General features: G+C 42.6%; 1 protein-coding gene across 1 annotated transcript; it reads left to right on the top strand.

Moving 5' to 3' along the window:
• The first annotated feature begins 47,704 nt into the window (after window positions 1-47,704).
• On the top strand, window positions 47,705-139,024 carry LOC106594977 (steroidogenic acute regulatory protein, mitochondrial-like). Its single transcript, XM_045687519.1, has 7 exons — window positions 47,705-47,768; window positions 48,720-48,827; window positions 49,076-49,215; window positions 51,305-51,457; window positions 131,336-131,520; window positions 131,750-131,843; window positions 138,577-139,024. Exons 1-7 carry the CDS (start codon window positions 47,705-47,707, stop codon window positions 138,676-138,678), a joined length of 846 nt encoding a protein of 281 aa, XP_045543475.1. The 3' UTR covers window positions 138,679-139,024.
• Window positions 139,025-144,179: the final 5,155 nt, after the last annotated feature.

Raw genomic sequence — 144,179 nt, 5'->3', positions numbered from 1 at the left:
AAATGTTGTAGTTAGGGATGAAGATTTCAGAGTTTTTGGTGGACTTCCTAAGCCAGGATTCAGACACGGCTAGAACATCCGGGTTGGCAGAGTGTGCTAAAGCAGTGAATAAAACAAACTTAGGGAGAAGGCTTCTAATGTTAACATGCATGAAACCAAGGCTATTACGGTTACAGAAGTCATCAAAAGAGAGCGCCTGGGGAATAGGAGTGGAGCTAGGCACTGCAGGGCCTGGATTCACCTCTACATCACCAGAGGAACAGAGGAGGAGCAGGATAAGGGTACGGCTAAAAGCTATGAGAATTGGTCGTCTATGACGTCCAGAATAGAGAGTAAAAGGAACAGGTTTCTGGGGGCGATAAAATAGCTTCAAGGTATAATGTACATACACAGGTATGGTAGGATGTGAATACAGTGGAGGTAAACCTAGGCATTGAGTGATGATGAGAGAGATATTGTCTCTAGAAACATAATTGAAACCAGAAGATGTCATAGCATGTGTGGGTGGTGGAACTGAAAGGTTGGATAAGGTATAATGAGCAGGGCTAGAGGCTCTACAGTGAAATGAGCCAATAAACACTAACCAGAACAGCAATGGACAAGGCATATTGACATTAAGGAGAGGCATGCTTAGCCGAGTGATCATAAGGGTCCTGTGAGATTCAGCCAGCTGAAGATTGTTGGGAGGCTGTAGATTGTGGGGAAGCTGAAGACTGTAGGATGCTGAAGAATCTTGAGAGGCTGTAGACCAGTGATCATCAAGTGGATTCAGCCGCTGGCTGATTTTGTTCTTGAGCGGATGGTCAGGGGGCCGAAACATGCTGTAGACTGTGGGGACGATTGTAGACTAGGGAGGATGTAGACCATGGTTCCCCAACATGCGGCCAATGACATCAACCAATTAGTAGACAATTAGTATACAATTAGTAGGCATTGCCTACTAATTGCCTATTAATTGTGTACAAGCGGGATCGGATTGAATCCTGGCCTAAATGTGAGTGTCTGGCCTTTTAAACTGTTAGTTCTCTAGCTGTCAAAATCATGATGTGTTTATTCAATGTTACTGTCAATGGTGTAGGTCATTGTGTTTTCATTTCCACAAAAAGGTACCTTGCCATTGGTTAACTGTTAATCTGTTGCCACCGTCAACGCTCTGTATACTATAACAACACATGACTCCTAATTTACATGTCATGTGTTCCTTAGCATCTGAAGAAATTGCTTTGAAATTGGAATAGCTTCATACCAAGCTGAGGTATCAAGGCTAAGGCCCTTCTCATCAGGGACTCCCCCTGCCTAAACAGAGGTTAAATAAAATGATAACTATACAGTTACCACACACACTGAGGAAGGCCAAGTTGAAACATTCAGTGTGTGGCGAGACATGTTGCTAGGAGATAAAGAAAAAGCTTAAAATACAACTTGTATCAGATGAGGGTTGTTTTCTTTTTTCATTTTGTATGTGATTACACAGTTATACTTGAAAAGGCTATGGTTATGGGTTATGCAATAATGGACTTACATCTGTTGACTTCGATATCAATAATATAACTTTTGATGGACACGCAGCGTGTCAAAACCTGCTTTTCATTACCACTAACTGGGTTATAAAACGTCGTTGAGAAGTACTTGACTTGTTCCGGGCCAGTACTGTTTGGTCTATCATCTGTAGCAGTAACACCATACATCAAAAGGCTGTTCAATCTGGTGTGGTGGGTACTAGTGAGTAGGAGTATGTCTCTTCCCTGTGGCTTCCTCTAATGTATGTGTTCTTTGTGGTCCTGTACGGCTCAGTTGGTAGAGCGTGGCGCTTGCAACGCCCGGATTGTGGGAACTATTCCTGGGGGGCGGCCATACGAAATCAGTATGCACGCATGACTGTGAGCGGCTTTGGATAAAAGCATATAATAAAGGGCATATATTATATTATAGTACCTTTGGTCCCAGCAAGGGGGCACACATAGTTATTCCCTCATACACGAAGAAGAACCTCTAAGAGCTCACATAGACAGTAATGAAGAAGAACCTCTAAGACCTCATAGACAGTAATGAAGAAGAACCTCTAAGAGCTCACATAGACAGTAATGAAGAAGAACCTCTAAGACCTCATAGACAGTAATGAAGAAGAACCTCTAAGAGCTCACATAGACAGTAATGAAGAAGAACCTCTAAGAGCTCACATAGACAGTAATGAAGAAGAACCTCTAAGAGCTCACATAGACAGTAATGAAGAAGAACCTCTAAGAGCTCACATAGACAGTAATGAAGAAGAACCTCTAAGAGCTCACATAGACAGTAATGAAGAAGAACCTCTAAGAGCTCACATAGACAGTAATGAAGAAGAACCTCTAAGAGCTCACATAGACAGTAATGAAGTAGAGCCTCTATTGTCGGACGGGTCCACAGTGTCTCCCGACCCCTCCTGTCTCAGCCTCCAGTATTTATGCTGCAATAGTTTATGTGTCGGGGGGCTAGGGTCAGTCTGTTATATCTGGAGTATTTCTCCTGTCTTATTTTAAGTAGGCTCCCTCTAATTCTCTCTCGCTTTCTCTCTTTCTCTGTCTCTTCACTCAGAGGACCTGAGCTCCAGGACCATGCTTCAGAACTACCTGGCCTGATGACTCCTTGATGTCCCCAGTCCACCTGGCCGTGCTGCTGCTCCAGTTTCAACTGTTCTGCCTGCGGCTATGGAACCCTGACCTGTTCACCAGACGTGCTACCTGTCCCAGACCTGCTGTTTTCCACTCTCTAGAGACAGCAGGAGTGGTAGAGATACTCTGAATGATCGGCTATGAAAAGCCAACTGACATTTACTCTTGAGGTGCTGACCTGTTGCACCCTCGACAACCACTGTGATTATTATTATTATTTGACCATGCTGGTCATCTATGAACATTTGAAAATCTTGGCCATGTTCTGTTATAATCTCTACCTGGCACACCCTGCCTGGTTCCTCTCTAGGTTTCTTCCTAGGTTCTGGCATTTCTAGCGAGTTTTTCCTAGCCACCGTGCTTCTACACCTGCATTGCTTGCTGTTTGGGGTTTTAGGCTGTGTTTCTGTACTGCACTTTGCGACATCAGCTGATGTAAGAAGGCCTTTATAAATTAATTTGATTGAATTTGATTGAATGAATACTGGGTTCCAATATAATTGTAATCTTCACAGTCTCTTTTGTATACAGTTATACAATTTTTTTAACGTTTTAGTCATTTACCAGACGCTCTTATTCAGAGTGACTTACAGTAGTGAATGCAAACATTTTCGTACTGGTGAATGCATATTGCCTTGTCAACGCATGCGGTTGACAAACACTTATCTAAGGACAAGGCTCATTTGAATTCCAAAGCGTCCATTTTCAGATAAACAGAAATTCACAGATGATATCTGTTTAAATTAAACATATAAACAGGATTAAGAGGGATTTAATTACTGATGCACTTTTACTCTTTGCTTTAAAGCTCTTTTATCAGAAGCCTGATCTGGTTGAAAAAGTCAGCATTTCTACATGGATAATAAAACAAAATCATCAATAATTGTTTTATATATTGGGATTTTTCTCTGCGTTATTTGGACAGGAGCTCTTGCTGAAATATCATGTTTGATGATCTTGTCTGGGTTTTGTCTGCTTGAGATTGAGTAAGTGTTAAAAATAAAAGGTTATATTATCACGACTCAGGATATATGAACCCAGATGCAGACACAGGTGGCGGATGATTCAGTTCTCAGATCATTTATTATAACACAGGGACCAGGCAAAGGGCCAAGGACAGGCAGAGGTTCATAACCAGATCAGAGTCCGACAGGTACCCGGATGGCAGGCAGGCTCAGGGTCTGCCTGCCGTCCAGGGAAACAAAAAAACTAGATAGCAGAGAAAAACAGGAAACAAGCTGGAACGACCTGACAATACAAGACGAACCGGCAACACACAAACAGAAGATGCAGGTATAAATAAACAGGGGATAATGGGGAAAATGGGAGGCACCTGGTGAGGGGTGGAGACAAGCACAAGACAGGTGAAACAGATCAGGGTGTGACATCTATATAGTGCCAAATAAGGGTTCTTTGTCTTGTAACCATAGCGTTATTTCTTTTCATTTTCAGTTTGTGAATATAATGATGTGTTCCAAATTACTTGTAACCTTAACTGGCACCCTATTCCCTATATAGAGCACTACTTTTGACCAGAGACATATGGGCCATGGCCAAAAGTATATAGGAAATAGGATGGCCTGGTGGTGCTGAGGTTGATTCAACAGGCCATGGAAGACAGCATCTCACCCAGCCGGCAGCAGCAGAGGTTGGGTGAGGGCGACATACAGGGAGGATACTGACTACCTTCAGCCAGGCATGGAGAAAACAAACACTTAAAGATGTCCTTCCGTTATTTCTGAACATTTTCTTGTTGAAAAGCGATGTCCCCAGTATAAAAACAGTCATGTTCACACACTAAAGGGTAAAAATATATGCCTTTTTTTTTTAGACACAACTGCAAATTTCAAGGAGTAGGTCTGATGGTGACTTTGTGATGTCATCGTTCTCCCCCCTTGCTGAGGAACAATAGAGGAGAGAGAGAAACAAAGAGGAAAGGCCCCTCCCCTACTGGTGATGTCATGAGGATACCTGGACCACCTAATGAGATGTACCTTTTGTTAAGTAAATCAGGTGATAAAGGAGACTGGTGTGCCATGTCATAAGGATACCTGGACCACCTAATAAGATGTACCTTTTGTTAAGTAAATCAGGTGATAAAGGAGACTGGTGTGCCATGTCATGAGGATACCTGGAACACCTAATGAGATGTACCTTTTGTTAAGTAAATCAGGTGTTTAAATGAGACTGGGGTGCCATGTCATGAGGATAGCTGGACCACCTAATGAGATGTACCTTTTGTTAAGTAAATCAGGTGTTTAAAGGAGACTGGTGTGCCATGTCATGAGGATAGCTGGACCACCTAATGAGATGTACCTTTTGTTAAGTAAATCAGGTGTTTAAAGGAGACTGGTGTGCCATGTCATGAGGATAGCTGGACCACCTAATGAGATGTACCTTTTGTTAAGTAAATCAGGTGATAAAGGAGACTGGTGTGCCACGTCAACACCAGGTTGGTTTGGATGACAACAGGGATCTCAGAGCTAATTTAGTTCAATCAAGTGAAAATGTAATTGTATTATAATTCTTTACCTTTACTGATTACTTTCTAGCGCTTGGTTTACCATTGGTTTACACACTGAGTATACAATACATTAAGAACAGCTGCTCTTTCCATGACATAGGGTGTTTCTCAAAATGCATACTACCATGCTCTGAGCACGCAAATTGGAGCTTGGGAGGGTGGGAGTATGAGTCCAAATTGAAGTATGCGAAAAGGAGCACGGAGGGAACTTCTCGAATGCGTACTCCGTTTGTACATATTTTGAAGCATGCATCGATGCAAGCTACAACGGAAAGTATGCAAAGAAATATGACTCAACCACGTAAAAAACGATGCAAAATGTATTGAAATCAATGGCGGCCATTATTTGAGCTGAAGCGAGAGAAAATACACTCCGACTTCAGAATGAAACGTTGCCTATTCACATCTCATATGTTGCCTGACTACAATATTTTATCTTGATACTTTAATAAATACATGCTGTGTACATTTCGACATGTTTACCTGCTTACGTACCGTATATCACAAGCCCATAATAAGTCAAAAGGGCTAACTGGCTAGCTACTACTGTTATCGCAGCTAGCTGCTATCCGAGTGGCTACTCCTGGCTAACATCTCTGTCCCGAAGCAAGCACCAGTTAGCCTGGAGCTAGCCCTGAGCTAGGCCAACCTCCCGGCTAGCTGAAGAGGTCCATCAGCCAAGTTCTTGGGCTACAATACCTATTTTGCCAATTGGCTTGGACCCTTTTACTGCCTTTACGGAGCCTTGCCGATCCATCACAACTGGTCTGCCGATGAACCGTCCGAGGGGGCTTCAACAGACTCTTCCGTAGTGATGTCCCCTAAGGCCCTTCTGCTAGCCTGCTAGCCCCGGCCCGCTAGCTGTCTGAATCGCCATGTCTCCAGCTCGCCTAGCTACTCACTAGACCCTATGATCACTTGGCTACGCATGCCTCTCCCTAATGTCAATATGCCTTGTCCATTGCTGTTTTGGTTAGTGGTTATTGTCTTATTTCACTGTAGAGTCTCCAGCCCTGCTCAATAGCCCTTTTGTTCCACCTTCCACACATGTGGTGACCTCACCTGGTTTAAATGGTGTCTCTAGAGACAAAACCTATCTCATCGTCACTCAATGCCTAGGTTTACCTCCACTGTATTCATATCCTACCATACCCTTGTTTGTATATTATGCCTTGAATCTATTCTTCCGCGCCCAGAAACCTGTTCCTTTTACTCTCTGTTCCGAACGCACTAGACAACCAGTTCTTATAGCCTTTAGCCGTACACTTAACCTACTCCTCCTTTGATCCTCTGGTGATGTAGAGGTTAATCCAGGCCTTGCACCGCCTAGCTCCACTCCCATTCCCCAGGCGCTCTCATTTGTTGACTTCTGTAACCGTAAACTGTAACCTGTGCAGCTGTATTTATCGGCCTGGCCAAGGCTTTCGACTCTGTCAAACACCACATTCTTATTGGCAGACACAACAGCCTCGGTTCCTCAAATGATTGCCTCGCCTGGTTCACCAACTACTTCTCTGATAGAGTTCAGTGTGTCAAATCGGAGGGCCTGTTGTCCGGACCTCTGGCAGTCTCTATGGGGGTGCCACAGGGTTCAATTCTTGGGCCGACTCTCTTCTCTGTATACATCAATGATGTCGCTCTTGCTGCTGGTGATTCTCTGATCCACCTCTACGCAGACGAGACCATTCTGTATATTTCTGGCACTTCTTTGGACACTGTGTTAACTAACCTCCAGACGAGCTTCAATGCCATACAACTCTCCTTCCGTGGCCTCCAACTGCTCGTAAACGCAAATAAAACTATGTTAAATAATACCTGGTTAAATAAAGGTGAAATAAAAAATCTACGTTGCATAACATTAGTTTTAGGTCATTTATGCCTGTTTAACAAGCTGGCTAGCTAGATTACAACGATTCAAATATATCTAGCTGATATATTTGCTTTGCTTTGTGTATATCTTGTTTGGTCTGTATTGCTGCCATTGTCCTGGCTGGAAGAAGGTTCAGTGAATGGGGAGGTGCAGCGTGAGGTAATACAGTAGGGGGAGTGCTGCTCAGTGTGAGGTAATACAGTAGGGGGAGTGCTGCTCAGCGTGACGTAATACAGTAGAGGGAGTGCTGCTCAGAATGAGTTAATACAGTAGAGGGAGTGCTGCTCAGCGTGAGGTAATACAGTAGGGGGAGTGCTGCTCAGTGTGAGGTAATACGGTAGGGGAAGTGCTGGTCAGCGTGAGGTAATACAGTAGGGAGAGTGCTGTTCAGCGTGAGGTAATACAATAGGTTGAGTGCTGCTCAGCGTGAGTTAATACTGCAGGGGGAGTGCTGCTCAGTGTTAGGTAATACAGTAGGGGGAGACCTGCTCAGCGTGAGGTAATACAGTAGGGGGAGAGCTGCTCAGCATGAGGTAATACAGTAGGGGAGTGCTGCTCAGCGTGAGGTAATACAGTAGGGGGTGCTGCTCAGCGTGAGGTAATACAATAGGGGGAGCGCTGCTCAGTGTGAGGCAGTACAGTAGGGGGAGTGCTGCTCAGGGTGAGGTAATACAGTAGGGGGAGTGCTGCTCAGAGTGAGGGACTACAGTAGGGGGAGTGCTGCTCAGCGTGAGGTAATACAGTAGGGGGAGTGCTGCTCAGAGTGAGGTAATACAGTAGGGGAGGTGCTGCTCAGCGTGAGGTAATACAGTAGGGGGAGTGCAGCTCAGTGTGAGGTAATACAGTATGGGGAGTGCAGCTCAGCGTGAGGTAATACAGTAGGGGGAGTGCAGCTCAGCGTGAGGTAATACAGTAGGGGGAGTGCAGCTCAGCGTGAGGTAATACAGTAGGGGGAGTGCAGCTCAGTGTGAGGTAGTACAGTAGGGGGAGTGCTGTTCAGCGTGAGGTAATACAGTAGGGGGAGTGCTGCTCAGCGTGAGGTAATACAGTTGGGGGGTGCTGCTCAGTGTGAGGTAATACGGTAGGGGAAGTGCTGCTCAGCTTGAGGTAATACAGTAGGGAGAGTGCTGTTCAGCGTGAGGTAATACAATAGATTGAGTGCTGCTCAGCGTGAGTTAATACTGCAGGGGGAGTGCTGCTCAGTGTTAGGTAATACAGTAGAGGGAGTGCTGCTCAGCGTGAGGTAATACAGTAGGGGGTGCTGCTCAGCGTGAGGTAATACAATAGGGGGAGCGCTGCTCAGTGTGAGGCAGTACAGTAAGGGGAGTGCTGCTCAGGGTGAGGTAATACAGTAGATTGAGTGCTGTTCAGCGTGAGGTAATACAGTAGGGGGAGTGCTGCTCAGCATGAGGTAATACAGTAGAGGGAGTGCTGCTCAGTGTGAGGTAATACAGTAGGGGATGCTGCTCAGCGTGAGGTAATACAGTAGGGGGAGCGCTGCTCAGTGTGAGGCAATACAGTAGGGGGAGTGCTGCTCAGCGTGATGTAATACAGTAGGGGGAGTGCTGCTCAGAGTGAGGGAGTACAGTAGGGGGAGTGCTGCTCAGCGTGAGGTAATACAGTAGGGGGAGTGCTGCTCAGAGTGAGGTAGTACAGTAGGGGGAGTGCTGCTCAGACTGAGGTAGTACAGTAGGGGGAGCGCTGCTCAGCGTGAGGTAATACAGTAGGGGGAGTGCTGCTCAGCGTGAGGTAATACAGTAGGGGAGTGCAGCTCAGCGTGAGGTAATACAGTAGGGGGAGTGCAGCTCAGCGTGAGGTAATACAGTAGGGGGAGTGCAGCTCAGTGTGAGGTAGTACAGTAGGGGGAGTGCTGTTCAGCATGAGGTAATACAGTAGGGGGAGTGCTGCTCAGCGTGAGGTAATACAGTTGGGGGGTGCTGCTCAGTGTCAGGTAATACGGTAGGGGAAGTGCTGCTCAGCTTGAGGTAATAAAGTAGGGGGAGTGCTGCTCAGTGTGAGGTAGTACAGTAGGGGGAGTGCAGCTCAGAGTGAGGTAATACAGCAGGGGGAGTGCTGCTCAGCGTGAGGTAATACAGTAGGGGGAGCACAGCTCAGCGTAAGGTAATACAGTTTGGGGAGTGCTGCTCAGCGTGAGGTAATACAGTAGGGGGAGCACAGCGTGAGGTAATACGGTAGATGGAGTGCTGCTCAGCGTGAGGTAATACAGTAGGGGGAGTGCTGCTCAGCGTGAGGTAATACGGTAGGGGAAGTGCTGGTCAGCGTGAGGTAATACAGTAGGGAGAGTGCTGCTCAGCGTGAGGTAATACAGTAGGGGGAGAGCTGCTCCGCATGAGGTAATACAGTAGAGGGAGTGCTGCTCAGCGTGAGGTAATACAGTAGAGGGAGTGCTGCTCAGCATGAGTTAATACAGTAGAGGGAGTGCTGCTCAGTGTGAGGTAATACAGTAGGGGAGTGCTGCTCAGCGTGAGGTAATACGGTAGCGGAAGTGCTGCTCAGCGTGAAGTAATACCGTAGGGAGAGTGCTGCTCAGTGTGAGGTAATACAATAGGTTGAGTGCTGCTCAGTGTGAGGTAATACAGTAGGGGGAGTGCAGCTCAGAGTTAGATAATACAGTAGGGGGAGTCCTGCTCAGCGTGAGGTAATACAGTAGGGGGAGTGCTGCTCTGCGTGAGGTAATACTGTAGGGGGAGTGCCGCTCAGCGTGAGGTAATACAGTAGGGGGAGTGCTGCTCAGCATGAGGTAATACACTAGAGGGAGTGCTGCTCAGTGTGAGGTAATACAGTAGGGGGTGCTGCTCAGCGTGAGGTAATACAGTAGGGGGATCGCTGCTCAGTGTGAGGCAATACAGTAGGGGGAGTGCTGCTCAGAGTGAGGTAGTACAGTAGAGGGAGTGCTGCTCAGCGTGAGGTAATACAGTAGGGGAGGTGCTGCTCAGCGTGAGGTAATACAGTAGGGGGAGTGCAGCTCAGTGTGAGGTAATACAGTAGGGGGAGTGCAGCTCAGCGTGAGGTAATACAGTAGGGGGAGTGCAGCTCAGCGTCAGGTAATACAGTAAGGGGAGTGCAGCTCAGCGTGAGGTAGTACAGTAGGGGGAGTGCTGTTCAGCGTGAGGTAATACAGTAGGGGGAGTGCTGCTCAGCGTGAGGTAATACAGTTGGGGGGGTGCTGCTCAGTGTGAGGTAATACGGTAGGGGAAGTGCTGCTCAGCTTGAGGTAATACAGTACGGGGAGTGCTGCTCAGTGTGAGGTAATACAGTAAGGGGAGTGCTGCTCAGAGTGAGGTAATACAGCAGGGGGAGTGCTGCTCAGCGTGAGGTAATACAGTAGGGGGAGCGCAGCTCAGCGTGAGGTAATACAGTAGAGGGAGTGCTGCACAGCGTGAGTTAATACAGTAGAGGGAGTGCTGCTAAGCGTGAGGTAATACAGTAGGGGGGGTGCTGCTCAGCGTGAGGTAATACGGTAGGGGAAGTGCTGCTAAGCGTGAGGTAATACAGTAGGGAGAGTGCTGCTCAGCGTGGGGTAATACAATAGGTTGAGTGCTGCTCAGCGTGAGGTAATGCAGTAGGGGGAGGGCTCCTCAGTGTTAGGTAATACAGTAGGTGAAGTCCTGCTCAGCGTGAGGTAATACAGTAGGGTGAGTGCTGCTCCGCTGGAGGTAATACAGTAGGGGGAGTGCTGCTCAGCTTGAGGTAATACAATAGGGGGAGTGCTTCTCAGCATGAGGTAATACAGTAGAGGGAGTGCTGCTCAGTTTGAGGTAATACAGTAGGGGGTGCTGCTCAGCGTGAGGTAATACAGTAGGGGGAGTGCTGCTCAGTGTGAGGCAATACAGTAGGGGGAGTGCTTTTCAGCGTGAGGTAGTACAGTAGGGGGAGTGCTGCTCAGCGTGAGGTAATACAGTAGGGGGAGTGCTGCTCAGCATGAGGTAATACAGTAGAGGGTGTGCTGCTCAGTTTGTGGTAATACAGTAGGGGGTGCTACTCAGCGTGAGGTAATACAGTAGAGGGAGTGCTGCTCAGTGTGAGGTAATACAGTAGGGGGAGCTGCTCAGTGTGAGGTAATACAGTAGAGGGAGCGCTGCTCAGTGTGAGGCAATACAGTAGGGGGAGTGCAGCTCAGCGTGAGGTAATACAGTAGGGGGAGTGCTGCTCAGCATGGGGTAACACAGTAGGGGGAGTGCTGCTCAGAGTGAGGTAGTACAGTAGTGGGAGTGCTGCTCAGCGTGAGGTAATACAGTAGGGGGAGTGCTGCTCAGAGTGAGGTAGTACAGTAGGGGGAGTGCTGCTCAGACTGAGGTAGTACAGTAGGGGGAGCGCTGCTCAGCGTGAGGTAATACAGTAGGGGGAGTGCTGCTCAGTGTGAGGTAATACAGTAGGGGGTGCTGCTCAGCGTGAGGTAATACAGTAGGGGGAGCCCTGCTCAGTGTGAGGCAATACAGTAGGGGGAGTGCTGCTCAGCGTGAGGTAATACAGTAGGGGGAGTGCTGCTCAGAGTGTGGTAGTACAGTAGGGGGAGTGCTGCTCAGCGTGAGGTAATACAGTAGGGGGAGTGCTGCTCAGCGTGAGGTAATACAGTAGGGGGAGTGTAGCTCAGCGTGAGGTAATACAGTAGGGGGAGTGCTGCTCAGCATGGGGTAACACAGTAGGGGGAGTGCTGCTCAGAGTGAGGTAGTACAGTAGTGGGAGTGCTGCTCAGCGTGAGGTAATACAGTAGGGGGAGTGCTGCTCAGAGTGAGGTAGTACAGTAGGGGGAGTGCTGCTCAGACTGAGGTAGTACAGTAGGGGGAGCGCTGCTCAGCGTGAGGTAATACAGTAGGGGGAGTGCTGCTCAGTGTGAGGTAATACAGTAGGGGGTGCTGCTCAGCGTGAGGTAATACAGTAGGGGGAGCCCTGCTCAGTGTGAGGCAATACAGTAGGGGGAGTGCTGCTCAGCGTGAGGTAATACAGTAGGGGGAGTGCTGCTCAGAGTGTGGTAGTACAGTAGGGGGAGTGCTGCTCAGCGTGAGGTAATACAGTAGGGGGAGTGCTGCTCAGCGTGAGGTAATACAGTAGGGGGAGTGCTGCTCAGAGTGAGATAGTACAGTAGGGGGAGCCCTGCTCAGTGTGAGGTAATAAAGTAAGGGGGTTGCAGTACAGTGTGAGGCAATACAGTAGGGGGAGTGCAGCTCAGCGTGAGGTAATACAGTAGGGGGAGTGCAGCTCAGCGTGAGGTAATACAGTAGGGGGAGTGTAGCTCAGCGTGAGGTAATACAGTAGGGGGAGTGCAAGTCAGCGTGAGGTAGTACAGTAGGGGGAGTGCTCTTCAGCGTGAGGTAATACAGTAGGGGGAGTGCTGCTCAGCGTGAGGTAGTACAGTAGGGGGAGTGCTGCTCAGACTGAGGTAGTACAGTAGGGGGAGCGCTGCTCAGCGTGAGGTAATACAGTAGGGGGAATGCTGCTCAGCGTGAGGTAATACAGTAGAGGGAGTTCTGCTCAGCGTGAGGTAATACAGTAGGGGGAGTGCTGCTCCACGTGAGGTAATACAGTAGGGGGAGTGCTGCTCAGCATGAGGTAATACAGTAGGGGGAGTGCTGCTAAGCATGAGGTAATACAGTAGGGGGTGCTGCTCAGCGTGAGGTAATACAGTAGGGGGAGCGCTGCTCAGTGTGAGGCAATACAGTAGGGGGAGTGGTGCTCAGCATGAGGTAGTACAGTAGGGGGAGTGCTGCTCAGCGTGAGGTAATACAGTAGGGGAGTGCTGCTGAGAGTGAGGTAGTACAGTAAGGGGAGTGCTGCTCAGACTGAAGTAGTACATTAGGGGGAGTGCTGCTCAGCGTGAGGTAATACAGTAGGGGGAGTGCTGCTCAGCATGAGGTAATACAGTAGGGGGAGTGCTGCTCAGCGTGAGGTAATACAGTAGGGGGAGTGCTGCTCAGTGTGAGGTAATACAGTAGGGGGAGTGCTGCCCAGCGTGAGGTAATATATTAGGGGGAGTGCTGCTCAGAGTGAGGTAGTACAGTAGGGGGAGCTCTGCTCAGTGTGAGGTAATACAGTAGGGGGAGTGCAGCTCAGTGTGAGGTAATACAGTAGGAGGAGTGCAGCTCAGTGTGAGGTTATACAGTAGCGGGAGTGCAGCTCAGCGTGAGGTAATACAGAAGGGGGATTGCAGCTCAGCGTGAGGTAATACAGTAGGGGGAGTGCAGTAGGGGGAGTGCTGTTCAGCGTGAGGTAATACAGTAGTGGGAGTGCTGCTCAGCGTGAGGTAATACAGTTTGGGGGCTGCTACTCAGTGTAAGGTAATACGGTAGGGGAAGTGCTGCTCAGAGTGAGGTAATACAGTAAGGGGAGTGCTGCTCAGATTGAGGTAATACAGCAGGGGGAGTGCTGCTCAGCGTGAGGTAGTACAGTAGGGGGAGTGCTGCTCAGAGTCAGGTAATACAGTAGGGGAGTTCTGCTCAGCGTGAGGTAATACAGTAGGGGGAGTGCTGCTCAGCGTGAGGTAATACAGTAGGGGATGTGCTGCTCAGCGTGAGGTAATACAGTAGTGGAGTGATGCTCAGCGTGAGGTAATACAGTAGGGGGAGCGCAGCTCAGCATGAGGTAATACAGTAAGGGGGGTGCTGCTCAGGGTGAGGTAATACAGTAGATGGAGTGCTGTTCAGCGTGAGGTTATACAGTAGGGGGAGTGCTGCTCAGCGTGAGGTAATACAGTAGAGGGAGTGCTGCTCAGCATGAGTTAATACAGTAGAGGGAGTACTGCTCAGCGTGAGGTAATACAGTAGGGGGAGCGCTGCTCAGCGTGAGGTAATACTGTAGGGGAAGTGCTGCTCAGCTTGAGGTAATACAGTAGGGAGAGTGCTGCTCAGCGTGAGGTAATACAATAGGTTGAGTGCTGCTCAGTGTGAGGTAATACAGTAGGGGGAGTGCTGCTCAGTGTTAGGTAATACAGTAGGGGGAGTCCTTCTCAGCATGAGGTAATACAGTAGGGGGAGTGCTGCTCCGCGTGAGGTAATACAGTAGGGGCAGTGCTTCTCAGCGTGAGGTAATACAGTAGGGGGAGTGCTGCTCAGCATGAGGTAATACAGTAGAGGGAGTGCTGCTCAGCATGAGGTAATACAGTAGGGGGTGCTGCTCAGAGTGAGGTAGTACAGTAGGGGTTTCGCTGCTCAGTGTGAGGTAATACAGTAGGGGGAGTGCAGCTCAGTGTGAGGTAATACAGTAGGGGGAGTGCTTCTCAGCGTGAGGTAATACAGTAGGGGGAGTGCTGCTCAGCATGAGGTAATACAGTAGAGGGAGTGCTGCTCAGCATGAGGTAATACAGTAGGGGGTGCTGCTCAGAGTGAGGTAGTACAGTAGGGGTTGCGCTGCTCAGTGTGAGGTAATACAGTAGGGGGAGTGCTGCTCAGTGTGAGGTAATACAGTAGGGGGAGTGCAGCTCAGCGTGAGGTAATACAGTAGGTTGAGTGCTGCTCAGCGTGAGGTAATACAGTAGGGGGAGTGCAGCTCAGCGTGAGGTAATACAGTAGGGGGAGTGCAGCTCAGCGTGAGGTAATACAGTAGGGGGAGTGCTGCTCAGCGTGAGGTAGTACAGTAGGGGTAGTGCTGTTCAGCGTGAGGTAGTACAGTAGGGGGAGTGCCGCTCAGCATGAGGTAATACAGTAGGGGGAGTGCTGCTCAGTGTGAGGTAATACAGTTGGGGTGGTGCTGCTCAGTGTGAGGTAGTACAGTAGGGGTAGTGCTGCTCAGTGTGAGGTAGTACAGTAGGGGGAGTGCTGCTCAGTGTGAGGTAATACAGTTGGGGGGGTGGTACTCAAATGGAATGTTTTATCTGTTTTCCACACTCTAGTCCTCACAAGAACATACTCAAGAGAACGTATTCAAGAGAACGCACTTGGAGCATGAGAGTGTGCGGCACGGTAGTAAGCATATTGAGAAACACCCACAGACTGACAGGTGAAAGCCATGATCCCTTATTGATGACACTTGTTAAATCCACTTCAATCAGTGTAGATGAAGGAGAGGAGACAGGTTAAAGAAGGATTTTTAAGCCTTGAGAAAATTGAGTCATGTTTACTTTGCCAAGTCAGGCATTAGAATTCTGGTTTCATATTGTTTGTGGATCCATGTTTACTTTGCCAAGTCAGGCATTAGAATTCTGCTTTCATGTTGTTCATGAAGGTTATAAATAGAACTGAGTACATTGAGATTTCATTAATTGCACTGAATCACAACTGAAACACACACACACAGGCGCGCACACACACACACACACACACACACACACACACACACACACACACACACACACACACACACACACACACACACACACACACACACACACACACACACACACACACACACAGACCAAAACACAGTACTGTAGCAACACCAGAGGGATGACAGGGGGTGTCAGTAGGACTGTGAGTGATGTGATACAGTACTGTAGCAACACCAGAGGGATGACAGGGGGTGTCAGTAGGACTGTGAGTGATGTGATACAGTACTGTAGCAACACCAGAGGGATGACAGGGGGTGTCAGTAGGACTGTGAGTGATGTGATACAGTACTGTAGCAACACCAGAGGGATGACAGGGGGTGTCAGTAGGACTGTGAGTGAGAGGGTGGATGAGGTGGCAGGGGGTGTGAGTGAGCATAATCTCGTCCAACAGCCAGCTCTCTTTCTGTCAAACAATGCGGTAGCAATTGAGGACTCCTGGGGACGAGGTTGAAGGGGAAGTTGTCCATGGCTGGTTGCTAGGTCAGGCGGTTGTCCAAGGTAGCCACACCAGAGAGTGTAAAGGGACTTGCCAAAGTGCCCAGGGCACAGGGTTTGAGTGACAGGTGGATGAGATGGCAGGGGGTGGATGGGTTGATCCATGGCTGGTTTCTACGGTAACGCCATATAATTACATACAGCACCACCTTCTAGGACAGGGGGTTGTCCATGTTAAACCCATATAATTACATACAGCACCACCTTCTAGGACAGGGGGTTGTCCATGTTAGAGCCATATAATTACATACAGCACCACCTTCTAGGACAGTGGGTTGTCCATGTTACAGCCATATAATTACATACAGCACCACCTAGGACAGGGGGTTGCCCATGTTAGAGCCATATAATTACATACAGCACCACCTTCTAGGACAGGGGGTTGTCCATGTTAGAGCCATATAATTACATACAGCACCACCTTCTAGGACAGGGAGTTGTCCATGTTAGAGCCATATAATTACATACAGCACCACCTTCTAGGACAGGGTGTTGTCCATGTTAAACCCATATAATTACATATAGCACCACCTTCTAGGACAGGGGGTTGTCCATGTTAGAGCCATATAATTACATATAGCACCACCTTCTATTACAGGGTGTTGTCCATGTTAAATCCATATAATTACATATAGCACCACCTTCTAGGACAGGGTGTTGTCCATGTTAGAGCCATATAATTACATATAGCACCACCTTCTAGGACAGGGGTGGAGTATTAAAGGATCTCTAAGGGTAGCAGCATCAGAGGCACCAGGTAACAGGGGGTGTTAGTGGTAGTTTCCATGACACCAGGAGATGTGGTCCGCTGAATGAGGTAACAGGGGGTGTTAGTGGTAGTTATACATGACACCAGGAGATGTGGTCCGCTGAATGAGGTAACAGGGGGTGTTAGTGGTAGTTTCCATGACACCAGGAGATGTGGTCCGCTGTATGAGGTAACAGGGGGTGTTAGTGGTAGTTATACATGACACCAGGAGATGTGGTCCACTGTATGAGGTAACAGGGGGTGTTAGTGGTAGTTTCCATGACACCAGGAGATGTGGTCTGCTGTATGAGGTAACGGGGGTGTTAGTGGTAGTTTCCATGACACCAGGAGATGTGGTCCGCTGTATGAGGTAACAGGGGGTGTTAGTGGTAGTTTCCATGACACCAGGAGATGTGGTCCGCTGAATGAGGTAACAGGGGGTGTTAGTGGTAGTTTCCATGACACCAGGAGATGTGGTCTGCTGTATGAGGTAACAGGGGGTGTTAGTGGTAGTTTCCATGACACCAGGAAATGTGGTCCACTGTATGAGGTAACAGGGGGTGTTAGTGGTAGTTATACATGACACCAGGCGATGTGGTCCACTGTATGAGGTAACAGGGGGTGTTAGTGGTAGTTTCCATGACACCAGGAGATGTGGTCCGCTGTATGAGGTAACGGGGGTGTTAGTGGTAGTTTCCATGACACCAGGAGATGTGGTCCGCTGTATGAGGTAACAGGGGGTGTTAGTGGTAGTTTCCATGACACCAGGAGATGTGGTCCGCTGAATGAGGTAACAGGGGGTGTTAGTGGTAGTTTCCATGACACCAGGAGATGTGGTCTGCTGTATGAGGTAACAGGGGGTGTTAGTGGTAGTTTCCATGACACCAGGAAATGTGGTCCACTGTATGAGGTAACAGGGGGTGTTAGTGGTAGTTATACATGACACCAGGAGATGTGGTCTGCTGTATGAGGTAACAGGGGGTGTTAGTGGTAGTTTCCATGACACCAGGGGATGTGGTCCGCTGTATGAAGTAACAGGGGGTGTTAGTGGTAGTTGTCCAACATGGGTTTCTAGGACAGAGGGTTGTCCAATGTAACAGTACCAGAGCTGGATGGCAGGGGGTGTGAATGGAATTTTTCCATGGGTGTGAATGGGTTGTTACGGTTTCGAGGGGATGGAGTGTGTGACTGGTGAGTGGTGCTTTTCCAGAGCTGCTCTCCGGGGCTCTGATGAGCATCACCCAGCAGCTGCCCTTTATAAAATATGTGTCCCCCTAATGGCACTATATTCACCATAGGGCTCTGGTCCAAACTAGTGCGCTGTGTAGGGGATAGGGTGCCATTTGGGACGCAAGCCTGGAGCAGCTCGTTAGGCACATCTCCCCAGATGGAGGTCTGCTAGCCACAGCCAATGCAGTTCAAGAAATAGAGTTAATAAAATATTTACTAAATAAACTAAATTATCTAAAATTGAATCAATCAAAAAAAGTAGCATAATACATTTACATAACAATAGCGTGGCTATATACAGTTGGTCCCGGTACTGAGTCAATGTGCAGGTGTAAAGGTTCATCGAGGTAATTTGTGAAGTGACTATGCATAGATAATAAACAGTGAGTAGCAGCAGTGTAAAAACAAATTAATTTGATTAGTTTAGTTGTTCAGCAGTCTTATGGCTTGGGGGTAGAAGCTGTTAAGGAGCCTTTCGGTCCTAGACTTGGCGCTCCGGTACCGCTTGCCGTGCGGTAGCAGAGAGTCTTTGACAATGGAGGTTTGGTAGATGGTTTGATTCCAGGCAGTATCATATCTGGCAGTGATTGGGAGTCCCATAGGGCGGCGCACATTTGGCCCAGCGTTGGTTGGGGTAGGCCGTCATTGTAAATAAGAATTTGTTCTTAACTGACTTGCCTAGTTAAATAAAGGTTACATAAATAAAGTTCTAAAACCATGTTTTCACTTTGTCATTATGGGTTGTTGTGTGTAGATGGGTGAGATTTTCTTTTTTAAATACATTTTGAATTCAGGCTGTATCAACAATGTGGACTAAGTCAAGGGGTATAAATAGTTTCTGAAGCCACTGTGTGTACTACTATTATACTACTATGTAAATATTGAAAATGACAAAGTAAATGTCACTTAAAACTTTAGTGGTGATGCTATGTCTTTGTGCTAGCAGCACCTATTGGAAATGGCACTCAAATCTTTAGTCACCTATTGGAAATGACAAGGTCTCTCAAATCTTTAGTCACCTATTGGAAATGACAAGGTCTCAAATCTTTAGTCACCTATTGGAAATGACAAGGTCTCAAATCTTTAGTCACCTATTGGAAATGACAAGGTCTCAAATCTTTAGTCACCTATTGGAAATGACAAGGTCTCAAATCTTTAGTCACCTATTGGAAATGACAAGGTCACTCAAATCTTTAGTCACCTATTGGAAATGACAAGGTCTCTCAAATCTTTAGTCACATATTGGAAATGACAAGGTCTCAAATCTTTAGTCACATATTGGAAATGACAAGGTCTCTCAAATCTTTAGTCACCTATTGGAAATGACAAGGTCTCAAATCTTTAGTCACCTATTGGAAATGACAAGGTCTCAAATCTTTAGTCACCTATTGGAAATGACAAGGTCTCAAATCTTTAGTCACCTATTGGAAATGACAAGGTCTCAAATATTTAGTCACCTATTGGAAATGACAAGGTCACTCAAATCTTTAGTCACCTATTGGAAATGACAAGGTCTCAAATCTTTAGTCACCTATTGGAAATGACAAGGTCTCAAATCTTTAGTCACCTATTGGAAATGACAAGGTCTCTCAAATCTTTAGTCACCTATTGGAAATGACAAGGTCTCTCAAATCTTTAGTCACCTATTGGAAATGACAAGGTCTCAAATCTTTAGTCACCTATTGGAAATGACAAGGTCCAAATCTTTAGTCACCTATTGGAAATGACAAGGTCTCAAATCTTTAGTCACCTATTGGAAATGACAAGGTCTCAAATCTTTAGTCACCTATTGGAAATGACAAGGTCTCAAATCTTTAGTCACCTATTGGAAATGACAAGATCTCTCAAATCTTTAGTCACATATTGGAAATGACAAGGTCACTAAAATATTTTGTCACATATTATTAATGGCATAGAAATGTCACTCAAATGAATGATTGGAAATGTGTCATGCCACGCACATGAGAACATTTGAAATATTCAAAATTCAAGACATGACTAAAGCTAGAAACCCAAGTGAAGAACATGATGCAATTGAATGAAGCCTATACTGTGGAGCATAGAGTATAACATTATATAATGGTACATAACATTTAGTGGATTAACATACTGAATAATAAAATTACTTTCTAACGTTTAATGACACACATCAAAAAGGAGTCAAATAGAAGTCATTATGAACAAAAGAAATCCAAGGTACGCTTCAAATTTGTACAAATTAAAATGGTTTTATATAAATGGGCATATCCACAAGGATGAGTGATACTCTGATGACGTCAAAATGAGCCCCAGTTCAAATATAAAGACATTTCATTTGGACTAATTCACAGGGTGTCTTTGGAATTGGATTGTGCTAAATGTATTATATTTACTTCATTTTGATGCGTATAAAAATCAGAAACTGTTTTTGAGGAAAGGTTAAAGTTACAACATTTCTTATTATATGGCGGAGGCAGGAGCGTTAGATGGGTGAGAACAAGTCGTGAAGATAATTATTTAAATTCTTCTCACCCAAGAACGACCTCACACCTCTGCAATTCAAAAAATAGCTATTGTAATTATATAGTTTAATTTTTTCCTCCAATGTATATTGATGCTACGAAGAGGATACGTATACACACAGCAATTTGAAATGGGTTCCCTGACTCAGCCTTTGATGGTGTCTCATATTCCAGCCTGGCATTTTAGAAATGAAACAAAATGTCAATGTTTTTCCAGACTTGTCTATTTGAAGCCCTGCACAGGATGCTTTAAGTGCCGCTGTGACTCTCTGGTCTACACTTTAAAGCACTTTCAAACTTTCAAAAACATTTTTTGCGTCCCAAATGGCACCCTATTCAGCTGAGCAGGAAGTAGGAAGCAGAATGTTTGGAGTGGTGATACAGTTGGCTCTTGTAGCCAGTACCACTGTTTCTGACCTTTGCATAAGCACTTCAGACTCCTCTGTTTTTGGAGACAGATCCGGAGATGGCCAGTAAAGCCATGAAATGTGAGAGCTATGTGATATGTTTACAATAGTGAAAGAGGAAGAATTGACTGACTTATACATAGGGTGAACAGTGTAAGTAACTCGTTACTTCAACAGACCGGATCATTGAACTACTTGAGGAGAACAGGGTCTGAAAAGACCATCTCTCTCTGGCTAAGGAGACTTCAAGACTGCATGCTGTTGTTGATGTAACAATTCTAACTGACAAAGAGGATAATCCAGGGTGTTCTCTGAGACTGGGCTCCTCTGCAGTAGCTACTGAGGATACTATCTTGGACCACTTTAACGTATTAACACACTGACAAAGAGGATAATCCAGGGTGTTCTCTGAGACTGGGCTCCTCTGCAGTAGCTACTGAGGATACTATCTTGGACCACTTTAACGTACATTAACACATCCCACCGATGAGAACAAGAGAACTACTGCGTCTTTGCTCTACCACCATCGGAGGCAAAGTGGAATGGAGTTAGAGGTAAGAGAGGAGGAACATTCCGGTCTCCCACCATATTCATTACAAATATGTTTTTTTCCACCCATCTACACACAATACCCCATAATAACAAAGTGAAAACATGTTTTTAGAAAGTTTAGCAAATGTATTGAAAATTAAATACAGAAATATCTCATTTACATAAGTATTCACACCCCTTTGCTATGACACTCCAAATTGAGCTCAGGTGCATCCAATTTCCTTTGACCATCCTTGAGATGTCACAACAACTTGATTGGAGTCCACCTGTGGCCAATTAAATTGTTTGGACATGATTTAGAAAGAAACACACCTGTCCCACAGTTGACAGTGCATGTCAGAGCAGAAACTATACCATGAAGTCGAAGGAACTGTCCATAGATCTCTGAGTTAGAATTGTGATGAGGCATAAAGTGCTGTGAAAAAGAATGTCCCCTTTCTAATTTTCTCTACACTGAATGTTACCAGATCTTTAACCAAAACCTAATATTACATAAAAGGAACCTGAGTGAACAAATAGCACAACAATTATATACTTGTTTCATTTATTTCATAAACAAAGTTATGCAGCACCCAATGCCCCTGAGTGAAAAAGTAATTTGCCCCCTTACACTCTATCTCGCTGTGCCACCTTTAGCTGCAATGACTCCAACCAAACACTTCCTGTAGTTATTGATCAGTATCTCACGTTGCTGTGGAGGAATTTTGTCCCACTCTTCCATGCAGAACTGCTTTAACTCAGTGACATTCATGGGTTTACAAGCATGAACTTCTCATTTCAAGTCCTGTCACAACATCTCAATTGGGATTAGGTCTAGACTTTGACTAGGCCATTCCAAAACTTCAAATGTGTTGCTTTTTAGCCATTTCTATGTAGACTTGATGTTTTGGCTCATTGTCTTGCTGCATGACCCAACTGTGCTTCAGCTTCAGCTCACAGACGGATGGCCTGACATTCTCCTGTAGAATTCTCTGATACAGAGCAGAATTCATGGTTACTTCTATTAAGGCAAGTCGTCCAGGTCCTGAGGAAGTAAAGCATCCCCAAACCATCACACCACCACCACCACTCTGACCGTTGGTATGAGGTTCTTACTGTTGAATGCACTGTTTGGTTTTCTCCAGGCATAATGGGACCCATCTCGTCCAAAAAGTTATACTTTTGACTCATCTGTCCATAGAACATTCTTCCAAGAGTCTTGGTGATCATCCAGGTGCTTCCTGGCAAACTTGAGTCAACTTTTTGGACGAGATGGGTCCCATTATGTCTGGAGAAAACCAAACAGTTCATTCCACTGTAAGAACATCATACCAACGGTCAAGAGTGGTGGTGGTATACTTCATTACATTTTTTTGTAAACCCAGCTTCGCTTTATCTAATATTAGGCTTTGTTTAAAGATTTGATAACATTCAGTATAAAACATGCAAAAATAGAGAAAATCAGAAAGGGGGCAAATACTTTTTCACAGCACTGCATATCTGGGGAAGGCTATAAAACAATTGATTGAGTGATGAACGTTTCCAAGAACACAGTCTCCATTATTGAACATTTGCAAAAATATGGAACTACCCAGACTGCATAGAGATGGCCATCCAACCAAACTGAGCAACTGGGCAAGAAGGGCCTTGGTCAGGGAGGTGACCAAGAACCAAATGACCACTCTGACAGAACTAAAGAGTTATTTGGCTGAGATAGGAGAAGCTGCCAGAAGGACAACAGTCTCTACAGCACTTCAACCATTTGAGCTTTATGGGAGAGTGGCCAGATGGAAGCCACTCCTGAGAAAAAGGCACATGACAGCACGCCTGGAGTTTGCAAAAAAAATATTCTGTGGCCTGATGAGACTAAATGTAACTCTTTGGCCTGAATGCAAAGCGTTATGTCTGAAGAAAACCTGGCACAGCTCATCATCCATCTAACACCATCCCTACTGTGAAGTATGGTGGTGGCAGCATCATGCTATGGGGATGCTTTCCAGCGGAAGGGACTGGGATACTGGTAAGGCAAGAGGGAACCATGAATGGAGCCAAATGCAGGCAAATCCTTGATGAGAACCTGCTTCAGCGTGCAAACAACCTTAGACTGGGGCAAAGATTTATATTCCAACAGGACAATGACCTCAAACATACAGCCAAAGCAACATTGGAATGACTTCAGAACAATAATGTGAAAGTCCTTGAGTGGCTGAATCCCATTGAAAATCTGTGGGAAGACTTGAAGATTGCTGTTTACCGCCGCTCCCAATCTGACTTAACAGAGCTTGAGAAAATATGCAAGGAAGAATTGGAGAAAATTCCCAAATCCAGATGTGCAAAACTGATACAGATACCCAAGACGACTCAAAGCTGTAATCATCAACAAAAGTGCTGCTATAAGTATTGACTCAAGGATGTGAATGTACTTATGTAAAGTTGCAACAAAAAAAATCATTATGGGGTATTGTGTGTAGGTGGGTGAGGCGCTGCGTGCTGATGGTTAGTTTGGCTGTCTGTCAATAAATGGGCGTGTTGTAGGTTGATTCTGGTGAGCGATTGGATAGTGTACAATACAGAACACCGGGCAGCTGATGATTTGATTACTGCTAGCTTTGATTAGACTGTGGACAGGAATGAAATCAAAACTCCACCCTCATGTAACTTGTAACATCCTCACTTAAACAAATCTCACAAAACTCAATTTTGGAACTTTATGACAAAAATCATTCAACTTTTTTTGTCAATTCTGCAACATAGGGCGTTTTTAACCAGAGAATTATTTGTTTGTGTTCAATTGCACTTTAAGGCAGCAACATGTGAAGACTGTGCAATTGGTGTGTAGACTTTCACCAGGCACTGTGTGTGCATAGTACATCAATATATTTGACATGCTCTTGTCCTCTCCTTTCTAAGCTTATTCTTCTTTCTTCCAAAGATGATTGGCGAGGCTGAGATGTTTGAGGTCCAACCCAAAACCCCACTGAAAACTAAGCAACACCTTCCCCAGGATGACACGAATAACCAGTGTGATCAGAACGGTTAGGCTTCCTTACGTTGTTATGCTTTTGTTTTCATGATAGATCCATCATCTGTACCTGATTGTAGTAAATATGAAACATAGTCATTTAATAGGATCTCTAAATATTATCTGATCCTAGTTCATCTGTATTGTCATGTGCCATTATGATGCAACACAGTTGTTATGGTTGAATGGTTGCCAGGACAACAATCCCTCACTCAATGTGATCAATACAAAGGAGCTGATCGTGGACTACAGGAAAATGAGGACTGAGCACGCCCCCATTCTCATCGACGGGGCTGTAGTGGAACCGGTTGAGAGCTTAAAGTTCCTTGGTGTCCACGTCACCAATAAACTATCATGTTCCAAACTCACCAAGACAGTCGTGAAGAGGGCACAACAACGCCTATTCCCCCTCAGGAGACTGAGAAGATTTGGCATGGGTCCTCAGATCCTCAAAGTTCTACAGCTGCACCATCGAGAGCATCCGGACTGGTTGCATCAACACTTGGTATGCCAACTGCTCGGCATCCGACAGCAAGGTGCTACAGAGGGTAGTGCGTACGGCCCAGTACATCATTGGGGCCAAGCTTTCTGCCATCCAGGACCTCTATACCAGGTGGTGTCAGAGGAAGGCCCTAAAAAAAGACTTCAGCCACCCAAGTCATAGACTGTTTTCTCTGCTACTGCACAGCAAGTGGTATCGGAGTGCCAAGCCTATGTCCAAACAGCTTTTACCCCCAAGCCATAAGACTGCTAAAAAGTTAATCAAATGGCTACCCGGACTATTTACATTGACCCACTTTTTTTTTACCCTGCTGCTACTCGCTGTGTTACTTTTTAGTTTGAATTTATTTTTAGCAAATATTTTCTTTAAAAAAAAAACTGCATTGTTGGCTAAGGGCTTGTAAGTAAGCATTTCATGGTAAGGTCTGTTGTATTTGGTGCATGTGACAAGTAAATTGTATTTGAACATCCTAAAAACATCCTGAACCTGGTTATTGCTGATGTCCCAGGAACATAGAGAGAACTAGACAAAAGTCTCCTGGAGAACATTCCCTTGATGACAGGAAAGAATAATGTTTGTGGAACATCTGAAAACGTATTTAGGGACATACCCGTAACAAGCTAGGAACTTAGATAAAAACTTAGATAAATACCTCCAAGGGACACAAAATCCTGAGAACATCCAAAAAACTTCCTTGGGGATGTCCCTGGAACAAATCGGGAACTAGAATAAAACGTTGTTTTAGGACCATGACACAACGTCCTGACAACTTTAGGCAACCATTTCATGACGTTCTGGGGACTTCCTAACAACTCTTATTTTGTTTGCAGCATTATAAGTATAGGCATATTGTAAAGATCAAAACAAGGGTTCATGCTGTGCTCAAAGGAAGTTTTAGATGTGTGAAAGAGATTCCAACATCCAGATATATGGGCTTTGAAGCTAGCATAATGCCCTGTCTTATATAATCAGGATGAATAAATTGAGCTTAATGGATTTAATAGAAACATTCTGGTCAGTGGTAGGGGACTGGATAATTCAAAGGCTTCGTATATTGCACATTTATTTTAAGTGATATATAATCAAAAGATAATTGTGAAATAAACAACCTATTTATCCAGATAGCTCATTATAGGTCATTATCTAGCTTGGCTTTGCGTGCCAAGCATCTAGAGACACATGGCTGTAAGAGAAAGTATGCCAAGCAAATTATCATACAGAAATCACACAAGAGTGGCTCAATAATCTGAGTAAATTGTCTGAGTTATTTGATACTGTAACAACCAATCAAATCAAATGTTATTTGTCACATGCGCCGAATACAACAGGTGTAGACCTTACAGTGAAATGCTTACTTACAAGCCCTTAACCAACAATGCAGTTTTAAGAAAAATAAGTGTTGAGTAAAAAATAGATAAGTAAAATGTTTTAATTAAAATAACAAATGATTAAAGAGCAGCAGTAAAACAACAGTAGCGAGGCTATATACAGGGGGTACCGGTACAGAGTCAATGTGGAGGCTATATACAGGGGGTACAGGTACAGAGTCAATGTGGAGGCTATATACAGGGGGTACAGGTACAGAGTCAATGTGGAGGCTATATACAGGGGGTACAGGTACAGAGTCAATGTGGGGGGGCACCGGTTAGTCAAGGAAATTGAGGTAATATGTACATGTAGGTAGAGTTAAAGTGACTATATATAGGAAATTAACAGAGACTAGCAACAGCGTAAAAGAGGAGGGGGGGGGGACAATGCAAATAGTTTGGGTAGTCATTTGATTAGCTGTTCAGGAGTCTTATGGCTTGGGGGTAGAAGCTGTTTAGAAGCCTCTTGGACCTAGACTTGGTGCTCCGGTACTGCTTGCTGTGCGGTAGCAGAGAGAACAGTATTTGTCTAGGGTGGCTGGAGTCTTCGACAATTTGTAGGGCCTTCCTCTGACAACGCCTGGTATAGAGGTCCTGGATGGCAGGAAGCTTGGCCCTAGTGATGTACTGGGCCATACTCACTACCCTCTGTAGTGCCTTGCGGTTGGAGGCCGAGTAATTGCCCTACCAAGCAGTGATGCAGCCAGTCAGGATGCTCTCGATGGTGCAGCTGTAGAACCTTTTGAGGATCTGAGGATCCATGCAAAATCTTTTCAGTCTCCTGAGGGAAACTAGGCATTGTCGTGCCCTCTTCACAACTGTCTTGGTGTGTTTGGACCGTGATAGTTTGTTAGTGATGTGGACACCAAGGAACTTGAAGCTCTTGACCCGCTCCACTACAGCACCATCGATGTGAATGGGGTCAGGCTCTGCCTTCCTTTTTCTGTAGTCCATGATCAGCTCCTTTGTCTTGATCACGTTGAGGGAGACGTTGTTGTCCTGGTGCCATGCTGCCAGGTCTCTGACCTCCTCCCTATAGACTGTCTCATCGTTGTCGGTGATCAGGCCTACCACTGTTGTGTCGTCGGCAAACTTAATGATGGTGTTGGAGTAGTGGTTGGCCACGCAGTCGTGGGTGAACAGGGAGTACAGCAGGGGGCTGAGCGCGCACCACTGGGGAGCCCCTGTGTTTGGGATCAGCGTGGTAGATGTGTTGCTACCTACCTTTACCACCTGGGGGCGGCCCGTCAGGAAGTCCAGGATCCAGCTGCAGAAGGAGGTGTTTAGTCCCAGGGTCCTTAGCTTAGTGATGAGCTTTGAGGACACGATGGTGTTGAACGCTGAGCTGTAGTGAACGAACAGCATTTTCACGTAGGTGTTCTTTTTGTCCTGGTGGGAAATGGCAGTGTGGAGTGCAATAAAGATTGCGTCATCTGTGGATCTGTTTGGACGGTATGCAAATTGGAGTGGGTCTAGGGTTTCTGGGATAATGGTGTTGATGTGAGTCATGACCAACCTTTTGTCTGTTGGATGCCCAAACAGCTGTTTTTGTCTGTTGTCTTTGTCTGTTGGATGCCCAAACAGATGTTTCTGTCTGTTGTCTTTGTCTGTTGGATGCCCAAACAGATGTTTCTGTCTGTTGTCTTTGTCTGTTGGACGCCCAAACAGATGTTTCTGTCTGTTGTCTTTGTCTGTTGAACGCCCAAAAAGATGTTTCTGTCTGTTGTCTTTGTTGGATGCCCAAACAGATGTTTCTGTCTGTTGTCTTTGTTGGATGCCCAAACAGATGTTTCTGTCTCTTGTCTTTGTCTGTTGGATGCCCAAACAGATGTTTCTGTCTGTTGTCTTTGTCTGTTGGACGCCCAAATAGATGTCTTTGTCTGTTGTCTTTGTCTGTTGGACGCCCACACAGCTGTTTGGAGCTCTCCCCCCCAGCAGCAGATCTATGTCCAAAACAAGATCTCACTGTAAGAGTTTTCCACCATTAGTTTTCCATTCATACAATGTGTTGGGTAAATTTCCACAGTAATCAAAAAAGTAGAACGAAGTAGTTCTGATGATAACACCCACCAGAGGGCGAACACATCTTAAAGACTTTGGTGTTACTAAGGTAACGCCGACGTCAGCTTTTAGGGAGCGGTAAAGAATTGAGATCAGCAGTGCTGGTGAATTTATGGAGCGTATTGATGGTTTAACGACAGATCAGCTGGTGATAATCTCAGTGGTAAACTAAACTTCATATGTAACTGAATAGTACAGTACTAGCATCTTCTTGAACAAAGGCTTAGTTTACAGTACAGAGCTGTGGACACACATGATTCCTTCTTTTCAACTTTTAACACAACTCTTTATCTCTGATCGTGTGTACTTTTACCCAAATACTTTAACAATACATATATTGATGGTTTACTTAACTATTGGATTAAGATTGTGTAGCAGACTGAGTTGATAGTTGATACAGAATTCATATTCCAGAGTAACACGCACCTCTGCTCTGGAGAAGATGACAGACTATTATAATAATGTCACGGTGTGTGTCCTAAATAGCACCCTACTCCCTATATAGTGCACTACTTTTGACCAGAGCTCTATGGCACCCTATTCCCTATATAGTGCACTACTTTTGACCAGAACCCTAGCATGCCATTCGGGATACAGACTTCATCATCATAGTCTCCTGTCTGTCACAGGCTCTCTAGAGATAGAGGATACCCAAGGGGTGCATTGTCCCAGGCAACAGAATGGTTGTATAATCAGGGTGTCTGTACAGGTTCTCCTGGGATCAACAGAGCTTTCCATGTATCTGTGTGGAGCGTTGGAGAGACCTGGATCAGCAGGTGGAGTTCACTACTCACGTCATCAGCAGCCATCACACAAGGACACCTGTTTGAGCCTCTGATAAGAAGCAGAAATTCCCTGGCTCTCTCTCTCTCTCTCTCTCTCTCTCTCTCTCTCTCTCTCTCTCTCTCTCTCTCTCTCTCTCTCTCTCTCTCTCTCTCTCTCTCTCTCTCTCTCTCTCTCTCTCTCTCTCTCTCTCTCTCTCTCTCTCTCTCTCTCTCTCTCTCTCTCTCTCTCTCTCTCAATTCAATTCAAGGGCTTTATTGGCATGGGAAACATATGTTAACATTGCCAAGGCAAGTGAAGTAGATAATAAACAAAAGTGAAATTAACAATACATTGTATTGTTAACAATTAACAATTAACAATTAATGTAAACATTACATTCACAGAAGTTCCAAAAGAATAAAGACATTTCATATTATGTATATATACAGTGTTGTAAGGATGTGCAAATAGTTAAAGTACAAACGGGAAAATAAATAAACATAAATATGGGTTGTATTTACAATGGTGTTTGATCTTCACTGGTTACCCATTTCTTGTGGCAACAGGTCACAAATATTGTTGCTGAATTTGTATTTATTATGGATCCCCATTAGCTGGTGCCAAAGCAGCAGCTACTCTTCCCAGGGTCCAGCAATATGAAGGCAGTTTATACAATTAAAAAAACATTACAATACATTCACAGATTTCACAACACACTGTGTGCCCTCAGGCCCCTACTCCACCACCACCACATATCTACAGTACTAAATCCATGTGTATGTACAGTGCGTATGTTATCGTGTGTGTGTGTGTATGTGAATGTGCCAATGTTTGTGTTGCGTCACAGTCCACGCTGTTCCATAGGGTCTTTTTTAAAATCTGATTCTACTGCTGCATCAGTTACCTGATGTGGAATAGAGTTCCATGTAGTCATGGCTCTATGTTGTACTGTGTACCTCCCATAGTCTGTTCTGGACTTGGGGACAGTGAAGAGACCTCTGGTGGCATGTCTTGTGGGGTATACATGGGTGTCCGAGCTGTGTGCCAGTAGTTTAGACAGACACCTCGGTGCATTTAACATGTCAATACCTCTCATAAATAAAAGTAGTGATGAAGTCAATCTCTCCTCCACTTTTAGCCAGGAGAGATTGATATGCATATTATTAATATTAGCTCTCTGTGTACATCCAAGGGCCAGCTGTGCTGCCCTGTTCTTTTTTTTCTTGTTTTATACTTTGTTTTATTGTAGGAACACAAAGAAAGTATAAATAAAGTCAAATAAAAGAACAACAAAAAAGATCTGGGAGTTACAGTGCACATCATACCTTCATCATATTAGTTATATTGACATCTTTGAATTAGACCTTTTCCAAATACGAAACCCATTCTTCCCAGTATTCCTGACCTCTCTCCGCTTGTGTTCTTAAAGCAAAGGTCATACGCTACATGTGGTGTATTTCTTTTACAATGTCTATCCATTGTGTCACTGTGGGAGGGTCTTTTTGTAGCCATTTCTTAGTGATAGCCTTTTTACTGGCTGCCAGTAGGACCTTCAAGAGGTACTTTTCTCTATTGTGTAAGTTATCAGGTATTTCACCCAAGTACAAAGAAATGAATGTTTGTTCTATGTCAAATCCAATAATTTTACCAATGTTAGATCTTATTTCTCCCCAGTAAGTTTCATTTGCGGGGCAGGTCCAAAAGATATGAGAGTGATCCACCCTCAATAGACAGCATTCTCTCCAACAAGGTTGTAGGGAGCCAGTCTGTTTTGATTCCAGTTTAGGTGTTATGAAGAAACGTACAACATTCTTCCAACAGAATTCTCTCCATGACCTTGAGTTGGTGGAGCTTTGTTGAGTCTCTAATATGTTCAACCATGTTTCATCAGTTATTTCCATGTTAAATTCCTCCTCCCATTTCTTTTTAATATAGTTTGTAGAATGTTTCTTTAAGGGTGGAATACCCAAGTAGTGATTTGAAATATTTATTTTGTTACTCCCCAAGTTGTATGCGTTAGTGAATACTTGGATTAATTTTTGAGGTGCTCGAGGGTCAATCACTTTTATCTCCCCTAAGAAATAATGTCGAACTTGTAGGTATCTGTAAAAATCTTGTTTAACCAAGCCATATTTTTTACTTAGGACCTGGAAGTTATCTAGGTTCCCATTCCTTATAATTGTACTGAACGATGTGATGCCTTTCTGCGTCCATTGTTTAAATCTGCTGTCCTGAGTTGCAGGGATGAAGCTGGGGTCGTATGCTGGCCAACTCAGCAGTTTGATCTCTCTGTCTAAATGATGTTGCTTAACTACCCTAAACCATGTCTTCAGAGAGAAATTAATCCACAGATTTTGTCTATTGTATATTTCTATTACCATGTCTTTATTTCCCAAAACTGACTGTATGGGTGTCTCTGTCAAAGTAGTCTCAATGTCTTTCCATGTGGATTCGTATTCTGAATTGCACCAACACACCAGAGGTCTCAATTGGGCTGACACATAATAATCTTTTAGGTTTGGTAAGGCCATACCCCCACAGTTGTTTGGTAATTGTAATGTTGTATATCTAATTCTTGGTCTCTTACTGTTCCAGATAAACCTTGATATCCATTTATCCCATTCTCTAAACTGTTTAGGTGGGATTTCTATGGGCAGTGATTGGAACAAATACAGTAATCTCGGCAGGATGTTCATTTTGATTGTTTCAAGATCTAAGGGAAGTGAATTCCACCTGTCTAGGTCATCATTTATTTTCTTGTTGATGTGATCGTAATTCATGTCATAAAGTTTGGGTGTATCTTTTGGTAAATTTACTCCAAGATATTTAATGGATGAAGAAGTCCAGTGGAAGTTATACCTACTCTTCAGCTCTTTCTGTGGGGTATAATTATATACCAGGGCTTGGGTCTTGTGTACGTTAAGCACATACCCTGAATATGTTCCAAATGTTTGTAAAACATCCATCAATCTAGGTGCACTTGAGCCTGGGTCTTTAAGGAATAACAGAACGTCATCAGCATACATGCATATCTTATGTTCTCTGCCTCTTATTGTTATTCCCTCTAAGGTTGGGTCCTGTCTTATTGTTATTCCCTCTAAAGTTGGGTCCTGTCTTATTGTTATTCCCTCTAAAGTTGGGTCCTGTCTTATTGCCTGTGCTAATGGTTCGAGGTACAAGGAGAAGAGCGTGGGTGAAAGATTACAGCCTTGTCTTGCCCCTCGCTCTAATTTTATTGTTCGTGACAAATGTCCATTTATCTTTATTCTAGCAGTCGGACATGAATACAGTGTTTTGATGCACTGTATCACTTCTTTGTTGAAACCATATCTTTCCATAACTTGGAATAGGTAATCCCATCCCACTGAATCAAATGTTTTTTCTGCATCTAGACTGATTAATATTGCACTTGTCTTATTCTGAGTAATGTGGTCCATTACATGTAGTGTTCTCCTTATATTATCCTGTGTCTGCCTATTTTGTATGAAACCAGTTTGATCTCCGTCAATCAATTCTGGGATTATGTTCTCCATTCTTTTGGCTATTATTGATGCATATAGTTTATAATCCGTGTTAAGAATTGCGATAGGTCTATATGAACTGCATTCCTTCTTATCTTTACCCTCTTTTGGGATTACAGATATGATGGCCTGTCTCCATGATGGTGGGAGACCCCCCCTCCCGCAGAGTCCAGTTAAAACAGGCCTTAAGTAGAGGTGTTAGTTGTTCTCTGAAGGTCTTGACCCATACTGAAGGGAAGCCATCAGGCCCTTAAGTAGAGGTGTTAGTTGTTCTCTGAAGGTCTTGAACCATTCTGAAGGGAAGCCATCAGGCCCTTAAGTAGAGGTGTTAGTTGTTCTCTGAAGGTCTTGAACCATTCTGAAGGGAAGCCATCAGGCCCTTAAGTAGAGGTGTTAGTTGTTCTCTGAAGGTCTTGACCCATTCTGAAGGGAAGCCATCAGGCCCTTAAGTGGAGGTGTTAGTTGTTCTCTGACTGCGGAGTTCCATGTGTCCGTTTTCCCAATGCGCTGTTCTGCGTCCCCCATTCTTGTAGACATGCTGTGAAGTTCTTCTTTGTTTTCTTTGAGTTTCTGGTTAATGTCCTTCTTGAACTCATTTAGTTATTTTCTTACATCTTCTCGAAGTTCCTCTCGTAAGCCTGTGAGCGCCTGGCGCAATTCCTCCTTTATCACCTCACGAAATGAGGGTTCTTTTGCTGCTGCTATCTTATTTGCGCTAGCATTAGCCATCTCGGGTTCATCGACGATTATATCTTCTGCTGTCTTGTTACGGGCTGTTATTGTAGCTCTGCAACCTTTTCCTATTTTCCAACTTTTCCATTTTGCGTAAGTTATAATAATGCTCAGAGTAAATACTTGAATTTAGGGGGGAAATACCCAACCGATGTGCAGTATGAAAAACTAGGCAGCCATTTCCTAAGTTGCGTCACCGGAACCCCCCGTGCTGCCCAATTGCAATTTTCCTACGTCCTTGTTTGTGGCACCTGACCACATGACTGAACAGTACTCAAGGTACGACAAAACTAGGGCTTGTAGGACCTGCCTTGTTGATAGTGTTGTTAAGAAGGCAGAGCATTGCTTTATTATAGACAGACTTCTCCCCATCTTAGCTACTACTGCAGCAATATGTTTTGACCATGACAGTTTACAATCTAGGGTTACTCCAAGCAGTTTAGTCATCTCAACTTGCTCAATTTCCACATTATTTATTACAAGATTTAGTTGAGGTTTAGGGTTGAGTGAGTGATTTTAGTTTTAGAAATATTTAGGGCTAACTTATTCCTTGCCACCCACTCTGAAACTAACTGCAGCTCTTTGTTGAGTGTTGCAGTCATTTCAGTCGCTGTAGTAGCTGACGTGTATAGTGTTGAGTCATCCGCATACATAGACACTCTGGGTTTACTCAAAGTCAGTGACATGTCATTAGTAAAAATTGAAAAAAGCAAGGGGCCTAAACAACTACCCTGGGGAATTCCTGATTCTAACTGGATGATATTTGAGAGGCTTCCATTAAAGTACACCCTCTGTGTTCTGTTGGACAAGTAACTCTTTAGCCACAATATAGCAGGGGGTGTAAAGCCATCATTATAGCAGGGGGTGTAAAGCCATAACACATACGTTTTTCCAGCAGCAAACTATGATCGATAATGTCAAAAGCTGCACTGAAGTCTAACAAGACAGCCCCCACAATCATTTTATCATCAATTTCTCTCAGCCAATCATCAGTCATTTGTATAAGTGCTGTGCTTGTTGAGTGTCCTTTCCTTTAAGCATGCTGAAATTCTGTTGTCAATTTGTTTACTGTGAAATAGCATTGTATCTGGTCAAACACAATTTTTTCCAGAAATTTACTAAGGGTTGGTAACAGGCTGATTGGTCGGATATTTGAGCCAGTAAAGAGGGCTTTACTATTCTTGGGTAGCGGAATGACTTTAGCTTCCCTCCAGGCCTGAGGGCACACAATTGAAGATGTAGCAAATAGGAGTGGCAATATCGTCTGCTATTATCCTCAGTAATTCTCAATCCAGATTGTCAGACCCCGGTGGCTTGTCATTGTTGATAGACAACAATATTTTTTGTCATCTCTTCCACACTGACTTTACGGAATTCAAAAGTACAATTATTGTCTTTCATAATTTGGTCCGATATACTTGGATGTGTAGTGTCAGCATTTGTTGCTGGCATGTCATCCCTAAGTTTGCTTATCTTGGCAATGAAAAAGTAAATAAAGTATTTTGCAATATCGGTGGGCTTTGTGATGAATGAGCCATCTGATTCAGTGAACGAGCCATCTGGTTCAGTGAATATGGTCATACATTTGGCAGGAGGTTAGTTTAGCTCAGTTTCCACCTCATTTTGTGGGCAGTGTGCACATAGCCTGTCTTCTCTTGAGAGCCAGGTCTGCCGAAGACAGGCTATGTGCACACTGCCCACAAAATGATGTGGAAACTGAACTGTACTTCTTAACCTCCTTCCCAATGTATGACCATATTAGAGACACATATTTCCCTCAGATTACACAGATCCACAAAGAATTACCACAGTGTGCCATCACAGCAGCAATATTTGTGACCTGTTGCCACAAGAAAAGGCCAAACAGTGAAGAACAAACACCATTGTAAATACAACCCATATTTATTTTCCCTTTTGTACTTTAACTATTTCGACATTGTTACCACACTGTATATAGACATATATGGAACTTCTGTGAATGTAATGTTTACTGTTAATTGTTATTGTTAATTTCATATAAATATATAAATAAAGCCCTTGAATTGAATTGAATTGAATTGAGAGGAGAGGGAGAGAGAGGAGGGAGAGAGAGGAGGTAGAGAGAGGAAGTAGAGCGGGAGGAGGAAGTAGAGAGGGAGGAGGAAGTAGAGAGGGAGGAGGAAGTAGAGAGAGAGGAGGAAGTAGAGAGAGAGGAGAGGGAGAGGAGGAAGCTGAGAGAGAGGAGAGGGAGAGGAGGAAGCAGAGAGAGAGAGGAGAGAGGAGGGAGAGAGGAGAGAGAGGAGAGACAGGAGGAAGTAGAGAGAGAGGAAAGAGGTGAGAGAGAGAGAGGAGGAAGTAGAGAGAGGAGAGAGGAGAGAGGAGGAAGTAGAGAGAGGAGAGAGAGAGGAGGAAGTAGAGAGATAGGGGAGGAAGAAGAGAGAGAGGGCCGAGAGAGGAGGGAGAGAGGATAGAGAGGAGGGAGAGAGGAGGAAGTAGAGAGAGGAGAGAGAGGAGGAAGTATAGCGTGAGGAGTGAGAGGAGGAAGTAGAGAGAGATGAGAGAGAGGAGGAAGTATAGAGAGGAGAGAGAGGAGGAAGTAGAGAGAGAGAGGAGGAAGTATAGAGCGATGAGAGAGAGAGGAGGAAGTATAGAGAGAGGAGAGAGAGGAGGAAGTAGAGAGGAGGAAATAGAGAGAAAGGAGAGAGAGGAAGAAGTATAGAGAGAGGAGGAAGTAGAGAGAGGACAGAGAGAGGAGGAAGTAGAGAGGAGAAAGTATTCAAAGACAAAAGAGGACAGATTTACTTTTAGCTCCAGATGCAAAGTTTTTCTTTGTTCTTCCAACAGAATAGATAAGAAACGCCAATACAAAGCTGAAACATGACTCTCACGTCCTCATCTACACATTTAACCCTGTTATTTTACTCCTTCAGTTTATTTAACATTTCTTTCCTTTTGGTTCTTCCTTCTGTGTTTACTTTTCTTTGTGGTTCCTCCTACCTAATTACTTGAAATTCAATCCATAGCGCTGAAGATCCGCAGTGTAGCGCAATTGTTAAAGGTCATTTCCAATTGAGCAGACATATGCAGTGTTTACCTTAAATGCAGTTTCTGCGAACATGGGAACATTGCCTTTAAATTTAAAATGTGCAGTAGATCTCCATCTACTGTTTGAATCTAGCCCCTTGTCTTTCTGTTATTTTTATTTAACCTTTAACCTTTATTTAACTAGGCAAGTCAGTTAAGAACACATTCTTGTTAACAATGACAGCCTACACCGGCCAAACCCAGACGACGCTGGGCCAATTGTGCGCCGCCATATGGGACTCCCAATCCCGGCGGGATGTAATAGAGCCTGGATTTTAACCAGGGACTGTAGTGATGCCTCTTGCACTGAGATGTAGTGCCTTAGACCGCTGTGCCACTCGGGAGCCTTTATCTAACCTTTGCATTTAAAACGCTGCGTGGTAAGGTTTCCATGCTTGAAGAGATAGTGGGTTCTTTCCTTCGCATGCTGAAAAAAAATATTTGGCAAATCAGAGGTCCCACAGCTTCTTTTTGGAGATACCTCTTCATAGTGGATCCAGAACATGACCCTAAGGCTGCGTCAACACAGACAGTTCAGTTCTGATCTTTCGACCAATCAGGTCAGCTCTGAAAACAGCTGATGTGAAAAAAATTTGATGTGATTGGTCAAAAGAAAAAAATATCAGAACTGGGCTGTCAGTGTAGACGCAGCCTTAGAGACTTGAAGTGCATTAATTACCCAGTAGACCTCCAAGCTAAACATTCATTACCCAGTAAACCTCCAGGCTAAACATTCATTACCCAGTAGACCTCATAGCTAAACATTCATTACCCAGTAAACCTCCAGGCTAAACATTCATTACCCAGTAGACCTCCAAGCTAAACATTCATTACCCAGTAAACCTCCAGGCTAAACATTCATTACCCAGTATACCTCCAGGCTAAACATTCATTACCCAGTAGACCTCCAGGCTAAACATTCATTACCCAGTAGAGCTCCAGGCTAAACATTCATTACCCAGTCGAGCTCCAGGCTAAACATTCATTACCCAGTAGACCTTCAAGCTAAACATTCATTACCCAGTAGACCTCCAGGCTAAACATTCATTACCCAGTAGACCTCCAGGCTAAATAATCATTACCCAGTAGACCTCCAAGCTAAACATTCATTACCCAGTAGACCTCCAGGGTAAACATTCATTACCCAGTAGACCTCCAAGCTAAACATTCATTACCCAGTAGACCTCCAGTCATTGTTGAACACAGTGCTCATTCCTCTAGCAGTAACTGGAGGTAGAGCAGTAACCAGTCATTGTTGAACACAGTGCTCATTCCTCTAACAGTAACTGGAGGTAGAGATGTAACCAGCTAAACATTCATTACCCAGTAGACCTCCAGGCTAAACATTCATTACCCAGTAGACCTCCAAGCTAAACATTCATTACCCAGTAGACCTCCAAGCTAAACATTCATTACACAGTAGACCTCCAGGCTAAACATTCATTACCCAGTAGACCTCCAGGTTAAACATACATTACCACGTAGACCTCCAGGTTAAACATTCATTACCCAGTAGACCTCCAGGCTAAACATTCATTACCCAGTAGACCTCCAGGCTAAACATTCATTACCCAGTAGACATCCAGGCTAAACATTCATTACCCAGTAGACCTCCAGGCTAAACATTCATTACCCAGTCGAGCTCCTTCATTACCCAGTAGACCTCCAGGCTAAACATTCATTACCCAGTAGACCTCCAGGTTAAACATTCATTACGCAGTAGACCTCCAAGCTAAACATTCATTAACCAGTAGACCTCCAGGCTAAACATTCATTACCCAGTAGACCTCCAAGCTAAACATTAATTACCCAGTAGACCTCCAGGCTAAACATTCATTACCCAGTAGACCTCCAGGCTAAACATTCATTACCCAGTAGACCTCCAGGGTAAACATTCATTACCCAGTAGACCTCCAAGCTAAACATTCATTACCCAGTAGACCTCCAGTCATTGTTGAACACAGTGCTCATTCCTCTAGCAGTAACTGGAGGTAGAGCTGTAACCAGTCATTGTTGAACACAGTGCTCATTCCTCTAACAGTAACTGGAGGTAGAGATGTAACCAGCTAAACATTCATTACCCAGTAGACCTCCAGGCTAAACATTCATTACCCAGTAGACCTCCAAGCTAAACATTCATTACCCAGTAGACCTCCAAGCTAAACATTCATTACACAGTAGACCTCCAGGCTAAACATTCATTACCCAGTAGACCTCCAGGTTAAACATACATTACCACGTAGACCTCCAGGTTAAACATTCATTACCCAGTAGACCTCCAGGCTAAACATTCATTACCCAGTAGACCTCCAGGCTAAACATTCATTACCCAGTAGACATCCAGGCTAAACATTCATTACCCAGTAGACCTCCAGGCTAAACATTCATTACCCAGTCGAGCTCCTTCATTACCCAGTAGACCTCCAGGCTAACCATTCATTACCCAGTAGACCTCCAGGTTAAACAGTCATTACGCAGTAGACCTCCAAGCTAAACATTCATTAACCAGTAGACCTCCAGGCTAAACATTCATTACCCAGTAGACCTCCAAGCTAAACATTAATTACCCAGGAGACCTCCAGGCTAAACATTCATTACCCAGTAGACCTCCAGGCTAAACATTCATTACCCAGTAGACCTCCAGGCTAAACATTCATTACCCAGTAGACCTCCAAGCTAAACAGTCATTACCCAGTAGACCTCCAAGCTAAACATTCATTACCCAGTAGACCTCCAGGCTAAACATTCATTACCCAGTAGACATCCAGGCTAAACATTCATTACCGAGTAGACCTCCAGGCTAAACATTCATTACCCAGTAGACCACCAAGCTAAACATTAATTACCCAGTAGACCTCCAGGCTAAACATTCATTACCCAGTAGACCTCCAGGCTAAACATTCATTACCCAGTAGACCTCCAGGCTAAACATTCATTACCCAGTAGACCTCCAGGCTAAACATTCATTACCCAGTAGACCTCCAAGCTAAACATTCATTACCCAGTAGACCTCCAGGCTAAACATTCATTACCCAGTAGACCTCCAGGCTAAACATTTAAGACATATTGACAGCCCATGACAAGTTCCATCTGACTGAGTATCCATGTATAACTGGTGAACTGGTACCCTCCGATCCAGCAAGCCACTGAGTCAGAAATAAAACAATAGTAAGGTGTAATCTTTGATGGTTGATAAGGTGTGAAGGTTTTTCATCTTTGATTGTTGAAACTTTTAGTAGAGGTTTGAAGGAAGGCCTGCGGGGCAATGGTGTACGATGTAGTCAATATCAACCAAATAAATATTGAATCTATGTGAAGCAGTATCTGATAATAATAACAAACACACAGGCTCTCTCTCTCTCTCTCTCTCTCTCTCTCTCTCTCTCTCTCTAAATAATCACTGGATTATCAGTAATCCTGTTTCTATGAGGAACCAGATGCTCCAACATGAGAGACTGGCTGTTTAAGTTATATTTCCAACCAAAAATATCACACGTCTCCGTTTCTCATTACGATCAACTAAAGGATTCTAAAAATCCTCAAAAGCTGTGTGAATTGGAATTTCTTTTCTTGTTCATTTGTTATGTTTGTTGGGTTTGTTTGTTTGTTTTGATGTGTGGGTGTGTATACAGTACATGCACCATGTGTGTCAGAAAATAACAGCAATAAAATGAGTTTTTTTCTGCGGCATGGAAAAATACAATGTAAAGCTCAGCAGGGACACAAACCTTGATATAATCAACCATTAGTCCAATCAATCTGTGGACATTCATCTCAGCTGTCTGGAATTGGACCATTTCATCTGAAAACTCCAGGAAAAAATGGAATGTAGGACTACAGTACATTGAGGTAAGAGGAACTCACCTGCGTGCAGGTACAGTACATTACTATATAAATGGGCCAGGCTGGTACAGTATATTACTATATAAATGGGCCAGGCAGGTACAGTACATTACTATATAAATGGGCCAGGCTGGTACAGTACATTACTGTATAAATGGGCCAGGCAGGTACAGTATATTACTATATAAATGGGCCAGGCAGGTACAGTATATTACTATATAAATGGGCCAGGCAGGTACAGTATATTACTATATAAATGGGCCAGGCAGGTACAGTACATTACTATATAAATGGGCCAGGCAGGTACAGTACATTACTATATAAATGGGCCAGGCAGGAACGGTACATTACTATATAAATGGGCCAGGCAGGTACAGTATATTACTATATAAATGGGCCAGGCAGGTACAGTACATTACTATATAAATGGGCCAGGCAGGTACAGTATATTACTATATAAATGGGCCAGGCAGGAAAAGTACTTTACTATATAAATGGGCCAGGCAGGTACAGTATATTACTATATAAATGGGCCAGGCAGGTACAGTACATTACTATATAAATGGGCCAGGCAGGTACAGTATATTACTATATAAATGGGCCAGGCAGGTACAGTATATTACTATATAAATGGGCCAGGCAGGTACAGTACATTACTATATAAATGGGCCAGGCAGGTACAGTATATTACTATATAAATGGGCCAGGCAGGTACAGTATATTACTATATAAATGGGCCAGGCAGGTACAGTACATTACTATATAAATGGGCCAGGCAGGTACAGTATATTACTGTATAAATGGGCCAGGCAGGTACAGTACATTACTGTATAAATGGGCCAGGTAGGTACAGTACATTACTATATAAATGGGCCAGGCAGGAACGGTACATTACTATATAAATGGGCCAGGCAGGTACAGTACATTACTATATAAATGGGCCATTAAACACAAACACTAGAGATGCACCCTGTTCCCTGTTTAATGCACTACAACCCACCTTGGCAGTCATTGTTGAACACTGTGCTCATCCCTCTATCAGTAACTGGAGGTAGAGCTGTAACCAGTCATTGTTGAACACAGTGCTCCTACCCCGGTCAAACCCAGTGTAAATGTAACGGCTGTCGAAAGGAGGGGACCAAAGTGCAGCGTGGTGATTGTTCATATTAATATTTAATAATACGAAAACACTAACAAAGAAACAGACCGAAAACAGCCAAACAGTTCCATCAGGTTAACAAACTAAACAGAAAAGAACTACCCACACAAACCAAGGGAAAAAGGCTGCCTAAGTATGGCTTCCAATCAGAGACAACGATAGACAGCTGCCTCTGATTGGAAACCATACCCGGCCAAAACATAGAAAACAACACACATAGAATGCCCACCCCCTATCACACCCCGACCTAACTAAACAGAGAATAACCAGCTCTCTTAGGTCAGAGCGTGACAGTAAAGTGTTTTTATTCAATGTATTGTGTCGATTGTCAATGAAGGGAATCCCACCTATATCCCCGCCCCTTGACGATTATTGAACTTATTTAATGCATTTGAATGAAATTAAGTCAGTAAAAGCAAAATCCCATTTCAATAACTGAATATAGAGTATATATACAGTTGAAGTCAGAAGTTTACATACACTTAGGTTGGAGTCATTAAAACTTGTTTTTCAACCACTCCACAAATTTCTTGTTTTAACAAACTATGGTTTTGGCAAGTCGGTTAGGACATCTACATTGTGCATGACACGAAGTCAAAGTCATTTTTCCAACAACTGTTTACAGACAGATTATTTCACTTATAATTCACTGTATCACAATTCCAGTGGCTTAGAAGTTTACATACACTAAGTTGACTGTGCCTTTAAACAGCTTGGAAAATTCCAGAAAATCAAGTCATGGCTTTAGAAGCTTCTGAATGGCTAATTGACATAATTTGAGTCAATTGGAGGTGTACCTGTGGATGTATTTCAAGACCTACCTTCAAACTCAGTGCCTCTTTGCTTGATATCATGGGAAAATCAAAAGAAATCAGCCAAGACCTCAGAAAAGAAATTGTAGACCTCCACAAGTCTGGTTCATCCTTGGGAGCAATTTCCAAATGCCTGAAGGTATCACGTTCATCTGTACAAACAATAGTATGCAAGTATAAACACCATGGGACCACACAGCCGTCATACCGCTCAGGAAGGAGACGCGTTCTGTTTCCTAGAGATGAACGTACTTTGGTGCGAAAAGTGCAAATCAATCCCAGAACAACAGCAAAGGACCTTGTGAAGATGCTGGAGGAAATGGGTACAAAAGAATCTATATCCACAGTAAAACGAGTCCTATATCGACATAACCTGAAAGGCCGCTCAGCAAGGAAGAAGTCACCAAAACCGCCATAAAAAAAGCCAGACTACGGTTTGTAACTGCACATGGGGACAAAGATCGTACCTTTTGGAGAAATGTCCTCTGGTCTGATGAAACTAAAATAGAACTGTTTGGCCATAATGTCCAACGTTACGTTTGGAGGAAAAAGGGGGAGGCTTGCAAGCCAAAGAACACCATCCCAACCGTGAAGCACGGGGGTGGCAGCATCATGTTGTGGGGGTGATGTGCTGCAGGAGGGACTGGTGCACTTCACAAAATAGATGGCGTTGTGAGGAAGGAAAAGTATGTGGATATATTGAAGCAGCATCTCAAGACATCAGTCAGAAAGTTAAAGCTTGTTCACAAATGGGTCTTCCAAATGGACAATGACCCCAAGCATACTTCCAAAGTTGTGGCAAAATGGCTTAAGGACAACAAAGTCAAGGTATTGGAGTGGCCATCACAAAGCCCTGACCTCAGTAATATAGAACATTTGTGGGCAGAACTGAAAAAGCGTGTGTGAGCAAGGAGGCCTACAAAACCTGACTCAGTTACACCAGCTCTGTCAGGAGGAATGGGCTAAAATTCACCCAACTTATTGTGAGAAGCTTGTGGAAGGCTACCCGAAATGTTTGACCCAAGTTAAACAATTTAAAGGCAATGCTAGCAAATACTAATTGAGTGTATGTAAACTTCTGACCCACTGAGAATGTGATGAAAGAAATGAAAGCTGAAATAAATCATTCTCTCCACTATTATTCTGACATTTCACATTCTTAAAATAAAGTGGTGATCCTAACTGACCTAAGACAGGACATTTTTACTAGGATTAAATGTCAGGAATTGTGAAAAACTGAGTTTAAATGTATTTGGCTAAGGTGTATGTAAACTTCCAACTTCGACTGTATATACACTACCATTCAAAAGTTGGGGGTTACTTAGAACATGTCTTGTTTTTGAAAGAAAAGCATGATTTTTGTCCATTAAAATAACATCAAATTGACCAGAAATACAGTGTAGACATTGTTAATGTTGTAAATGACTATTGTTGCTGGAAACGGCTGATTTTTAATGGAATATCTACATAGGCATACAGAGGCCCATTATCAGCCACCATCACTCCTGTGTTCCAATGGCACGTTGTATTAGCTAATCCAAGTTTATCATTTTAAAAGGCTAATTGATCATTAGAAAACCCTTTTGCAATTATGTTAGCGCAGTTGGTGACACTGTCAGGTGTTTCCATAACAACCCTACATCGCCTCCGTTACATCTCCTCAGGGGAGAAACTTTCTGAAATTATTTCCATTTCAACCCACATACGCTTTCCAAAACTATAGCTGCTGCATGGTTATTACTTCCTATATCAGGGGCCGAGTATCAAATGGGACACTACTCCTTCCCTATATTGTTCAGTACTTTTGGCCAAAGCCCTATGTCCCTGGTCAAAAGTAGTGCACTATAAAGAGAATAGGATTCCATCTGGGACACAGCCAGGTTCACTGTTTTTTTGTTGTTGTAATAATAGCCGATAATTGTGTGGAAATGAAACCCTTGGAGGTTGATTTGATGTGTCAGGTGGAATATAATACATTGGAGAGTGGCAAGCCGAGGCACTTCGCCACCTTTAGATTACAGCCGGCAATTGACGAGAGGTTTTAAATGGCTCTATCCCCCTCTATGCCTCATTCATTGTAACTCCAGACAGCTGTAGTTGATAAGGTAGCTGTAGTTAATAAGGTAGCTGTAGTTGATAAGGTAGCTGTAGTTGATAAGGTAGCTGTAGTTGATAAGGCAGCTGTAGTTGATAAGGTAGCTGTAGTTGATAAGGCAGCTGAAGTTGATAAGGTAGCTGTAGTTGATAAGGTAGCTGTAGTTGATAAGGCAGCCGTAGTTGATAAGGCAGCCGTAGTTGATAAGGCAGCCGTAGTTGATAAGGTAGCCGTAGTTGATAAGGCAGCCGTAGTTGATAAGGCAGCCGTAGTTGATAAGGCAGCTGTAGCAATTGTGCGCCGCCCTACGGGAGTCCCAATCACGGCCGGTTGTGATACAACCTGGATTCGAACCAGGGTGTCTGTAGTGACCCCTCTAGCACTGATATGCAGTGCCTTAGACCGCTGCACCACTCGGGAGCCCAATGAGGAGGTAGTTCAGGGGTACTCCTGTCAGAGCAGAATTCAGTTGGTGGTACAGTAAACGATCAAGGTTGGGAACACAATACAAGGCTACTTACTGGCTCGCACACAATACAAGGTTACTTATTGGATCACACAATACAAGGCTACTTACTGGTTCACACAATACAAGGCTACTTACTGGTTCACACAATACAAGGCCACTTACTGGTTCACACAATACAAGACCACTTACTGGTTCACACAATACAAGGCTACTTATTGGATCACACAGTACAAGGCTACTTACTGGTTCACACAATACAAGGCTACTTACTGGTTCACACAATACAAGGCTACTTACTGGTTCACACAATACAAGGCTACTTACTGGTTCACACAATACAAGGCTACTTACTGGTTCACACAATACAAGACCACTTACTGGTTCACACAATACAAGGCTACTTACTGGTTCACACAATACAAGGCTACTTACTGGTTCACACAATACAAGGCTACTTACTGGTTCACACAATACAAGGCTACTTACTGGTTCACACAATACAAGGCTACTTACTGGTTCACACAATACAAGGCTACTTACTGGTTCACACAATACAAGGCTACTTACTGGTTCACACAATACAAGGCCACTTACTGGTTCACACAATCCAAGGCTACTTACTGACCAATCACCACTACACACAACTGTTCTGCAGCCTGGGCTGACCAATCACCACTACACACAACTGTTCTGCAACTAGGTCCTCAGTCTCCTGCTCAACTAGGTTCTCAGTCTCCTGCTCAGCTAGGTTCTCAGTCTCCTGCTCAGCTAGGTTCTCAGTCTCCTGCTCAGCTAGATTCTCAGTCTCCTGCTCAACTAGGTTCTCAGTCTCCTGCTCAGCTAGGTTCTCAGTCTCCTGCTCAGCTAGGTTCTCAGTCTCCTGCTCAACTAGGTTCTCAGTCTCCTGCTCAGCTAGTTTCTCAGTCTCCTGCTCAACTAGGTTCTCAGTCTCCTGCTCAACTAGGTTCTCAGTCTCCTGCTCAGTTAGGTTCTCAGTCTCCTGCTCAGCTAGGTTCTCAGTCTCCTGCTCAGCTAGGTTCTCAGTCTCCTGCTCAGCTAGGTTCTCAGTCTCCTGCTCAGCTAGGTTCTCAGTACCAGTCAAACATCTGGGAAACTCTGAGAGAGAGAGAGAGAGAGAGAGAGAGCTTCTACATTGTAGAATAATAGTGAAGACATCAACACTATGAAATAACACATATGGGATCATGTAGCAACATATATAATTATTACATAGAGTGCATTCGGAAAGAGTTCGGTCCCCTTCACATTACTTCCTTATTCTAAAATTGATCAAATATTTTTTCCCCTCATCAATCTACACACAATACACCATAATGACAAAGAAAGTCTCTGAATGCCCTTCAGTGGCCCAGCCAGAGCTGGACTTGAACCCGATTTAACATCTCTGAAGAGTCCTGAAAATAGCTTTGCAGCGACGCTCCCCATCCAACCTGACAAAGCTTGAGAGGATCTGCAGAGAAGAATGGGAGAAACTCCCCAAATACAGGTGTGCTAAGCTTGTAGCGTCATACCCAGGAAGACTCGAATCTGTAATCGCTGCCAAAGGTGCTTCAACAAAGTACTGAGTAAAGGGTCTGAATACTTATGTAAATGTGATATTTCAGTGTTTTTTTTTTTAAATGAATTTGCAAAAATGTTGGTTTGTCACATGAGCTGAATGCAACAGGTGTAGACCTTACTGTGAAATGTTTACTTATAAGCCCAGTTCAAGAAATAGAGTTAAGAAAATATTTACTAAATAAACTAAAGTAAAAAAAAAGAAAAATCTAAGAGTAACACAAAAAAATGACATAACAATAACGAGGCTATATACAGTGGGTACCGGTACCGAGTCAATGTCCGAGGGTACAGGTTAGATGAGGTCATTTGTAAAGTGATAAAGTGATAGATAATAAACAGCGAGTAGCAGCAGTGTAAAAACAAAGGGGGGGTGGAGGGGGTCCAATGTAAATAGTCTGGGTGGCCATTTGATTAATTGTTCAGCAGTCTTATGGCTTGGGGGTAGAAGCTGTTAAGGAGCCTTTTGGTCCTAGACTTGCCGTGCGCTAGCAGAGAGAACAGTCTCTGTCCAAAAGGCTCCCAAACAGCTATGGTGTATTATGGTGTATTATGTATATGTAGATTGTGTGTGTATGTGTACGGACTCCAGAGTGGCGCAGTGGTCTAAGGCACTGCATCTCAGTGCAAGAGGCATCACTGCCGTTCCTGGTTTGAATCCAGGCTGCATCACATCCGGCCATGATTGGGAGTCCCATAGGGCGGTGCACAATTGGCCCAGCGCCGTCTGGGTTTGGCCGTCATTGTAAATAAGAATTTGTTCTTATTAACTGGCTTGCCTAGTTAAATAACAATATGTCTGTGTATGGCCAGTATATGAATAGAATTTACTTGTTATATAGGATGAACCTTCACTAGAATACAGGCCATCCTATATGTAGACTCGTCATTCTGCAGTAGTTATATAGGATGAACCTTCACTAGAGTACAGGCCATCCTATATGTAGACTTGTCATTCTGCAGTAGTTATATAGGATGAACCTTCACTAGAATACAGGCCGTCCTATAAGTAGACTTGTCATTCTGCAGTAGTTATATAGGATGAACCTTCACTAGAGTACAGGCCATCCTATATGTAGACTTGTCATTCTGCAGTAGTTATATAGGATGAACCTTCACTAGAGTACAGGCCGTCCTATAAGTAGACTTGTCATTCTGCAGTAGTTATATAGGATGAACCTTCACTAGAATACAGGCCATCCTATATGTAGACGTGTCATTCTGATAATGGTTGTGGATTATTATTGTATACATGGATCCTCATGATTTATTCTCTCCTTTTTAGAAGCACACATAAAATACCTCTATTGGAAGCAGCTGTGTGTGTGTCTCTCTAACAGCAACCTTGGGGCCAGAATTCAGTTTACAATCCTATCCTCTAACCCATCCCCTTATCTCCTTTCTTGTCCTTCAGAGGTCCTATAAAGCCTGGAGCCTGGCACACTCAAGCTGCCGTCGCTGTCACCAACATTACAGTATGCTGCCTGCCATGGTGAAGCTCTGCTGTGGAATCTCCTACCCTCACCTCAGGACCATGGCAGGTAAAAACATACAACTATATAATCTTGGTTATGTTCTAAGTGGCTCCCTATTCCCTATATAGTGCATTATTTTTGACCAGGGCACTACAGGGGGCCATTTTGGATGCAGGCCTGAAGAGATGCATACATTTTCTCTCATTCCATAGATTGTAGGATTACGGTGTCTTGCACACTGCACATAGCCTGGTCCCAGATCAGTTAGTGCTGCCTTGCCAATTCCCTCCTATGGTCATTGCAAGAAAGCACAAACAGATCTGGGACCAGCCAGTGCACGTTCATCTGGATGGAGTTATCTATTGTTGCTGTTAATGGCGTCTTGGCTGTGACTAGTAGTAGTCTTAGTTTGTGGAGAGAAATCCTGAGAAGTCCTCATCAAAGTGTACAACACTTTGACTTGCAGAATGTATCAAATGCAGCCTGAGCGGCAGTCTGTGTCATGCTAAACATGTTTGGCTTGATAATGAGCAATGGAGTTGACAAGAGAGCAAACCGATCTGGGACCAGGTTATAGTAGGAGACAACAGATCTGGGACCAGGTTATAGTACGAGACAACAGATCTGGGACCAGGCTATAGTACGATTCAACAGATCTGGGACCAGGCTATAGAAGGAGACAACAGATCTGGGACCAGGCTATAGAAGGAGACAACAGATCTGGGACCAGGCTATAGAAGGAGACAACAGATCTGGGACCAGGTTATAGTAGGAGACAACAGATCTGGGACCAGGCTATAGAAGGAGACAACAGATCTGAGACCAGGCTATAGAAGGAGACAACAGATCTGGGACCAGGTTATAGTAGGAGACAACAGATCTGGGACCATTCTATAGAAGGAGACAACAGATCTGGGACCAGGTTATAGTAGGAGACAACAGATCTGGGACCAGGCTATATGAAATGTGCTCTACAAATGAAAGCTGACTGTTGTTATTATTGTCATCCTACGACAGGACTGCAACGGCGAGCTATCGCAGCGATCGGCCAGGAGCTAGCTCACATGCAGAGGAATGGGCAGACCCAACTACCAACATGGACCAGCCATATGGGTTGGCAGACTGGCACCGCTCAGCATCAACACAGTGGTAAGCCTGACGATGATACACAAATTGCACACATTTTCAATTACATTATTATTTTACACAGAGCACAAACTTCCCTTATTTTAGTTATAATTACATATTTTACTATTTTACTTTTCACTATAACTTGTACTGACCATTGAATATTAAACAGCTTCAAATAGAACTGAATAAAGTGAGTGCTGCTGTGAGGGCCCTTTTCATGTGTGTATGTAAACTTGTGACAGAGAGCTCCAGAAGAGAGGTAGTCAACCCAGTCCCGTTGAAAGAGGAGGAGCTGCTGTACATAAGACGTGGGCACGAGGCGCTGACCAAGGCTCTGGACATTGTTGAGGATAAGAACGGATGGAAAACAGAACTCACAGAGGTAGTGCATCATCCATACATCCATACATCATCGTTGATTAAAGAGGCAATCCGGGATTTGTATATAGATTTTTGTCAAACCATCATGTATTTCCCCTTTAAAATATGTTGCTCCATGTGTTCATGCATATCTTTTCAATCTCCAAAAAAAAGCTATTGCTATGGAAACCTTGTACTGATGCCAAACCACCAAACTGTCAAGGATATCCTGTCTTCAAAACCCTTCAAATATAATTGACATGGGCACTTTGTGCTGCATACTGTTGCCACAATTTCTAACTTTCTAACATTTTACATTTTAGTCAATTAGCAGACGTTCTTAATCCAAAGCAATTTACAGCCTGTGCATTCAATTTAGTTAAGTAGGGAACTTTTTGCCTTGTAGGAGAAAAATGCACTTTCCATAATCTCAGAACCCAGAACCAAATGTGTTATTAGTTATTTAATAAGGAACCCAGTAGCTGTTCCAAATGCAGCAGTTACTCTTCTACTTTCTGAAACGGTGTGTTGTAAAGCTGCATACTAATGCCACATATCCAAACTTTCACTTTCCGTTACTTTGACATTTAGGAAAACTTCATCTAAATAGCTATAACCATGGAAACCTTGTACCGGTAATATGCATATCAAATCAAATCGAAATTGTATTGGTCACATATACACATATTTAGCAGATGTTATTGCGGGTGTAGCGAAATGCTTGTGTTTCTAGCTCCAACAGTGCAGTAATATCTAACAATTCACAACAATACACACAAATCTAAAGGTAAAAGAATGGAATTAAGAAACATATAAATATTAGGATGAACAACGTCGGAGTGGCATAGACTAAAATACAGTAGAATAGCATACAGTATATACATATGAGATTTAACATTTTATTTGATAAAGCAAAAATATGTAAACATTATTAAAAGTCACTATTGTTCCATTATTAAAGTGGCCAGGCTTACATAATGGGGTGGAAGCAGCCTAGTGATGGCTGTTTAACAGTCTGATGGCCTTGAGATAGAAGCTGTTTTTCAGTCTCTTGGTCCCAGCTTTGATGCACCTGTACTGACCTTGCCTTCTGGATGATAATGGGGTGAACAGGCAGTGGCTTGGCTGGTTATTGTCCTTGATGATCTTTTTGGCCTTCCTGTGATGTCAGATGCTGTAGGTGCCCTGGAGGGCAGGTAGTTTGCCCCCGGTGATGCATTGGGCAGACTGCACCATCCTCTGGAGAGCCCTGCGGCTGAGAGCCATGCAGTTGCCGTATCAGGCTGTGATACAGCCCGACAGGATGCTCTCAATTGTGCATCTATAGAAGTTTGTGAGGGTTTTAGGTGCCAAGCCAAATTTCAGATCATCAGTGATGTGTATGTCGAGGAACTTGAAGCTTTACACCTGCTCCACTGCGATACCGTCGATGTGGATAGGGGCGTGCTCCCTCTGCTGTTTCCTGAAGTCCACGATCAGCTCCTTTGTTTTGTCGACATTGAGAGAGAGGTTATTTTCCTGGCACCACACTCGCAGGGCCCTCACCTCCCCCCAGTAGGCTGTCTTGTCATTATTGGTAATCAGGCCTACTACTGTTGTGTCATCTGCAAACTCGATGACTGAGTTGCAGCCATTTGTGGCCACGCAGTCATGGGTGAACAGGGAGTAGAGGAGGGGGCTGAGCACGCACCCTTGTGTTGAGGATCAGCGAAGTGAAAGTGTTGTTCCTACCTTCACTACCTGGAAGTCCAGGACCCAGTTGCACAGGGCGGGGCTAAAGTCAATGAAAAGCAGTCTTTGGTAGTGGGCCGCGTGGGTGGCACTGTGTTAACCTCAAAGCGGGCAAAGAAGGTGTTTAGCTTGACCGGAAGCAAGCGACGTGGCTGGTTGTCCCTTTGTAGATGCCACACTACCAAAACGTTGTAACTCGAGTAGAGAAATGTTCTGTAATCTCAAGACCAAATGAAGTAGAAAGACTATCACAAGAGAACGTACAGTAACTGTGTTCTATAGAAAATCAGGACATCATTAGAAACCTTCTTGAAACTGTGTTGTTAAAGGAAATCATAAGGATGCCACATTACAACATTTCCTGTAAATGTCTGTCGTAGGAGAATGGGGATGTGATCTACAGTAAAGTGTCTGGGGACAGGAAAGTCTTCAGACTGGAGACTGTGTTAGACGCCACCCCAGAAGAGATACATCACATCCTGTGGAAGGTGGAGGAGATGCACCAGTGGAACCCAAGCATCAAAAACATCAAGGTAAATGGTCCATCATAGTAGGGTAGTTGTTGGTCAATGTGTAATCTTAACACCTCCCCCTTAGGAAATCATTGATCTTCTGTTCTCCTTGGTCTCCATCTATTATGGCATCCTTTAGATTGTTATTCTACATATACACATGTGTTATTATCCAACTGGAATACTATTTATCTGCTAAGTATGTGTATTATGGTCTGTAAACTGGGACATATTTGTAATAAGGTGTTTCTAAAACTATTATTAATGCCATTATTATAATAACTATTATTATTATTTTATTTGTATTACTTTGTTTATTTATTTATTTTTCCTTTTTTATCTGTGATTTTAGGGGTGGGGGGACCGGGAGGCATTAGGAAGGGTGGGAAACAGGAAGGGGGTCGGGGATCAATAGGGAATGTTCTGAAGGATTAGGGGTAAACAAATAAATAAAAAAGCAACGTGACTGTGCAAATTATTTAAAAAAATATATTATGAATAAAAGAAAACAACATCAAGATAAGCACTCATCTAAGCTGACATATGGAATTGTTTTACGATGGGCACACTATGGATCATTCAGCTTTTTTATTTTGAATTTTAGGACCCCTTTAGGTGTAAAAAAATATATAAGAAAATGATTTGAGAAAATACTGAATTTGGCCTTTGCTACTATAAGCACATCGATGGTACTGACTTCAGACGAGTCCCCTGACATTTGTGGGGGTCATAGAGCGTTCCGACGCTACAGCCATTTTCTTGAGAAGACCGATTTTGTGGGGTTGTCTCATGGTTTGACAAACACCGCTCTAGCTCTGCCACCTTCCACCGCAGACGCGGAAGTGCGATATTGGCGGATGCGGTGGATTGAGACGCATTCCATACAAAAAAACAGATACCATATCTCTATCTTAAACTGGAGATTATGATGGGGAATTGTTTATTGTGTTACTTAGATTGACATACCGGTGTGTCAATCGACTATAGGGGTTTAAATAATTCAGTAATCACTTGATAAAAATTAGGTAAGCATAAAACAGTCAACAACTTCAGGACTACAGACCCCCCGGAAATTGTCAGTCTGCCTTCTAGTTGCGAAAGTAAGAACTGCAGAAAATGCACGGTCAAATAGGAGAATAATATATATTTTTATAGATGCATACTGAAACAAGAAACGTGACACAGTGTGTAAATGATAACACATCAGTGCAGGAAATGAATACATTGATTAAAATACTGGAAGTGAATGCTGGAATTAAACAATTAACAATGCAAATGAGCAAAAGCTGTATGCATTAAGGAAATAAACACCTGGCTCAAATAGAAGCCTGTCTCTAATAAGGGCCTGATGTGTTCAGTGAATTAAGCAAATAACCACCCGGGCTATGAATTGAAGTTTTATGGTAGACATGGACCACAGTGTCAACAGTCGATAGTTTTATGGTAGACGTGGACCACACAGTGTCAATAGTCGATAGTGTCGATAGTTTTATGGTAGACGTGGACCATACAGTGTCAATAGTCGATAGTTTTATGGTGGACGTGGACCACACAGTGTCAATAGTCGATAGTTTTATGGTAGACGTGGACCACACAGTGTCAATAGTCGATAGTTGTATGGTAGACGTGGACCACACAGTGTCAATAGTCGATAGTTTTATGGTAGACGTGGACCACACACTGTCAATAGTCGATAGTTTTATGGTAGACGTGGACCACAGTGTCAATAATCAATAGTGTCGATAGTTTTACGGTAGACGTGGACCATACAGTGTCAATAGTCGATAGTTGTATGGTAGATGTGGACCACACAGTGTCAATAGTCGATAGTTTTATGGTAGACGTGGACCATACAGTGTCAATAGTCGATAGTTTTATGGTAGACGTGGACCATACAGTGTCAATAGTCGATAGTATCGATAGTTTTACGGTAGACGTGGACAACACAGTGTCAATAGTCAATAGTTTTATGGTAGACGTGGACCACACACTGTCAATAGTCGACAGTTTTATGGTAGACGTGGACCATACAGTGTCAATAGTCGATAGTTTTATGGTAGACGTGGACCAAACAGTGTCAATAGTCGATAGTTTAATGGTAGACGTGGACCATACAGTGTCAATAGTCGATAGTTTTATGGTAGACGTGGACCACACAGTGTCAATAGTCGATAGTGTCGATAGTTTTTCGGTAGACATGGACCATACAGTGTCAATAGTCGATAGTTTTATGGTAGACGTGGACCATACAGTGTCAATAGTCAATAGTTTTATGGTAGACGTGGACCATACAGTGTCAATAGTCGATAGTTTTATGGTAGACGTGGACCACACAGTGTCGATAGTCGATAGTGTCAATAGTTTTATGGTAGACGTGGACCATACAGTGTCAATAGTCGATAGTTTTATGGTAGACGTGGACCATACAGTGTCAATAGTCGATAGTTTTATGGTAGACGTGGACAATACAGTGTCAAAAGTCGATAGTTTTATGGTAGACGTGGACCATACAGTGTCAATAGTCGATAGTTTTTTGGTAGACGTGGACCATACAGTGTCAATAGTCGATAGTGTCGATAGTTTTATGGTAGACGTGGACCACACAGTGTCAATAGTCGATAGTTTTATGGTAGACGTGGACCACACAGTGTCAATAGTCGATAGTTTTATGGTAGACGTGGACCATACAGTGTCAATAGTCGATAGTGTCGATAGTTTTATGGTAGACGTGGACCATACAGTGTCAATAGTCGATAGTTTTATGGTAGACGTGGACCACACAGTGTCAATAGACGATAGTGTCGATAGTTTTATGGTAGACGTGGACCACACAGTGTCAATAGTCGATAGTTTTATGGTAGACGTGGACCACACAGTGTCAATAGTCAATAGTGTTATGGTAGGCGTGGACCACACAGTGTCGATAGTCGATAGTTTTATGGTAGACGTGGACCATACAGTGTCGATAGTCGATAGTTTTATGGTAGACGTGGACCAAACAGTGTCAATAGTCGATAGTTTTATGGTAGACGTGGATCACAGAGTGTCAATAGTCAATAGTGTTATGGTAGGCGTGGACCACACAGTGTCAATAGTCGATAGTGTCGATAGTCAATAGTGTCGATAGTTTTATGGTAGACGTGGACCACACAGTGTCAATAGTCGATAGTTTTACGGTAGACGTGGACCATACAGTGTCAATAGTCAATAGCTTTATGGTAGGCTTGGACCACACAGTGTCGATAGTCGATAGTGTCGATAGTTTTATGGTAGACGTGGACCACACAGTGTCAATAGTCGATAGTTTTATGGTAGACGTGGACCACACAGTGTCAATAGTCGATAGTTTTATGGTAGACATGGACCATACAGTGTCAATAGTCGATAGTTTTATGGTAGACGTGGACCACACAGTGTCAATAGTCGATAGTTTTATGGTAGACGTGGACCATACAGTGTCAATAGTCGATAGTTTTATGGTAGACGTGGACCACACAGTGTCAATAGTCGATAGTGTCGATAGTTTTATGGTAGACGTGTACCACACAGTGTCAATAGTCGATAGTGTCTAAAGTTTTACGGTAGACGTGGACCACACAGTGTCAATAGTCGATAGTTTTATGGTAGACGTGGACCATACAGTGTCAAAAGTCGATAGTTTTATGGTAGACGTGGACCATACAGTGTCAATAGTCGATAGTTTTATGGTAGACGTGGACCATACAGTGTCAATAGTCGATAGTTTTATGGTAGACGTTGACCATACAGTGTCAATAGTCGATAGTGTCGATAGTTTCATGGTAGACGTGGACCACACAGTGTCAAAAGTCGATAGTTTTACGGTAGACGTGGACCATACAGTGTCAATAGTCGATAGTATCAATATTTTTATGGTAGACGTGGACCATACAGTGTCAAAAGTCGATAGTTTTATGGTAGACGAAGACCATACAGTGTCAATAGTCGATAGTTTTATGGTAGACGTGGACCATACAGTGTCAATAGTTGATAGTGTCGATAGTTTTATGGTAGACGTGGACCACACAGTGTCAACAGTCGATAGTTTTATGGTAGACGTGGACCACACACTGTCAATAGTCAATAGTTTTATGGTAGACGTGGACCACACAGTGTCAATAGTCGATAGTGTCTAAAGTTTTACGGTAGACGTGGACCACACAGTGTCAATAGTCGATAGTTTTATGGTAGACGTGGACCATACAGTGTCAAAAGTCGATAGTTTTATGGTAGACGTGGACCATACAGTGTCAAAAGTCGATAGTTTTATGGTAGACGTGGACCATACAGTGTCAATAGTCGATAGTTTTATGGTAGACGTGGACCATACAGTGTCAATAGTCGATAGTTTTATGGTAGACGTTGACCATACAGTGTCAATAGTCGATAGTTTTATGGTAGACGTGGACCATACAGTGTCAATAGTCGATAGTTTTATGGTAGACGTGGACCACACACTGTCAATAGTCGATAGTTTTATGGTAGACGTGGACCAACAGTGTCAATGGTCGGCCATACAGTGTCAATAGTCGATAGTTTTATGGTAGACGTGGACCATACAGTGTCAATAGTCGAGTATAGTTTTATGGTAGACGTGGACCATACAGTGTCAATAGTCGATAGTTTTATGGTAGACGTGGACCACACACTGTCAATAGTCGATAGTTTTATGGTAGACGTGGACCATACAGTGTCAATAGTCGATAGTTTTATGGTAGACGTGGACCACACAGTGTCAATAGTCGATAGTTTTATGGTAGACGTGGACCACACAGTGTCAATAGTCGATAGTTTTATGGTAGACGTGGACCACACAGTGTCAATAGTCGATAGTTTTATGGTAGACGTGGACCACACAGTGTCAATAGTCGATAGTTTTATGGTAGACGTGGACCACACAGTGTCAATAGTCGATAGTTTTATGGTAGACGTGGACCACACAGTGTCAATAGTCGATAGTTTTATGGTAGACGTGGACCACACAGTGTCAATAGTCGATAGTTTTATGGTAGACGTGGACCACACAGTGTCAATAGTCGATAGTTTTATGGTAGACGTGGACCACACAGTGTCAATATGATAGTCGATAGTTTTACGGTAGACGTGGACCATACAGTGTCAATAGTCGATAGTTTTATGGTAGACGTGGACCACACAGTGTCAATAGTCGATAGTTTTATGGTAGACGTGGACCACACAGTGTCAATAGTCGATAGTTTTATGGTAGACGTGGACCATACAGTGTCAATAGTCGATAGTTTTATGGTAGACGTGGACCATACAGTGTCAATAGTCGATAGTTTTATGGTAGACGTGGACCATACAGTGTCAATAGTCGATAGTTTTATGGTAGACGTGGACCACACAGTGTCAATAGTCGATAGTTTTATGGTAGACGTGGACCATACAGTGTCAATAGTCGATAGTTTTATGGTAGACGTGGACCACACAGTGTCAATAGTCGATAGTTTTATGGTAGACGTGGACCATACAGTGTCAATAGTCGATAGTTTTATGGTAGACGTGGACCACACAGTGTCAATAGTCGATAGTTTTATGGTAGACGTGGACCACACAGTGTCAATAGTCGATAGTTTTATGGTAGACGTGGACCACACAGTGTCAATAGTCGATAGTTTTATGGTAGACGTGGACCATACAGTGTCAATAGTCGATAGTTTTATGGTAGACGTGGACCACACAGTGTCAATAGTCGATAGTTTTATGGTAGACGTGGACCACACAGTGTCAATAGTCGATAGTTTTATGGTAGACGTGGACCATACAGTGTCAATAGTCGATAGTTTTATGGTAGACGTGGACCACACAGTGTCAATAGTCGATAGTTTTATGGTAGACGTGGACCACACAGTGTCAATAGTCGATAGTTTTATGGTAGACGTGGACCATACAGTGTCAATAGTCGATAGTTTTATGGTAGACGTGGACCACACAGTGTCAATAGTCGTATAGTTTTATGGTAGACGTGGACCATACAGTGTCAATAGTCGATAGTTTTATGGTAGACGTGGACCACACAGTGTCAATAGTCGATAGTTTTATGGTAGACGTGGACCATACAGTGTCAATAGTCGATAGTTTTATGGTAGACGTGGACCACACAGTGTCAATAGTCGATAGTTTTATGGTAGACGTGGACCATACAGTGTCAATAGTTGATAGTTTTATGGTAGACGTGGACCACACAGTGTCAATAGTCGATAGTTTTATGGTAGACGTGGACCACACAGTGTCAATAGTCGATAGTTTTATGGTAGACGTGGACCATACAGTGTCAATAGTCGATAGTTTTATGGTAGACGTGGACCACACAGTGTCAATAGTCGATAGTTTAATGGTAGACGTGGACCACACAGTGTCAATAGTCGATAGTTTTATGGTAGACGTGGACCACACAGTGTCAATAGTCGATAGTTTTATGGTAGACGTGGACCACACAGTGTCAATAGTCGAGTTATAGTTTTATGGTAGACGTGGACCACACAGTGTCAATAGTCGATAGTTTTATGGTAGACGTGGACCACACAGTGTCAATAGTCGATAGTTTTATGGTAGACGTGGACCACACAGTGTCAATAGTCGATAGTTTTATGGTAGACGTGGACCACACAGTGTCAATAGTCGATAGTTTTATGGTAGACGTGGACCATACAGTGTCAATAGTCGATAGTTTTATGGTAGACGTGGACCATACAGTGTCAATAGTCGATAGTGTCGATAGTTTTATGGTAGACGTGGACCACACAGTGTCAATAGTCGATAGTTTTATGGTAGACGTGGACCACACAGTGTCAATAGTCGATAGTTTTATGGTAGACGTGGACCACACAGTGTCAATAGTCGATAGTTTTATGGTAGACGTGGACCACACAGTGTCAATAGTCGATAGTTTTATGGTAGACGTGGACCACACAGTGTCAATAGTCGATAGTTTTATGGTAGACGTGGACCACACAGTGTCAATAGTCGATAGTTTTATGGTAGACGTGGACCACACAGTGTCAATAGTCGATAGTTTTATGGTAGACGTGGACCATACAGTGTCAATAGTCGATAGTTTTATGGTAGACGTGGACCACACAGTGTCAATAGTCGATAGTTTTATGGTAGACGTGGACCACACAGTGTCAATAGTCGATAGTTTTATGGTAGACGTGGACCACACAGTGTCAATAGTCGATAGTTTTATGGTAGACGTGGACCACACAGTGTCAATAGTCGATAGTTTTATGGTAGACGTGGACCATACAGTGTCAATAGTCGATAGTTTTATGGTAGACGTGGACCACACAGTGTCAATAGTCGATAGTTTTATGGTAGACGTGGACCACACAGTGTCAATAGTCGATAGTTTTATGGTAGACGTGGACCATACAGTGTCAATAGTCGATAGTTTTATGGTAGACGTGGACCATACAGTGTCAATAGTCGATAGTTTTATGGTAGACGTGGACCATACAGTGTCAATAGTCGATAGTTTTATGGTAGACGTGGACCACACAGTGTCAATAGTCGATAGTGTCGATAGTTTTATGGTAGACGTGGACCACACAGTGTCAATAGTCGATAGTTTTATGGTAGACGTGGACCACACAGTGTCAATAGTCGATAGTTTTATGGTAGACGTGGACCACACAGTGTCAATAGTCGATAGTTTTATGGTAGACGTGGACCACACAGTGTCAATAGTCGATAGTTTTATGGTAGACGTGGACCATACAGTGTCAATAGTCGATAGTTTTATGGTAGACGTGGACCACACAGTGTCAATAGTCGATAGTTTTATGGTAGACGTGGACCACACAGTGTCAATAGTCGATAGTTTTATGGTAGACGTGGACCACACAGTGTCAATAGTCGATAGTTTTATGGTAGACGTGGACCATACAGTGTCAATAGTCGATAGTTTTATGGTAGACGTGGACCATACAGTGTCAATAGTCGATAGTTTTATGGTAGACGTGGACCACACAGTGTCAATAGTCGATAGTTTTATGGTAGACGTGGACCACACAGTGTCAATAGTCGATAGTTTTATGGTAGACGTGGACCATACAGTGTCAATAGTCGATAGTTTTATGGTAGACGTGGACCACACAGTGTCAATAGTCGATAGTTTTATGGTAGACGTGGACCATACAGTGTCAATAGTCGATAGTTTTATGGTAGACGTGGACCACACAGTGTCAATAGTCGATAGTTTTATGGTAGACGTGGACCACACAGTGTCAATAGTCGATAGTTTTATGGTAGACGTGGACCATACAGTGTCAATAGTCGATAGTTTTATGGTAGACGTGGACCACACAGTGTCAATAGTCGATAGTTTTATGGTAGACGTGGACCATACAGTGTCAATAGTCGATAGTTTTATGGTAGACGTGGACCATACAGTGTCAATAGTCGATAGTTTTATGGTAGACGTGGACCACACAGTGTCAATAGTCGATAGTTTTATGGTAGACGTGGACCACACAGTGTCAATAGTCGATAGTTTTATGGTAGACGTGGACCACACAGTGTCAATAGTCGATAGTTTTATGGTAGACGTGGACCATACAGTGTCAATAGGGTCGATAGTTTTATGGTAGACGTGGACCACACAGTGTCAATAGTCGATAGTTTTATGGTAGACGTGGACCACACAGTGTCAATAGTCGATAGTTTTATGGTAGACGTGGACCACACAGTGTCAATAGTCGATAGTTTTATGGTAGACGTGGACCATACAGTGTCAATAGTCGATAGTTTTATGGTAGACGTGGACCATACAGTGTCAATAGTCGATAGTTTTATGGTAGACGTGGACCATACAGTGTCAATAGTCGATAGTTTTATGGTAGACGTGGACCACACAGTGTCAATAGTCGAATAGTTTTATGGTAGACGTGGACCATACAGTGTCAATAGTCGATAGTTTTATGGTAGACGTGGACCATACAGTGTCAATAGTCGATAGTTTTATGGTAGACGTGGACCACACAGTGTCAATAGTCGATAGAATAGTTTTATGGTAGACGTGGACCATACAGTGTCAAAAGTCGATAGTTTTATGGTAGACGTGGACCATACAGTGTCAATAGTCGATAGTTTTATGGTAGACGTGGACCATACAGTGTCAATAGTCGATAGTTTTATGGTAGACGTGGACCACACAGTGTCAATAGTCGATAGTTTTATGGTAGACGTGGACCACACAGTGTCAATAGTCGATAGTTTTATGGTAGACGTGGACCACACAGTGTCAATAGTCGATAGTTTTATGGTAGACGTGGACCACACAGTGTCAATAGTCGATAGTTTTATGGTAGACGTGGACCACACAGTGTCAATAGTCGATAGTTTTATGGTAGACGTGGACCACACAGTGTCAATAGTCGATAGTTTTATGGTAGACGTGGACCACACAGTGTCAATAGTCGATAGTTTTATGGTAGACGTGGACCATACAGTGTCAATAGTCGATAGTTTTATGGTAGACGTGGACCACACAGTGTCAATAGCGAAGTCGATAGTTTTATGGTAGACGTGGACCACACAGTGTCAATAGTCGATAGTTTTATGGTAGACGTGGACCACACAGTGTCAATAGTCGATAGTTTTATGGTAGACGTGGACCACACAGTGTCAATAGTCGATAGTTTTATGGTAGACGTGGACCACACAGTGTCAATAGTCGATAGTTTTATGGTAGACGTGGACCACACAGTGTCAATAGTCGATAGTTTTATGGTAGACGTGGACCACACAGTGTCAATAGTCGATAGTTTTATGGTAGACGTGGACCATACAGTGTCAATAGTCGTGTCGATAGTTTTATGGTAGACGTGGACCACACAGTGTCAATAGTCGATAGTTTTATGGTAGACGTGGACCACACAGTGTCAGATAGTCGATAGTTTTATGGTAGACGTGGACCATACAGTGTCAATAGTCGATAGTTTTATGGTAGACGTGGACCATACAGTGTCAATAGTCGATAGTTTTATGGTAGACGTGGACCATACAGTGTCAATAGTCGATAGTTTTATGGTAGACGTGGACCACACAGTGTCAATAGTCGATAGTTTTATGGTAGACGTGGACCACACAGTGTCAATAGTCGATAGTTTTATGGTAGACGTGGACCATACAGTGTCAATAGTCGATAGTTTTATGGTAGACGTGGACCACACAGTGTCAATAGTCGATAGTATCAATAGTTTTATGGTAGACGTGGACCATACAGTGTCAATAGTCGATAGTTTTATGGTAGACGTGGACCATACAGTGTCAATAGTCGATAGTTTTATGGTAGACGTGGACCATACAGTGTCAATAGTCGAATGTCGATAGTTTTATGGTAGACGTGGACCACACAGTGTCAATAGTCGATAGTTTTATGGTAGACGTGGACCACACAGTGTCAATAGTCGATAGTTTTATGGTAGACGTGGACCACACAGTGTCAATAGTCGATAGTTTTATGGTAGACGTGGACCACAACAGTGTCAATAGTCGATAGTTTTATGGTAGACGTGGACCACACAGTGTCAATAGTCGATAGTTTTATGGTAGACGTGGACCACACAGTGTCAATAGTCGATAGTTTTATGGTAGACGTGGACCACACAGTGTCAATAGTCGATAGTTTTATGGTAGACGTGGACCACACAGTGTCAATAGTCGATAGTTTTATGGTAGACGTGGACCACACAGTGTCAATAGTCGATAGTTTTATGGTAGACGTGGACCACACAGTGTCAATAGTCGATAGTTTTATGGTAGACGTGGACCACACAGTGTCAATAGGAGTCGATAGTTTTATGGTAGACGTGGACCACACAGTGTCAATAGTCGATAGTTTTATGGTAGACGTGGACCACACAGTGTCAATAGTCGATAGTTTTATGGTAGACGTGGACCACACAGTGTCAATAGTCGATAGTTTTATGGTAGACGTGGACCACACAGTGTCAATAGTCGATAGTTTTATGGTAGACGTGGACCACACAGTGTCAATAGTCGATAGTTTTATGGTAGACGTGGACCATACAGTGTCAATAGTCGATAGTTTTATGGTAGACGTGGACCACACAGTGTCAATAGTCGATAGTTTTATGGTAGACGTGGACCACACAGTGTCAATAGGAGTCGATAGTTTTATGGTAGACGTGGACCACACAGTGTCAATAGTCGATAGTTTTATGGTAGACGTGGACCACACAGTGTCAATAGTCGATAGTTTTATGGTAGACGTGGACCATACAGTGTCAATAGTCGATAGTTTTATGGTAGACGTGGACCATACAGTGTCAATAGTCGATAGTTTTATGGTAGACGTGGACCATACAGTGTCAATAGTCGATAGTTTTATGGTAGACGTGGACCACACAGTGTCAATAGTCGATAGTTTTATGGTAGACGTGGACCATACAGTGTCAATAGTCGATAGTTTTATGGTAGACGTGGACCACACAGTGTCAATAGTCGATAGTTTTATGGTAGACGTGGACCATACAGTGTCAATAGTCGATAGTTTTATGGTAGACGTGGACCATACAGTGTCAATAGTCGATAGTTTTATGGTAGACGTGGACCATACAGTGTCAATAGTCGATAGTTTTATGGTAGACGTGGACCATACAGTGTCAATAGTCGATAGTTTTATGGTAGACGTGGACCACACAGTGTCAATAGTCGATAGTTTTATGGTAGACGTGGACCACACAGTGTCAATAGTCGATAGTTTTATGGTAGACGTGGACCATACAGTGTCAATAGTCGATAGTTTTATGGTAGACGTGGACCACACAGTGTCAATAGTCGATAGTTTTATGGTAGACGTGGACCACACAGTGTCAATAGTCGATAGTTTTATGGTAGACGTGGACCACACAGTGTCAATAGTCGATAGTTTTATGGTAGACGTGGACCACACAGTGTCAATAGTCGATAGTTTTATGGTAGACGTGGACCACACAGTGTCAATAGTCGATAGTTTTATGGTAGACGTGGACCACACAGTGTCAATAGTCGATAGTTTTATGGTAGACGTGGACCACACAGTGTCAATAGTCGATAGTTTTATGGTAGACGTGGACCACACAGTGTCAATAGTCGATAGTTTTATGGTAGACGTGGACCACACAGTGTCAATAGTCGATAGTTTTATGGTAGACGTGGACCATACAGTGTCAATAGTCGATAGTTTTATGGTAGACGTGGACCACACAGTGTCAATAGTCGATAGTTTTATGGTAGACGTGGACCACACAGTGTCAATAGTCGATAGTCGATAGTTTTATGGTAGACGTGGACCACACAGTGTCAATAAGTCGATAGTTTTATGGTAGACGTGGACCATACAGTGTCAATAGTCGATAGTTTTATGGTAGACGTGGACCACACAGTGTCAATAGTCGATAGTTTTATGGTAGACGTGGACCACACAGTGTCAATAGTCGATAGTTTTATGGTAGACGTGGACCACACAGTGTCAATAGTCGATAGTTTTATGGTAGACGTGGACCATACAGTGTCAATAGTCGATAGTTTTATGGTAGACGTGGACCACACAGTGTCAATAGTCGATAGTTTTATGGTAGACGTGGACCACACAGTGTCAATAGTCGATAGTTTTATGGTAGACGTGGACCACACAGTGTCAATAGTCGATAGTTTTATGGTAGACGTGGACCACACAGTGTCAATAGTCGATAGTTTTATGGTAGACGTGGACCATACAGTGTCAATAGTCGATAGTTTTATGGTAGACGTGGACCACACACTGTCAATAGTCGATAGTTTTATGGTAGACGTGGACCACACAGTGTCAATAGTCGATAGTTTTATGGTAGACGTGGACCAAACAGTGTCAATAGTCGATAGTTTTATGGTAGACGTGGACCATACAGTGTCAATAGTCGATAGTTTTATGGTAGACGTGGACAATACAGTGTCAATAGTCGATAGTTTTATGGTAGACGTGGACCACACAGTGTCAATAGTCGATAGTTTTATGGTAGACGTGGACCATACAGTGTCAATAGTCGATAGTTTTATGGTAGACGTGGACCACACAGTGTCAATAGTCGATAGTTTTATGGTAGACGTGGACCACACAGTGTCAATAGTCGATAGTTTTATGGTAGACGTGGACCACACAGTGTCAATAGTCGATAGTTTTATGGTAGACGTGGACCACACACTGTCAATAGTCGATAGTTTTATGGTAGACGTGGACCATACAGTGTCAATAGTCGATAGTTTTATGGTAGACGTGGACCACACAGTGTCAATAGTCGATAGTTTTATGGTAGACGTGGACCACACAGTGTCAATAGTCGATAGTTTAATGGTAGACGTGGACCACACAGTGTCAATAGTCGATAGTTTTATGGTAGACGTGGACCATACAGTGTCAATAGTCGATAGTGTCGATAGTTTTATGGTAGACGTGGACCACACAGTGTCAATAGTCGATAGTTTTATGGTAGACGTGGACCACACAGTGTCAATAGTCGATAGTTTTATGGTAGACGTGGACCACACAGTGTCAATAGTCGATAGTTTTATGGTAGACGTGGACCATACAGTGTCAATAGTCGATAGTTTTATGGTAGACGTGGACCACACAGTGTCAATAGTCGATAGTTTTATGGTAGACGTGGACCATACAGTGTCAATAGTCGATAGTTTTATGGTAGACGTGGACCACACAGTGTCAATAGTCGATAGTTTTATGGTAGACGTGGACCATACAGTGTCAATAGTCGATAGTTTTATGGTAGACGTGGACCATACAGTGTCAATAGTCGATAGTTTTATGGTAGACGTGGACCACACAGTGTCAATAGTCGATAGTTTTATGGTAGACGTGGACCACACAGTGTCAATAGTCGATAGTTTTATGGTAGACGTGGACCACACAGTGTCAATAGTCGATAGTTTTATGGTAGACGTGGACCATACAGTGTCAATAGTCGATAGTTTTATGGTAGACGTGGACCATACAGTGTCAATAGTCGATATGAGTTTTATGGTAGACGTGGACCACACAGTGTCAATAGTCGATAGTTTTATGGTAGACGTGGACCACACAGTGTCAATAGTCGATAGTTTTATGGTAGACGTGGACCATACAGTGTCAATAGTCGATAGTTTTATGGTAGACGTGGACCACACAGTGTCAATAGTCGATAGTTTTATGGTAGACGTGGACCACACAGTGTCAATAGTCGATAGTTTTATGGTAGACGTGGACCACACAGTGTCAATAGTCGATAGTTTTATGGTAGACGTGGACCATACAGTGTCAATAGTCGATAGTTTTATGGTAGACGTGGACCACACAGTGTCAATAGTCGATAGTTTTATGGTAGACGTGGACCACACAGTGTCAATAGTCGATAGTTTTATGGTAGACGTGGACCACACAGTGTCAATAGTCGATAGTTTTATGGTAGACGTGGACCATACAGTGTCAATAGTCGATAGTTTTATGGTAGACGTGGACCACACAGTGTCAATAGTCGATAGTTTTATGGTAGACGTGGACCACACAGTGTCAATAGTCGATAGTTTTATGGTAGACGTGGACCACACAGTGTCAATAGTCGATAGTTTTATGGTAGACGTGGACCATACAGTGTCAATAGTCGATAGTTTTATGGTAGACGTGGACCATACAGTGTCAATAGTCGATAGTTTTATGGTAGACGTGGACCACACAGTGTCAATAGTCGATAGTCTATAGTTTTATGGTAGACGTGGACCATACAGTGTCAATAGTCGATAGTTTTATGGTAGACGTGGACCATACAGTGTCAATAGTCGATAGTTTTATGGTAGACGTGGACCATACAGTGTCAATAGTCGATAGTTTTATGGTAGACGTGGACCACACAGTGTCAATAGTCGAGTATCAATAGTTTTATGGTAGACGTGGACCATACAGTGTCAATAGTCGATAGTTTTATGGTAGACGTGGACCATACAGTGTCAATAGTCGATAGTTTTATGGTAGACGTGGACCACACAGTGTCAATAGTCGATAGTTTTATGGTAGACGTGGACCACACAGTGTCAATAGTCGATAGTTTTATGGTAGACGTGGACCACACAGTGTCAATAGTCGATAGTTTTATGGTAGACGTGGACCACACAGTGTCAATAGTCGATAGTTTTATGGTAGACGTGGACCATACAGTGTCAATAGTCGATAGTTTTATGGTAGACGTGGACCACACACTGTCAATAGTGGATAGTTTTATGGTAGACGTGGACCACACAGTGTCAATAGTCGATAGTTTTATGGTAGACGTGGACCACACAGTGTCAATAGTCGATAGTTTTATGGTAGACGTGGACCATACAGTGTCAATAGTCGATAGTTTTATGGTAGACGTGGACCACACAGTGTCAATAAGTCGATAGTTTTATGGTAGACGTGGACCACACAGTGTCAATAGTCGATAGTTTTATGGTAGACGTGGACCACACAGTGTCAATAGTCGATAGTTTTATGGTAGACGTGGACCATACAGTGTCAATAGTCGATAGTTTTATGGTAGACGTGGACCACACAGTGTCAATAGTCGATAGTTTTATGGTAGACGTGGACCACACAGTGTCAATAGTCGATAGTTTTATGGTAGACGTGGACCACACAGTGTCAATAGTCGATAGTTTTATGGTAGACGTGGACCATACAGTGTCAATAGTCGATAGTCGATAGTTTTATGGTAGACGTGGACCACACAGTGTCAATAGTCGATAGTTTTATGGTAGACGTGGACCACACAGTGTCAATAGTCGATAGTTTTATGGTAGACGTGGACCACACAGTGTCAATAGTCGATGGTCGATAGTTTTATGGTAGACGTGGACCACACAGTGTCAATAGTCGATAGTTTTATGGTAGACGTGGACCACACAGTGTCAATAGTCGATAGTTTTATGGTAGACGTGGACCACACAGTGTCAATAGTCGATAGTTTTATGGTAGACGTGGACCACACAGTGTCAATAGTCGATAGTTTTATGGTAGACGTGGACCACACAGTGTCAATAGTCGATAGTTTTATGGTAGACGTGGACCACACAGTGTCAATAGTCGATAGTTTTATGGTAGACGTGGACCACACAGTGTCAATAGTCGATAGTTTTATGGTAGACGTGGACCACACAGTGTCAATAGTCGATAGTTTTATGGTAGACGTGGACCACACAGTGTCAATAGTCGATAGTTTTATGGTAGACGTGGACCACACAGTGTCAATAGTCGATAGTTTTATGGTAGACGTGGACCATACAGTGTCAATAGTCGATAGTTTTATGGTAGACGTGGACCATACAGTGTCAATAGTCGATAGTTTTATGGTAGACGTGGACCACACAGTGTCAATAGTCGATAGTTTTATGGTAGACGTGGACCACACAGTGTCAATAGTCGATAGTTTTATGGTAGACGTGGACCACACAGTGTCAATAGTCGAAGTTCGATAGTTTTATGGTAGACGTGGACCACACAGTGTCAATAGTCGATAGTTTTATGGTAGACGTGGACCACACAGTGTCAATAGTCGATAGTTTTATGGTAGACGTGGACCATACAGTGTCAATAGTCGATAGTTTTATGGTAGACGTGGACCACACAGTGTCAATAGTCGATAGTTTTATGGTAGACGTGGACCACACAGTGTCAATAGTCGATCGATAGTTTTATGGTAGACGTGGACCACACAGTGTCAATAGTCGATAGTTTTATGGTAGACGTGGACCATACAGTGTCAATAGTCGATAGTTTTATGGTAGACGTGGACCACACAGTGTCAATAGTCGATAGTTTTATGGTAGACGTGGACCACACAGTGTCAATAGTCGATAGTTTTATGGTAGACGTGGACCACACAGTGTCAATAGTCGATAGTTTTATGGTAGACGTGGACCATACAGTGTCAATAGTCGATAGTTTTATGGTAGACGTGGACCACACAGTGTCAATAGTCGATAGTTTTATGGTAGACGTGGACCACACAGTGTCAATAGTCGATAGTTTTATGGTAGACGTGGACCACACAGTGTCAATAGTCGATAGTTTTATGGTAGACGTGGACCACACAGTGTCAATAGTCGATAGTTTTATGGTAGACGTGGACCACACAGTGTCAATAGTCGATAGTTTTATGGTAGACGTGGACCACACAGTGTCAATAGTCGATAGTTTTATGGTAGACGTGGACCACACAGTGTCAATAGTCGATAGTTTTATGGTAGACGTGGACCATACAGTGTCAATAGTCGATAGTTTTATGGTAGACGTGGACCACACAGTGTCAATAGTCGATAGTTTTATGGTAGACGTGGACCACACAGTGTCAATAGTCGATAGTTTTATGGTAGACGTGGACCACACAGTGTCAATAGTCGATAGTTTTATGGTAGACGTGGACCATACAGTGTCAATAGTCGATAGTTTTATGGTAGACGTGGACCACACAGTGTCAATAGTCGATAGTTTTATGGTAGACGTGGACCACACAGTGTCAATAGTCGATAAGTTTTATGGTAGACGTGGACCACACAGTGTCAATAGTCGATAGTTTTATGGTAGACGTGGACCACACAGTGTCAATAGTCGATAGTTTTATGGTAGACGTGGACCACACAGTGTCAATAGTCGATAGTTTTATGGTAGACGTGGACCACACAGTGTCAATAGTCGATAGTTTTATGGTAGACGTGGACCATACAGTGTCAATAGTCGATAGTTTTATGGTAGACGTGGACCATACAGTGTCAATAGTCGATAGTTTTATGGTAGACGTGGACCACACAGTGTCAATAGTCGATAGTTTTATGGTAGACGTGGACCACACAGTGTCAATAGTCGATAGTTTTATGGTAGACGTGGACCACACAGTGTCAATAGTCGATAGTTTTATGGTAGACGTGGACCACACAGTGTCAATAGTCGATAGTTTTATGGTAGACGTGGACCACACAGTGTCAATAGTCGATAGTTTTATGGTAGACGTGGACCACACAGTGTCAATAGTCGATAGTTTTATGGTAGACGTGGACCACACAGTGTCAATAGTCGATAGTTTTATGGTAGACGTGGACCATACAGTGTCAATAGTCGATAGTTTTATGGTAGACGTGGACCACACAGTGTCAATAGTCGATAGTTTTATGGTAGACGTGGACCACACAGTGTCAATAGTCGATAGTTTTATGGTAGACGTGGACCACACAGTGTCAATAGTCGATAGTTTTATGGTAGACGTGGACCACACAGTGTCAATAGTCGATAGTTTTATGGTAGACGTGGACCACACAGTGTCAATAGTCGATAGTTTTATGGTAGACGTGGACCACACAGTGTCAATAGTCGATAGTTTTATGGTAGACGTGGACCACACAGTGTCAATAGTCGATAGTTTTATGGTAGACGTGGACCACACAGTGTCAATAGTCGATAGTTTTATGGTAGACGTGGACCACACAGTGTCAATAGTCGATAGTTTTATGGTAGACGTGGACCACACAGTGTCAATAGGTCGATAGTTTTATGGTAGACGTGGACCACACAGTGTCAATAGTCGATAGTTTTATGGTAGACGTGGACCATACAGTGTCAATAGTCGATAGTTTTATGGTAGACGTGGACCACACAGTGTCAATAGTCGATAGTTTTATGGTAGACGTGGACCATACAGTGTCAATAGTCGATAGTTTTATGGTAGACGTGGACCATACAGTGTCAATAGTCGATAGTTTTATGGTAGACGTGGACCATACAGTGTCAATAGTCGATAGTTTTATGGTAGACGTGGACCACACAGTGTCAATAGTCGATAGTTTTATGGTAGACGTGGACCATACAGTGTCAATAGTCGATAGTTTTATGGTAGACGTGGACCATACAGTGTCAATAGTCGATAGTTTTATGGTAGACGTGGACCATACAGTGTCAATAGTCGATAGTTTTATGGTAGACGTGGACCACACAGTGTCAATAGTCGATAGTTTTATGGTAGACGTGGACCACACAGTGTCAATAGTCGATAGTTTTATGGTAGACGTGGACCACACAGTGTCAATAGTCGATAGTTTTATGGTAGACGTGGACCATACAGTGTCAATAGTCGATAGTTTTATGGTAGACGTGGACCACACAGTGTCAATAGTCGATAGTTTTATGGTAGACGTGGACCACACAGTGTCAATAGTCGATAGTTTTATGGTAGACGTGGACCACACAGTGTCAATAGCGTGTCGATAGTTTTATGGTAGACGTGGACCACACAGTGTCAATAGTCGATAGTTTTATGGTAGACGTGGACCACACAGTGTCAATAGTCGATAGTTTTATGGTAGACGTGGACCACACAGTGTCAATAGTCGATAGTTTTATGGTAGACGTGGACCACACAGTGTCAATAGTCGATAGTTTTATGGTAGACGTGGACCATACAGTGTCAATAGTCGATAGTTTTATGGTAGACGTGGACCACACAGTGTCAATAGTCGATAGTTTTATGGTAGACGTGGACCACACAGTGTCAATAGTCGATAGTTTTATGGTAGACGTGGACCACACAGTGTCAATAGTCGATAGTTTTATGGTAGACGTGGACCACACAGTGTCAATAGTCGATAGTTTTATGGTAGACGTGGACCACACAGTGTCAATAGTCGATAGTTTTATGGTAGACGTGGACCATACAGTGTCAATAGTCGATAGTTTTATGGTAGACGTGGACCACACAGTGTCAATAGTCGATAGTTTTATGGTAGACGTGGACCATACAGTGTCAATAGTCGATAGTTTTATGGTAGACGTGGACCACACAGTGTCAATAGTCGATAGCATCAATAGTTTTATGGTAGACGTGGACCATACAGTGTCAATAGTCGATAGTTTTATGGTAGACGTGGACCATACAGTGTCAATAGTCGATAGTTTTATGGTAGACGTGGACCATACAGTGTCAATAGTCGATAGTTTTATGGTAGACGTGGACCATACAGTGTCAATAGTCGATAGTTTTATGGTAGACGTGGACCACACAGTGTCAATAGTCGATAGTTTTATGGTAGACGTGGACCACACAGTGTCAATAGTCGATAGTTTTATGGTAGACGTGGACCACACAGTGTCAATAGTCGATAGTTTTATGGTAGACGTGGACCACACAGTGTCAATAGTCGATAGTTTTATGGTAGACGTGGACCACACAGTGTCAATAGTCGATAGTTTTATGGTAGACGTGGACCACACAGTGTCAATAGTCGATAGTTTTATGGTAGACGTGGACCATACAGTGTCAATAGAGGTCGATAGTTTTATGGTAGACGTGGACCACACAGTGTCAATAGTCGATAGTTTTATGGTAGACGTGGACCACACAGTGTCAATAGTCGATAGTTTTATGGTAGACGTGGACCACACAGTGTCAATAGTCGATAGTTTTATGGTAGACGTGGACCACACAGTGTCAATAGTCGATAGTTTTATGGTAGACGTGGACCACACAGTGTCAATAGTCGATAGTTTTATGGTAGACGTGGACCACACAGTGTCAATAGTCGATAGTTTTATGGTAGACGTGGACCATACAGTGTCAATAGTCGATAGTTTTATGGTAGACGTGGACCACACAGTGTCAATAGTCGATAGTTCGATAGTTTTATGGTAGACGTGGACCACACAGTGTCAATAGTCGATAGTTTTATGGTAGACGTGGACCATACAGTGTCAATAGTCGGATAGTTTTATGGTAGACGTGGACCATACAGTGTCAATAGTCATAGTCGATAGTTTTATGGTAGACGTGGACCACACAGTGTCAATAGTCGATAGTTTTATGGTAGACGTGGACCACACAGTGTCAATAGTCGATAGTTTTATGGTAGACGTGGACCATCCAGTGTCAATAGTCGATAGTTTTATGGTAGACGTGGACCATACAGTGTCAATAGTCGATAGTTTTATGGTAGACGTGGACCACACAGTGTCAATAGTCGATAGTTTTATGGTAGACGTGGACCACACAGTGTCAATAGTCGATAGTTTTATGGTAGACGTGGACCACACAGTGTCAATAGTCGATAGTTTTATGGTAGACGTGGACCACACAGTGTCAATAGTCGATAGTTTTATGGTAGACGTGGACCACACAGTGTCAATAGTCGATAGTTTTATGGTAGACGTGGACCACACAGTGTCAATAGTCGATAGTTTTATGGTAGACGTGGACCACACAGTGTCAATAGTCGATAGTTTTATGGTAGACGTGGACCATACAGTGTCAATAGTCGATAGTTTTATGGTAGACGTGGACCACACAGTGTCAATAGTCGATAGTTTTATGGTAGACGTGGACCACACAGTGTCAATAGTCGATAGTTTTATGGTAGACGTGGACCATACAGTGTCAATAGTCGATAGTTTTATGGTAGACGTGGACCACACAGTGTCAATAGTCGATATGTCGATAGTTTTATGGTAGACGTGGACCATACAGTGTCAATAGTCGATAGTTTTATGGTAGACGTGGACCACACAGTGTCAATAGTCGATAGTTTTATGGTAGACGTGGACCACACAGTGTCAATAGTCGATAGTTTTATGGTAGACGTGGACCACACAGTGTCAATAGTCGATAGTTTTATGGTAGACGTGGACCACACAGTGTCAATAGTCGATAGTTTTATGGTAGACGTGGACCACACAGTGTCAATAGTCGAATAGTTTTATGGTAGACGTGGACCACACAGTGTCAATAGTCGATAGTTTTATGGTAGACGTGGACCACACAGTGTCAATAGTCGATAGTTTTATGGTAGACGTGGACCACACAGTGTCAATAGTCGATAGTTTTATGGTAGACGTGGACCACACAGTGTCAATAGTCGATAGTTTTATGGTAGACGTGGACCACACAGTGTCAATAGTCGATAGTTTTATGGTAGACGTGGACCACACAGTGTCAATAGTCGATAGTTTTATGGTAGACGTGGACCATACAGTGTCAATAGTCGATAGTTTTATGGTAGACGTGGACCATACAGTGTCAATAGTCGATAGTTTTATGGTAGACGTGGACCATACAGTGTCAATAGTCGATAGTTTTATGGTAGACGTGGACCACACAGTGTCAATAGTCGATAGTTTTATGGTAGACGTGGACCACACAGTGTCAATAGTCGATAGTTTTATGGTAGACGTGGACCACACAGTGTCAATAGTCGATAGTTTTATGGTAGACGTGGACCATACAGTGTCAATAGTCGATAGTTTTATGGTAGACGTGGACCACACAGTGTCAATAGTCGATAGTTTTATGGTAGACGTGGACCACACAGTGTCAATAGTCGATAGTTTTATGGTAGACGTGGACCACACAGTGTCAATAGTCGATAGTTTTATGGTAGACGTGGACCATACAGTGTCAATAGTCGATAGTTTTATGGTAGACGTGGACCACACACTGTCAATAGTCGATAGTTTTATGGTAGACGTGGACCATACAGTGTCAATAGTCGATAGTTTTATGGTAGACGTGGACCATACAGTGTCAATAGTCGATAGTTTTACGGTAGAAGTGGACCACACAGTGTCAATAGTCGATAGTTTAATGGTAGACGTGGACCACACAGTGTCAATAGTCGATAGTTTTATGGTAGACGTGGACCACACAGTGTCAATAGTCGATAGTTTTATGGTAGACGTGGACCACACAGTGTCAATAGTCGATAGTTTTATGGTAGACGTGGACCACACAGTGTCAATAGTCGATAGTTTTATGGTAGACGTGGACCACACAGTGTCAATAGTCGATAGTTTTATGGTAGACGTGGACCACACAGTGTCAATAGTCGATAGTTTTATGGTAGACGTGGACCACACAGTGTCAATAGTCGATAGTTTTATGGTAGACGTGGACCACACAGTGTCAATAGTCGATAGTTTTATGGTAGACGTGGACCACACAGTGTCAATAGTCGATAGTTTTATGGTAGACGTGGACCATACAGTGTCAATAGTCGATAGTTTTATGGTAGACGTGGACCACACAGTGTCAATAGTCGATAGTTTTATGGTAGACGTGGACCACACAGTGTCAATAGTCGATAGTTTTATGGTAGACGTGGACCATACAGTGTCAATAGTCGATAGTTTTATGGTAGACGTGGACCATACAGTGTCAATAGTCGATAGTTTTATGGTAGACGTGGACCACACAGTGTCAATAGTCGATAGTTTTATGGTAGACGTGGACCACACAGTGTCAATAGTCGATAGTTTTATGGTAGACGTGGACCATACAGTGTCAATAGTCGATAGTTTTATGGTAGACGTGGACCATACAGTGTCAATAGTCGATAGTTTTATGGTAGACGTGGACCATACAGTGTCAATAGTCGATAGTTTTATGGTAGACGTGGACCACACAGTGTCAATAGTCGATAGTTTTATGGTAGACGTGGACCAACAGTGTCAATAGTCGATAGTTTTATGGTAGACGTGGACCATACAGTGTCAATAGTCGATAGTTTTATGGTAGACGTGGACCATACAGTGTCAATAGTCGATAGTTTTATGGTAGACGTGGACCACACAGTGTCAATAGTCGATAGTTTTATGGTAGACGTGGACCACACAGTGTCAATAGTCGATAGTTTTATGGTAGACGTGGACCACACAGTGTCAATAGTCGATAGTTTTATGGTAGACGTGGACCACACAGTGTCAATAGTCGATAGTTTTATGGTAGACGTGGACCATACAGTGTCAATAGTCGATAGTTTTATGGTAGACGTGGACCACACAGTGTCAATAGTCGATAGTTTTATGGTAGACGTGGACCACACAGTGTCAATAGTCGATAGTTTTATGGTAGACGTGGACCACACAGTGTCAATAGTCGATAGTTTTATGGTAGACGTGGACCACACAGTGTCAATAGTCGATAGTTTTATGGTAGACGTGGACCACACAGTGTCAATAGTCGATTGTCGTAGTTTTATGGTAGACGTGGACCACACAGTGTCAATAGTCGATAGTTTTATGGTAGACGTGGACCACACAGTGTCAATAGTCGATAGTTTTATGGTAGACGTGGACCACACAGTGTCAATAGTCGATAGTTTTATGGTAGACGTGGACCACACAGTGTCAATAGTCGATAGTTTTATGGTAGACGTGGACCACACAGTGTCAATAGTCGATAGTTTTATGGTAGACGTGGACCATACAGTGTCAATAGTCGATAGTTTTATGGTAGACGTGGACCACACAGTGTCAATAGTCGATAGTTTTATGGTAGACGTGGACCACACAGTGTCAATAGTCGATAGTTTTATGGTAGACGTGGACCACACAGTGTCAATAGTCGATAGTTTTATGGTAGACGTGGACCACACAGTGTCAATAGTCGATAGTTTTATGGTAGACGTGGACCACACAGTGTCAATAGTCGATAGTTTTATGGTAGACGTGGACCATACAGTGTCAATAGTCGATAGTTTTATGGTAGACGTGGACCATACAGTGTCAATAGTCGATAGTTTTATGGTAGACGTGGACCATACAGTGTCAATAGTCGATAGTTTTATGGTAGACGTGGACCACACAGTGTCAATAGTCGATAGTTTTATGGTAGACGTGGACCATACAGTGTCAATAGTCGATAGTTTTATGGTAGACGTGGACCATACAGTGTCAATAGTCGATAGTTTTATGGTAGACGTGGACCACACAGTGTCAATAGTCGATAGTTTTATGGTAGACGTGGACCACACAGTGTCAATAGTCGATAGTTTTATGGTAGACGTGGACCACACAGTGTCAATAGTCGATAGTTTTATGGTAGACGTGGACCACACAGTGTCAATAGTCGATAGTTTTATGGTAGACGTGGACCACACAGTGTCAATAGTCGATAGTTTTATGGTAGACGTGGACCATACAGTGTCAATAGTCGATAGTTTTATGGTAGACGTGGACCATACAGTGTCAATAGTCGATAGTTTTATGGTAGACGTGGACCACACAGTGTCAATAGTCGATAGTTTTATGGTAGACGTGGACCACACAGTGTCAATAGTCGATAGTTTTATGGTAGACGTGGACCACACAGTGTCAATAGTCGATAGTTTTATGGTAGACGTGGACCACACAGTGTCAATAGTCGATAGTTTTATGGTAGACGTGGACCACACAGTGTCAATAGTCGATAGTTTTATGGTAGACGTGGACCACACAGTGTCAATAGTCGATAGTTTTATGGTAGACGTGGACCACACAGTGTCAATAGTCGATAGTTTTATGGTAGACGTGGACCACACAGTGTCAATAGTCGATAGTTTTATGGTAGACGTGGACCACACAGTGTCAATAGTCGATAGTTTTATGGTAGACGTGGACCATACAGTGTCAATAGTCGATAGTTTTATGGTAGACGTGGACCATACAGTGTCAATAGTCGATAGTTTTATGGTAGACGTGGACCATACAGTGTCAATAGTCGATAGTTTTATGGTAGACGTGGACCACACAGTGTCAATAGTCGATAGTTTTATGGTAGACGTGGACCATACAGTGTCAATAGTCGATAGTTTTATGGTAGACGTGGACCATACAGTGTCAATAGTCGATAGTTTTATGGTAGACGTGGACCACACAGTGTCAATAGTCGATAGTTTTATGGTAGACGTGGACCACACAGTGTCAATAGTCGATAGTTTTATGGTAGACGTGGACCACACAGTGTCAATAGTCGATAGTTTTATGGTAGACGTGGACCATACAGTGTCAATAGTCGATAGTTTTATGGTAGACGTGGACCACACAGTGTCAATAGTCGATAGTTTTATGGTAGACGTGGACCACACAGTGTCAATAGTCGATAGTTTTATGGTAGACGTGGACCACACAGTGTCAATAGTCGATAGTTTTATGGTAGACGTGGACCACACAGTGTCAATAGTCGATAGTTTTATGGTAGACGTGGACCACACAGTGTCAATAGTCGATAGTTTTATGGTAGACGTGGACCATACAGTGTCAATAGTCGATAGTTTTATGGTAGACGTGGACCACACAGTGTCAATAGTCGATAGTTTTATGGTAGACGTGGACCACACAGTGTCAATAGTCGATAGTTTTATGGTAGACGTGGACCACACAGTGTCAATAGTCGATAGTTTTATGGTAGACGTGGACCACACAGTGTCAATAGTCGAGTTCGATAGTTTTATGGTAGACGTGGACCACACAGTGTCAATAGTCGATAGTTTTATGGTAGACGTGGACCATACAGTGTCAATAGTCGATAGTTTTATGGTAGACGTGGACCATACAGTGTCAATAGTCGATAGTTTTATGGTAGCGGTGGGCGTGGACCACACAGTGTCAATAGTCGATAGTTTTATGGTAGACGTGGACCACACAGTGTCAATAGTCGATAGTTTTATGGTAGACGTGGACCACACAGTGTCAATAGTCGATAGTTTTATGGTAGACGTGGACCACACAGTGTCAATAGTCGATAGTTTTATGGTAGACGTGGACCACACAGTGTCAATAGTCGATAGTTTAATGGTAGACGTGGACCATACATTGTCAATAGTTGATAGTTTTATGGTAGACGTGGACCACACACTGTCAATAGTCGATAGTTTTATGGTAGACGTGGACCACACAGTGTCAATAGTCGATAGTTTTATGGTAGACGTGGACCACACAGTGTCAATAGTCGATAGTTTTATGGTAGACGTGGACCACACAGTGTCGATAGTTTTATGGTAGACGTGGACCACACAGTGTCAATAGTCGATATTTTTATGGTAGACGTGGACCACACAGTGTCAATAGTCGATAGTTTTATGGTAGACGTGGACCACACAGTGTCAATAGTCGAAGGTCGATAGTTTTATGGTAGACGTGGACCACACAGTGTCAATAGTCGATAGTTTTATGGTAGACGTGGACCACACAGTGTCAATAGTCGATAGTTTTATGGTAGACGTGGACCACACAGTGTCAATAGTCGATAGTTTTATGGTAGACGTGGACCACACAGTGTCAATAGTCGATAGTTTTATGGTAGACGTGGACCACACAGTGTCAATAGTCGATAGTTTTATGGTAGACGTGGACCACACAGTGTCAATAGTCGATAGTTTTATGGTAGACGTGGACCACACAGTGTCAATAGTCGATAGTTTTATGGTAGACGTGGACCACACAGTGTCAATAGTCGATAGTTTTATGGTAGACGTGGACCACACAGTGTCAATAGTCGATAGTTTTATGGTAGACGTGGACCATACAGTGTCAATAGTCGTCGATAGTTTTATGGTAGACGTGGACCATACAGTGTCAATAGTCGATAGTTTTATGGTAGACGTGGACCACACAGTGTCAATAGTCGATAGTTTTATGGTAGACGTGGACCACACAGTGTCAATAGTCGATATCGTTTTATGGTAGACGTGGACCATACAGTGTCAATAGTCGATAGTTTTATGGTAGACGTGGACCACACAGTGTCAATAGTCGATAGTTTTATGGTAGACGTGGACCACACAGTGTCAATAGTCGATAGTTTTATGGTAGACGTGGACCACACAGTGTCAATAGTCGATAGTTTTATGGTAGACGTGGACCACACAGTGTCAATAGTCGATAGTTTTATGGTAGACGTGGACCATACAGTGTCAATAGTCGATAGTTTTATGGTAGACGTGGACCACACAGTGTCAATAGTCGATAGTTTTATGGTAGACGTGGACCACACAGTGTCAATAGTCGATAGTTTTATGGTAGACGTGGACCACACAGTGTCAATAGTCGATGTCGATAGTTTTATGGTAGACGTGGACCACACAGTGTCAATAGTCGATAGTTTTATGGTAGACGTGGACCACACAGTGTCAATAGTCGATAGTTTTATGGTAGACGTGGACCACACAGTGTCAATAGTCGATAGTTTTATGGTAGACGTGGACCACACAGTGTCAATAGTCGATAGTTTTATGGTAGACGTGGACCACACAGTGTCAATAGGAGGTCGATAGTTTTATGGTAGACGTGGACCACACAGTGTCAATAGTCGATAGTTTTATGGTAGACGTGGACCACACAGTGTCAATAGTCCGATAGTTTTATGGTAGACGTGGACCACACAGTGTCAATAGTCGATAGTTTTATGGTAGACGTGGACCACACAGTGTCAATAGTCGATAGTTTTATGGTAGACGTGGACCATACAGTGTCAATAGTCGATAGTTTTATGGTAGACGTGGACCACACAGTGTCAATAGTCGGTTCGATAGTTTTATGGTAGACGTGGACCACACAGTGTCAATAGTCGATAGTTTTATGGTAGACGTGGACCATACAGTGTCAATAGTCGATAGTTTTATGGTAGACGTGGACCATACAGTGTCAATAGTCGATAGTTTTATGGTAGACGTGGACCACACAGTGTCAATAGTCGATAGTTTTATGGTAGACGTGGACCATACAGTGTCAATAGTCGATAGTTTTATGGTAGACGTGGACCACACAGTGTCAATAGTCGATACATAGTTTTATGGTAGACGTGGACCATACAGTGTCAATAGTCGATAGTTTTATGGTAGACGTGGACCACACAGTGTCAATAGTCGATAGTTTTATGGTAGACGTGGACCACACAGTGTCAATAGTCGATAGTTTTATGGTAGACGTGGACCACACAGTGTCAATAGTCGATAGTTTTATGGTAGACGTGGACCACACAGTGTCAATAGTCGATAGTTTTATGGTAGACGTGGACCACACAGTGTCAATAGTGTCGATAGTTTTATGGTAGACGTGGACCACACAGTGTCAATAGTCGATAGTTTTATGGTAGACGTGGACCACACAGTGTCAATAGTCGATAGTTTTATGGTAGACGTGGACCATACAGTGTCAATAGTCGATAGTTTTATGGTAGACGTGGACCATACAGTGTCAATAGTCGATAGTTTTATGGTAGACGTGGACCACACAGTGTCAATAGTCGATAGTTTTATGGTAGACGTGGACCACACAGTGTCAATAGTCGATAGTTTTATGGTAGACGTGGACCACACAGTGTCAATAGTCGGATAGTTTTATGGTAGACGTGGACCATACAGTGTCAATAGTCGATAGTTTTATGGTAGACGTGGACCACACAGTGTCAATAGTCGATAGTTTTATGGTAGACGTGGACCACACAGTGTCAATAGTCGATAGTTTTATGGTAGACGTGGACCACACAGTGTCAATAGTCGATAGTTTTATGGTAGACGTGGACCATACAGTGTCAATAGTCGATAGTTTTATGGTAGACGTGGACCATACAGTGTCAATAGTCGATAGTTTTATGGTAGACGTGGACCATACAGTGTCAATAGTCGATAGTTTTATGGTAGACGTGGACCACACAGTGTCAATAGTCGATAGTTTTATGGTAGACGTGGACCACACAGTGTCAATAGTCGGTTCGATAGTTTTATGGTAGACGTGGACCACACAGTGTCAATAGTCGATAGTTTTATGGTAGACGTGGACCACACAGTGTCAATAGTCGATAGTTTTATGGTAGACGTGGACCACACAGTGTCAATAGTCGATAGTTTTATGGTAGACGTGGACCACACAGTGTCAATAGTCGATAGTTTTATGGTAGACGTGGACCATACAGTGTCAATAGTCGATAGTTTTATGGTAGACGTGGACCACACAGTGTCAATAGTCGATAGTTTTATGGTAGACGTGGACCACACAGTGTCAATAGTCGATAGTTTTATGGTAGACGTGGACCACACAGTGTCAATAGTCGATAGTTTTATGGTAGACGTGGACCACACAGTGTCAATAGTCGATAGTTTTATGGTAGACGTGGACCACACAGTGTCAATAGTCGATAGTTTTATGGTAGACGTGGACCATACAGTGTCAATAGTCGATAGTTTTATGGTAGACGTGGACCACACAGTGTCAATAGTCGATAGTTTTATGGTAGACGTGGACCATACAGTGTCAATAGTCAATAGTTTTATGGTAGACGTGGACCACACAGTGTCAATAGTCGATGTCGATAGTTTTATGGTAGACGTGGACCACACAGTGTCAATAGTCGATAGTTTTATGGTAGACGTGGACCATACATTGTCAATAGTTGATAGTTTTATGGTAGACGTGGACCACACACTGTCAATAGTCGATAGTTTTATGGTAGACGTGGACCACACAGTGTCAATAGTCGATAGTTTTATGGTAGACGTGGACCATACAGTGTCAATAGTCGATAGTTTTATGGTAGACGTGGACCATACAGTGTCAATAGTCGATAGTTTTATGGTAGACGTGGACCATACAGTGTCAATAGTCGATAGTGTCGATAGTTTTATGGTAGACGTGGACCACACAGTGTCAATAGTCGATAGTTTTATGGTAGACGTGGACCACACAGTGTCAATAGTCGATAGTTTTATGGTAGACGTGGACCACACAGTGTCAATAGTCGATAGTTTTATGGTAGACGTGGACCACACAGTGTCAATAGTCGATAGTTTTATGGTAGACGTGGACCACACAGTGTCAATAGTCGATAGTTTTATGGTAGACGTGGACCATACAGTGTCAATAGTCGATAGTTTTATGGTAGACGTGGACCATACAGTGTCAATAGTCGATAGTTTTATGGTAGACGTGGACCACACAGTGTCAATAGTCGATAGTTTTATGGTAGACGTGGACCACACAGTGTCAATAGTCGATAGTTTTATGGTAGACGTGGACCACACAGTGTCAATAGTCGATAGTTTTATGGTAGACGTGGACCACACAGTGTCAATAGTCGATAGTTTTATGGTAGACGTGGACCACACAGTGTCAATAGTCGATAGTTTTATGGTAGACGTGGACCATACAGTGTCAATAGTCGATAGTTTTATGGTAGACGTGGACCATACAGTGTCAATAGTCGATAGTTTTATGGTAGACGTGGACCACACAGTGTCAATAGTCGATAGTTTTATGGTAGACGTGGACCACACAGTGTCAATAGTCGATAGTTTTATGGTAGACGTGGACCATACAGTGTCAATAGTCGATAGTTTTATGGTAGACGTGGACCACAGTGTCAATAGTCGATAGTTTTATGGTAGACGTGGACCACACAGTGTCAATAGTCGATAGTTTTATGGTAGACGTGGACCACACAGTGTCAATAGTCGATAGTTTTATGGTAGACGTGGACCATACAGTGTCAATAGTCGATAGTTTTATGGTAGACGTGGACCACACAGTGTCAATAGTCGATAGTTTTATGGTAGACGTGGACCACACAGTGTCAATAGTCGATAGTTTTATGGTAGACGTGGACCACACAGTGTCAATAGTCGATAGTTTTATGGTAGACGTGGACCACACAGTGTCAATAGTCGATAGTTTTATGGTAGACGTGGACCATACAGTGTCAATAGTCGATAGTTTTATGGTAGACGTGGACCACACAGTGTCAATAGTCGATAGTTTTATGGTAGACGTGGACCACACAGTGTCAATAGTCGATAGTTTTATGGTAGACGTGGACCACACAGTGTCAATAGTCGATAGTTTTATGGTAGACGTGGACCACACAGTGTCAATAGTCGATAGTTTTATGGTAGACGTGGACCACACAGTGTCAATAGTCGATAGTTTTATGGTAGACGTGGACCACACAGTGTCAATAGTCGATAGTTTTATGGTAGACGTGGACCACACAGTGTCAATAGTCGATAGTTTTATGGTAGACGTGGACCATACAGTGTCAATAGTCGATAGTTTTATGGTAGACGTGGACCACACAGTGTCAATAGTCGATAGTGTCGATAGTTTTATGGTAGACGTGGACCACACAGTGTCAATAGTCGATAGTTTTATGGTAGACGTGGACCACACACTGTCAATAGTCGATAGTTTTATGGTAGACGTGGACCATACAGTGTCAATAGTCGATAGTTTTATGGTAGACGTGGACCACACAGTGTCAATAGTCGATAGTTTTATGGTAGACGTGGACCACACAGTGTCAATAGTCGATAGTTTTATGGTAGACGTGGACCATACAGTGTCAATAGTCGATAGTTTTATGGTAGACGTGGACCATACAGTGTCAATAGTCGATAGTTTTATGGTAGACGTGGACCACACAGTGTCAATAGTCGATAGTTTAATGGTAGACGTGGACCACACAGTGTCAATAGTCGATAGTTTTATGGTAGACGTGGACCACACAGTGTCAATAGTCGATAGTTTTATGGTAGACGTGGACCACACAGTGTCAATAGTCGATAGTTTTATGGTAGACGTGGACCATACAGTGTCAATAGTCAATAGTTTTATGGTAGAAGTGGACCACACAGTGTCAATAGTCGATAGTATAGTTTTATGGTAGACGTGGACCATACAGTGTCAATAGTCGATAGTTTTATGGTAGACGTGGACCACACAGTGTCAATAGTCGATAGTTTTATGGTAGACGTGGACCACACAGTGTCAATAGTCGATAGTTTTATGGTAGACGTGGACCATACAGTGTCAATAGTCGATAGTTTTATGGTAGACGTGGACCACACAGTGTCAATAGTCGGTTCGATAGTTTTATGGTAGACGTGGACCACACAGTGTCAATAGTCGATAGTTTTATGGTAGACGTGGACCACACAGTGTCAATAGTCGATAGTTTTATGGTAGACGTGGACCACACAGTGTCAATAGTCGATAGTTTTATGGTAGACGTGGACCACACAGTGTCAATAGTCGATAGTTTTATGGTAGACGTGGACCACACAGTGTCAATAGTCGATAGTTTTATGGTAGACGTGGACCACACAGTGTCAATAGTCGATAGTTTTATGGTAGACGTGGACCACACAGTGTCAATAGTCGATAGTTTTATGGTAGACGTGGACCATACAGTGTCAATAGTCGATAGTTTTATGGTAGACGTGGACCACACAGTGTCAATAGTCGATAGTTTTATGGTAGACGTGGACCATACAGTGTCAATAGTCGATAGTTTTATGGTAGACGTGGACCATACAGTGTCAATAGTCGATAGTTTTATGGTAGACGTGGACCATACAGTGTCAATAGTCGATAGTTTTATGGTAGACGTGGACCACACAGTGTCAATAGTCGATAGTTTTATGGTAGACGTGGACCATACAGTGTCAATAGTCGATAGTTTTATGGTAGACGTGGACCATACAGTGTCAATAGTCGAATAGTTTTATGGTAGACGTGGACCATACAGTGTCAATAGTCGATAGTTTTATGGTAGACGTGGACCACACAGTGTCAATAGTCGATAGTTTTATGGTAGACGTGGACCACACAGTGTCAATAGTCGATAGTTTTATGGTAGACGTGGACCACACAGTGTCAATAGTCGATAGTTTTATGGTAGACGTGGACCACACAGTGTCAATAGTCGATAGTTTTATGGTAGACGTGGACCACACAGTGTCAATAGTCGATAGTTTTATGGTAGACGTGGACCACACAGTGTCAATAGTCGATAGTTTTATGGTAGACGTGGACCACACAGTGTCAATAGTCGATAGTTTTATGGTAGACGTGGACCACACAGTGTCAATAGTCGATAGTTTTATGGTAGACGTGGACCACACAGTGTCAATAGTCGATAGTTTTATGGTAGACGTGGACCACACAGTGTCAATAGTCGATAGTTTTATGGTAGACGTGGACCACACAGTGTCAATAGTCGATAGTTTTATGGTAGACGTGGACCACACAGTGTCAATAGTCGATAGTTTTATGGTAGACGTGGACCACACAGTGTCAATAGTCGATAGTTTTATGGTAGACGTGGACCACACAGTGTCAATAGTCGATAGTTTTATGGTAGACGTGGACCACACAGTGTCAATAGTCGATAGTTTTATGGTAGACGTGGACCACACAGTGTCAATAGTCGATAGTTTTATGGTAGACGTGGACCACACAGTGTCAATAGTCGATAGTTTTATGGTAGACGTGGACCATACAGTGTCAATAGTCGATAGTTTTATGGTAGACGTGGACCACACAGTGTCAATAGTCGATAGTTTTATGGTAGACGTGGACCACACAGTGTCAATAGTCGATAGTTTTATGGTAGACGTGGACCACACAGTGTCAATAGTCGATAGTTTTATGGTAGACGTGGACCATACAGTGTCAATAGTCGATAGTTTTATGGTAGACGTGGACCACACAGTGTCAATAGTCGATAGTTTTATGGTAGACGTGGACCATACAGTGTCAATAGTCGATAGTTTTATGGTAGACGTGGACCATACAGTGTCAATAGTCGATAGTTTTATGGTAGACGTGGACCATACAGTGTCAATAGTCGATAGTTTTATGGTAGACGTGGACCATACAGTGTCAATAGTCGATAGTTTTATGGTAGACGTGGACCACACAGTGTCAATAGTCGATAGTTTTATGGTAGACGTGGACCATACAGTGTCAATAGTCGATAGTTTTATGGTAGACGTGGACCATACAGTGTCAATAGTCGATAGTTTTATGGTAGACGTGGACCATACAGTGTCAATAGTCGATAGTTTTATGGTAGACGTGGACCATACAGTGTCAATAGTCGATAGTTTTATGGTAGACGTGGACCATACAGTGTCAATAGTCGATAGTTTTATGGTAGACGTGGACCACACAGTGTCAATAGTCGATAGTTTTATGGTAGACGTGGACCATACAGTGTCAATAGTCGATAGTTTTATGGTAGACGTGGACCACACAGTGTCAATAGTCGATAGTTTTATGGTAGACGTGGACCACACAGTGTCAATAGTCGATAGTTTTATGGTAGACGTGGACCACACAGTGTCAATAGTCGATAGTTTTATGGTAGACGTGGACCATACAGTGTCAATAGTCGATAGTTTTATGGTAGACGTGGACCACACAGTGTCAATAGTCGATAGTTTTATGGTAGACGTGGACCACACAGTGTCAATAGTCGATAGTTTTATGGTAGACGTGGACCATACAGTGTCAATAGTCGATAGTTTTATGGTAGACGTGGACCACACAGTGTCAATAGTCGATAGTTTTATGGTAGACGTGGACCACACAGTGTCAATAGTCGATAGTTTTATGGTAGACGTGGACCACACAGTGTCAATAGTCGATAGTTTTATGGTAGACGTGGACCATACAGTGTCAATAGTCGATAGTTTTATGGTAGACGTGGACCATACAGTGTCAATAGTCGATAGTTTTATGGTAGACGTGGACCACACAGTGTCAATAGTCGATAGTTTTATGGTAGACGTGGACCACACAGTGTCAATAGTCGATAGTTTTATGGTAGACGTGGACCACACAGTGTCAATAGTCGATAGTTTTATGGTAGACGTGGACCACACAGTGTCAATAGTCGATAGTTTTATGGTAGACGTGGACCATACAGTGTCAATAGTCGATAGTTTTATGGTAGACGTGGACCACACAGTGTCAATAGTCGATAGTTTTATGGTAGACGTGGACCACACAGTGTCAATAGTCGATAGTTTTATGGTAGACGTGGACCACACAGTGTCAATAGTCGATAGTTTTATGGTAGACGTGGACCACACACTGTCAATAGTCGATAGTTTTATGGTAGACGTGGACCATACAGTGTCAATAGTCGATAGTTTTATGGTAGACGTGGACCACACAGTGTCAATAGTCGATAGTTTTATGGTAGACGTGGACCACACAGTGTCAATAGTCGATAGTTTTATGGTAGACGTGGACCACACACTGTCAATAGTCGATAGTTTTATGGTAGACGTGGACCATACAGTGTCAATAGTCGATAGTTTTATGGTAGACGTGGACCATACAGTGTCAATAGTCGATAGTTTTACGGTAGAAGTGGACCACACAGTGTCAATAGTCGATAGTTTAATGGTAGACGTGGACCACACAGTGTCAATAGTCGATAGTTTAATGGTAGACGTGGACCACACAGTGTCAATAGTCGATAGTTTTATGGTAGACGTGGACCATACAGTGTCAATAGTCGATAGTGTCGATAGTTTTATGGTAGACGTGGACCACACAGTGTCAATAGTCGATAGTTTTATGGTAGACGTGGACCACACAGTGTCAATAGTCGATAGTTTTATGGTAGACGTGGACCACACAGTGTCAATAGTCGATAGTTTTATGGTAGACGTGGACCACACAGTGTCAATAGTCGATAGTTTTATGGTAGACGTGGACCATACAGTGTCAAAAGTCGATAGTTTTATGGTAGACGTGGACCATACAGTGTCAATAGTCGATAGTTTTATGGTAGACGTGGACCACACAGTGTCAATAGTCGATAATAGTTTTATGGTAGACGTGGACCATACAGTGTCAAAAGTCGATAGTTTTATGGTAGACGTGGACCATACAGTGTCAATAGTCGATAGTTTTATGGTAGACGTGGACCATACAGTGTCAATAGTCGATAGTGTCGATAGTTTTATGGTAGACGTGGACCACACAGTGTCAATAGTCGATAGTTTTATGGTAGACGTGGACCACACAGTGTCAATAGTCGATAGTTTTATGGTAGACGTGGACCACACAGTGTCAATAGTCGATAGTTTTATGGTAGACGTGGACCACACACTGTCAATAGTCGATAGTTTTATGGTAGACGTGGACCATACAGTGTCAATAGTCGATAGTTTTATGGTAGACGTGGACCATACAGTGTCAATAGTCGATAGTTTTACGGTAGAAGTGGACCACACAGTGTCAATAGTCGATAGTTTAATGGTAGACGTGGACCACACAGTGTCAATAGTCGATAGTTTAATGGTAGACGTGGACCACACAGTGTCAATAGTCGATAGTTTTATGGTAGACGTGGACCACACAGTGTCAATAGTCGATAGTTTTATGGTAGACGTGGACCATACAGTGTCAATAGTCGATAGGTTTTATGGTAGACGTGGACCACACAGTGTCAATAGTCGATAGTTTTATGGTAGACGTGGACCACACAGTGTCAATAGTCGATAGTTTTATGGTAGACGTGGACCACACAGTGTCAATAGTCGATAGTTTTATGGTAGACGTGGACCACACAGTGTCAATAGTCGATAGTTTTATGGTAGACGTGGACCATACAGTGTCAATAGTCGATAGTTTTATGGTAGACGTGGACCACACAGTGTCAATAGTCGATAGTTTTATGGTAGACGTGGACCACACAGTGTCAATAGTCGATAGTTTTATGGTAGACGTGGACCATACAGTGTCAATAGTCGATAGTTTTATGGTAGACGTGGACCACACAGTGTCAATAGTCGATAGTTTTATGGTAGACGTGGACCACACAGTGTCAATAGTCGTTCGATAGTTTTATGGTAGACGTGGACCATACAGTGTCAATAGTCGATAGTTTTATGGTAGACGTGGACCACACAGTGTCAATAGTCGATAGTTTTATGGTAGACGTGGACCACACAGTGTCAATAGTCGATAGTTTTATGGTAGACGTGGACCATACAGTGTCAATAGTCGATAGTTTTATGGTAGACGTGGACCATACAGTGTCAATAGTCGATAGTTTTATGGTAGACGTGGACCACACAGTGTCAATAGTCGATAGTTTTATGGTAGACGTGGACCATACAGTGTCAATAGTCGATAGTTTTATGGTAGACGTGGACCATACAGTGTCAATAGTCGATAGTTTTATGGTAGACGTGGACCACACAGTGTCAATAGTCGATAGTTTTATGGTAGACGTGGACCACACAGTGTCAATAGTCGATAGTTTTATGGTAGACGTGGACCACACAGTGTCAATAGTCGATAGTTTAATGGTAGACTTGGACCAGACAGTGTCAATAGTCGATAGTTTTATGGTAGACGTGGACCATACAGTGTCAATAGTCAATAGTTTTATGGTAGAAGTGGACCACACAGTGTCAATAGTCGGTATAATAGTTTTATGGTAGACGTGGACCATACAGTGTCAAAAGTCGATAGTTTTATGGTAGACGTGGACCATACAGTGTCAATAGTCGATAGTTTTATGGTAGACGTGGACCATACAGTGTCAATAGTCGATAGTTTTATGGTAGACGTGGACCACACAGTGTCAATAGTCGATAGTTTTATGGTAGACGTGGACCACACAGTGTCAATAGTCGATAGTTTTATGGTAGACGTGGACCACACAGTGTCAATAGTCGATAGTTTTATGGTAGACGTGGACCACACAGTGTCAATAGTCGATAGTTTTATGGTAGACGTGGACCACACAGTGTCAATAGTCGATAGTTTTATGGTAGACGTGGACCACACAGTGTCAATAGTCGATAGTTTTATGGTAGACGTGGACCACACAGTGTCAATAGTCGATAGTTTTATGGTAGACGTGGACCATACAGTGTCAATAGTCGATATAGTTTTATGGTAGACGTGGACCACACAGTGTCAATAGTCGATAGTTTTATGGTAGACGTGGACCACACAGTGTCAATAGTCGATAGTTTTATGGTAGACGTGGACCACACAGTGTCAATAGTCGATAGTTTTATGGTAGACGTGGACCATACAGTGTCAATAGTCGAATGTCGATAGTTTTATGGTAGACGTGGACCACACAGTGTCAATAGTCGATAGTTTTATGGTAGACGTGGACCATACAGTGTCAATAGTCGATAGTTTTATGGTAGACGTGGACCATACAGTGTCAATAGTCGATAGTTTTATGGTAGACGTGGACCACACAGTGTCAATAGTCGATAGTTTTATGGTAGACGTGGACCATACAGTGTCAATAGTCGATAGTTTTATGGTAGACGTGGACCACACAGTGTCAATAGTCGATAGTTTTATGGTAGACGTGGACCACACAGTGTCAATAGTCGATAGTTTTATGGTAGACGTGGACCACACAGTGTCAATAGTCGATAGTTTTATGGTAGACGTGGACCACACAGTGTCAATAGTCGATAGTCGATAGTTTTATGGTAGACGTGGACCACACAGTGTCAATAGTCGATAGTTTTATGGTAGACGTGGACCACACAGTGTCAATAGTCGATAGTTTTATGGTAGACGTGGACCACACAGTGTCAATAGTCGATAGTTTTATGGTAGACGTGGACCACACAGTGTCAATAGTCGATAGTTTTATGGTAGACGTGGACCATACAGTGTCAATAGTCGATAGTTTTATGGTAGACGTGGACCACACACTGTCAATAGTCGATAGTTTTATGGTAGACGTGGACCACACAGTGTCAATAGCGTCGATAGTTTTATGGTAGACGTGGACCACACAGTGTCAATAGTCGATAGTTTTATGGTAGACGTGGACCATACAGTGTCAATAGTCGATAGTTTTATGGTAGACGTGGACCATACAGTGTCAATAGTCGATAGTTTTATGGTAGACGTGGACCATACAGTGTCAATAGTCGATAGTTTTATGGTAGACGTGGACCATACAGTGTCAATAGTCGATAGTTTTATGGTAGACGTGGACCATACAGTGTCAATAGTCGATAGTTTTATGGTAGACGTGGACCATACAGTGTCAATAGTCGATAGTTTTATGGTAGACGTGGACCATACAGTGTCAATAGTCGATAGTTTTATGGTAGACGTGGACCATACAGTGTCAATAGTCGATAGTTTTATGGTAGACGTGGACCATACAGTGTCAATAGTCGATCGATAGTTTTATGGTAGACGTGGACCATACAGTGTCAATAGTCGATAGTTTTATGGTAGACGTGGACCACACAGTGTCAATAGTCGATAGTTTTATGGTAGACGTGGACCACACAGTGTCAATAGTCGATAGTTTTATGGTAGACGTGGACCACACAGTGTCAATAGTCGATAGTTTTATGGTAGACGTGGACCACACAGTGTCAATAGTCGATAGTTTTATGGTAGACGTGGACCACACAGTGTCAATAGTCGATAGTTTTATGGTAGACGTGGACCACACAGTGTCAATAGTCGATAGTTTTATGGTAGACGTGGACCACACAGTGTCAATAGTCGATAGTGTCGATAGTTTTATGGTAGACGTGGACCACACAGTGTCAATAGTCGATAGTTTTATGGTAGACGTGGACCACACAGTGTCAATAGTCGATAGTTTTATGGTAGACGTGGACCACACAGTGTCAATAGTCGATAGTTTTATGGTAGACGTGGACCACACAGTGTCAATAGTCGATAGTTTTATGGTAGACGTGGACCACACAGTGTCAATAGTCGATAGTTTTATGGTAGACGTGGACCACACAGTGTCAATAGTCGATAGTTTTATGGTAGACGTGGACCATACAGTGTCAATAGTCGATAGTTTTATGGTAGACGTGGACCATACAGTGTCAATAGTCAATAGTTTTATGGTAGACGTGGACCACACAGTGTCAATAGTCGATAGTATCAATAGTTTTATGGTAGACGTGGACCATACAGTGTCAAAAGTCGATAGTTTTATGGTAGACGTGGACCATACAGTGTCAATAGTCGATAGTTTTATGGTAGACGTGGACCATACAGTGTCAATAGTCGATAGTTTTATGGTAGACGTGGACCACACAGTGTCAATAGTCGATAGTTTTATGGTAGACGTGGACCACACAGTGTCAATAGTCGATAGTTTTATGGTAGACGTGGACCACACAGTGTCAATAGTCGATAGTTTTATGGTAGACGTGGACCACACAGTGTCAATAGTCGATAGTTTTATGGTAGACGTGGACCACACAGTGTCAATAGTCGATAGTTTTATGGTAGACGTGGACCACACACTGTCAATAGTCGATAGTTTTATGGTAGACGTGGACCATACAGTGTCAATAGTCGATAGTTTTATGGTAGACGTGGACCATACAGTGTCAATAGGTAGTGTCGATAGTTTTATGGTAGACGTGGACCACACAGTGTCAATAGTCGATAGTTTTATGGTAGACGTGGACCATACAGTGTCAATAGTCGATAGTTTTATGGTAGACGTGGACCACACAGTGTCAATAGTCGATAGTTTTATGGTAGACGTGGACCACACAGTGTCAATAGTCGATAGTTTTATGGTAGACGTGGACCACACAGTGTCAATAGTCGATAGTTTTATGGTAGACGTGGACCACACAGTGTCAATAGTCGATAGTTTTATGGTAGACGTGGACCATACAGTGTCAATAGTCGATAGTTTTATGGTAGACGTGGACCACACAGTGTCAATAGTCGATGATAGTTTTATGGTAGACGTGGACCATACAGTGTCAATAGTCGATAGTTTTATGGTAGACGTGGACCATACAGTGTCAATAGTCGATAGTTTTATGGTAGACGTGGACCATACAGTGTCAATAGTCGATAGTTTTATGGTAGACGTGGACCATACAGTGTCAATAGTCGAGTCGATAGTTTTATGGTAGACGTGGACCACACAGTGTCAATAGTCGATAGTTTTATGGTAGACGTGGACCACACAGTGTCAATAGTCGATAGTTTTATGGTAGACGTGGACCACACAGTGTCAATAGTCGATAGTTTTATGGTAGACGTGGACCACACAGTGTCAATAGTCGATAGTTTTATGGTAGACGTGGACCACACAGTGTCAATAGTCGATAGTTTTATGGTAGACGTGGACCACACAGTGTCAATAGTCGATAGTTTTATGGTAGACGTGGACCACACAGTGTCAATAGTCGATAGTTTTATGGTAGACGTGGACCACACAGTGTCAATAGTCGATAGTTTTATGGTAGACGTGGACCACACAGTGTCAATAGTCGATAGTTTTATGGTAGACGTGGACCACACAGTGTCAATAGTCGATAGTTTTATGGTAGACGTGGACCACACAGTGTCAATAGTCGATAGTTTTATGGTAGACGTGGACCACACAGTGTCAATAGTCGATAGTTTTATGGTAGACGTGGACCACACAGTGTCAATAGTCGATAGTTTTATGGTAGACGTGGACCACACAGTGTCAATAGTCGATAGTTTTATGGTAGACGTGGACCACACAGTGTCAATAGTCGATAGCGATAGTTTTATGGTAGACGTGGACCATACAGTGTCAATAGTCGATGTCGATAGTTTTATGGTAGACGTGGACCATACAGTGTCAATAGTCGATAGTTTTATGGTAGACGTGGACCACACAGTGTCAATAGTCGATAGTTTTATGGTAGACGTGGACCACACAGTGTCAATAGTCGATAGTTTTATGGTAGACGTGGACCATACAGTGTCAATAGTCGATAGTTTTATGGTAGACGTGGACCATACAGTGTCAATAGTCGATAGTTTTATGGTAGACGTGGACCACACAGTGTCAATAGTCGATAGTTTTATGGTAGACGTGGACCACACAGTGTCAATAGTCGATAGTTTTATGGTAGACGTGGACCATACAGTGTCAATAGTCGATAGTTTTATGGTAGACGTGGACCATACAGTGTCAATAGTCGATAGTTTTATGGTAGACGTGGACCACACAGTGTCAATAGTCGATAGTTTTATGGTAGACGTGGACCATACAGTGTCAATAGTCGATAGTTTTATGGTAGACGTGGACCACACAGTGTCAATAGGTGTCGATAGTTTTATGGTAGACGTGGACCACACAGTGTCAATAGTCGATAGTTTTATGGTAGACGTGGACCACACAGTGTCAATAGCGTCGATAGTTTTATGGTAGACGTGGACCACACAGTGTCAATAGTCGATAGTTTTATGGTAGACGTGGACCACACAGTGTCAATAGTCGATAGTTTTATGGTAGACGTGGACCACACAGTGTCAATAGTCGATAGTTTTATGGTAGACGTGGACCACACAGTGTCAATAGTCGATAGTTTTATGGTAGACGTGGACCACACAGTGTCAATAGTCGATAGTTTTATGGTAGACGTGGACCACACAGTGTCAATAGTCGATAGTTTTATGGTAGACGTGGACCACACAGTGTCAATAGTCGATAGTTTTATGGTAGACGTGGACCACACAGTGTCAATAGTCGATAGTTTTATGGTAGACGTGGACCATACAGTGTCAATAGTCGATAGTTTTATGGTAGACGTGGACCATACAGTGTCAATAGTCGATAGTTTTATGGTAGACGTGGACCATACAGTGTCAATAGTCGATAGTTTTATGGTAGACGTGGACCACACAGTGTCAATAGTCGATAGTTTTATGGTAGACGTGGACCATACAGTGTCAATAGTCGATAGTTTTATGGTAGACGTGGACCACACAGTGTCAATAGTCGATAGTTTTATGGTAGACGTGGACCATACAGTGTCAATAGTCGATAGTTTTATGGTAGACGTGGACCACACAGTGTCAATAGTCGATAGTTTTATGGTAGACGTGGACCATACAGTGTCAATAGTCGATAGTTTTATGGTAGACGTGGACCACACAGTGTCAATAGTCGATAGTTTTATGGTAGACGTGGACCACACAGTGTCAATAGTCGATAGTTTTATGGTAGACGTGGACCACACAGTGTCAATAGTCGATAGTTTTATGGTAGACGTGGACCACACAGTGTCAATAGTCGATAGTTTTATGGTAGACGTGGACCACACAGTGTCAATAGTCGATAGTTTTATGGTAGACGTGGACCATACAGTGTCAATAGTCGATAGTTTTATGGTAGACGTGGACCATACAGTGTCAATAGTCGATAGTTTTATGGTAGACGTGGACCACACAGTGTCAATAGTCGATAGTTTTATGGTAGACGTGGACCACACAGTGTCAATAGTCGATAGTTTTATGGTAGACGTGGACCATACAGTGTCAATAGTCGATAGTTTTATGGTAGACGTGGACCATACAGTGTCAATAGTCGATAGTTTTATGGTAGACGTGGACCATACAGTGTCAATAGTCGATAGTTTTATGGTAGACGTGGACCACAGTGTCAATAGTCGATAGTTTTATGGTAGACGTGGACCACACAGTGTCAATAGTCGATAGTTTTATGGTAGACGTGGACCATACAGTGTCAATAGTCGATAGTTTTATGGTAGACGTGGACCACACAGTGTCAATAGTCGATAGTTTTATGGTAGACGTGGACCACACAGTGTCAATAGTCGATAGTTTTATGGTAGACGTGGACCATACAGTGTCAATAGTCGATAGTTTTATGGTAGACGTGGACCATACAGTGTCAATAGTCGATAGTTTTATGGTAGACGTGGACCATACAGTGTCAATAGTCGATAGTTTTATGGTAGACGTGGACCACACAGTGTCAATAGTCGATAGTTTTTATGGTAGACGTGGACCATACAGTGTCAATAGTCGATAGTTTAATGGTAGACGTGGACCACACAGTGTCAATAGTCGATAGTTTTATGGTAGACGTGGACCACACAGTGTCAATAGTCGATAGTTTTATGGTAGACGTGGACCATACAGTGTCAATAGTCGATAGTTTTATGGTAGACGTGGACCATACAGTGTCAATAGTCGATAGTTTTATGGTAGACGTGGACCATACAGTGTCAATAGTCGGGTCGATAGTTTTATGGTAGACGTGGACCACACAGTGTCAATAGTCGATAGTTTTATGGTAGACGTGGACCACACAGTGTCAATAGTCGATAGTTTTATGGTAGACGTGGACCATACAGTGTCAATAGTCGATAGTTTTATGGTAGACGTGGACCACACAGTGTCAATCGATAGTCGATAGTTTTATGGTAGACGTGGACCACACAGTGTCAATAGTCGATAGTTTTATGGTAGACGTGGACCACACAGTGTCAATAGTCGATAGTTTTATGGTAGACGTGGACCACACAGTGTCAATAGTCGATGGTCGATAGTTTTATGGTAGACGTGGACCACACAGTGTCAATAGTCGATAGTTTTATGGTAGACGTGGACCACACAGTGTCAATAGTCGATAGTTTTATGGTAGACGTGGACCACACAGTGTCAATAGTCGATAGTTTTATGGTAGACGTGGACCACACAGTGTCAATAGTCGATAGTTTTATGGTAGACGTGGACCACACAGTGTCAATAGTCGATAGTTTTATGGTAGACGTGGACCACACAGTGTCAATAGTCGCGATAGTTTTATGGTAGACGTGGACCACACAGTGTCAATAGTCGATAGTAGGGTGTTTTATGGTAGACGTGGACCACACAGTGTCAATAGTCGATAGTTTTATGGTAGACGTGGACCACACAGTGTCAATAGTCGATAGTTTTATGGTAGACGTGGACCACACAGTGTCAATAGTCGATAGTTTTATGGTAGACGTGGACCACACAGTGTCAATAGTCGATAGTTTTATGGTAGACGTGGACCACACAGTGTCAATAGTCGATAGTTTTATGGTAGACGTGGACCACACAGTGTCAATAGTCGATAGGTTTTATGGTAGACGTGGACCATACAGTGTCAATAGTCGATAGTTTTATGGTAGACGTGGACCACACAGTGTCAATAGTCGATAGTTTTATGGTAGACGTGGACCACACAGTGTCAATAGTCGATAGTTTTATGGTAGACGTGGACCACACAGTGTCAATAGTCGATAGTTTTATGGTAGACGTGGACCATACAGTGTCAATAGTCGATAGTTTTATGGTAGACGTGGACCATACAGTGTCAATAGTCGATAGTTTTATGGTAGACGTGGACCATACAGTGTCAATAGTCAATAGTTTTATGGTAGACGTGGACCACACAGTGTCAATAGTCGATAGTCTCAATAGTTTTATGGTAGACGTGGACCATACAGTGTCAAAAGTCGATAGTTTTATGGTAGACGTGGACCATACAGTGTCAATAGTCAATAGTTTTATGGTAGACGTGGACCAACAGTGTCAATAGTCGAATAGTTTTATGGTAGACGTGGACCATACAGTGTCAATAGTCGATAGTTTTATGGTAGACGTGGACCACACAGTGTCAATAGTCGATAGTTTTATGGTAGACGTGGACCACACAGTGTCAATAGTCGATAGTTTTATGGTAGACGTGGACCACACAGTGTCAATAGTCGATAGTTTTATGGTAGACGTGGACCACACAGTGTCAATAGTCGATAGTTTTATGGTAGACGTGGACCACACAGTGTCAATAGTCGATAGTTTTATGGTAGACGTGGACCACACAGTGTCAATAGTCGATAGTTTTATGGTAGACGTGGACCACACAGTGTCAATAGTCGATAGTTTTATGGTAGACGTGGACCACACAGTGTCAATAGTCGATAGTTTTATGGTAGACGTGGACCACACAGTGTCAATAGTCGATAGTTTTATGGTAGACGTGGACCACACAGTGTCAATACTCGGAAGTTTTATGGTAGACGTGGACCACACAGTGTCAATAGTCGATAGTTTTATGGTAGACGTGGACCATACAGTGTCAATAGTCGATAGTTTTATGGTAGACGTGGACCATACAGTGTCAATAGTCGATAGTTTTATGGTAGACGTGGACCACACAGTGTCAATAGTCGATAGTTTTATGGTAGACGTGGACCATACAGTGTCAATAGTCGATAGTTTTATGGTAGACGTGGACCATACAGTGTCAATAGTCGATAGTTTTATGGTAGACGTGGACCACACAGTGTCAATAGTCGATAGTTTTATGGTAGACGTGGACCATACAGTGTCAATAGTCGATAGTTTTATGGTAGACGTGGACCACACAGTGTCAATAGTCGATAGTTTTATGGTAGACGTGGACCATACAGTGTCAATAGTCGATAGTTTTATGGTAGACGTGGACCATACAGTGTCAATAGTCGATGTGTCGATAGTTTTATGGTAGACGTGGACCATACAGTGTCAATAGTCGATAGTTTTATGGTAGACGTGGACCACACAGTGTCAATAGGTCGATAGTTTTATGGTAGACGTGGACCACACAGTGTCAATAGTCGATAGTTTTATGGTAGACGTGGACCATACAGTGTCAATAGTCGATAGTTTTATGGTAGACGTGGACCACACAGTGTCAATAGTCGATAGTTTTATGGTAGACGTGGACCACACAGTGTCAATAGTCGATAGTTTTATGGTAGACGTGGACCATACAGTGTCAATAGTCGATAGTTTTATGGTAGACGTGGACCACACAGTGTCAATAGTCGATAGGTTTTATGGTAGACGTGGACCACACAGTGTCAATAGTCGATAGTTTTATGGTAGACGTGGACCATACAGTGTCAATAGTCGATAGTTTTATGGTAGACGTGGACCACACAGTGTCAATAGTCGATAGTTTTATGGTAGACGTGGACCACACAGTGTCAATAGTCGATAGTTTTATGGTAGACGTGGACCACACAGTGTCAATAGTCGATAGTTTTATGGTAGACGTGGACCACACAGTGTCAATAGTCGATAGTTTTATGGTAGACGTGGACCACACAGTGTCAATAGTCGATAGTTTTATGGTAGACGTGGACCACACAGTGTCAATAGTCGATAGTTTTATGGTAGACGTGGACCACACAGTGTCAATAGTCGATAGTTTTATGGTAGACGTGGACCACACAGTGTCAATAGTCGATAGTTTTATGGTAGACGTGGACCATACAGTGTCAATAGTCGATAGTTTTATGGTAGACGTGGACCACACAGTGTCAATAGTCGACGATAGTTTTATGGTAGACGTGGACCATACAGTGTCAATAGTCGATAGTTTTATGGTAGACGTGGACCATACAGTGTCAATAGTCGATAGTTTTATGGTAGACGTGGACCACACAGTGTCAATAGTCGATAGTTTTATGGTAGACGTGGACCACACAGTGTCAATAGTCGATAGTTTTATGGTAGACGTGGACCATACAGTGTCAATAGTCGATAGTTTTATGGTAGACGTGGACCATACAGTGTCAATAGTCGATAGTGTCGATAGTTTTATGGTAGACGTGGACCATACAGTGTCAATAGTCGATAGTTTTATGGTAGACGTGGACCACACAGTGTCAATAGTCGATAGTTTTATGGTAGACGTGGACCATACAGTGTCAATAGTCGATAGTTTTATGGTAGACGTGGACCACACAGTGTCAATAGTCGATATAGTTTTATGGTAGACGTGGACCATACAGTGTCAATAGTCGATAGTTTTATGGTAGACGTGGACCACACAGTGTCAATAGTCGATAGTTTTATGGTAGACGTGGACCATACAGTGTCAATAGTCGATAGTTTTATGGTAGACGTGGACCACACAGTGTCAATAGTCGATAGTTTTATGGTAGACGTGGACCATACAGTGTCAATAGTCGATAGTTTTATGGTAGACGTGGACCACACAGTGTCAATAGTCGATAGTTTTATGGTAGACGTGGACCACACAGTGTCAATAGTCGATAGTTTTATGGTAGACGTGGACCACACAGTGTCAATAGTCGATAGTTTTATGGTAGACGTGGACCACACAGTGTCAATAGTCGATAGTTTTATGGTAGACGTGGACCACACAGTGTCAATAGTCGATAGTTTTATGGTAGACGTGGACCACACAGTGTCAATAGTCGATAGTTTTATGGTAGACGTGGACCACACAGTGTCAATAGTCGATAGTTTTATGGTAGACGTGGACCACACAGTGTCAATAGTCGATAGTTTTATGGTAGACGTGGACCATACAGTGTCAATAGTCGATAGTTTTATGGTAGACGTGGACCACACAGTGTCAATAGTCGATAGTTTTATGGTAGACGTGGACCATACAGTGTCAATAGTCGATAGTTTTATGGTAGACGTGGACCACACAGTGTCAATAGTCGATAGTTTTATGGTAGACGTGGACCACACAGTGTCAATAGTCGATAGTTTTATGGTAGACGTGGACCATACAGTGTCAATAGTCGATAGTTTTATGGTAGACGTGGACCACACAGTGTCAATAGTCGATAGTGTCGATAGTTTTATGGTAGACGTGGACCATACAGTGTCAATAGTCGATAGTTTTATGGTAGACGTGGACCATACAGTGTCAATAGTCGATAGTTTTATGGTAGACGTGGACCATACAGTGTCAATAGTCGATAGTTTTATGGTAGACGTGGACCACACAGTGTCAATAGTCGATAGTTTTATGGTAGACGTGGACCATACAGTGTCAATAGTCGATAGTTTTATGGTAGACGTGGACCATACAGTGTCAATAGTCGATAGTTTTATGGTAGACGTGGACCATACAGTGTCAATAGTCGATAGTTTTATGGTAGACGTGGACCATACAGTGTCAATAGTCGATAGTTTTATGGTAGACGTGGACCACACAGTGTCAATAGTCGATAGTTTTATGGTAGACGTGGACCATACAGTGTCAATAGTCGATAGTTTTATGGTAGACGTGGACCACACAGTGTCAATAGTCGAAGGTCGATAGTTTTATGGTAGACGTGGACCACACAGTGTCAATAGTCGATAGTTTTATGGTAGACGTGGACCACACAGTGTCAATAGTCGATAGTTTTATGGTAGACGTGGACCACACAGTGTCAATAGTCGTCGATAGTTTTATGGTAGACGTGGACCACACAGTGTCAATAGGTCGATAGTTTTATGGTAGACGTGGACCACACAGTGTCAATAGTCGATAGTTTTATGGTAGACGTGGACCACACAGTGTCAATAGTCGATAGTTTTATGGTAGACGTGGACCATACAGTGTCAATAGTCGATAGTTTTATGGTAGACGTGGACCATACAGTGTCAATAGTCGATAGTTTTATGGTAGACGTGGACCATACAGTGTCAATAGTCGATAGTTTTATGGTAGACGTGGACCACACAGTGTCAATAGTCGATAGTTTTATGGTAGACGTGGACCATACAGTGTCAATAGTCGATAGTTTTATGGTAGAAGTGGACCACACAGTGTCAATAGTCGATATTGTCGATAGTTTTATGGTAGACGTGGACCATACAGTGTCAATAGTCGATAGTTTTATGGTAGACGTGGACCATACAGTGTCAATAGTCGATAGTTTTATGGTAGACGTGGACCATACAGTGTCAATAGTCAATAGTTTTATGGTAGACGTGGACCATACAGTGTCAATAGTCGATAGTACAATAGTTTTATGGTAGACGTGGACCATACAGTGTCAAATAGTCGATAGTTTTATGGTAGACGTGGACCATACAGTGTCAATAGTCGATAGTTTTATGGTAGACGTGGACCACACAGTGTCAATAGTCGATAGTTTTATGGTAGACGTGGACCATACAGTGTCAATAGTCGATAGTTTTATGGTAGACGTGGACCATACAGTGTCAATAGTCGATAGTTTTATGGTAGACGTGGACCACACAGTGTCAATAGTCGATAGTTTTATGGTAGACGTGGACCACACAGTGTCAATAGTCGATAGTTTTATGGTAGACGTGGACCATACAGTGTCAATAGTCGATAGTTTTATGGTAGACGTGGACCATACAGTGTCAATAGTCGATAGTTTTATGGTAGACGTGGACCATACAGTGTCAATAGTCGATAGTTTTATGGTAGACGTGGACCCATACAGTGTCAATAGTCGATAGTTTTATGGTAGACGTGGACCACACAGTGTCAATAGTCGATAGTTTTATGGTAGACGTGGACCACACAGTGTCAATAGTCGATAGTTTTATGGTAGACGTGGACCATACAGTGTCAATAGTCGATAGTTTTATGGTAGACGTGGACCACACAGTGTCAATAGTCGATTCGATAGTTTTATGGTAGACGTGGACCATACAGTGTCAATAGTCGATAGTTTTATGGTAGACGTGGACCATACAGTGTCAATAGTCGATAGTTTTATGGTAGACGTGGACCATACAGTGTCAATAGTCGATAGTTTTATGGTAGACGTGGACCACACAGTGTCAATAGTCGATAGTTATAGTTTTATGGTAGACGTGGACCATACAGTGTCAAAAGTCGATAGTTTTATGGTAGACGTGGACCATACAGTGTCAATAGTCGATAGTTTTATGGTAGACGTGGACCATACAGTGTCAATAGTCGATAGTTTTATGGTAGACGTGGACCATACAGTGTCAATAGTCGATAGTTTTATGGTAGACGTGGACCACACAGTGTCAATAGTCGATAGTTTTATGGTAGACGTGGACCATACAGTGTCAATAGTCGATAGTTTTATGGTAGACGTGGACCACACAGTGTCAATAGTCGATAGTTTTATGGTAGACGTGGACCACACAGTGTCAATAGTCGATAGTTTTATGGTAGACGTGGACCACACAGTGTCAATAGTCGATAGTTTTATGGTAGACGTGGACCACACAGTGTCAATAGTCGATAGTTTTATGGTAGACGTGGACCACACAGTGTCAATAGTCGATAGTTTTATGGTAGACGTGGACCACACAGTGTCAATAGTCGATAGTTTTATGGTAGACGTGGACCACACAGTGTCAATAGTCGATAGTTTTATGGTAGACGTGGACCACACAGTGTCAATAGTCGATAGTTTTATGGTAGACGTGGACCACACAGTGTCAATAGTCGATAGTTTTATGGTAGACGTGGACCACACAGTGTCAATAGTCGATAGTTTTATGGTAGACGTGGACCATACAGTGTCAATAGTCGATAGTTTTATGGTAGACGTGGACCACACAGTGTCAATAGTCGATAGTGTCGATAGTTTTATGGTAGACGTGGACCATACAGTGTCAATAGTCGATAGTTTTATGGTAGACGTGGACCATACAGTGTCAATAGTCGATAGTTTTATGGTAGACGTGGACCATACAGTGTCAATAGTCGATAGTTTTATGGTAGACGTGGACCACACAGTGTCAATAGTCGATAGTAAGTTTTATGGTAGACGTGGACCATACAGTGTCAATAGTTGATAGTTTTATGGTAGACGTGGACCACACAGTGTCAATAGTCGATAGTTTTATGGTAGACGTGGACCATACAGTGTCAATAGTCGATAGTTTTATGGTAGACGTGGACCACACAGTGTCAATAGTCGATAGTTTTATGGTAGACGTGGACCACACAGTGTCAATAGTCGATAGTTTTATGGTAGACGTGGACCACACAGTGTCAATAGTCGATAGTTTTATGGTAGACGTGGACCACACAGTGTCAATAGTCGATAGTTTTATGGTAGACGTGGACCACACAGTGTCAATAGTCGATAGTTTTATGGTAGACGTGGACCACACAGTGTCAATAGTCGATAGTTTTATGGTAGACGTGGACCATACAGTGTCAATAGTCGATAGTTTTATGGTAGACGTGGACCACACAGTGTCAATAGTCGATAGTTTTATGGTAGACGTGGACCACACAGTGTCAATAGTCGATAGTTTTATGGTAGACGTGGACCATACAGTGTCAATAGTCGATAGTTTTATGGTAGACGTGGACCACACAGTGTCAATAGTCGATAGTTTTATGGTAGACGTGGACCATACAGTGTCAATAGTCGATAGTTTTATGGTAGACGTGGACCATACAGTGTCAATAGTCGATAGTTTTATGGTAGACGTGGACCATACAGTGTCAATAGTCGATAGTTTTATGGTAGACGTGGACCACACAGTGTCAATAGTCGATAGTGTCGATAGTTTTACGGTAGACATGGACCATACAGTGTCAATAGTCGATAGTTTTATGGTAGACGTGGACCATACAGTGTCAATAGTCGATAGTTTTATGGTAGACGTGGACCACACAGTGTCAATAGTCGATAGTTTTATGGTAGACGTGGACCATACAGTGTCAATAGTCGATAGTTTTATGGTAGACGTGGACCATACAGTGTCAATAGTCGATAGTGTCGATAGTTTTATGGTAGACGTGGACCACACAGTGTCAATAGTCGATAGTTTTATGGTAGACGTGGACCACACAGTGTCAATAGTCGATAGTTTTATGGTAGACGTGGACCACACAGTGTCAATAGTCGATAGTGTCGATAGTTTTATGGTAGACGTGGACCACACAGTGTCAATAGTCGATAGTTTTATGGTAGACGTGGACCACACAGTGTCAATAGTCGATAGTTTTATGGTAGACGTGGACCACACAGTGTCAATAGTCGATAGTTTTATGGTAGACGTGGACCATACAGTGTCAATAGTCGATAGTTTTATGGTAGACGTGGACCATACAGTGTCAATAGTCGATAGTTTTATGGTAGACGTGGACCATACAGTGTCAATAGTCGATAGTTTTATGGTAGACGTGGACCACACAGTGTCAATAGTCGATAGTTTTATGGTAGACGTGGACCATACAGTGTCAATAGTCGATAGTTTTATGGTAGACGTGGACCATACAGTGTCAATAGTCGATAGTTTTATGGTAGACGTGGACCACACAGTGTCAATAGTCGATAGTTTTATGGTAGACGTGGACCACACAGTGTCAATAGTCGATAGTTTTATGGTAGACGTGGACCACACAGTGTCAATAGTCGATAGTTTTATGGTAGACGTGGACCACACAGTGTCAATAGTCGATAGTTTTATGGTAGACGGTGGACCACACAGTGTCAATAGTCGATAGTTTTATGGTAGACGTGGACCACACAGTGTCAATAGTCGATAGTTTTATGGTAGACGTGGACCACACAGTGTCAATAGTCGATAGTTTTATGGTAGACGTGGACCACACAGTGTCAATAGTCGATAGTTTTATGGTAGACGTGGACCATACAGTGTCAATAGTCGATAGTTTTATGGTAGACGTGGACCATACAGTGTCAATAGTCGATAGTTTTATGGTAGACGTGGACCATACAGTGTCAATAGTCGATAGTTTTATGGTAGACGTGGACCATACAGTGTCAATAGTCGATAGTTTTATGGTAGACGTGGGACCATACAGTGTCAATAGTCGATAGTTTTATGGTAGACGTGGACCACACAGTGTCAATAGTCGATAGTGTCGATAGTTTTACGGTAGACGTGGACCATACAGTGTCAATAGTCGATAGTTTTATGGTAGACGTGGACCATACAGTGTCAATAGTCGATAGTTTTATGGTAGACGTGGACCACACAGTGTCAATAGTCGATAGTTTTATGGTAGACGTGGACCATACAGTGTCAATAGTCGATAGTTTTATGGTAGACGTGGACCATACAGTGTCAATAGTCGATAGTTTTATGGTAGACGTGGACCACACAGTGTCAATAGTCGATAGTTTTATGGTAGACGTGGACCACACAGTGTCAATAGTCGATAGTTTTATGGTAGACGTGGACCACACAGTGTCAATAGTAGTCGATAGTTTTATGGTAGACGTGGACCACACAGTGTCAATAGTCGATAGTTTTATGGTAGACGTGGACCACACAGTGTCAATAGTCGATAGTTTTATGGTAGACGTGGACCACACAGTGTCAATAGTCGATAGTTTTATGGTAGACGTGGACCATACAGTGTCAATAGTCGATAGTTTTATGGTAGACGTGGACCATACAGTGTCAATAGTGAGGTCGATAGTTTTATGGTAGACGTGGACCACACAGTGTCAATAGTCGATAGTTTTATGGTAGACGTGGACCACACAGTGTCAATAGTCGATAGTTTTATGGTAGACGTGGACCACACAGTGTCAATAGTCGATAGTTTTATGGTAGACGTGGACCACACAGTGTCAATAGTCGATAGTTTTATGGTAGACGTGGACCACACAGTGTCAATAGTCGATAGTTTTATGGTAGACGTGGACCACACAGTGTCAATAGTCGATAGTTTTATGGTAGACGTGGACCACACAGTGTCAATAGTCGATAGTTTTATGGTAGACGTGGACCACACAGTGTCAATAGTCGATAGTTTTATGGTAGACGTGGACCACACAGTGTCAATAGTCGATAGGTCGATAGTTTTATGGTAGACGTGGACCATACAGTGTCAATAGTCGATAGTTTTATGGTAGACGTGGACCATACAGTGTCAATAGTCGATAGTTTTATGGTAGACGTGGACCACACAGTGTCAATAGTCGATAGTTTTATGGTAGACGTGGACCATACAGTGTCAATAGTCGATAGTTTTATGGTAGACGTGGACCACACAGTGTCAATAGTCGATAGTTTTATGGTAGACGTGGACCATACAGTGTCAATAGTCGATAGTTTTATGGTAGACGTGGACCATACAGTGTCAATAGTCGATAGTTTTATGGTAGACGTGGACCACACAGTGTCAATAGTCGATAGTTTTATGGTAGACGTGGACCACACAGTGTCAATAGTCGATAGTTTTATGGTAGACGGGACCATACAGTGTCAATAGTCGATAGTTTTATGGTAGACGTGGACCACACAGTGTCAATAGTCGATAGTTTTATGGTAGACGTGGACCACACAGTGTCAATAGTCGATAGTTTTATGGTAGACGTGGACCACACAGTGTCAATAGTCGATAGGTCGATAGTTTTATGGTAGACGTGGACCACACAGTGTCAATAGTCGATAGTTTTATGGTAGACGTGGACCACACAGTGTCAATAGTCGATAGTTTTATGGTAGACGTGGACCACACAGTGTCAATAGTCGATAGTTTTATGGTAGACGTGGACCACACAGTGTCAATAGTCGATAGTTTTATGGTAGACGTGGACCACACAGTGTCAATAGTCGATGTGTCGATAGTTTTATGGTAGACGTGGACCATACAGTGTCAATAGTCGATAGTTTTATGGTAGACGTGGACCATACAGTGTCAATAGTCGATAGTTTTATGGTAGACGTGGACCATACAGTGTCAATAGTCGATAGTTTTATGGTAGACGTGGACCACACAGTGTCAATAGTCGATAGTTGATAGTTTTATGGTAGACGTGGACCATACAGTGTCAAAAGTCGATAGTTTTATGGTAGACGTGGACCATACAGTGTCAATAGTCGATAGTTTTATGGTAGACGTGGGACCATACAGTGTCAATAGTCGATAGTTTTATGGTAGACGTGGGACCATACAGTGTCAATAGTCGATAGTTTTATGGTAGACGTGGACCACACAGTGTCAATAGTCGAATAGTTTTATGGTAGACGTGGACCATACAGTGTCAATAGTCGATAGTTTTATGGTAGACGTGGACCATACAGTGTCAATAGTCGAGTAGTTTTATGGTAGACGGGACCACACAGTGTCAATAGTCGATAGTTTTATGGTAGACGTGGACCACACAGTGTCAATAGTCGATAGTTTTATGGTAGACGTGGACCACACAGTGTCAATAGTCGATAGTTTTATGGTAGACGTGGACCACACAGTGTCAATAGTCGATAGTTTTATGGTAGACGTGGACCACACAGTGTCAATAGTCGATAGTTTTATGGTAGACGTGGACCATACAGTGTCAATAGTCGATAGTTTTATGGTAGACGTGGACCACACAGTGTCAATAGTCGATAGGTCGATAGTTTTATGGTAGACGTGGACCACACAGTGTCAATAGTCGATAGTTTTATGGTAGACGTGGGACCACACAGTGTCAATAGTCGATAGTTTTATGGTAGACGTGGACCACACAGTGTCAATAGTCGATAGTTTTATGGTAGACGTGGACCACACAGTGTCAATAGTCGATAGTTTTATGGTAGACGTGGACCACACAGTGTCAATAGTCGATAGTTTTATGGTAGACGTGGACCACACAGTGTCAATAGTCGATAGTTTTATGGTAGACGTGGACCATACAGTGTCAATAGTCGAGCGATAGTTTTATGGTAGACGTGGACCACACAGTGTCAATAGTCGATAGTATCGATAGTTTTACGGTAGACGTGGACCATACAGTGTCAATAGTCGATAGTTTTATGGTAGACGTGGACCATACAGTGTCAATAGTCGATAGTTTTATGGTAGACGTGGACCATACAGTGTCAATAGTCGATAGTTTTATGGTAGACGTGGACCATACAGTGTCAATAGTCGATAGTTTTATGGTAGACGTGGACCATACAGTGTCAATAGTCGATAGTTTTATGGTAGACGTGGACCATACAGTGTCAATAGTCGATAGTTTTATGGTAGACGTGGACCACACAGTGTCAATAGTCGATAGTGTCGATAGTTTTACGGTAGACGTGGACCATACAGTGTCAATAGTCGATAGTTTTATGGTAGACGTGGACCATACAGTGTCAATAGTCGATAGTTTTATGGTAGACGTGGACCACACAGTGTCAATAGTCGATAGTTTTATGGTAGACGTGGACCATACAGTGTCAATAGTCGATAGTTTTATGGTAGACGTGGACCATACAGTGTCAATATAGTCGATAGTTTTATGGTAGACGTGGACCACACAGTGTCAATAGTCGATAGTTTTATGGTAGACGTGGACCACACAGTGTCAATAGTCGATAGTTTTATGGTAGACGTGGACCACACAGTGTCAATAGTCGATAGTGTCGATAGTTTTATGGTAGACGTGGACCACACAGTGTTAATAGTCGTCGATAGTTTTACGGTAGACGTGGACCACACAGTGTCAATAGTCGATAGTTTTATGGTAGACGTGGACCACACAGTGTCAATAGTCGATAGTTTTATGGTAGACGTGGACCATACAGTGTCAATAGTCGATAGTTTTATGGTAGACGTGGACCACACAGTGTCAATAGTCGATAGTGTCGATAGTTTTACGGTAGACGTGGACCATACAGTGTCAATAGTCGATAGTTTTATGGTAGACGTGGACCATACAGTGTCAATAGTCGATAGTTTTATGGTAGACGTGGACCATACAGTGTCAATAGTCGATAGTTTTATGGTAGACGTGGACCATACAGTGTCAATAGTCGATAGTATCGATAGTTTTATGGTAGACGTGGACCATACAGTGTCAAAAGTCGATAGTTTTATGGTAGACGTGGACCATACAGTGTCAATAGTCGATAGTTTTATGGTAGACGTGGACCATACAGTGTCAATAGTCGATAGTTTTATGGTAGACGTGGACCATACAGTGTCAATAGTCGATAGTTTTATGGTAGACGTGGACCACACAGTGTCAATAGTCGATAGTTTTATGGTAGACGTGGACCATACAGTGTCAAAAGTCGATAGTTTTATGGTAGACGTGGGACCATACAGTGTCAATAGTCGATAGTTTTATGGTAGACGTGGACCATACAGTGTCAATAGTCGATAGTTTTATGGTAGACGTGGACCACACAGTGTCAATAGTCGATAGTTTTATGGTAGACGTGGACCACACAGTGTCAATAGTCGATAGTTTTATGGTAGACGTGGACCACACAGTGTCAATAGTCGATAGTTTTATGGTAGACGTGGACCACACAGTGTCAATAGTCGATAGTTTTATGGTAGACGTGGACCACACAGTGTCAATAGTCGATAGTTTTATGGTAGACGTGGGACCACACAGTGTCAATAGTCGATAGTTTTATGGTAGACGTGGACCACACAGTGTCAATAGTCGATAGTTTTATGGTAGACGTGGACCACACAGTGTCAATAGTCGATAGTTTTATGGTAGACGTGGACCACACAGTGTCAATAGTCGATAGTTTTATGGTAGACGTGGACCATACAGTGTCAATAGTCGATAGTTTTATGGTAGACGTGGACCACACAGTGTCAATAGAGTCGATAGTTTTATGGTAGACGTGGACCATACAGTGTCAATAGTCGATAGTTTTATGGTAGACGTGGACCATACAGTGTCAATAGTCGATAGTTTTATGGTAGACGTGGACCATACAGTGTCAATAGTCGATAGTTTTATGGTAGACGTGGACCACACAGTGTCAATAGTCGATAGTGTCGATAGTTTTATGGTAGACGTGGACCATACAGTGTCAATAGTCGATAGTTTTATGGTAGACGTGGACCATACAGTGTCAATAGTCGATAGTTTTATGGTAGACGTGGACCACACAGTGTCAATAGTCGATAGTTTTATGGTAGACGTGGACCATACAGTGTCAATAGTCGATAGTTTTATGGTAGACGTGGACCATACAGTGTCAATAGTCGATAGTTTTATGGTAGACGTGGACCACACAGTGTCAATAGTCGATAGTTTTATGGTAGACGTGGACCACACAGTGTCAATAGTCGATAGTTTTATGGTAGACGTGGACCACACAGTGTCAATAGTCGATAGTTTTATGGTAGACGTGGACCACACAGTGTCAATAGTCGATAGTTTTATGGTAGACGTGGACCACACAGTGTCAATAGTCGATAGTTTTATGGTAGACGTGGACCACACAGTGTCAATAGTCGATAGTTTTATGGTAGACGTGGACCATACAGTGTCAATAGTCGATAGTTTTATGGTAGACGTGGACCATACAGTGTCAATAGTCGATAGTGTCGATAGTTTTATGGTAGACGTGGACCACACAGTGTCAATAGTCGATAGTTTTATGGTAGACGTGGACCACACAGTGTCAATAGTCGATAGTTTTATGGTAGACGTGGACCACACAGTGTCAATAGTCGATAGTTTTATGGTAGACGTGGACCACACAGTGTCAATAGTCGATAGTTTTATGGTAGACGTGGACCACACAGTGTCAATAGTCGATAGTTTTATGGTAGACGTGGACCACACAGTGTCAATAGTCGATAGTTTTATGGTAGACGTGGACCACACAGTGTCAATAGTCGATAGTTTTATGGTAGACGTGGACCACACAGTGTCAATAGTCGATAGTTTTATGGTAGACGTGGACCACACAGTGTCAATAGTCGATAGTTTTATGGTAGACGTGGACCATACAGTGTCAATAGTCGATAGTTTTATGGTAGACGTGGACCACACAGTGTCAATAGTCGATGAGTTTTATGGTAGACGTGGACCATACAGTGTCAATAGTCGATAGTTTTATGGTAGACGTGGACCATACAGTGTCAATAGTCGATAGTTTTATGGTAGACGTGGACCATACAGTGTCAATAGTCGATAGTTTTATGGTAGACGTGGACCATACAGTGTCAATAGTCGATAGTTTTATGGTAGACGTGGACCACACAGTGTCAATAGTCGATAGTTTTATGGTAGACGTGGACCATACAGTGTCAATAGTCGATAGTTTTATGGTAGACGTGGACCATACAGTGTCAATAGTCGATAGTTTTATGGTAGACGTGGACCACACAGTGTCAATAGTCGATAGTTTTATGGTAGACGTGGACCATACAGTGTCAATAGTCGATAGTTTTATGGTAGACGTGGACCATACAGTGTCAATAGTCGATAGTTTTACGGTAGACGTGGACCACACAGTGTCAATAGTCGATAGTTTTATGGTAGACGTGGACCACACAGTGTCAATAGTCAATAGTTTTATGGTAGACGTGGACCACACAGTGTCAATAGTCGATAGTGTCGATAGTTTTACGGTAGACGCGGACCACACAGTGTCAATAGTCGATAGTTTTATGGTAGACGTGGACCACACAGTGTCAATAGTCGATAGTTTTATGGTAGACGTGGACCACACAGTGTCAATAGTCGATAGTTTTATGGTAGACGTGGACCATACAGTGTCAATAGTCGATAGTTTTATGGTAGACGTGGACCACACAGTGTCAATAGTCGATAGTGTCGATAGTTTTACGGTAGACGTGGACCATACAGTGTCAATAGTCGATAGTTTTATGGTAGACGTGGACCATACAGTGTCAATAGTCGATAGTTTTATGGTAGACGTGGACAATACAGTGTCAATAGTCGATAGTTTTATGGTAGACGTGGACCACACAGTGTCAATAGTCGATAGTAAAGTTTTATGGTAGACGTGGACCATACAGTGTCAAAAGTCGATAGTTTTATGGTAGACGTGGACCATACAGTGTCAATAGTCGATAGTTTTATGGTAGACGTGGACCATACAGTGTCAATAGTCGATAGTTTTATGGTAGACGTGGACCATACAGTGTCAATAGTCGATAGTTTTATGGTAGACGTGGACCACACAGTGTCAATAGTCGATAGTATCCATAGTTTTATGGTAGACGTGGACCATACAGTGTCAATAGTCGATAGTTTTATGGTAGACGTGGACCATACAGTGTCAATAGTCGATAGTGTCGATAGTTTTATGGTAGACGTGGACCACACAGTGTCAATAGTCGATAGTTTTATGGTAGACGTGGACCACACAGTGTCAATAGTCGATAGTTTTATGGTAGACGTGGACCACACAGTGTCAATAGTCGATAGTTTTATGGTGGACGTGGACAACACAGTGTCAATAGTCGATAGTTTTATGGTAGACGTGGACCACACAGTGTCAATAGTCGATAGTTTTATGGTAGACGTGGACCACACAGTGTCAATAGTCGATAGTTTTATGGTAGACGTGGACCACACAGTGTCAATAGTCGATAGTTTTATGGTAGACGTGGACCACACAGTGTCAATAGTCGATAGTTTTATGGTAGACGTGGACCACACAGTGTCAATAGTCGATAGTTTTATGGTAGACGTGGACCATACAGTGTCAATAGTCGATAGTTTTATGGTAGACGTGGACCACACAGTGTCAATAGTCGATAGTGTCGATAGTTTTATGGTAGACGTGGACCACACAGTGTCAATAGTCGATAGTTTTATGGTAGACGTGGACCACACAGTGTCAATAGTCGATAGTTTTATGGTAGACGTGGACCACACAGTGTCAACAGTCGATAGTTTTATGGTAGACGTGGACCACACAGTGTCAATAGTCGATAGTTTTATGGTAGACGTGGACCACACAGTGTCAATAGTCAATAGTGTCGATAGTTTTATGGTAGACGTGGACCACACAGTGTCAATAGTCGATAGTTTTATGGTAGACGTGGACCATACAGTGTCAATAGTCGATAGTGTCGATAGTTTTACGGTAGACGTGGACCACACAGTGTCAATAGTCGATAGTTTTATGGTAGACGTGGACCATACAGTGTCAATAGTCGATAGTGTCGATAGTTTTATGGTAGACGTGGACCATACAGTGTCAATAGTCGATTGTGTCGATAGTTTTATGGTAGACGTGGACCATACAGTGTCAATAGTCGATAGTTTTATGGTAGACGTGGACCATACAGTGTCAATAGTCGATAGTTTTATGGTAGACGTGGACCATACAGTGTCAATAGTCGATAGTTTTATGGTAGACGTGGACCATACAGTGTCAATAGTCGATAGTTTTATGGTAGACGTGGACCACACAGTGTAAATAGTCGATAGTTTTATGGTAGACGTTGACCATACAGTGTCAATAGTCGATAGTTTTATGGTAGACGTGGACCATACAGTGTCAATAGTCGATAGTTTTATGGTAGACGTGGACCACACAGTGTCAATAGTCGATAGTTTTATGGTAGACGTGGACCATACAGTGTCAATAGTCGATAGTTTTATGGTAGACGTGGACCATACGGTGTCAATAGTCGATAGTGTCGATAGTTTTACGGTAGACGTGGACCACACAGTGTCAATAGTCGATAGTTTTATGGTAGACGTGGACCACACAGTGTCAATAGTCGATAGTTTTATGGTAGACGTGGACCACACAGTGTCAATAGTCGATAGTGTCGATAGTTTTACGGTAGACGTGGACAACACAGTGTTGATAGTCGACAGTATCGATAGTTTTACGGTAGACGTGGACCACACACTGTCAATAGTCGATAGTTTTATGGTAGACGTGGACCACACAGTGTCAATAGTCGATAGTTTTATGGTAGACGTGGACCATACAGTGTCAATAGTCGATAGTTTTATGGTAGACGTGGACCACACAGTGTCAATAGTCGATAGTGTCGATAGTTTTACGGTAGACGTGGACCATACAGTGTCAATAGTCGATAGTTTTATGGTAGACGTGGACCATACAGTGTCAATAGTCGATAGTTTTATGGTAGACATCGACCATACAGTGTCAATAGTCAATAGTTTTATGGTAGACGTGGACCATACAGTGTCAATAGTCGATAGTTTTATGGTAGACGTGGACCATACAGTGTCAATAGTCAATAGTTTTATGGTAGACGTGGACCACACAGTGTCAATAGTCGATAGTATCAATAGTTTTATGGTAGACGTGGACCATACAGTGTCAAAAGTCGATAGTTTTATGGTAGACGTGGACCATACAGTGTCAATAGTCGATAGTTTTATGGTAGACGTGGACCATACAGTGTCAATAGTCGATAGTTTTATGGTAGACGTGGACCATACAGTGTCAATAGTCGATAGTTTTATGGTAGACGTGGACCACACAGTGTCAATAGTCGATAGTATCAATAGTTTTATGGTAGACGTGGATCATACAGTGTCAAAAGTCGATAGTTTTATGGTAGACGTGGACCATACAGTGTCAATAGTCGATAGTTTTATGGTAGACGTGGACCATACAGTGTCAATAGTCGATAGTGTCGATAGTTTTATGGTAGACGTGGACCACACAGTGTCAATAGTCGATAGTTTTATGGTAGACGTGGACCACACAGTGTCAATAGTCGATAGTTTTATGGTAGACGTGGACCATACAGTGTCAATTGATTTTAAATCAAGATCTGGTCTTGGTATTTTTCATTTAAATGTACGCAGCCTGTTGTCAAAAATGGATGGGGTTAGGATTTGGGCTAAATCAACTGATGCTGATATAATTGTGTTTTCTGAAACCTGGCTCAGCAAGTCTGTTCTTGATACGGATATTTGTATAACTGGTTACAATGTTTATCGCACTGATCGGGTTAAGAAAGGTGGGGGTGTGGCTATATATGTAAAAACGAAATTCCCTGTAAGTGTGGCAAAGTCTGAAACTATTTGTAAACAGTTGGAATTTCTTGCTTTGAATATTGAGGTTTCTAAGGGTCTTTCTATAACTGTGATTGGCTGTTACAGACCCCCCTCTGCTCTCGGTGATGCATTTTCTTCTTTGACGCACCTCATGTCTAAACTTCTTTACAGTGAAATGATTTTGATTGGTGATCTTAACTGGTGTTGGTTAATGCCGGTGTCTGATGATTTAAAAATGTTTTGTAATTCTATGAATCTTACCCAGTTGATTAACTCACCCACTCGCCCTAATCTAAAATGCCCTGATAAATCTACCCTGATTGATTTGATATTGACAAATGTTCCACATAAATATTCTGCGGTTGGTGTTTTTTGTAATGATTTAAGTGACCATTGTGCTGTTGTTGCTATTAGAAATACTAAGATTTCTAAGTCTAACCCGCGTTTTATTCGTAAGAGAAATCTGAAGTGTTTCATTGAGCAGGCTTTCTTTCATGATTTGTTTTATTTTGACTGGAGCAAGATTGAGCTTATCCCTGATGTGGAAACTGCCTGGAAATTCTTTCATGATGGTTTTCTCCAAATAGTAAACAGACATGCTCCATTCCGCAGGTTCAGGGTTAAAGGGAGGGATAATCCATGGTTTTCGTCTGAGCTTTCTTGCATTGTTCACGACCGTAATCTAGCCTGGGCTAAAGCAAGGAAATCGTGTTCTGATGCTGATTGGCTTGTTTTTAGGCAGTTACGAAACAAGTGTTCTTCTCTTCTCAGGAAGGCCAAATCTGAATATTTTATGTCTGTTACCACTGATAACCTGAATGACCCTAGAAAGTTTTGGAAGGCTATTAAGTCTATGTCTGGTAACAGTAATGTTAATGAATTACCGTCATGTGTATTGAAGGACTCTGTTGCTATATATGACAAAACTGAAATGCTGAATTGTTTCAATGAGCACTTTGTATCATCTGGTAGGCTGTTTGATTCAGTGTCCTCTGTCTCTGTACAACCTTGTGTGGATGAACCAGTGAGAGCTGGTCAAACTTTTTAGCTTTTGCCATTCTCAGTGCAGGTGGTACATAAAGCCCTGAAATCCTTAGATCAGAGAAAGCCTGCAGGTCCTGATCTTTTGGATCCCTGCTTTTTAAATCTGGCAGCTGATTTCATAGCTGAACCACTTGCATATCTGTTTAATCTAACCCTGGAATGTAATGAAATTCCAAAGATCTGGAAATCAGCATTTGTCCTGCCACTTTTAAAAGGGGGAGATCCAACTCTTTTAAATAATTATAGGCCAATCTCAAAGCTGTCACCCCTGGTGAAAATACTTGAAACCCTTGTGAGTGACCAGCTAAAAGAGTTTTTATATACTAACTCTATTTTATCAATGTACCAATCGGGTTTCAGGAAGAAGCATAGCACAATTACAGCAGCCATGAAGGTTTTAAATGATATCACTGAAGCTCTTGACAAAAAACAGCATTGTGTCTCACTTTTTATTGATCTCTCTAAGGCTTTTGATACAGTTGATCATGCTATACTAAGGCAGAGATTGTCGAGTGTAGGTCTTTCAGAGCATGCAGTTGCATGGTTTGTTAACTATCTGTCTGATAGAACTCAGTGCACTCAATTTGATGGGCTTAGGTCTGTTAAATTGTCTGTCTTAAATGGTGTGCCCCAAGGCTCTGTACTTGGTCCTCTCTTATTCACTATTTATATAAATAATTTAGACAAAAATGTCCAAAATGCACGACTTCATTTTTATGCTGATGATACTGTTATTTACTGTTGTGCTTCATCTCTTACAAAAGCTTTCCAGAACTTGCAAACTGCTTTTAATACTGTTCAACATACCTTGTCTCAATTGAAGCTTATCCTCAATACTGACAAAACTAAACTTCTGGTGTTTTCTAAAGCAAGAAATAGACCCCTGAACCTTTCACCTATTACTACCTTTCAGGGCAAGGAGATTGAGGTTGTAACCTCATATAAATATCTTGGAATTTTGATTGATGATGGCCTCTCTTTTAAAATGCATATTCAACAACTTACAAAAAAATTGAAGCTGAAATTAGGATTTTATTTTAGGAATAAGACTTGTTTTTCTTTTGAAGCCAGAAGGAGGCTAGTATCAGCTACATTTATGCCTTTACTAGACTATGGGGATATTTTATATATAAATGCTTCCGCTCAGTGTTTGAGATCAATTGACACCCTTTACCATGGCACTTTGAGATTTATTTTAAATTGCAAAACCCTTACGCACCACTGCACTTTGTATACCAGGGTTGGCTGGCCTTCTCTAGTCACTCGTAGGCTCAGTCACTGGTATACTTTTATTTACAAAGCCATTTTGGGTTTACTACCTTTTATTTGGGCATTTTTATTGTTCAGAAATGTGGTGGGTACTCTCTTCGTTCGAGGGACTTTATCTTGCTAACTGTTCCAAATGTCCGAACTGAATTTGGTAAAAGGGCTTTTATGTACTCTGCGCCATCGTCTTGGAATGCCTTACAAAATACTTTTAAACTGGAAGAACTTGTCCCGATTGGTATTTTTAAATCACTGATGAATGATCTTGAGACTGATTCCCTGACCTGTCAATGTTTTTAATTTGCTGTTTTTGATTTTGTTATATTCTTTGTTAATTTTATGGTTTTTACTAGATTACTTGTAGTTTTTCATGTTGTTTGTCTAATTTTTGTAATGACTTGGCGCTGCCTATCTTGGCCAGGACGCTCTTGAAAAAGAGATTTTAAATCTCAATGAGCCTTTCCTGGTTAAATAAAGGTTTAAAAAAAATAAAAATAAAAAAAATGGTCGATAGTTTTATGGTAGACGTGGACCACACAGTGTCAATAGTCGATAGTTTTATGGTAGACGTGGACCACACAGTGTCAATAGTCGATAGTTTTATGGTAGACGTGGACCACACAGTGTCAATAGTCAATAGTTTTATGGTGGACGTGGACCATACAGTGTCAATAGTCGATAGTTTTATGGTAGACGTGGACCACACAGTGTCAATAGTCGATAGTGTCGATAGTTTTATGGTAGACGTGGACCATACAGTGTCAATAGTCGATAGTGTCGATAGTTTTACGGTAGACGTGGACCATACAGTGTCAATAGTCGATAGTTTTATGGTAGACGTGGACCATACAGTGTCAATAGTCGATAGTTTTATGGTAGACGTGGACCACACAGTGTAAATAGTCGATAGTGTCGATAGTTTTACGGTAGACATGGACCATACAGTGTCAATAGTCGATAGTTTTATGGTAGACGTGGACCATACAGTGTCAATAGTCGATAGTTTTATGGTAGACGTGGACCACACACTGTCAATAGTCGATAGTTTTATGGTAGACGTGGACCATACAGTGTCAATAGTCGTTAGTTTTATGGTAGACGTGGACCATACGGTGTCAATAGTCGATAGTGTCGATAGTTTTACGGTAGACGTGGACCACACAGTGTCAATAGTCGATAGTTTTATGGTAGACGTGGACCACACAGTGTCAATAGTCAATAGTTTTATGGTAGACGTGGACCACACAGTGTCAATAGTCGATAGTGTCGATAGTTTTACGGTAGACGTGGACAACACAGTGTTGATAGTCGACAGTATCGATAGTTTTACGGTAGACGTGGACCACACACTGTCAATAGTCGATAGTTTTATGGTAGACGTGGACCACACAGTGTCAATAGTCGATAGTTTTATGGTAGACGTGGACCATACAGTGTCAATAGTCGATAGTTTTATGGTAGACGTGGACCACACAGTGTCAATAGTCGATAGTTTTATGGTAGACGTGGACCACACAGTGTCAATAGTCGATAGTTTTATGGTAGACGTGGACCACACAGTGTCAATAGTCGATAGTTTTATGGTGGACGTGGACCACACAGTGTCAATAGTCGATAGTTTTATGGTAGACGTGGACCACACAGTGTCAATAGTCGATAGTTTTATGGTAGACGTGGACCACACAGTGTCAATAGTCGATAGTTTTATGGTAGACGTGGACCACACAGTGTCAATAGTCGATAGTTTTATGGTAGACGTGGACCACACAGTGTCAATAGTCGATAGTTTTATGGTAGACGTGGACCACACAGTGTCAATAGTCAATAGTTTTATGGTGGACGTGGACCATACAGTGTCAATAGTCGATAGTTTTATGGTAGACGTGGACCACACAGTGTCAATAGTCGATAGTGTCGATAGTTTTATGGTAGACGTGGACCATACAGTGTCAATAGTCGATAGTGTCGATAGTTTTAAACGGTAGACGTGGACCATACAGTGTCAATAGTCGATAGTTTTATGGTAGACGTGGACCAATCAGTGTCAATAGTCGATAGTTTTATGGTAGACGTGGACCATACAGTGTCAATAGTCGATAGTTTTATGGTAGACGTGGACCACACAGTGTAAATAGTCGATAGTGTCGATAGTTTTACGGTAGACATGGACCATACAGTGTCAATAGTCGATAGTTTTATGGTAGACGTGGACCATACAGTGTCAATAGTCGATAGTTTTATGGTAGACGTGGACCACACAGTGTCAATAGTCGATAGTTTTATGGTAGACGTGGACCATACAGTGTCAATAGTCGTTAGTTTTATGGTAGACGTGGACCATACGGTGTCAATAGTCGATAGTGTCGATAGTTTTACGGTAGACGTGGACCACACAGTGTCAATAGTCGATAGTTTTATGGTAGACGTGGACCACACAGTGTCAATAGTCAATAGTTTTATGGTAGACGTGGACCACACAGTGTCAATAGTCGATAGTGTCGATAGTTTTACGGTAGACGTGGACAACACAGTGTTGATAGTCGACAGTATCGATAGTTTTACGGTAGACGTGGACCACACACTGTCAATAGTCGATAGTTTTATGGTAGACGTGGACCACACAGTGTCAATAGTCGATAGTTTTATGGTAGACGTGGACCATACAGTGTCAATAGTCGATAGTTTTATGGTAGACGTGGACCACACAGTGTCAATAGTCGATAGTTTTACGGTAGACATGGACCATACAGTGTCAATAGTCGATAGTTTTATGGTAGACGTGGACCATACAGTGTCAATAGTCGATAGTTTTATGGTAGACATCGAAAATACAGTGTCAATAGTCAATAGTTTTATGGTAGACGTGGACCACACAGTGTCAATAGTCGATAGTATCAATAGTTTTATGGTAGACGTGGACCATACAGTGTCAAAAGTCGATAGTTTTATGGTAGACGTGGACCATACAGTGTCAATAGTCGATAGTTTTATGGTAGACGTGGACCATACAGTGTCAATAGTCGATAGTTTTATGGTAGACGTGGACCATACAGTGTCAATAGTCAATAGTTTTATGGTAGACGTGGACCACACAGTGTCAATAGTCGATAGTATCAATAGTTTTATGGTAGACGTGGACCATACAGTGTCAATAGTCGATAGTTTTATGGTAGACGTGGACCATACAGTGTCAATAGTCGATAGTGTCGATAGTTTTATGGTAGACGTGGACCACACAGTGTCAATAGTCGATAGTTTTATGGTAGACGTGGACCACACACTGTCAATAGTCGATAGTTTTATGGTAGACGTGGACCACACAGTGTCAATAGTCGATAGTTTTATGGTAGACGTGGACCACACAGTGTCAATAGTCGATAGTTTTATGGTAGACGTGGACCACACAGTGTCAATAGTCGATAGTTTTATGGTAGACGTGGACCACACAGTGTCAATAGTCGATAGTTTTATGGTAGACGTGGACCACACAGTGTCAATAGTCGATAGTTTTATGGTAGACGTGGACCACACAGTGTCAATAGTCGATAGTGTCGATAGTTTTATGGTAGACGTGGACCACACAGTGTCAATAGTCGATAGTTTTATGGTAGACGTGGACCACCCAGTGTCAATAGACAATAGTGTCGATAGTTTTATGGTAGACGTGGACCACACAGTGTCAATAGTCGATAGTTTTATGGTAGACGTGGACCATACAGTGTCAATAGTCGATAGTGTCGATAGTTTTACGGTAGACGTGGACCACACAGTGTCAATAGTCGATAGTATCGATAGTTTTACGGTAGACGTGGACCATACAGTGTCAATAGTCGATAGTGTCGATGGTTTTATGGTAGACGTGGACCATACAGTGTCAATAGTCGATAGTGTCGATAGTTTTATGGTAGACGTGGACCATACAGTGTCAATAGTCGATAGTTTTATGGTAGACGTGGACCATACAGTGTCAATAGTCGATAGTTTTATGGTAGACGTGGACCATACAGTGTCAATAGTCGATAGTTTTATGGTAGACGTTGACCATACAGTGTCAATAGTCGATAGTTTTATGGTAGACGTTGACCATACAGTGTCAATAGTCGATAGTTTTATGGTAGACGTGGACCATACAGTGTCAATAGTCAATAGTTTTATGGTAGACGTGGACCACACAGTGTCAATAGTCGATAGTATCAATAGTTTTATGGTAGACGTGGACCATACAGTGTCAAAAGTCGATAGTTTTATGGTAGACGTGGACCACACAGTGTCAATAGTCGATAGTTTTATGGTAGACGTGGACCACACAGTGTCAATAGTCGATAGTGTCGATAGTTTTATGGTAGACGTGGACCACACAGTGTCAATAGTCGATATTTTTATGGTAGAAGTGGACCACACAGTGTCAATAGTCGATAGTTTTATGGTAGACGTGGACCACACACTGTCAACAGTCGATAGTTTTATGGTAGACGTGGACCACACAGTGTCAATAGTCGATAGTTTTATGGTAGACGTGGACCACCCAGTGTCAATAGACAATAGTGTCGATAGTTTTATGGTAGACGTGGACCACACAGTGTCAATAGTCGATAGTTTTATGGTAGACGTGGACCATACAGTGTCAATAGTCGATAGTGTCGATAGTTTTACGGTAGACGTGGACCACACAGTGTCAATAGTCGATAGTATCGATAGTTTTACGGTAGACGTGGACCATACAGTGTCAATAGTCGATAGTGTCGATGGTTTTATGGTAGACGTGGACCATACAGTGTCAATAGTCGATAGTGTCGATAGTTTTATGGTAGACGTGGACCATACAGTGTCAATAGTCGATAGTTTTATGGTAGACGTGGACCATACAGTGTCAATAGTCGATAGTTTTATGGTAGACGTGGACCATACAGTGTCAATAGTCGATAGTTTTATGGTAGACGTTGACCATACAGTGTCAATAGTCGATAGTTTTATGGTAGACGTTGACCATACAGTGTCAATAGTCGATAGTTTTATGGTAGACGTGGACCATACAGTGTCAATAGTCAATAGTTTTATGGTAGACGTGGACCACACAGTGTCAATAGTCGATAGTATCAATAGTTTTATGGTAGACGTGGACCATACAGTGTCAAAAGTCGATAGTTTTATGGTAGACGTGGACCACACAGTGTCAATAGTCGATAGTTTTATGGTAGACGTGGACCACACAGTGTCAATAGTCGATAGTTTTATGGTAGACGTGGACCACACAGTGTCAATAGTCGATAGTTTTATGCTAGACGTGGACCAGACAGTGTCAATAGTCGATAGTTTTATGGTAGACGTGGACCACACAGTGTCAATAGTCGATAGTTTTATGGTAGACGTGGACCACACAGTGTCAATAGTCGATAGTGTCGATAGTTTTATGGTAGACGTGGACCACACAGTGTCAATAGTCGATAGTTTTATGGTAGACGTGGACCATACAGTGTCAATAGTCGATAGTGTCGATAGTTTTATGGTAGACGTGGACCATACAGTGTCAATAGTTGATAGTTTTATGGTAGACGTGGACCACACAGTGTCAATAGTCGATAGTATTGATAGTTTTACGGTAGACGTGGACCATACAGTGGCAATAGTCGATAGTGTCTATAGTTTTATGGTAGACGTGGACCATACAGTGTCAATAGTCGAAATTGTCGATAGTTTTATGGTAGACGTGGACCATACAGTGTCAATAGTCTAAAGTTTTATGGTAGACGTGGACCATAAAGTGTCAATAGTCGATAGTGTCGATAGTTTTACGGTAGAAGTGGACCATACAGTGTCAATAGTCGATAGTTTTATGCTAGACGTGGACCAATCAGTGTCAATAGACGATAGTTTTATGGTAGACGTGGACCATACAGTGTCAATAGTCGATAGTTTTATGGTAGACGTGGACCACTCAGTGTCAATAGTCGATAGTGTCGATAGTTTTACGGTAGACATGGACCATACAGTGTCAATAGTCAATAGTTTTATGGTAGACGTGGACCATACAGTGTCAATAGTCGATAGTTTTATGGTAGACGTGGACCATACAGTGTCAATAGTCAATAGTTTTATGGTAGACGTGGACCACACAGTGTCAATAGTCGATAGTATCAATAGTTTTATGGTAGACGTGGACCATACAGTGTCAATAGTCGATAGTGTCGATAGTTTTATGGTAGACGTGGACCATACAGTGTCAATAGTCGATAGTTTTATGGTAGACGTGGACCATACAGTGTCAATAGTCGATAGTTTTATGGTAGACGTGGACCATACAGTGTCAATAGTCGATAGTTTTATGGTAGACGTTGACCATACAGTGTCAATAGTCGATAGTTTTATGGTAGACGTGGACCATACAGTGTCAATAGTCGATAGTTTTATGGTAGACGTGGACCACACAGTGTCAATAGTCGATAGTATCAATAGTTTTATGATAGACGTGGACCATAATTTTCAAAAGTCGATAGTTTTATGGTAGACGTGGACCATACAGTGTCAATAGTCGATAGTTTTATGGTTGAAGTGTACCATACGGTGTCAATAGTCGATAGTTTTATGGTAGACGTGGACCATACAGTGTCAATAGTCGATAGTGTCGATAGTTTTATGGTAGACGTGGACCATACAGTGTCAATAGTCGATAGTTTTATGGTAGACGTGGACCATACAGTGTCAATAGTTGATAGTTTTATGGTAGACGTGGACCACACAGTGTCAATAGTCGATAGTGTCGATAGTTTTATGGTAGACGTGGACCACACAGTGTCAAAAGTCGATAGTTTTATGGTAGACGTGGACCACAGTGTCAATAGTCGATAGTATCAATAGTTTTATGGTAGACGTGGACCATACAGTGTCAATAGTCGATAGTGTCGATAGTTTTATGGTAGACGTGGACCATACAGTGTCAATAGTCGATAGTTTTATGGTAGACGTGGACCATACAGTGTCAATAGTCGATAGTTTTATGGTAGACGTGGACCATACAGTGTCAATAGTCGATAGTTTTATGGTAGACGTTGACCATACAGTGTCAATAGTCGATAGTTTTATGGTAGACGTGGACCATACAGTGTCAATAGTCAATAGTTTTATGGTAGACGTGGACCACACAGTGTCAATAGTCGATAGTATCAATAGTTTTATGATAGACGTGGACCATAATTTTCAAAAGTCGATAGTTTTATGGTAGACGTGGACCATACAGTGTCAATAGTCGATAGTTTTATGGTTGAAGTGTACCATACGGTGTCAATAGTCGATAGTTTTATGGTAAACGTGGACCATACAGTGTCAATAGTCGATAGTGTCGATAGTTTTATGGTAGACGTGGACCATACAGTGTCAATAGTCGATAGTTTTATGGTAGACGTGGACCATACAGTGTCAATAGTTGATAGTTTTATGGTAGACGTGGACCACACAGTGTCAATAGTCGATAGTGTCGATAGTTTTATGGTAGACGTGGACCACACAGTGTCAAAAGTCGATAGTTTTATGCTAGACGTGGACCACAGTGTCAATAGTCGATAGTTTTATGGTAGACGTGGACCACACAGTGTCAATAGTCGATAGTTTTATGGTAGACGTGGACGACACAGTGTCAATAGTCGATAGTTTTATGGTAGACGTGGACCACACAGTGTCAATAGTCGATAGTTTTATGGTAGACGTGGACCACACAGTGTCAATAGTCGATAGTGTCGATAGTTTTATGGTAGACGTGGACCACACAGTGTCAATAGTCGATAGTTTTATGCTAGACGTGGACCACAGTGTCAATAGTCGATAGTTTTATGGTAGACGTGGACCACACAGTGTCAATAGTCGATAGTTTTATGGTAGACGTGGACCAGACAGTGTCAATAGTCGATAGTTTTATGGTAGACGTGGACCACACAGTGTCAATAGTCGATAGTTTTATGGTAGACGTGGACCACACAGTGTCAATAGTCGATAGTGTCGATAGTTTTATGGTAGACTTGGACCACACAGTGTCAATAGTCGATAGTTTTATGGTAGACGTGGACCATACAGTGTCAATAGTCGATAGTGTCGATAGTTTTATGGTAGACGTGGACCATACAGTGTCAATAGTTGATAGTTTTATGGTAGACGTGGACCACACAGTGTCAATAGTCGATAGTATTGATAGTTTTACGGTAGACGTGGACCATACAGTGGCAATAGTCGATAGTGTCGATAGTTTTATGGTAGACGTGGACCATACAGTGTCAATAGTCGATAGTGTCGATAGTTTTATGGTAGACGTGGACCATACAGTGTCAATAGTCTATAGTTTTATGGGAGACGTGGACCATAAAGTGTCAATAGTCGATAGTGTCGATAGTTTTACGGTAGACTTGGACCATACAGTGTCAATAGTCGATAGTTTTATGGTAGACGTGGACCAATCAGTGTCAATAGACGATAGTTTTATGGTAGACGTGGACCATACAGTGTCAATAGTCGATAGTTTTATGGTAGACGTGGACCACACAGTGTCAATAGTCGATAGTGTCGATAGTTTTACGGTAGACATGGACCATACAGTGTCAATAGTCGATAGTTTTATGGTACACGTGGACCATACAGTGTCAATAGTCGATAGTTTTATGGTAGACGTGGACCATACAGTGTCAATAGTCAATTGTTTTAATGGTAGACGTGGACCACACAGTGTCAATAGTCGATAGTATCAATAGTTTTATGGTAGACGTGGACCATACAGTGTCAAAAGTCGATAGTTTTATGGTAGACGTGGACCATACAGTGTCAATAGTCGATAGTTTTATGGTAGACGTGGACCACAGTGTCAATAGTCGATAGTTTTATGGTAGACGTGGACCACACAGTGTCAGGAGTCGATAGTTTTATGGTAGACGTGGACCACACACTGTCAATAGTCGATAGTTTTATGGTAGACGTGGACCACAGTGTCAATAGTCGATAGTTTTATGGTAGACGTGGACCACACAGTGTCAATAGTCGATAGTTTTATGGTAGACGTGGACCACACACTGTCAATAGTCGATAGTTTTATGGTAGACGTGGACCATACAGTGTCAATAGTCGATAGTTTTATGGTAGAAGTGTACCATACGGTGTCAATAGTCGATAGTTTTATGGTAAACGTGGACCATACAGTGTCAATAGTCGATAGTGTCGATAGTTTTATGGTAGACGTGGACCATACAGTGTCAATAGTTGATAGTTTTATGGTAGACGTGGACCACACACTGTCAATAGTCGATAGTTTTATGGTAGACGTGGACCACACAGTGTCAATAGTCGATAGTTTTATGGTAGACGTGGACCATAGAGTGTCAATAGTCGATAGTGTCGATAGTTTTATGGTAGACGTGGACCATACAGTGTCAATAGTCGATAGTTTTATGGTAGACGTGGACCATACAGTGTCAATAGTCGATAGTGTCGATAGTTTTACGGTAGACGTGGACCATACAGTGTCAATAGTCGATAGTTTTATGGTAGACGTGGACCATACAGTGTCAATAGTCAATAGTTTTATGGTAGACGTGGACCACACACTGTCAATAGTCGATAGTGTCGATAGTTTTACGGTAGACGTGGACAACACAGTGTTGATTGTCGACAGTATCGATAGTTTTACAGTAGACGTGGACCACACACTGTCAATAGTCGATAGTTTTATGGTAGACGTGGGCCACACAGTGTCAATAGTCGATAGTTTTATGGTAGACGTGGACCATACAGTGTCAATAGTCAATAGTTTTATGGTAGACGTGGACCACACAGTGTCAATAGTCGATAGTATCAATAGTTTTATGGTAGACGTGGACAATACAGTGTCAAAAGTCGATAGTTTTATGGTAGACGTGGAACATACAGTGTCAATAGTCGATAGTTTTATGGTAGACGTGGACCATACAGTGTCAATAGTCGATAGTTTTATGGTAGACGTGGACCATACAGTGTCAATAGTCGATAGTATCAATAGTTTTATGTTAGACGTGGACCATACAGTGTCAAAAGTCGATAGTTTTATGGTAGACGTGGACCACACACTGTCAATAGTCGATAGTTTTATGGTAGACGTGGACCATACAGTGTCAATAGTCGATAGTTTTATGGTAGAAGTGTACCATACGGTGTCAATAGTCGATAGTTTTATGGTAAACGTGGACCATAAAGTGTCAATAGTCGATAGTGTCGATAGTTTTATGGTAGACATGGACCATACAGTGTCAATAGTCGATAGTTTTATGGTAGACGTGGACCATACAGTGTCAATAGTTGATAGTTTTATGGTAGACGTGGACCACACAGTGTCAATAGTCGATAGTGTCGATAGTTTTATGGTAGACGTGGACCACACAGTGTCAATAGTCGATAGTTTTATGCTAGACGTGGACCACAGTGTCAATAGTCGATAGTTTTATGGTAGACATGGACCATACAGTGTCAATAGTCGATAGTTTTATGGTAGACGTGGACCATACAGTGTCAATAGTCGATAGTTTTATGGTAGACGTGGACCATACAGTGTCAATAGACAATAGTTTTATGGTAGACGTGGACCACACAGTGTCAATAGTCGATAGTATCAATAGTTTTATGGTAGACGTGGACCATACAGTGTCAAAAGTCGATAGTTTTATGGTTGACGTGGACCATACAGTGTCAATATTCGAAAGTTTTATGGTAGACGTGGACAATACAGTGTCAATAGTCAATAGTTTTATGGTAGACGTGGACCACACATTATCAATAGTCGATAGTATCAATAGTTGTATGGTAGACGTGGACCATACAGTGTCAATAGTCGATAGTTTTATGGTAGACTTGGACCATACAGTGTCAATAGTCGATAGTTTTATGGTAGACGTGGACCATACAGTGTCAATAGTCTATAGTTTTATGGTAGACGTGGACCACAGTGTAAATAGTCGATAGTTTTATGGTAGACGTGGACCACACAGTGTCAATAGTCGATAGTTTTATGGTAGACCGGGACCACACACTGTCAATAGTCGATAGTTTTATGGTAGACGTGGACCACAGTGTCAATAGTCGATAGTTTTATGGTAGACGTGGACCACACAGTGTCAATAGTCGATAGTTTTATGGTAGACGTGGACCACACACTGTCAATAGTCGATAGTTTTATTGTAGACGTGGACCATACAGTGTCAATAGTCGATAGTTTTATGGTAGAAGTATACCATACGGTGTCAATAGTCGATAGTTTTATGGTAAACGTGGACCATACAGTGTCAATAGTCGATAGTGTCGATAGTTTTATGGTATACGTGGACCATACAGTGTCAATAGTCGATAGTTTTATGGTAGACGTGGACCATACAGTGTCAATAGTCGATAGTGTCGATAGTTTTATGGTAGACGTGGACCTCACAGTGTCAATAGTCGATAGTTTTATGGTGGACGTGGACCACACAGTGTCAAAAGTCGATAGTTTTATGGTAGACGTGGACCACACAGTGTCAATAGTCGATAGTTTTATGGTAGACGTGGACCACACAGTGTCAATAGTCGATAGTTTTATGGTAGACGTGGACCACACAGTGTCAATAGTCAATAGTTTTATGGTAGACGTGGACCACACAGTGTCAATAGTCGATAGTTTTATGGTAGACGTGGACCACACAGTGTCAATAGTCGATAGTTTTATGGTGGACGTGGACCATACAGTGTCAATAGTCGATAGTTTTATGGTAGACGTGGACCACACAGTGTCAATAGTCGATAGTTTTATGGTAGACGTGGACCACACAGTGTCAATAGTCGATAGTGTCGATAGTTTTATGGTAGACGTGGACCACACAGTGTGAATAGTCGATAGTTTTATGGTAGACGTGGACCACACAGTGTCAATAGTCGATAGTTTTATAGTAGACGTGGACCACACAGTGTCAATAGTCGATAGTGTCGATAGTTTTATGGTAGACGTGGACCACCCAGTGTCAATAGTCGATAGTTTTATGGTAGACGTGGACCATACAGTGTCAATAGTCGATAGTGTCGATAGTTTTATGGTAGACGTGGACCACAAAGTGTCAATAGTCGAAAGTATCGATAGTTTTACGGTAGACGTGGACCATACAGTGTCAATAGTCGATAGTGTCGATAGTTTCATGGTAGACGTGGACCATACAGTGTCAATAGTCGATAGTGTCGATAGTTTTATGGTAGACGTGGACCATACAGTGTCAATAGTCGATAGTTTTATGGTAGACGTGGACCATACAGTGTCAATAGTCGATAGTGTCGATAGTTTTACGGTAGACGTGGACCATACAGTGTCAATAGTCGATAGTTTTACGGTAGACGTGGACCACACACTGTCAATAGTCGATAGTTTTATGGTAGACGTGGACCACACAGTGTCAATAGTCGATAGTGTCGATAGTTTTATGGTAGACGTGGACCACACAGTGTCAATAGTCGATAGTTTTATGGTAGACGTGGACCATACAGTGTCAATAGTCCATAGTGTCGATAGTTTTATGGTAGACGTGGACCACACAGTGTCAATAGTCGATAGTTTTATGGTGGACGTGGACCATACAGTGTCAATAGTCGATAGTTTTATGGTAGACGTGGACCACACAGTGTCAATAGTCAATAGTTTTATGGTGGCCGTGGACAATACAGTGTCAATAGTCGATAGTTTTATGGTAGACGTGGACCACACAGTGTCAATAGTCGATAGTATCGATAGTTTTACGGTAGACGTGGACCATACAGTGTCAATAGTCGATTGTGTCGATAGTTTTATGGTAGACGTGGACCATACAGTGTCAATAGTCGATAGTGTCGATAGTTTTATGGTAGACGTGGACCATACAGTGTCAATAGTCGATAGTTTTATGGTAGACGTGGACTATACAGTGTCAATAGTCGATAGTGTCGATAGTTTTACGGTAGAAGTGGACCATACACTGTCAATAGTCGATAGTTTTACGGTAGACGTGGACCACACACTGTCAATAGTCGATAGTTTTATGGTAGACGTGGACCACACAGTGTCAATAGTCGATAGTGTCGATAGCTTTACGGTAGACATGGACCATACAGTGTCAATAGTCGATAATGTCAATAGTTTTACGGTAGACGTGGACCACACAGTGTTGATAGTCGATAGTCAATAGTTTTACGGTAGACGTGGACCACACAGTGTCGATAGTCGATAGTCAATAGTTTTACGGTAGACGTGGACCACACAGTGTCGATGGTCGATAGTGTCAATAGTTTTACGATAGACGTTGACCACACAGTGTCGATAGTTGAGAGTGTCGCTAGTTTTACAGTAGACGTGGACCACACAGTGTCGATAGTTGATAGTGTCGCTAGTTTTACGGTAGACGTGGACCACACAGTGTCGATGGTCGATAGTTTTACAGTAGACATGGACCATACAGTGTCAATAGTCTTTACAACACCAGGATATCACACTTGTCTGGTGACATTCTGATGAGGGAAGAACAAACTGCTACGGCAGATCCTGTGTCTTCAGCTGGCATTACAAAGCCTTCGTCCCAACTGGCATCCTACTCCCTATACAGTGCACTAGTAGTGACATGAGAAAGCAGTGCTCCATATAGGGAATACGGTCCTATTTGGGACACATAGCAGTACAGTAAATGATATTGTATTGTCAGTCTGTCTCTTGTGTTGAAGGTTCTAAAGCAAGCTGGCCCGGAAACCATGGTTACACACGAGGTGTCAGCAGAGACAGCCGGCAACCTGATAGGCCAGAGAGACTTCCTGAGTGTGAGACACTTCTCCAGACAGGAGTCATGTATCTATCTGGGGGGAGCAGCCACACACCTGGAGTCCTTCCCTCCTCAGAAAAGCTTCGTCAGGTAACAAGAACACCGGCTTTGCTCGGATAAGCCTGGCTCATAGAGTTGGATAGAGGGTGCGCTTGGACCAAAGCCTGTTTATGGCTCATGCTGTCACAGAAGGGCCATTGCAAAGGTTATTTGATATAAAGGTTATTTTAGGTTCAGTTAATAATTATGCTGTAGGTTTCTACACATTACATTGTTAATAGAGTTTTAATGAGTGATTTTATTTACTTGATCTGAATAGAGCGGAGGACGGACCAACGTGTATTGTCATCGAGCCCCTGGCAGACGACACAGGCAGGAGCCACTTTACGTGGCTCCTCAACATGGATGTCAAGGTAGATTTTCTTTTCTTCTTTTTTTATCAACTTTAATTTTGTATCCACTTCCTGAATTGAATGACTTGAATTCAAATTGACCCCAACTTGACCCCAACTTGTTAGGCTACAGATGGACTAGGATGCCATCACATGTCAGTTTAGATCATGAATATCAATTCCAACCTCCCCTTTAAGTAGCCTGAGTGCCAGTCTGTTTGTGCTATTGTGCCAACACCTTGTCATTCATTGTCATGCCAAACATGTTCATATGACATATCGCACAAACAGACTGGCCCTCAGGCTACTTAAGAAGAGGTTTGAATTGATATTCAAGGCTACCATCAACGACTAAAGCTGCTGTGAAAATGACTTCTCCTTCACCCAAATACAGATAGCTGATGTTCTGAAAGAGCTGCAAAACCTGGACCCGTACAAATCAGCTGGGCTAGACAATCTTGACCCTCTCTTTCTAAAATGATCCGCCGAAATTGTTGCAACCCCTATTACTAGCCTGTTCAACCTCTCTTTTGTATCGTCTGAGATCCACTTAAAGATTGGAAAGCTGCCGCGGTCATCCCCCTCTTCAAAGGGGGAGACACTCTTGAACCAAACTGTTACAGACCTATATCCATCCTGCCCTGCCTTTCTAAAATCTTCGAAAGCCAAGTTAACAAACAGATCACCGACCATTTCGAATCCCACCGTACCTTCTCCACTATGCAATCTGGTTTCCGAGCTGGTCATGGGTGCACCTCAGCCATGCTCAAGGTCCTAAACGATATCATAACCGCCATCGATAAAAGACAGTACTGTGCAGCCTTCTTCATCGACCTGGCCAAGGCTTTTGACTCTTGTCAATCACCGCATTAATAGCCTTGGCTTCTCAAATGCCTGCCTCGCCTGGTTCACCAACTACTTTTCTGAGTTCAGTGTGTCAAATCGGAGGGCCAGTTGTCCAGACCTCTGGCAGTCTTTATGGGGGTGCCACAGGGTTCAATTCTCGGGCCAACTCTTTTCTCTGTATATATCAATGATGTTGCTCTTGCTGCTGGTGATTCTCTGATCCACCTCTGCGCAGACACCATTCTGTATACATCTGGCCCTTCTTTGGACACTGTGCTAACAAACCTCCAAATGAGCTTCAATGCCATACAACACTCTGTACGTGGCCTCCAACTGCTTTTAAATGCTAGTAAAACTTCAACCGATTGCTGCCCATACCCAACTGCCCGACTAGCATCACTACTCTGGACGGTTCTGACTTAGAATATGTGGACAACTACAAATACCTAGGTGTCTGGTTAGACTGTAAACTCTCCTTCCAGACTCACATTAAGCATCTCTAATCCAAAATTAAATCTAGAATCGACTTCCTATTTCGCAACAAAGCATCCTTCACTCATGCTGCCAAACATACCCTCGTAAAACTGATTATTCTACAGATCCTTGACTTTGGCGATGACATTTACAAAATAGCCTCCAACACTCTACTCAGACATCCAGTTTACTATCACAGTGCCATCCATTTTGTCACCAAAGCCCCATATACTACCCACCACTGCGACCTGTATGCTCTCGTTGGCTAGCCCTCGCTACATATTCGTCACCAAACCCACTGGATCCAGGTCATCTATAAGTCTTTGCTAGGTAAAGCCCCGACTTATCTCAGCTCACTGGTCACCATAGCAACACCCACCCGTAGCATGCGCTCCAGCAGGTATATCACTGGTCATCCACAAAGCCAACACCTGCTTTGGCCGCCTTTCCTTCTCGTTCTCTGCAGCCAATGACTGGAACGAATTGCAAAAATCACTGAAGCTGAAGACTTATATCTCCCTCTCTAACTTTAAGCATCAGCTGTCAGAGCAGCTTACCGATCACTGCACCTGTACACAGCCAATCTGTAAATAGCACACCCAACTACCTCATCCCCATATTGTTATTTATATTTTTTCTCCTTTGCACCCCAGTATCTCTACATGCACATCATCATCTGCACATCTATCACTCCAGTGTTAATGCTAAATTGTAATTATTTCGCCTCTATGGCCTGTTTATTGCCTTACCTCCCTAATCTTCTACATATGCACACACTGTACATATATTTTTCTATTGTGTTATTGACTGTACGTTGTTTATGTGTAACTCTGTGTTGTTGTTTTTGTCGCACTGCTTTGCTTTATCTTGGCCAGGTCGCAGTTGTAAATGAGAACTTGTTCTCAACCGGCCTACCTGGTTAAATAAAGGTGAAATAAAACATTTAAATAATAATAAAAATTACCTGTAACTATAGCAGTCAGTCAATGTTCCCACTTTAGCAGAGACTGCATGCACGGTAAACATTGCATATGTCAGCTCAAGTAACGCTTTGGTGACACAGATAGAGTATTTCATCACACCACAGCTAAAGCTGCTCCTCCATCCTCTACAAGCTCAAAATATCAACATGTTTTGCTGTCAGATGCATTTGCCAATAGGGGTTTCACACACTCACATATACACACACACACACACACACACACACACACACACACACACACACACACACACACACACACACACACACACACACACACACACACATATACACACACACACACACACACCTGGCTCCTGCTACTGCCATTAGGGTTGGCAGCAACATCTTTCTCTAAACACTTTCTGTCAAATGAAGCTAAGCACGATGTTTCACAGGAAATGACCTGTCACTTTCAGCTGCTGGAACCTTCTATATATAGGTCTTCAGGTTGCTAAGACTGCTGTACTGATACGTTATAGAACTTCCTTAGAGAACATGTAGGATCAAGCAAGACCATCCAATGTAATGCAAGCACACAAATGCTGCTGTGCAGGGAATGGACCACCACTGAAGCAGCAGCTGTCTTACTGAGGCACGGCTGGCATACCGTGCGCTTTACAATTTTTCATAAGACTAAACAAGACAAATACAAATTAATGTTCCAATCCTTTCACCATGTTGACACCTCATTTACACATAGGGTGAGACATGGTCTACCTTCATCACCATGATGACACCTCATTTACACATAGGATGAGACATGGTCTACCTTCATCACCATGATGACACCTCATTTACACATAGGATGAGACATGGTCTACCTTCATCACCATGATGACACCTCATTTACACATAGGATGAGACATGGTCTACCTTCATCACCATGATGACACCTCATTTACACATAGGATGAGACATGGTCTACCTTCATCACCATGATGACACCTCATTTACACATAGGATGAGACAAGGTCTACCTTCATCACCATGATGACACCTCATTTACACATAGGATGAGACATGGTCTACCTTCATCACCATGATGACACCTCATTTACACATAGGATGAGACATGGTCTACAGTGGTTGCTCCACTAAAAGTTTTGCTATTATGCTGCGGTACTTAGAGGTAATTTGTGGTTTAGTACGGTACTCTGCGTCACCACTTCATTGCTCCAGACCAGAGCAAGGGGGAGTTAGAGCACTGATTATGCTTTTGGGTCCTACTGTGTCTCTAACTGACAATGAATGGGCAACATAAACCTAAATAGAAACTGATAATTGTGCAGGACTTCGGTATTACTTACTAAAACTGTTGTTACACTAAGGTTTTTATTTTTTTTATTTTGTTAGGATTATTTTGCTCTTACTGTAGTACTGTAGCCTACTCCTGACTGTCACTTTGTCCAGCGTCATATTTTACGTTCCATCCTGACGGAAACCCAGAGGGTTTTACGTTTTTCTTGGAGTAGAAACACCATACTATTAATCAAATGAATTAAGCAGGTACCAGTCAAAAGTTTGGACACTTACTCATTCCAGGGTTTTTCTTTATTTTTACTATTTTCTACATTGTAGAATAATAGTGAATACATCACAACAATGAAATAACACATATGGAATCTTATTTACAAGGACAGCCTACTCTTTTCTCCCCATCTGGGAATTGAACCCCGGTCTCCCGCGTGCCCGCATGACACAGGGATTCTATGGCTAAATAGCCCAGCGATGTAGCCTACTCCCAACCATCACGTTGTACAGCGCCATATTTTCCGTTCCATCCTAACAGAAACCCAGAGGGAACAACATAATATTAATCAAATTAATTAAGCAACATTTCTTAAAATCAGTCCCATATACTATGTTCTTACAAAAAAGGTTTTAAATTCTCTAGTACAGCCACTATTGAAGGCTATCAAATGCTTCTCAAAGATACCCTCTGGTGGTCAAACTAGCACTAACTAGCATTAATGGTACCCGTAGTTGGCACTTAAATAACGTGCCTGCGGCACCACGCAAGCTGTGCTGCAGTACACCGCAACTTTTAAAGGGCGAACCACTGTACCTTCATCCCCATGATGACACCTAATTTACACATATGGTGAGATATGGTCCACCTTCATTAGAGCGCTGCTCTCACTGCCACTGTATGTATGTACAGTACAGTGCCTTCGGAAAATATTCAGACCATTTGACTTTTTCCACATTTTGTTAGGTTACAGTCTTATTCTAAAATATATGAAATTGTAATTTTTTTCTCATCAATCTACACACAATACCTCATAATGAAAAGCAAAAACAGGTTTTTAGATTTTCTTTACTAATTTATAACAAAAAAAACTGAAATATCACATTTACATAAGTATTCAGACCCTTTACTCAGTACTTTGTTGAAGCACCTTTGGCAGAGATTACAGCCTTGAATCTTCTTAGGTATGATGCTACAAGCTTGGCACACCTGTATTTGGGGAGTTTCTCCCATTCTTCTCTGCCGATCCTCTCAAGCTCTGTCAGGTTGGATTGGGAGCGTCGGTGCACAGCTATTTTCAGGTCATGCCAGAGATGTTCGATCAGGCTCAAGTCCGGGCTCTGGCTGGGCAACTCAAGGACATTTAGAGACTTGTCCCGAAGCCACTCCTGCGTTATCTTGGCTGTGTGCTTAGGGTCGTTATCCTGTTGGAAGGTGAACCTTCATCCCAGTCTGAGGGTCCTGAACGCTCTGGACCTCTCTGTACTTTGCTCTGTTCATCTTTCCCTCGATCCTGACTAGTCTCCCAATCCCTTCTACTGAAAAACATCCCCACATGCTTCACCGTAGGGATGGTGCAAGGTTTCTTCCATACGTGACACTTGGCATTCAGGCCAAAGACTTCAACCTTGGTTTCATCAGACCAGAGAATCTTGTTTTTCATGGTCTGAGAGAACTTTAGGTACCTTTTGGCCATCTCCAAGTGAGCTGTCATGTGTCTTTTACTGAGGAGTGGCTTACGTCTGGCCACTCTACCATAAAGGCCTGATTGGTGGAGTGCTGCAGAGATGGTTATCCTTCTGGAAGGTTCTCCCATTTCCACAGAGGAACTCTGGAGCTCTGTCAGAGTGACTATCGGGTTCTTGGTCACCTCCTTGACCAAGGCCCTTCTCCCCTGATTGCTCAGTTTGACCGGGCAGCCAGCTCTAGGAAGAGTCTTGGTGGTTCCAAACTTCTTCCATTTAAGAATGATGGAGGCCACTGTGTTCTTGGGGATGTTCAATGCTGCAGAATTGTTTTGGTGCCCTTCCCCAGATCTGTGCCTCGACACAATCCTGTCTCGGAGCTCTACACGCAATTCCTTCGGCCTCATGGCTTGATTTTTGCTCTGACATGCACTGTCAACTGTGGGACCTTATATAGACAGGTGGACTCAAATAGACAGGTGTGTGCCTTTCCAAATCATGTCCAATCAATTGAATTTACCACAGGTGGACTCCAATCAAGTTGTAGAAAAATCTCAAGGATGATCAATGGAAACAGGATGCACCTGAGCTCAATTTCATGTCTCATAGCAAAGGGTCTGAATTCTTATGTAAATATATATCTATATTTTTTTAAACCTGTTTCACTTTGTCGTTATGGGGTATTGTGTGTAGATTGAGGACAATTTTTATTTAATCCATTTTAGAATAAGGCTGTAACGTAACAGAATGTGAAAAAAGTCAAGGGGTCTGAATACTATCAGAATGTATGTATTTATTTTATTTTTTTAAATTTATATTTCACCTTTATTTAACCAGGTAGGCTAGTTGAGAACAAGTTCTCATTTACAACTGCGAGCTGGCCAAGATAAAGCAAAGCAGTGTGACACAGACAACAACACAGAGTTACACATGGAGTAAACAATAAACAAGCCAATAACACAATAAACAAGACAATGACACAGTAGAAAAAAAAGAAAGTCTATATACAGTGTGTGCAAAGGGCATGAGGAGGTAGGCAATAAATAGGCCATAGGAACGAATAATTATGTATGTCTGTATGTATGTATGTATGTATGTATGTATGTATGTATGTATGTATGTATGTATGTATGTATGTATGTATGTATGTATGTATGTATGTATGTATGTATGAATGAGTGCCGTTTTCTAACATAGACGTTGTTTGGGGTTTCTGTTATTATCTATGCATAATCACTTTAATAACTTTACCTACATGTACATATTACCTCAATTACCTCGACAACGGTACCCCCTGTATATAGCCCCGCTATTGTTATTTACTGCTGCTCTTTAATTATTTGTTATTCATATCTTTTACTCTTTTTTAGGTATTTTCTTAAAAATGAATTGTTGGTTAAGGGCTTGTAAGTAAGCATTTCACTGTAAGGTGTACACCTGTTGTATTCGGCGCATGTGACTAATAAAATGTGATTTGATTTGATTTGAAGATTGAATATGTATGTACTGTATTTTCAGGGCTGGCTGCCAAAGTCAATTGTCAATCAAGCGTTGCCACGAGCGCAGGTGGATTTCACACGGTGTCTGCGCAGACGGCTGGCCGAGGGACCTACTCAGTGACACACAAACCACCATGCTCCCACAGTGTCTAGAGCCAGACAACCACCGCACACACTCTCTGATACACACTAACTGGAGTTGAGTGCTTGGGAGTAGAGACAGAGAGAGAGAGAGACTTAGAGAGAGACTGAAGGACCTGGCTGCCATTCACACACACAGAGACAGAACCGTCTGCAGGCTGGCTCTGGCCTTTCACTAGGAGCACCCAGACACCCAGAGGAGAGCCACCCACCGCTGTGAAGACATGCCAGGGTGCCCTCTCTTTCAGGGTGTGTGACAGACACACACATCTACACACACACACACGGGAAGTGTTGGTTGAAGCTACTCTGAATATATAGTTTACCAAGCTACCAATTACTTCACACTGGAATAAGTTAAGCTACACTAAAGCTCACTCCATCCAAACTACTTTGTGAAAAAGTATCATATCTAAATCTGAAATGTCATAGACTACACATTGCAAGAATAGATCACTTTGGGGTCATATCTTAACAGAATGTGTAATTTTGCCGCCTGTTAAAGACCCCAAAACAACATTTCAAATGAAAATTAGGCAGGTGGCATGCTGAAAAAGACTACTTTGCCTACTTTAGCCATATTTTATTTTTGCCAAAACAGTAGTGTGTAGTTCCAGTAGTTAGCTACACCGCTACATGGTAAAACAGTAGTGTGTAGTTCCAGTAGTAAGCTACACCGCTACATGGTAAAACAGTAGTGTAAAGTTCCAGTAGTTAGCTACACCGCTACATGGTAAAACAGTAGTGTGTAGTTCCAGTAGTTAGCTACACCGCTACATGGTAAAACAGTAGTGTATATTTCCTGTAGTTAGCTACACCGCTACATAGCAAAATAATTAACTACTGAAAACACCACCAAGATTTGAATTTAGTTCAACTACCAAGCTACTGCAAAATGTAGTTACATTACATGTACACACACACACACACACACACACACACACACACACACACACACACACACACACACACACACACACACACACACACACACACACACACACACACACACACACACACACACACACACATGGGTCTGCCCGTCTGAGAGAACAAGCTGAGCTCATAATAGGAATTCATGAATAATATACTGTACCAGTATCCAGGCTGTATCACAATTGGCCGTGATTGGGAGTCCCATAGGGCGGCGTACAATTGGCCCAGCGCCGCCCGGGTTTGGCCGGTGTAGGCCCTCATTGTAAATAAGAATTTGTTCTTAACTGACTTGCCTAGTTAAATAAAGGTTCAATTTAAATATATATATATATATAATAATAAACCACACAAACCTCATGACTATGTATTTCTATGTCTTCTGTAAGTCTGCAACTGCCTGAAACACCTCCAAAAGAAATGCCTTTCAGTCGACTATCAGATGCAATATTAGTAGTTGACTGTACAGTATGCTGTGGTGCATTCTGGACAGGAAAATAAAATAACCTTCATGTCTTCAAATATTTTTTCCAGCAGAGTATTTTCAAAAACACTCCTCTTTCTACATTTCCATTTCATAAATACAATGTTAATAAAGCACAGAGAAGAGGAGGAAAATATATGTTTTAGTGATGCAGGACAAGCAGCCTTATTGGAAACAAACGCTGTTCTAATGATCGTTTTAGTGATGCAGGACAAGCAGCCTTATTGGAAACAAACGCTGCTCTAATGATCGTTTTAGTGCTGCAGGACAAGCAGCCTTATTGGAAACAAACACTGTTCTAATGATCGTTTTAGTGCTGCAGGACAAGCAGCCTTATTGGAAACAAACGCTGTTCTAATGATCGTTTTAGTGATGCAGGACAAGCAGCCTTATTGGAAACAAACGCTGTTCTAATGATCGTTTTAGTGATGCAGGACAAGCAGCCTTATTGGAAACAAAGGCTGTTCTCAGGGCAGGTCTGTTTGTGGCTAGATATGTTCAAGTAGCGTCGGGGACAATTGTAGCGTTTTAGGTAGTGTTGTAGTACGGTCTCGAGACCACATATTGACCGGTGTCGGATACATTTGTACTCTGTCATTTGTACTCGCAGCAAGAGTGTGACTCTCTCAACTGGTTTTGGCATGGAGCAGCTCACAGAAGAATGACATCGGTAGCCGGTAGGATAGGAAAGACGTTTCAACTTATGAATCTACCAGTAAATGCTAACTAAGGCAACAAAGAGTATGCAAACCAGGTATTGGAAAACGTTTAGTCAGAATTGTTGGTTAGTAGGCTATTTGTGATGTCATTACGCGCTGTTTGCATCAGGGGCGTAGACATGGATGAGCCTTGGTGGACAGAGGCCCACCAACTGGGGAGCCAGGCCCTGACAGGCCCACCCACTGGGGAGCCGGTCCCTGACAGGCCCACCCACTGGAGAGCCGGGCCCTGACAGGCCCACCCACTGGGGAGCCGGGCCCTGACAGGCCCACCCACTGGGGAGCCGGGCCCTGACAGGCCCACCCACTGGAGAGCCGGGCCCTGACAGGCCCACCCACTGGGGAGCCGGGCCCTGACAGGCCCACCCACTGGGGAGCCGGGCCCTGACAGACCCACCCAATCAGATTGATGTGGTTTAAGCATTGTTGTTGACTTCAACAATCACGTTTATATTTTTTCTATTTAAAAAAAGGTGTGATTTTGAGAGTGAAAATCTGAAAACATAGGAAAGACACCACGTGTGAAAAAAATCCTTCGCTGGACGGGAACTTTTTGGCAAAATTAGAGTACACCCACTTCTCCAGGCACCACTACATCACTGGATAGGTCTAATGGAAAGACAGCAGTCACACACAGCATGATATTAAAGCACCACTACACCACTGCATAGGGCTGATGGAAAGACAGCAGTCACACACAGCATGATGTTAAAGCACCACTACACCACTGCATAGGGCTGATGGAAAGACAGCAGTCACACACAGCATGATGTTAAAGCACCACTACACCACTGCATAGGGCTGATGGAAAGACAGCAGTCACACACAGCATGATGTTAAAGCACCACTACACCACTGTATAGGGCTGATGGAAAGACAGCAGTCACACACAGCATGATGTTAAAGCACCACTACACAACTGTATAGGTCTGATGGAAAGACAGCAGTCACACACAGCATGATGTTAAAGCACCACTACACCACTGTACAGGTCTGATGGAAAGACAGCAGTCACACACAGCACGATGGTAAAGGATAAGCAGTCCATAAACTCTAAAATAATAAGCCAGTAGGTGCCAATCAGAAGACTAAAAAACACAACCATTAAGCAATTCCCAATCGAAATTTACTACTACTACTTCCCTTTGCAAAAAAAACATGTCACTTTTAGCACTCAAAATTAACCTCTGACCTTAAAGTGGAACTGACAGTGTTAACTACTTTGCAGATATGAAACAAACAGACAATCATAAATTCAGTCAAAAATATCAAATTCCCAGTTTATGCCACATAACCAACTTCATGAGAGGTTTTAAAAATAGGTTCTATTTGACTCGGCGTTACATGACGTACACTAAGGCATTGTTGGCAGAATAGATGGGTGCAGTTTAATGCACGTATAGTATAATTCACCAATACAAAAATATTGTTATCAGGTTGTAAATCACAACTGCCCTGGTACATTGTTTGCTGCCTCCATTCCGGATGCACGGTTTCAGTTTCAATGACTCAATATTCTGGACAAAAACGGACGAATGTAACTAATGCTGGGAATGTCAATCCAATCAAACTAGCAAGGGCAATGATCACAAGTCAATCATAATGTGGCTAATAGGCTAGCGTATCTATTTATGTAGCAAGCTAAAAATACAGAGCCTCGAGTTAGCTAGATAGCTAGCTAGATATTTGCTAGGAGGATGTCATGCCATTGGAGGAGTGGGTGAGTGACTACTTTTTCCCCTCATATTGTTTTTCGGTGGATATACACAGCTAGAGATGCAACTTCAGCCAGTTAGCTTGGGTGCTTGATTGGGACAAGCATGCATTGGCAGGCAAGCTGCAGAAGGACGTGGAGGCTACAATTCCCCATCGTTTATCAGTGTAATTTTGACGGCCAACTAGCTGAAAAAAGTTTGATAGGGTTTATCTAATGTTCCTTCGTTAGATTTTAGCTCATCTTGCTCTGGCTAGCATTAGTTGTTGATCTGGTTGATGTGCATAACTGAGGGAGAGAGCCTACCTTCTCATGGTTGTTTGATCAATAGGACTGTAAAGTTCCCAAATGGAAGAGGACTCCTGTGGTATTTACATATTTACAGAAATCTATTCAGGTGTATTTTGTGGCTTTTGGCGAATGGTTTCTAATGATCTAATGTCTCGCTGTTGCAACAGTCTGTAAACACACAGTCCAGTTCAAAGTGAATGATGACAGGCCCTACTGCCTGTAAACACACAGTCCAGTTCAAAGTGAATGATGACAGGCCCAATTACCTGTAAACACAGTCCAGTTCAAAGTGAATGATGACAGGTCCTACTGTCTGTAAACACACAGTCCAGTTCAAAGTGAATGATGACAGGCCCTACAGTCTGTAAACACACAGTCCAGTTCATAGTGAATGATGACAGGCCCTACTGCCTGTAAACACACAGTCCAGTTCATAGTGAATGATGACAGGTCCTACTGTCTGTAAACACACAGTCCAGTTCAAAGTGAATGATGACAGGCCCTACTGCCTCTAAACACACAGTCCAGTTCAAAGTGAATGATTCTGGACAAGACAGATGGTTTTATTCGGTTTTACTGCAGTGTCTATTAATTGTCCAAACACATGGCCGCTTTCTCACTCTATACTGCTATAGAAATTCCACAAATGCATTAGTATACATAATTCCCAAACATTCTAAGAATTCATGAAAACGTGGAAATGACCATATCTAAGTGGTCGATTGTCAGATTATTTTTTTTAAGTGTCATTCTTCCTGGGGGTGTACATGAACAGATTTTAATAAGATTTCATGATGCTAAAATGCTGTCAGTTCCACTTAAAACGCAACAACGTTTCACACACACAAGTTATTTTCAAAGAGACGGCTAACAACAGGCGCTGCAATAACAAACACAGTTCCACTCACAAGATGATGATCATTTGAAACTTAACTTGTTAAAAGTTATTCTTGAAAAGGGAGAAGCTAACAAATTAGCAACAACATCTTCTTTGATAACAGCTGCTGCAGCCCCTGCAAACTAGCTGACAACAAAAGCTAGCTAGCTAGCTAGACTGTGGGAAAACTACTGTTCGCAATTGCGCAGTGACATGTTGTTTCCATACGTTTTTGTAAAAACGGTCCCACTCATTAAGTCAAAATGTGATTGGTTGATTCCACTGTCACTCCAAAATGTTTCCCTAATACAGTTGAATGGCAGACGCCTTTATCTTGCTTCTGATGGGCTAGCCAATCGCTGACTTAGCTAACTAGATATTTCTCCCCAGAGATAAATCCATTCCTTTCCAACAAAAATGGATGATATTTCTTACCTTTATTTAGTCAGTTAAGAACAAATTC

This window comes from Salmo salar, chromosome ssa01 (genome assembly GCF_905237065.1).
Source record: "Salmo salar chromosome ssa01, Ssal_v3.1, whole genome shotgun sequence".
NCBI lineage: Eukaryota > Metazoa > Chordata > Actinopteri > Salmoniformes > Salmonidae > Salmo > Salmo salar.
Note: the sequence above shows the minus strand (reverse complement) of the source record. Positions and strands in the feature narration are given on the sequence as shown.

Coding starts and splice junctions, on each gene's coding strand:
- LOC106594977 (XM_045687519.1), top strand. CDS start 47,705: ATGCTGCCTGCCATGGTGAAGCTCTGCTGTGGAATCTCCTACCCTCAC. Junction 47,769..48,719: donor TCACCTCAGGACCATGGCAG/GTAAAAACATAC, acceptor ATCCTACGACAG/GACTGCAACGGCGAGCTATC. Junction 48,828..49,075: donor CCATATGGGTTGGCAGACTG/GCACCGCTCAGC, acceptor AACTTGTGACAG/AGAGCTCCAGAAGAGAGGTA.